Below are 144,179 nucleotides of genomic sequence, written 5' to 3'. Positions count from 1 at the left end.
TTTGTTTTGGTTTTTTTTTTTAAGATTTTATTTATTTAGGGCGCCTGGGTGGCTCAGTGGGTTAAGCTGCTGCCTTCAGCTCAGGTCATGATCTCGGGGTCCTGGGATCGAGTCCCGCATCGGGCTCTCTGCTCAGCAGGGAGCCTGCTTCCCTCTCTCTCTCTCTCTCTGCCTGCCTCTCCATCTACTTGTGATTTCTCTCTGTCAATAAAAAAAATAAAAAGATTTTATTTATTTATTTGACAGACAGAGATCACAAGTAGGCAGGGAGGCAGGCAGAGAGAGAGAGGGGGAAGCAGGCTCCCCGCTGAGCAGAGAGCCCGATGTGGGGCTCGATCCCAGGACCCTGGGATCATGACCTGAGCCGAAGGCAGAGGCTTTAACCCACTGAGCCACCTAAGTGCCCCCCACTGTGGGGTTTTAAACTCCCAGACTTGTCCACACTGAGTTTCCCGCAAATCATCCATTATAGTTTGGGTTTTCCTGTCCCCTCCTGGTTCCCCCTGGAAGGTTTCTGCTCTGGTAAGTTGTGAATCTCTGTATCTTACTGTCTCTCCAATTTGGGGAGCAGCATTTGGCTTTATGATCTCAATTCACTGAAAGATCTAAGAAGAGTTATTTATTTTCAGTTTATTCAGCTTTTAACTTATTTGGATGGAGAGATGGCTTCTCAGTTATTTACATGTCAGACCAGAAACTCCAATTCTTCATCTTCTAAAATAAGTATTGCTTTAAGAAATTGATCAACATGTCAGTTGCTATTGCCTTCGCAGAATTAAAATTAAGTTCAAACATTCCAAGAGCTATAACAACTCAGGAAAGTTATGTAATTTAGCGTCGTTGTTAATAGAACACTGATTTTATGAAAATTGTCGTTATAGCAAAACTAAGTGATTTTGCTAAATTGAAAATAAAGTTTATAGAGTAAACATATCATTTGTAAATTGTGCTAAGTTTTTATTTTGTTACTTATCCAAACATTTCCAGCCTATCACCAGGCTAAACAGATGCACACAATAATAATTACATTTCTTAAACTTGGTAATTTGCCAACACTCATTAAAATATAGATTTATACATTAAAATTTTTTAAAATTTTATGACAAAGTTAGGGAAGCAGAACATGTTTTATTGAACAGTATTAAGCTTGATTTTTGGCTTTTAAGTATGCAGACATATAATATGGTATCCTCCTTTGTACCCTGGCCTTGACCCTGCACAGGTCGTGTGGGTAGACCTCCTGGTAATCACTGACCTGATGCCCAGGCCTTAGGAGTGGAGGGAGCAAACAGCAGTTGGGGGACCCCAGCTGGAGGAGGCTGGGTGAGTGAGAGCAAAAAAGGTAACAGAGGGAGAGAGGAGCCCCCAAACTCTTGTTTGCCTAACCCCTGAAAGCTCTGCCCAAGACTGCAGTCCCTCCAAGTGACAGTTGTGCATGTGATGGCTTATTGACTTAATTTGGGGGAATCTATGAACACAAAGTGGAGGATAGCCTTTATTTAAAAACTTTCCCTTGAAGTGCATGGCCTAGTCACTCCCTGCTCTAAAGCTAATTGCTGCAGCATCTCTAACATGGCCACTAACCTTTTGCTGTGGTTGAATCCATTAGCATTGGCCAGAAATAATACACCTTCTAATGACTACCTCCAGTATTACTGGGAAATAAAAATTTCAGTAGCAACATGACACTGCAGGAAAGAGACACATGTTTTAATCACAGTTTGACGTGCGAGATCGTGTCTTTGGAGCTCTGGTATTGTCATTTTCAAATTAAAAGATTCATAATGCTAAAGAGAAACAGCTTCAGCCCTATCAGCACTTACAGTTATACTGAGTTTACTGTGATTGGTTTTGGTTTTAGTGGTTTCAGTATCTACCATTCAGTCACCTTTAATATTTAAGATCTTATCTTTTTTTTCCCTAGCAAAGCAGAGGTATAAAGTCAAATATTAGAAATGGTTATTTTCCTCTAAAGCTTATAGCATTTAGGAAAGGGCTTCCGCCTCAGATTTAGTGATACAGATAATAGCTAAATGCATTTCCTTTGATATGTAAAACCAACTTCACCCCTAATTGTGCATCATGGACTGGTAATGACTATATGTATTTTTTTTTATTGTCTTAAAAAAAAATGGGAGAAGTATGTGTCATAGGGTGACAAATGAAGCAAAATGAAAATTAAATTTTAGAGAAAGTGGAATTAAAGAAAGACTACTATTCTTGCAGCTCCATAGAAGAATTGTATAGAGGAGGTGGGCTTTAGGGAGCAAGGTGAATGCAAAACTATAAAGAGATCTGATGTACCAAATATGGCCTAGAGGTTGGGAGACTCCATAGATCTTGGGTGTTTTCATTTGAAGGCAGAGGCAGAGACTGGCCCTGACGTTAATGAAACTTAAGCATGAGGCGCCTTTCCACAGCTCTAATTCTGTATTTGAAATCTTGTGGGTTTTTTGTTTTTTTTTTTTTAAGAGTCCCCAAGTTCTGTTCACTTCAAGAACCTCACTATCGGAATGCATTCCTCCTAGAAGGAGGAAAATACTATAGTGGAGAGCAGGGAAACAGAATAACTCAGGTAGATTTTGAGGCTGTTAATTACAATGAGGAGAGTTGATGTCCACAAGCAGGGGAGAACGGTGGAAGGGGAAGCTGCTGACCTTTGTTCTCATTAATAATAAACTTTGTAGAATTAGTTAACTTTTGTTTAACTTTAACAAAACTTGAAACATTTATGTATGTACGTGTGGAGGCATGGAGGTGTGTATTTGAGGGAAAACAGAGCTGGGCAGTATGTATACCCAAGTTCCTTACTTGTCTCTTACCTCTTACTTGAGGATGTTCCAGACATCTTCAAGCCAGGATAAGTCCTCCCAGTCTTTGGTCCTTGGCCCCTGCAGGCAAAGAGCCGGGGTGGGGGTGGGGGGGTGGGGGGGTGGAGTGGGAAGTGGGGAGCCCCTGGGAAGAGGAAATGCTTTTCCCACAGTGCTTCCTACTCCATTAATGATAAGGAATTTCTTTCCCTCCAAGAGTTTAGGTCTTCTCCCATGGGCTGGATCTTTTCTCACACTGCTGTATCCGAAAGTGGAATCCACACTTCGGGTGGATTCAGCCTCCAAATGAAGTTGTTAATGGACAAATAAAGCCACAGTTAGAATATTGTATGCCCGAAACTCAATGTCGTATGCCAACTTTAGCACAAATTTGGGTCAATCTTGGTCTCTTTGTAAATACAATTTTGGATGATCACTCAAATTTTTTTTTTTTAAGATTTTATTTATTTACTTGAGAGAGAGCATGCACACACAGAGCAAGAGAGAGAAGCAGACCCCGGCCGTGCAGGGAGCCCAGTGCGAAGCTCATTCTGAGGACCCTGGGATCATGACCTGAGCTAAAGGCAAACGCTTGACTGACTGAGCCATCCAGGTGCACCAGACAGTCACTTTTGTTTTAATCTTAAGACACATATTTTACTCAAATGACTCTACTTTGTCTCAAATTGAATGGATTATAACCTTAAGGGTAGTATTTTATTAAAAAGAGAGAAAGATCATTTAAACAGGAACTTCATGAATAGAATATTTTCATTTTAGTAAAAACTCTGGATAAATTAAATCTTACATTTTAATTTGATTAACAAATCCATTATAGCAAAAATGACACTAAGAGAATAATAGAGGTGGTTCAACTAGAGACACCTAGAGACAACTAGAGATACCTGAGATTATAAAACCTGTTCTCAGGGCTTACTATATAGTTATAAGACAAATATGAAAGTTATAGAATGTTTTCCTAAATAAATTTCAATTGGTTAAAAACAAAGACACATTTGGCAGGTCTACACTTAAGCTGGGGGAGACCAGCATTTGGGGTGGGAGGAGGGTTGTCAGAGATGGAGAGGAGAGACCAAAAGATATATATTTCCAAGGAGGTTCAAGAAACTATTAACATTATGTCCCTTGTGACTGGTTGGATTGAGTGTAAATCAGAGACTGATGTACAAAGAGGACTTTACTGAGTATATATTTCTTTTGTAAAAAAAAAAAAAAATTTTTTTTTTCTGAAGAAAAATTTCACAGTGTAGTATATATTCAACAGCAAAGGATAAAAATGAAACTAAAACACAATGGCCTGGGTGGTTCAGTTGGTTATGCAACTGCTTTTGGCTGGGGTCATGATCCCAGAGTCACAGGATCGAGTCCCTCATGGGGCTCCCAGCTCCACAGGGAGTCTGCTTCTCCCTCTGACCTTCTCTGCTCTCATGCTCTCTTTCACTTTCTCTCTCTCTCTCTCAAATAAATAAATAAGTAAATATTAAACACACACACACACTGGTAAAAACAACAGTTTACCACCATCCACCTAGTAGAAAGGCCAAAATCCACAACACTTGTTACCAAAGTTGGGTTCTTAGGGTGGACCCGGATAGACATAAGTCTGGACTCCAAAATCAAAGGCAAAGGCAAGGCTTTGTTAGGGCCACAGTTCAAGAGAAAGGGAGACAGCACTAACAAACACTAGTTAGGCTGAGTCCTACCAACTTGAGGAGAGATCCTGCCTGTGCAGAGAAAGTTGCAGCTCAGGTTCCCACCAGTGAGCAAAATACTAGTATGAGCAACAGGAAAAATACCTCATCCTGATTGGCTGGAAGGGCCTCAGCCCCATTGGTCAAGATTGGCAGGCAACTCAACCAGCTTACTGATGGGTTGTGGAGCCTGGGTCCTCTTGTTTTAAGTCTCCATTGTATAGGGGACTGTACCCTGGTTCTGCTCTGTAAGAGAAGTGATTTAAGAATAACAGCCAACAGACAGTACCCCAGGTGCACGTTGTTTTTCGCTTGGGTCTTGTTCCCGTGGTCCCTAGCTGTCTCACATTGACAACATGAGACTCTAGCAAGGACATGGAATAATGGGGACACTGATTCCTTGCTGGTGGCAATGCAAAATGGTACAGTTACAAAACTAAACATACTCTTGTGATACTATCATATAATCCAGTGATCATACTCCTTGGTATCTACCCAAATGAACTGAAACCCTGTGGCCATGAAGAAACTTGCACTCTGATGTTTACAGCAACTTTATTCATAATTGTTAAGACCTGGAAGCAACCAAGGTATCCTTCAGTTGGTGTTATGGACTGAATGTTTATACTGCCAAATCAGTATGTTGAAGTCCTAACTACCAATATGATAGAGGTGAGGGTCTTTGGAAGGTAGTTGGGTTTTGATGAGGTCTGAGGGTTGAGTCCCAATAATGGGATGAGTATCCTTATAAGAGAAAGAGACACCAGAGCTTACTTTTTCCATCATGTGAGGACATAGCCAGAAGGTGGGCACCAGCAAGCCAAGAAGCAAGCCATCACAAAGTACAAAGAACCAGATCTGCTGACACCTTGGTTTTAGACTTCTCAGCCTCCAGAACTGTGAGGGATAAATGTTTTTTGCTTAAGTCACTCAATCTACGGTATTTTGTCATAGCACCATAAGCTGAGACAATGGGTGAATGAATAAATAAACTATGGTACATCCAGACAATGAAATATTTATCATTCATCACTAAATAGAAATGAACTATCAAGACATAAAAAGACATGAGGAAACCTTAAAAGAATATTACTAATTAAAGAAACCCATTTGAGGGACGCCTGGGTGGCTCAGTTGGTTGGACGACTGCCTTCGGCTCAGGTCATGATCCCGGAGTCCCTGGATCGAGTCCCGCATCGGGCTCCCAGCTCCATGGGGAGTCTGCTTCTCCCTCTGACCTTCTCCTCGCTCATGCTCTCTCTCACTGTCTCTCTCTCTCAAATAAATAAATAAAAAATCTTAAAAAAAAAAAAAAAGAAACCCATTTGAAAAAGCTAAGTATTATAGGATGAGTCCAATTATATGATAATTAGGAAAAGGCAAAAATGGAGATTGTAAAAAAGATCAGTGGTTGCCAGGGATTTAAGGGAAAGTGGGATGAACAGGCAGAGCACAGAGGGTTTTTAGAGCAGTGAAACCATTCTGTATGAAACTATAACCGTGGACACAAGCCATTTTACATCTGTCAAAATCCATGGAATAAACAACACCAAGATTGAGCCCTACCATAAAGTATGGACTCTGGGTGGGGCACCTGGGTGGCTCAGTAAGTTAGGCATCTGCCTTTGGCTCAAGTCATGATCTCAGAGTCCTGGGATTGAGCCTTGTATAGGGCTCCTGCTCAATGGGAGGCTGCTTCTCCCTCTCCCACTGCCCCTCCCCCCGCTCATGCTGGCTCTCTCTCTCTCAAATAAATTAATAAAATCTTTTTAAAAAAAAAGTTGGACTCTGGTTGATAATGTTGTGCCAATACAGGCTTGTCAGTTATAACAAATGCAGCAATCTGGTGGGGATGTTGACAGTGGAGGAGACTGTGCGCTTGTGAGAACCAAGGGTATATGGGAGCTCTCTGTACTTCCCACTCAATCTTGCTGTGACCCTAAAACTCTTCTGAAATATAAAGTTCATTATAAAAGAAAAAGAAAGTGTTCCATGAAAACCTCCCCCAGCAAGACTGGCATCTTGGGTTTGAGAGCCTGCTGGTTAATTTCAAGGGTTGGGAGAAGTGAGGGGTTCCTATCACGGCCTTAAAAAGCTACAGGCAAGAAGGAGGTGAGATTAGAGGAATGCTCTAAAATAATTAGACAAATGGATGAAATAAAAGGAAGGTCTATAAGCAGATAGCCAAGTATTTATATTACTCTGCCTCAAAGCAGCAGTCAAGTCCCTAACAGTAGGGATGGAGGTGAAGTGTCATAGAGGATTCCCACTGTCCCATGTCAAGTCAAGAATGATTACGTCCTACTGTGTATATCTGGGGGAGGCAGGGGTAGGGTGTGTTGTACCAGGGCCCCAAAAAGTTTCAGGAAAAAAATGCTAGTAGGGAAACGAGTGACACTTACTGCCTGCTCTAAGGGAGAAATTAAATAAGATAGAGGAAATTTCTAGAAAAGTGTGTATGTCTTGGTCATGTTTCATCCAGGTTGGCACCTGGAATTCTCATTTAAGAAATTTTATAGCAGAGAGCTATATTACCAGACTGCAGCAAACGTTGGAATGGAGACATTCTTTGGCTTTTTTCCTGCTGGACTAGTTTAACTATGATTGAAGTGTTGGCAGTCCTTTGTATTCAACAAGAAAAATAGTCATTTGAGACATTTTGTAACTATCATGAACGGCAGAGAAACTATATCAGGGAGGAAAAAACTGGGCACATCTTGAACATTAGGCATGATTACTAGATCTGCTTTTATCATTTTATTTAGCATTTGATTCCCTGCTGAAGCCTTTTGTATAAGCCAATCTCATACATTTTTCTAAACCTAATTTATGCACATTTCTATTTCTGGGTATGATGGAAACTCTCACAATGGAAAATTGATTCTCTTTCAGGAAAGGAGTGTTTTTTTTTCTAATTGCTCCCATACTCTTGGTAATGAGCTTTTTTCAACATTTCTCTCGATCACCATTCTAAGCTTCAAATATAACAGTAAAATTCCTTAGAAACAGGAAGTTAAAAAAAACTACTTTGAGGTGGGAGAAGGCTGAAAAATGAATGAGGGGTGACATCTGGCGCTCTGTAGAGAGCCTAATGAAAGGCACTGGGGGGCTACTGACAACCATCAGGTTTTGTGAAGGTAGGTATAGTCCCTGCTGACAATCTTCCCCTTTATGTTGGATAGCACGAGGCAGCATAGGATGGCTGATGGAAAGGGCTGTAGCTTTAGCTTCCCTGGGTTAGAAACCTGTGCTAGACTAACTCTGTACCCTGGGTAAGTGTCCTCAGTTCTCTGTAATGGCTTCTGTATCTGTCAAATCAGTTCAATGATAAGAATGTATTTCTCATTGGCTGCTGTGAGACTTAAGAATTAATTTACATTAAGCATTACAGCTATTACCTGGCAAGTAGTGAGATGTCTAACTGATGTTGGCTACTAAGTCCACTGAAGACCATTCCGGCAGGCCTTCTGGAATATAAGCAGTTGATGGTGACACGACCTATTCTGATCAGGACATCAGGCACTCCCTATCTCTTTCCATCTCAGGAGGTGTTTCTGAGAATTACACAGCAAACATTTACTCTTGCCCATGAATTTACAGGTTTAACTGGGTGGGTCTTCTGGTCTCAGCTAACCTGCTTCAGGCATCTGTGGTCTGCTACGGGTGGGCGAGGTGGTTATGCTTCCAGAGGTTGGCTGGCTATTGGCTGTGCCATTTCTCCGGCAGGTCTGTCAAGCTTGTGTTTGTTCATAGGCTTCTCAGAGTTTCTAGACGGAGAGCAAAACTTTGCAAGGCCTTTCGAGACCTGGACTCAGAACTGGCAGAATATCGCCTCTGTTGCATTTTCTTTGGTAATGTGAAGCACAAGGTCAGCCCAGATTCAAGGGGTGGGGGCATGCCATCTCTCAATGGGAGGGCCTTCAACATCATCTTGCAAAGGGGATGGGTCAAGGGAAGAGAGTTTTGCCACTTTCGTAGACAGTCTTCTGCACTACCCAATTTAATAATTTCTTCTACAGCATTTCTAGCAGGTGATCTCATGAGACCCCTTGAAAGTTGGGGAGATCACTGTTTACAAGGCAGCTCTATGTTGGACGTTTCTTGATTATTATGCCTCTATAAAGACACTGACTCCCACAGAATCTTTGACTCATAGGATTAAGGTCATCCAGGCAACAAACACGTTGAAGCCAGATTCCTATACAGGAAGCCACAGGAAGTCTGCAGTTTCCACGGATTTGTCCCAGTTCTACCTTTTGGAGCAAAACAAAGCATTGTGTATTTGTTACTCATGTGTTTTTAAGAGATTCTTACCAAGGCCTACTTGGGCATTACATAACAGGTACATAACAGGTACATATTCCACTGCAGTCCTCATTCATTCATTATTTTTTTTTAAAGATTTTATTTATTTATTTGACAGACAGAGATCACAAGTAGGCAGAGAGGAAGGCAGAGAGAGAGGAGGAAGCAGGCTCCCTGCTGAGCAGAGAGCCCGACTCGGGGCTTAATCCCAGGACCCTGGGATCATGACCTGAGCCGAAGGCAGAGGCTTTAACCCACTGAGCCACCCAGGCGCCCCTCATTATTTTCCTCATTCATTTATTTATGCATTCAATATCTATTAAATAGGTTCATGGCCAGACGCTCATCTTACACTGAGTAAGAGCATGACGTTTCAAATCACTTAGGTTTACCCATCAGTCCCATTTTACCACCTGCCACTCTGTGACTTGGGAAGTTATTTAGTTTCTCCAATTCTGAGTTTCCTCATCTGAGAAATGGGTATGTAATTATCCCCACCCCACAGGGTAGCTGTGATAATTCAAACTAAATAACAAATACAAAGGGCCTGGCCTTTAGTAGGCACTCAGTTCTTGGTAGCTATCACCATTATTATTACTCTTAAGGGGTGATCCCCACCCTGGATGTTTTCTGGGATCTCACCATCTCCTGGGGTCTCTGAGTGCTCCCCGTGTCTTGGCAACAAGTTATATTTTACACAGACAACATAGCAGAGCATAGCAGTTCGAATAAATGGCCTTTGCAGTCAGACATACCTGGGTTTGAATCCTGGCTCAGCCAGTCACTAGTCTGTGACTTATACTCTGAAAGCTTTAGTTTATGAATCTGAGAAATTAGAATAATAATCACTCATAGATTTGATAGGAGGATGATGTAAAACCCTTAGCGTGATGCCTGACATTTGCTAAGTCCCTCCACTGCCCGCTCTCCACCTAATGGGAGCTATGAATTTAATTCGCTGCATTTTCATGATGTGTAGCCTGGTGTCCTGGAAAAAATCAGAAGAAAATTTGAATCAAGTTACTCCAGCTCTCGGAGACTTCCCCTCAATGTCCAAGGAAGGGGATGGATCCCGAGGGCCCAGGACAGCTTACAGCTCCTGTAACTCACGGTGCCCTTCCTCCTAGCTCTCTCATTCCTTTTTTTTTTTTTTAAAGATTTTATTTATTTATTTGACAGACAGAGATCACAAGTAGGCAGAGAGGCAGGCAGAGAGAGAGGAGGAAGCAGGCTCCCCACCAAGCAGAGAGCCCGATGCGGGACTCAATCCCAGGACCCTGAGATCATGACCCGAGCCGAAGGCAGCGGCTTAACCCACTGAGCCACCCAGGCGCCCCTCTCTCATTCCTTTGATCAGAAACAGAATGATGGAGGAGTGTCAGGGTGACCAGACAGTGTGAGAAAGTGGAAGTTCAAAGCCCTTCAAGATTAAGAAATCTCTCACAGTGAGAGTCTCCTCTCTGCTTCCCAAGAATATCCCAGGCCACCCTCTCTCGGACATTCAGGCACCATGGTCTGGAAGACCAAAGTCAGGAAGAAATTGCTCTCTTCTGTCCAGACTTTTGGCCAGGAGTCTAATAAAGTGCGAGATAGAATGCAGGGTGTCACAGAAGCTCAAACTGAGGGGACAGGCAACTAGACAGAGACTGTTCTGGAAAGCAGAAATACCACTGTCAAATGTCACAGATAAATGGTTAACGAGCTTCACTGTTTTTCTTACATTTCCCTTTCCATGTCCTTGAAAGTGTAGGAAAACAACTGTTTGCTTCTTCCTCTGCATCTTCTCATGTGCTTTTTTGGGTGATTTACTTCCAGTGACAATGTCATATACATAACAGGTAACCCAAATTGAAAGACCGCAATAACCAACAACCAGAGACTAACTTCCCGTCACCGGCTTAACTCTTGTTCAGAAGTTAGAAAGGAAGATTGTAGCAAATTGTTTATTCCCATGTTCTAGTGGCTTATGCAAAGGCTAAGCAGGCACGTAAAAAAAAGATTGATCTAGGTCTTGGCATATTATGTCCCTAAGGTTAAGACTCCCAGACATGAGGACTGGATCTAACATGAGAGAGAGAAGTTTGCAGAACACCGGTGGGTCTTGTGATTTTTTTCCCCTTAATGTCAAGAGCTCCCAGTCGTGTTAAAAGCATATCCAAAAGAAATATTCAGAGCAATCCACGACTTTGGCCGGCTTAAGTGAGAGGTCTGATGTGCCTGTACTCAGGTCATCACGTTATACTAACAGCAACCTATCCAGGCTCATAGCTGCCTGCTGGCTAAACCTGTTAGTGTTGGCTTAGGTTCCCTTTAGGACTTAACATTCCTTTTATGTTTACCCTTTCCTCAAAAGGCTCCCTTATAAGTTATCTAAGAAATGTACTATATTTAACAACGTAGTTGAGCAATGAAAAAAGTAATACATATTTTTTATCCTCGTGATAGAAGTTTCCACTCCTAGGGTGCCTCATTGGCACTGTTTCTGACTTGGACCAACATGCTCCTTCGACAGCACTGCCAGGACGCTCTTGTCTGGTGAAACTCCTGTCCATTTCAATTGGAATACTGTTCTCTAAGCACCTGACAATACATAGGCATATCTATGTTATTTGTGTAAAAAATAAGTTATCCAGATGTTAGTCGGCTCTCTTAAACCATGGAAAAAAAGAAGACACTGGGAGACAGTGCTAGTTTTGGCACAAAATAATAGATTTTGTAATAAATCAAGACTCACCAGGTATCAGAGCTATTATAAAACATTTGTGAACATTTATAAATCTTTCTTATCTTTAAGAATATAATAAGGAGGGGTGCCTGGGTGGCTCACTGGATTAAGTATCCAACACTTGGTATCTGCTCAGTCAAGATCTCAGCGTCATGGGATCAAGCCCTGCAACCAGCTCCACGCTCAGCTCCGAGTCTGCTTGTCCCCACCCCCCCATGCTCTCTCTCTCTCTCTCTCTCTTTCTCTCAAATAAATAAATAATATTTTTTAAATAAAAGAATATAATAAGGAAAAGTTAGTCAGACATAAAATTACTATGCAGTGTGTTATGGGTAAAACCTCGAGGTCTGTCATAGTGATGTCAGAAAAAATCACCTCGGGAATAAAAAAATAATTAGGAAGAAGACTTATATCACTATGGCAGACCCATCAACCATTATTTTTACATAATTGCAAACTTCTGTAGCATATGATCCTTAGTCTGTTTTCCATAATAGTATGGCTCTAACAGTATGATAATTTAGTCAGTCAAGTAAAAACCAAAATAAAACAAACAGTCCACACTGTAAGAAGACAGAAAGACCGAAATCACTAGACAAAGAGACAAAAGAATAACGCAGAAGGAAAGTGTCAGCAAACACATCCATGGAATTACAGCTCTAAGAAGTGTTGGGAGCGGGGCGCCTGGGTGGCTCAGTGGGTTAAGCCTCTGCCTTCTGCTCAGGTCGTGATCCCAGGTTCCTGGGGTCGAGCCCCACATAGGGCTCTCTGCTCAGCAGGGAGTCTGCTTCTCCCTCTCTCTCTCTGCCTGTTGCTCTGCCTACTTGTGATCTCTGTCAAATAAATAAATAAAATCTTAAAAAAAAAAAAGAAGTGTTGGGAGCCATCTTGCCCTCGCCCCCCCCCCCATGATAAAGTTTTGGAAATATTTTAGGTGATGATTATAATGAACATTTATTGGGTACTGACCATGCATCAGACATTTGTGGAAGGGTTGCATCACTTTCCTTGGTTCTGCCAGGAACTAGGAGGCAGGCACTATTATCATTGGCATCCTACGGAGGCTTCTGGAGACTGAGTCACTTGCCCAAGGTTAGTATCAAGGAAGTGAAAGAGCCAGGGAGGGAAGCCACACCGCTCTGGCTTTGACTTTCTGCCCATCATTTGCCTGTTGCTCTCAGCTGCAGTCCAGCCCTTCCGTGATCCGCTGTGCATCACAGGGGGCAAAATCTGCGCTGTCCAATGCAGAAACCACTAGCTGCGCAAGGTGCCTCAAATTAATTTAAAATTAAGTAAAGTTTAAGATTCAGTTCCTCAGGGCACCTAGGTGGTGCAGTCGGTTAAACCTCTGGCTCTTGGTTTTGGCTCAGGTCGTGATCTCAGGGTCATGAGATCGATGCCCACGTCAGCCTCCGCGCTCAGTGCAGAAGAATCTGCTTAAGTCTCTGTCTCTCTCTCTCTCTATTCCTCTACTCCTCCCCTCCTCTCTCTCTTAAATAAATAAATAAAATCTTTAAAACATAGAATGAACTGAGCTCACTGTTCATGGAGACCACCTGACACCTGTTCCGGTGATTGGAGGAAGGTTTTTTTGTTTTGTTTTGTTTTGTTTTATTCCTACCCCTATTTGCCCGATAGTTTCACCTTCTCAAGTTTGATTTTTCTTCTGTAATTCTTCCTTCCCTCCTCCTCCCCTGAAAAGGTGGGAGATTTCAATATTTTGTGGAAAAGACCACCGCCTCCTGGATCGGAGAGACCCCTTCCTCGGTTTCCCCCCATGGAGGTCTTTCCTCACCCGAGGGCCTCACATTTAGCTGTTTATGGGTCTGTCCTCTCCCCCAGTAAATGCAGGACACTAACCACTCGCAAGCAGGGGCAGTTACACATCCATGCATCCCTAATTCTTATCCCAGGGCCTGGCAGACCCAAAGAGCTCAAAACAGAGTGCTGGAATGAACGTTAAAGCTTATGAAACATCAAAAATATTTCAGCATCAAAATACTTTACATAGACTATTTTAATACAAGAAATGCATGCCAGAGACTTTACCTATATTAACATTAATACATGAGGAATATATGTACTTGAAATACCAGGTGCTGCGCGGTTTATCATTTGGTTCATCTTAATCTCATCAATTTTTCAGGAACTTCCCACACCAGCAGATGGCACCCATAAATATTGTCATGGGACTGAGCTGGAAACTGGTTGATATTTTTCGACTTGTCCTTCTAAAAAAAAAAGCAAGATGAATACAACTTACTTGGTTCAAATGATAATAATAGCTGGTCTTTAGCATTTTCCAGTTAACAAGGTGCTTTTCTACCCTTGTCTCAATTCTGTCTCAAATTCTGCCAGTGTGCTGAGAAAATTTTATTATGAACTTTAGATTTTTGTTCACATCTCATGTAGTCACAGTAATAGGATAACTTAGGCCACTCAATGACTATATTATTAGTTTGTATTTATGACCCACCAATCTTTCAAAGACCAAAATTTTCTATGGAGAGTTTAGGCATGATCCTACGCATGAGAACTGAACAGTCACTCAGACACTAATAATTTAGTGACCTATTCTTCTGGCTCATTAAACAGTAATCACTCCTCTCCCTTATGCGGTGTGCTGCGAATGCAAAGCGGTGGCGCAGACACAGCGTCCTCTGATGCTTGGCGCAGCGCTGCAATGTGGGTGAAGAGACAAGCTTTCCTCCAGTCCTTTCCATTCTTCATGACCCCTCTTGGGCCCCGCTGCTGCCCTTCCCAGCTTCACTGGCTTGGGCTTCATATGTCATAAATCTTAGCAAAACTCCAGCGACACATGAGTGGCGATTAATATTGGTTTTACTCAGAGAATTACAAGGAAATACTTTATGTAAAACTCATCTCTAAGGGCACAGAGTTATCTGATACTAGGATTCCAGATGGGAATGTCTACCCTTCCTCACCCCTCCCAACCAGACGGAGTCATGTTTCCTCCCCACAGCTTCTAGAAACCACGACTATACTTTCTATCTCTATGGATGCGCCTATTCTGAATAGTTTCTATAAATGGGATCATTCAGTATGTGTGTTTGGTGGCTAACATTCTCTTAGCACAGTATTTTCAGGATCCATTCGTGCCTGATAGGTCTGGTTGGTGTATATTATTGTTCAACTCTATTTCCTTACTGATTGTTGGCCTGGTTGTAATCTTAGTAAAAGTGGGGTGAAGAATGATTCTACCCTTTTGTTCTACCCCGTAACTTGAAGAATGGAATATAAAGTGTCTTCCCCAAAATGGATGAAAAAACTATAACAGGTTCATTACACATGTAACAGGAGAGCAAAAAAAAGGTGTAAAAATGTAAAAACTGCAACTATAATGATTTTATATCTTTTAATTAACCCAGTGGGTAAAGAGTTTCCATTGGGATAAGAAGCCAAATTTTGAGAGAGGCAAAAAAAAAAAAAAAAAAAAAAAAAAGATTATGTTGATTCTTTGTCTTGTTAGAAGGGGACCTTACAGAATAGTAATCAAGTTTACACAAAGTGTCTTGCGAAGTGTCTTCTGCAAGTCAGAAAAGTACCTTTAAAATGAGTCAAAGATGGCAGTGTAAGGCATCTACAAAGGCATATGAGAATCAGGCTAATGCAATGTGCTCTACTTCCAAGATCTAACACACAGCACGTGGACTGGAGTTACCAATATTGTATTATATACTTGAAATTTGCTCAAAGAGTAGATCTTAAATGTTCTCACTACACACACACACACACACACACACACACACACACACGTGCGCGCGCACACACACACACACAAATGGATGAAGGTGTTAACAAACCTTATTAAGGTAATCACTTTGCAATACACACGTGTATCAGATCCCCATACTGCACACCTCAAATTTACACAACATTGTGCATCAATTACATCTCAATAAAGCTGGAATATAAAACAGAGAGAAGAGTGCGGTACTTTCAATGCTGCTGTGGTTGTCAATGCCACTGCTGTGAGTGTGTGCAGTGATGGGCTATCAGTGCACGCAGACCCGCTCGCCAAGTCTTGGCAGGAGTGCTGTTTTATCAGAAGAAGGAAGCGTTAACTTCAATCTCTAGCCCTGAGTCCTTACACATGCATCACCCAATTTCAAGGATTTAATTGGTATGTTTGAGTTAACATTAAAGACTGTCCACATTGAGATGGAGAGCATAGAAGAAAGGGGGGCCCTCTTGCACTGCTGGTGGGAATGCAAACTGGTGCAGCCACTCTGGAAAACAGTATGGAGGGTCCTCAAAAAGTTAAAAAGAGAGCTATCCTATGATCCAAGAATCATGCTCCTAGGTATTTACCCAAAGGATACAAAAATACAGATCGGAAGGAGTACATGCACCCCAATGGTTATAGCAACATTCTTAGCAATAGCCAGACGATGGAAAGAGTCTAAATGTCCATAGACTGATGAATGGATAAAGAGGATGTGGTATATATATCAATGGAATATTACTCAGCCATCAAAAGGATGAAATCTTGCCATTTGCAATGACATGGAAGGAACTAGAGAATATTATGCTAAGTGAAATAAGTCAGAGAGAGAGAAGTATCAAATGATTTCAGTCATATGAGGAATTTAGGAAACAAAACAGATGAGCATATGGGAGCGGGGTAAAGGGAGAAACAAACCCTAAGAGACTCCTAATGATAGAAAACAAACTGAGGGTCGATTGAGGGAGGTGGGGGGAATGGGCTGGAGGGGTGGTGGGTATTAAGGACAGCACTTGTGATGAGCACTGGGCGTTGTATATACCTGATAAACCACTGAATTCTACAACTGAAACCAATATTGCACTGTATGTTGACTAAAATTTAAATAAAGATTTTGAAAAAATAAAAAGGACTTTCCACATTGAAATTTCATAATTTACTTTGCCCCCTACCATGCTTGACTCAGCAAATTAGTGGCCTTGTAGTTGAGAGTATGCTTGTCATCTCTTTTCCTTTTGCCTTACATAATGAATGGATTTTTTTTCATAATGAATGAATTTTTGGGGCTTAAATAAAAAATCTAAAGGAATGGCTTTATCTCCTGGGAGATTTTTGAGAATTTGAGGACTCCTTTCTTCTAGACTGAGCTTGCTCTTAGCATGGCTGGACCTGGGTCTCTGGAAATCTTCCCTGGGCTCCGGTGATTTTACTGTGTCTAGTTGTGTTCAGACTTGTGATCTTCTACAGTAAGACCGTGTGCTGAGTGAGGCTGGTTAGAAGAACGGTCACCGTGACCTTCAGGTCTGTTCCTTTCCATCTATTAGACAAACAGAGTTTGCTTTTCTTGTACACAGAGTTAGAGCAAGCGTATTGTTCTGAATGAGAGGAGGGATGATGTCATTTCTTTGCTGACTGTAGTAATTGTTCAGGAGCAGAGTGAGTGATACGGTTTTCTATACCTGTGTTTGTAAGTGTTTTGCTCGTAAATGGTCGAGGTGTGCGTGGACACCTTTGTCCAGACAGGCTTTGGCGCTCATGGGAAGTCTCTGCACTTCCTTCTCCCCTGCTCCCTGAAATGTGCACAAACTCCCCTCCCCTTTTCCTTACGGCTTCTCAAACTGTGTTCCACGGTCCCATGATTTATCAGTCAGGATTCAGTTGCAGGTAACAGAACACTCTTTTGCTGGTTTTAGCAGGAAGGGATTCAATATAAAAAGTTAGGTGCTTATAGAACTTCGAGAGGGGCTGGAGGGACAGGTTCTAGGCTAAACCCCTGGGGAGGTGGGCTCCAGTTCAGCCCCACAGGGCTGGCCTGGCAAGGGAATTCCTAGAAAAGAAAAGGGGAGAGACTTAAGATCTTGGTCAAAGTTTTTGCCACAAGCGTGTCATTGACTAAATATATAGATCAACATCATTGCTTTATTATGTTAAGACTGGGGAAAGACTGGGACCCCTGGGTGGCTCAGCCCGTTGAGCATCTGCCTTAGGCTCAGGTCAGGAACCTGGGGTCATCCTGGGGTTGTGGGGCTGAGCCCTGCTTCTGGCTACTTGCCCAGCGGGGAGCCTGTTTCTCCTGCTGCCTGCTGCTCCCCTTGCTTGTTCTCTCTCTCTCTCTGATAAATAAATGAATAAAATCTATATATAAAAAAAGAAAGACTGGGAAAAATCTGACCTGTTTCTTGGGCCCATACAACATGGTCCTCCGATCTGCAGCATCAAATCGCCTAAGAGCTTCTTAACAAATGCAAAATCTCAGGCTTCCACTTCCACCCCAGCTGAACTTGACTCTCTGAGGGCCGAGCTTGGGAATCCCAGCTAAGCAAGCCCTCCAGGTGAGTCTGACTCAGTAAGGGTGACCAAGGGTCCTGGTTTGCTGAGAACAGTTGCTCCCTGGAGACATGGGACTGCTATGCCATTGCTAAAACTGGAAAAGTCCTGGCAGGAACAGGACCAAGTGGTCACCTCAGATGCAGCAAAAGTTTGGGAAATACATGTTCGGTGTAGACGCTTGTCAGTGGGGAGTGAAGAAGGGGTTTGTGACTCAGAGACATGAGATATAATATTATCGCGGCAAAGCGACAGTGAAATTCTGCTCACTCAAAATAACTTTAGTCAAAAGAGCAAAATGTTCATTTCTCACTACTTTTCACATACCACTGAAGAAAGAAGGTGCCAAAATTCCGAGCTGAATGACTCGAGAGTGAGATATGACAAACAGCGAAAGCATGTGTGGCTGAGGAATGTCCACAGGCCATACACTCACGGGTACAGAATTTTTTTTCTAGAACTGAATTGAATTTTAATCTCAAGCCCCCACCCTGTCTGGTAGCATAGCTCCATCCCAGCCATTTTAGAGAAAATCCAGTCAAATCAGGGCTTTTTCATTCAGATTTGTTGTTTTTCTTTTTTTTTTTCCTCTCAATTCAGGATTTTCACCACCCTCCCCACCCCATTCCCTGGACTATGGCTAAATTCCGGGAGCTCTCACAGAGCCACAGAGCTGGAGGACCGCGAGGTGTATGTCCCTGCTGGAATCTATGGAGATGTGTGTCACCCCCACCCCAGAAATGTCTAGAACATCTGGGTTTTCCATCTGGTCTCTGGTAACAGGTCCAAGAAGGTCACCCTGCCTCACTCTTATCTCCATCTCAAAGTGTCCTGAGGCCTGCTGACCTTTGTCAGCTATGTTTGAGCTCCTCATGGTGGAGTAGGAAGGGCTTGCGGACATTGATTTTGGATGTTCTCCCAGACTAGCTTAGGTCATAGGCGATCTATTACAGTTGTCTCAGGCTCTCCCTTTCTACACATATCAGGCCACCATTTCTGTTACCAACGATTCACCACATAAGCCTGGGACAATCCATGAGGCTTTGTCACCCACTGAATTTTCACCTGGCAGCAAGGCACAAAACCTCTGCTCTTCCATCCCCCAATCTATCTGGGTTTTCTCTAGAGGATTCAGTCATGAATCTTCGGGCATAGGAACCAGCTTGGGACCCACAACATCATTTTTCTCCTCACTTCCTTTCTGTTCCTCCTCTCATCACCCATTCCAAAGGATGGTTATCTCAACCTGAGTGAGAACATTTGCTATTGCAGGATCAAGGACTACTCTCAATTGGTATTTATTTATTTATTAAAATATTTTATTTATTTATTTGACAGAGAGAGATCACAGTAGGAGAGAGGAAGGGAAGAGATCACAGAGAGAGAGGAAGGGAAGCAGGCCCCCTGCTGAGCAGAGAGCCCGATGTGGGACTTGATCCCAGGACCCTGAGATCATGACCTGAGCCGAAGGCAGCGGCTTAACCCACTGAGCCACCCAGGCGCCCCTCAATTGGTATTTATGGTATCAATTTTATACCTTGACTTCTTCAGGGTTGTAGCAGAAACTGTTATTTGTGACCTATATCTACTCTCTCTTTCTCCTTTAGTAACAGAGTGCTGATTTTCTTTGTAGTGCATATGTCCTATAAAAGATTACATTTTCTTCGGTCCTTTGCAGCTAAGCATAGCCATGTGACTAAGTTCTGGCAAATGAAATGCAACATGAGTGTTCTGTGGGATTTCTGTGGTGCCTGTTTAAGTGATCTGACTCTGTAGGAAGGAATTTTTTTCCTTTCCCTAGTTCATATCACCTTGGATGTGGATATAATAGTTGGAGCTCTAGCATCTATTTTGTACCAAGAGGTAATGGTAAGCCTGTAAACCAGTACTAGGAGGCAACTAAAATACAGATGGAATCTGAGTATCTGGTGACAATGTCAGATCTACATGACCAGGCTTTTTTTTTTTTTTTTTAACAAGAAAGAGAAATAAACTTCTATATTTAAGCCTTTGCACTTTCTGTCTTATGCTGTCTAACTCTAATAAGGTTAACAAGGGCATTCCTGAAAACCCTTTTTTCTCAAGCCCTTTTCTCTGCCATGAGTTTACAAGATCTATGTTGAAACACAAAAGCTAAAATTGAACTCTGTTTCTTTGAGTTCATATTGCAACAGTCCTTTTCTGAGAACCATGGGGAGGACATCTTCTTGCTGCCCAAAAGAACAGAAAGAAAGAAGCAAATATTAATATTTTAAAATGTTGTATCTTCACACATGAAATTTACCCAAGTATCTCACCATGCCTTGGATTAAAGCTTGGAATTTAGTGCTTTAAAAATTGAAGAGAAGGTATACAGAGAAATGAGAACTTGTCAGTGCATTTAATGATGTCTGAAAGGAGCTCTACAGGAGTTTGTTTGAAAACAGTGGCCGCAAACAATACACTCCAAACTCTCCTGGCCCCTACTAAACGCCTGAGTGTTCTCTCCTGGGCAGTTTAGGAGACAACATCTGTATCACATTTCTTTGTATCGCCTACTGAATTTCCCTATGTGCCCTTAGTTAACATTTGCTTAGGTCTAGGGCTTGCCCAGTTGCTCTTTTAAATGAGTGGTACAAGTAATCAACTTCATGAATGACTTACTGCTCCTCTTTGTTGACAATTATAGCAAATTCTATTCCTTGTTCAGGAAGTAATGGTTAGTCAACCATGGTTAACTAAATTGAGTTTCCTCAAATAGATATGTATCATAGTGCACGTCTGCCTTTTTTTTTTTTTTTTTTTAAAGATTTTATCTATTTATTTGTCAGAGAGATAGAGAGAGTACAGGTAGGCAGAGTAGCAGGCAGAGGCAGAGGGAGAAGCAGGCTCCCTGTGGAGCAAGGAGCCCGATGTGGGACTCAATCCCAGGATGCTGGGATCATGACCTGAGCCGAAGGCAACCGCTTAACTGACTGAGCCACCCAGGCATCCCTGCTTTTCTTGATTTTATTTTCCTGCAAGGTTGTGAATGGAAGCACAATCTGCACCACCCCCCACCCACCCACCAAATATGCCATGGTTTTAAACTAAAGTCACTTGAGAAACAGCTAGAACAAGAAGGACACTCTGACCATCCTTCGTCACCCCAAAAGCATGTGAAGGTATCCTCCCTACACCAGGAGGACAGAAGGCATCCATAGGGCCAGAGACAGGTTGTATAATGAATAAATAAATAAATAAAATAGGTTGTATAAATAAACCTTGCTGCTTCATTAATTTACCACCCAAGCCCAAACCCCATTGTTTTGTCAATTCTTCATGAATGTGTGGTTTCTTTGTCTAAAAGGTACACAAGTTGCCTGCTTTGTTCACTTTTTTGAGCCTCATATCTTTGAGGCCCCCATACACAGGAAATTAAATGTTTTTCTCCTATTAATTTCCCACATCAGCTTAATTATTAGACCAGCCAAAGGGCCTAGAAGGGAAGAAGGAAAAAGCTTCCCTCCCCTACAGTTGTGATTAATCTCATTACCTAATTTGGGGCTATGGATGTTGAGTTAGCTCAGCCATCTAGAGAAGTAGAATTAGTTCTAATAAAAGTTCAATTTATATTAGAATATAGTCAAATACAATGTATCCATGTTTCATCTCTAGGAATATATGCCCCCTATGAAGACTTACTTCCCTCCTTTTATTAGATATTCATAAAACAGAATTTCAATTATGTAGTAAAATGTTAATTTTATAGCATCAATGTAAATGAATTAACTTGATTCCTTGATCAGGCGTTACAGAGGTGACCATGTTGAGAAGGAGGCCATGTGACATATTTTTTCAAGACAGTCTCGGTTTGTGTTTGCTTATACTCCACCCCGTTTCCCAAAGCATTTCATGTCACAAGAACACACACAGTAATACCAATAAAATTCAAACGCAGAATCGGGACCAAGGAAAATAAAGAGGAAAATCAAGATCAGATAAAAGAAAACATAAATATGTAAAACCCCAGGAACCTGAGCCAGCAATTGTTTCCCATTTGTCTCCGAGCTTCCGGAAAGCCAAAGCAAAAGAGAAGACACAGTAAGTCACATAATTCTCACTATTAGAAGAAAGGAAGCAGACAATTTCCTCAGGAGGCGCTTATTTTGTCGTGGCACCAAATTCTCACAGAAATTGTTTGCGATTACATAGGTTGCCCTGAGTTGTGTAGAGGAAAAATTCCCCAGGAATATTCATTCACAAAGTAACAAATTGTTTGTGACTCACTTTCTTTTACTTCACACCAAAGCTAAGGAAGTAACTCTTCAATTAAAATTCAGTGAACAGCCTTTCCAAATCGGTGTTCCGGGGAACAACGTTCCAAAGGAAACTCATGGGATTGTCACTTTAAAAAAAAAAAAGTGTGTTCCAGAGGCAAGTAAGTTTGGGAACCTCTGGGTTAACCAGTCTGGCAGGTTTCTTGGTTGCAGAATTTTCCAGAAACTTTGATATATGGTGCATTGAGGTTCTCAAAAACAAGAACAAAAACGGGACCTTGGGATGAAGTGTTTCTTATTTTACCAGAGAAGCTTTTCTTCTGAAGCTCACCTAGGAATAATGCTTGAATTCTGTGACACGTAGTTTGGAAAGGATGAGCCACGATCACCTAATGGAAACACGACAATGAGAGGGTAGCGCAGCGACTTCTGTGGCCGGTACCGTGTGCGTTGGTCTTGGGTGGATCTGGGTGCCAATCCCGTCTCTAGCACCTACCAGTTGCAGGACTTTGAAAAGTTACCCAAATTCACTGAGCCTTAGTTTCCTCATTCATGACATGAACTGCATTAATTAAACATGTATTTGGCTCAAGGAACAGAAAGTTTGTCAGAGTTACTTCACAGCTTATTTTTCTGATCTCATAATTAATTTGTATTTTGGAAACTTGACAGAAACCGAAGAGGAAAGGAATCTACATATAGATGAAGGGAATAGTAGGCAATAAGTGAGAACAAGGCATAGTTACTTCAAATTGGGTACTTAGAACATCCCCCTCATCAGCTGGGGCGGCCTGGAGAGACATGGCGGGCGGGAGTCCCAACTGAGAGGCCTGGCCAGAGCGTCCTTCCCCTCAGATGAGACTTCCAACTCACCATCTGGATAAGGGGCATATTCACAGGGGAAATAACAGGGTTTGAAATTAAACATTCGTTTGCCTACGTGCAATTTAGGGCGAGCTGCATTTTCATGCGATCCTGTTTCTCTATTTTCAAGGAGCCTGGGCTATGTCTGCCTCCCCTCCCGGATTCCATTCCACGGAGCCTGCAGCAGGAGGGGGATGTGGGACAAGATTTGTAGCTCTTGGCGTCCAGAACAGCAGGGCCAGTTCTGACCTGGAGGCCGGATGATATATTTTAAACAATTAGGTTCCCAGGGTTATTCACAGGGCAGGAGTCTCACAAACAACATGCTTTAGACTGCCTGTGTCTAGCAGGCCCAGGGGGTCCGTTATGAGGGACAAATCACAAAAGCCTGTATCTCCACTGAACAGCATCCTACATATTAGGAAAAATGCGTTGGCAATTAGAGGGAAAAGAAGAAAACATCCCAAAGTAACCCGGACCTAAGTTTCATTACAGGTAATGAAATCCAGCTACCGTGGTGATGAAGCAGAGGAGGGCGGGGCTGCCAAGGATAATGGTGGAAACTGACCAACATCACCCCGGACGCTGTTCTAAGTGCTTCGCAGACCGTGAGTTCCAACTACGTAATCCGCACCCCGCCAACCACCACCACTTTTAATCTCGATAGCTCACTTGGAGTGGTTTTGTCTAGCACCAGTACCTCGCCCTCACGGCCGATCTCTGATGTAGACTTGCACTATTATCATTCTCCTTCCAAGGATGCGGGACCTGAGCCTTAGCACCCAGCTGCACAGCTAATAACTGGGGAGCTGAGACCAGAGAGACGTCAGTCCTCCCGAGCCCAAGCACTTAGACGACCCTGTGGGACATAAAATATATACTATACATAAATCGTATGTAAACTATATATGTGCATAGCTTTTATAAGAAAATGTTTTCTTTTCTTTCAAGAAAAATATGAATTGGAGATTTATTTCTTATGAGTTGAACATTGCTCTGCTGATTGGACAGAACCATCCAGGTTCCTTGCAGGTACATGATTTTTTTGTTTGTTTGTTTTCATCATAGTACCTAATATCCATAGCCTATAAGAAGGGGGCGGGAGAACCATGCAACATCGAGTCATTCCCTGAGCTAGGCAGGCTCAGTCTTGGGCACCAAGAGGTAAAAGATCTGTTTCCCCCCTCAGCTCAGCTGACTTCCAAGGATAAGGTCATTCAAAATAGTCGGCTGGGCTGTGTTCCACGTTACCCGATTTATAACTAAATAAAGTTATCTTGTTCGACTAGGTATTTTTAAGTACTGTTTTGTTCTTTAATGTTGTGAACTTCCTACTGATAGCCACCATTGGTGAACAAGCAAATAAAAAAAGTTAATGGAACAGAAAATCCAAGTAATTCTTGACATCTAAAAACACCTCAGAAAAAGCTTGTTAAATGTTTAAAATATAAATTCTGAAAAAAAAAATTCTGTAGTATGGTACTGCAAGATTTCATTGAAAGCAGCAACAACAACAACAGAATATTCTGAGAGCTGTGATCTGCAAATGTTATATGATTGTCCATCACAGAGTAAAATGAGATTTGACCCCAACCTCCCTTTATCTACCCTGATCAACACCAATGTGCACTTACTTCCATTCTTGACAGGTCAAGGGGGTTTGTCCCCTTTTCTGTAAAGGATTATCACTTGCATCTGTTACAAATGATTACATATTAAAAGGAGAAAGAGCACAGATATTTATAAGATATTCATTCTGTGCCAGGCAATTTCATATTTGATGTATGTTAGTTATCTTATTTAATCTTTAATACAAACCCATTAAGCTTTACTTCATCTTCCTTGACAAAGGAGAAAACTGAGGGTTAAAATCATTACGAAATCCACCTTAAGTCACACAACCAGCAAATGCGGACCTAGCGTTTGAACCAAAGTCTGTCCAACTCCACAGTCCATGTCCTTTCTCCTCTGTGAGCAGTTCTCAACCCCGGCTGCAGACCAGAGTCACCTGCGAAGCATTTTAAAATATATTAACATCTCAGGGCCACTCCCACCCAAATTATTACAGATCCAAATCTTATGTACGACTAGTGTGTGGCACATTCCTTAATTAAGACAAAAACTTCCTTGATATACCAAAAGAGCTTGACTTTCAAATACAATCACGGCTGTTAGAAATGTAATTAGCATTGTTTTCTCCAACTTGAATCCAGAAGAAGAAACTGAGCAGACAGTCTCAAGCCATTTTCTCCAGGTTACCTCCGTGGTAAATGGAGAACTTGCCAGGAGAATGAAAATTTTCCGTCTTCCGTGTCCTTGCTGGAGCCCTGTGCTTCTGCAGACCGTTGCCCAGCACGGTCCAGCGAATGGGTTCTGAAGGACCAGAGAACAATGCATCTTGAAAGTGGAGCAAGTGAGATACTGCTTTCCAGTGAACAGTAGAAAATATCCCCAGTGCGTGTTTCAGCACCCGTATTTCTGAAAGACTTCGTAAAAGCTACGGAAATTATAATCCAAGCTTGTAACTGGAATTTACCAAGAAGGAAGGAAGAGCTGACATGTTCTACCAACTTTCCATTTGCAGAGTTGAAGGTTGGTTGCAAAAACCCATCATGCTGTGCATGAGTCCTCAGTGACAGGAAGGCATGACATTTCTCACTTGTGATCTTTCTCTCTCAGGATCTTCCAGAGGTGTTGAGACATAGAAGTCAAATATCCCTGGCATATCTACAGTATGGAGACACCAGGCAAGGCGTGCTTAGGAAAGGAATTATGATGGGGAAGAGGGAAGAGAGATGAAAAGACTCTGGCCAAAAGAATGGAGAACATTGGGGCGCCTGGGTTGCTTAGTGGGTTAAAGCCTCTGCCTTCAGCTCAGGTCATGATCCTGGGGACCTGGGATGGAGCCTGCATCGGGCTGTCTGCTTAGTGGGAAGCCTGCTTCCCTTCCTTTCTCTCTGTCTGCCTCTCTGCCTACTTGTGATTTCTGTCAAATAAAAAATAAATAAAATCTTAAAAAAAAAAAAAAGGAGGAAAAAAAGACAACATTCTGGAAGCATCCTGGTTTCTCTGATTGCCTTTTAGTCTGCAGGTGCCAAGAGGAGACAAAAATTATGGCAAGCATACTTTTACTGGAACTTATTTGAATTTGTTAATTCATTCATTTGAGAGAGAAGTGGGGCAGAGGGAGAGAGAGAAAGAATCTCAAACAGATTCTGCGTGGAGCACGGAGCCTGCTGTGGGGCTCCACCGCGACCCTCAGACCATGACCTGAGCTGAAATCAAGAGAGTTGGACGCTTAACTGACGGCACCAACTGGGTCCCCTCTTTCATGAAATTTAGAGGCCTTTCAGTAAAGACAGGAAAAATGTAGAGTCTGCTCTATACCTCCTTGCTTTCTGGATACAAATGTGACAGGATTTTCACATTGTATAATTTATTTCTATCTTATGGTTTAAAAAAAAGAATCTGTTTCAGGAGTTGTTACATTATATGTCCAGAAAGCGATCTTCATCATCTGTCCACAAAGTCTTGATAATGTTTAGCTTCTCGTTCTCGTCCTAAATCCAGCAAAATCACGGTTTTGTGCTCCTCTCAAGGGGACTCTGCACAGCCTCACCCTGTGCTCTCAGTAGCCCAGGAACAGGCTTTGACTCCTTCCTGAAGGCCCTGAGCACTGCTTTCAGAGGCTGGACTTCCTAGAGGCACTCTGTGCTCGGGTCCCAAAGGGACTGCTCTTTCCTGAGTTGTCACCTGGCATGTCTTACCTTTCCCAGGAGAACAGTTCCTCTAGGTCTTATGGTCTCCAGGCCAAGCATCCCCGGTTGCTTTGATGTCTAGTTCTTCTGGGCAAGGGGCAAATTGTCACAGCTCCCAATAAGTAGATCTGGTCCCTACAACAGGAGCCTACGCAGAGTCTAGGCCACTCATGGGCCTTCAGGTGAAATCAGGGAGTCCTGGGCTTAAAAGCTGGCTGAGAACTTCTAACTGTACAACCTTACCCAAGCTGCACGACAGATCTTAAACTAAGTTTCCTCATCTCTAAAATGAAGGTACTAATAATATCCCCCAAGATCTCTGACAATGAGATAATGTCTACGCATTGCGTAGTGCTTAGTAGGCATTTGGAAGTAAAATTTCTTTGCTCTCTTTGCTAAGCTGCCATGGCTGGGTGTATATATCTAAATGTTGGGATTTTACAAAGACTAAAATAGAATCTTTAAAGGAGTTTCATTAGAGTCAGCAATAATAAAGTCTCTATACTCATGTGTATTTATCTTCTGATTTCCTATTATGTGTTTATTGCATTATATTTTGGTGGCCTGATTAGGCTATGAGATCATGAGGAGGTGGATCTCTGTTTAAAATTCTTTCTATACCCATAGGGCTTAAAAGCACCGAGAAAATGCTTGATAAATGACAAATGAATTCATGGCTTCCTAAGTAAGCACTTAGGTCATGGACTTTGCTAATGCCTACGTCCCATGAGTGCTTTCAGGCTAATAAACATTTGCTGAGCATATAGAATGCTCAGCACTGGATCTTCCACGAGCTAAATCCCTTACCATAAAGTGAAGTATTCTTATTCCTTTATAGACAAGCATAAGAACATCTATGATATGGATAGATTGGTGCCAGAAGCTCTAGAGAGAACCCTGAGGCATTACGGGTTTTGAAAAAAGAGATTACTTTTGGTTAAGGGGATTAAGGAATTTTCATTGAAGAGTGAGTTATCACTGGCCCTGAACCCCGGAAGATGAGAAGGGTTCCCACCGCCGTGGGGAGAGGATGCTTTGGAGGACACTTGTGCCAAAGGCAGAGAGAGTGACGGGCTTTTAGAAGGCTGCAAAGAGTCTGATTAGAAGCACAAAATACGCAGGTTGGTTAAAGCTGCAAAGATAGGAGGGCTTTGAAAGATTGAGAAATTGGTTCTTAAGTCAGGCAATGAGAGCTACTGAAAATTTAGAGCAGGAAAGTTTCCGATTTATGGTAGCCCCCCTTGTCCCTGGAGGATATGTCCCAAAACTCCCAACAGATGCCTGACACCACGGAAAGTAGTGAACCCCGTATACACTATGGTTTTTCCTATACTGTATATACCTATGAAAAAGTCTAATCTACAAACTAGGCACAGTAAGAGATTAACAACAACAGTAATCAAACAGAAACAATTATAACAACATACTGTAATTAAAGTGATCTGAATGTGGTCTTCCTCTCTCAAAATCTTACTACTGCATTCACCCTTCTTCCTACGATGATGTGAGATGATCAAAGGCCTACGGGATGAGACAAAGTGACATGAATGACACATGACTCAGGCACGGGGACAGAGCATTGGGCTGCTACTGGCCTTCCAAGGACCGGTCAAAGGATTATCAGCTTGATTATCGGCTTCGGGAAGTGGTGGAAAGTGAAACTGCAGATAAGGGAGGAGTTCTGTAATCCACGTTTAGTGAGTGTCCTTGTTCTACAGATTAGGCAAATGAGGCTCAGACAGATTAAAATACTTGGCCGGATTTGAACGTGTCTGGGATGGAAATTGACTTGATATTCCCACCACACCGCAGCCATTCCCTGGGAAGATTTCATCGTGCAGCAGCTTAGGCTGGGCTGGAGCCAGGGAGGCAGAAGGGCGATGAGCAGAAACGACTGATGTCTCCTTTACAGACGACCAGCAAATCGCCGCCACACATAATGTGACCCTCAAGCATAACTTTCTGCAAAGGCTTTTCTTATCCGAATGCAGACACTGGCTAAAGGTGGCAGATGGAGCCAGAGCTTGAAGTGAAGCTTGAACATTCAGGAAGCCAGTCTTCGTGAGTCTAGATCTTGAAGGCCACGAACAATTCCAGAAAGGTAGTAAGGTCAGCAGTGCAGAGTCTGGATTTCAGGCAGACAGGAGGGCAGAGAGGTAAGGAGAAGTCTGCAGAAACCCGGGAGGGGTGGTGGCCTGGGGGCGAGGGTGGAGGTCGGGAGGTGTGCTGGAAGACAGGTGTCTGGATTCCAAGACAGAGGGGAGGGGAGAGTCAAAGGTGACTCCAGAGTCTGTTTCGAGCAGACTGGTGGAGAGAGAGCCCTGGACTGTGAGAGTAAAGTAGGCGGAGGAGGACACAATTACAGAGCTAAGAAGTGGCTTTAGGAAGGGAAGGATAAAGGCAAAGGGTGGGAGAGGAAAGGATGTGACCAAAATACAAACAGAAGAGTCAGGCAGGGTTGCGGGAGTTGGGGAAGAGCCCGGACTCTGGGGAAGGTCATTCTTTCCTGTGCTTCCCCTGCCAGCTTCCGTTTCAACGTTGAATGGGGGGTTAATCACTTGGTACCATTCAGAAGGATTCTCTTTCCTGCTCTGATCATTCCAGAAGGAGCAGGAAAACATGGTAATCACCACTCATTATTTCTTCTCAAAAAAAGCGAAAACTCCTCCAGAATGTACATAATATTTCATTGACATAGAATAAAAATCGAACAGAATGCAAACAATCTTCCTTCGAGGACAAGAGTCAACAGAGTCATTGACTATAATCAGTCCAGTCTCAACTGCTGTGGCCAAAGGAGAAAATGGCCAGAAGATCACTGGTCTGGGAAGAGTAGGAAGATCAAGCTGTCCTGGGTTGCCAGGACTGCCATGGTTTCAGCACTGAAGAGTATCCCTTCCCAGAGCCCTTCAGTGTCGCCCTAGCCAGAAATTAGACTTGGATCCTAATCCTGATTGTTTTGCTGACAGGCTGTAAAAACCTGGCACACAGCTTTTCGGAGCAGAGTTTTCTGATCCACAAAATGAGAGGAAGGGCTCTTCTTTGCACATCTCTCCCCTGGCCCATGTGAGTTCATTCAGTCCCATGAATTTAAACATTGTGTATTGCGGATGTGATATTGTGATATTATAATATGAAATACATATTTGGTCTTCATTCCCTTTCCTGGCTCAGAGATCCTAAAACCTTTGGAATTTCCTAAGTGATAGAAGCCATAAAGGTGTCTTTTGTTAAGTTAGTGAGGTGACTTTTGAAATGTCCTTAGTGATGTGGGAAACAAAAGCCGAAGAAAAATTATTAAATTTCCTTATTAATAGCCCACTGACAAGGAAACAGGCAGAGTGACCTTCCTCTGGTCCCTCAGCTGCCTCCAGGTTGACACTTTGCTAAAGGCAAAAGACAATCTTAGCCCAACCCTCTAGGCTCCTGGGAGTCTACTTTAAACATACAGAAATTCCTTTGGAAGCTCCCTTTTTTTCCTGTGCCAATCCTACCCCCCTAAGATACATGTTAGGAATCATCCTCTAAGTGAAGGACTCACTGATATCCATCCAAAGGGTCTCATGACTGAAGGTTTACTAAACCAGTGATATAGTGAGTAAAATGTTTCGCTGAGTTCTGTGAGCTACTCTAGCAAATGAATGGAACCCAGGGACTGGGTCATGGAAACCTCTGGTCTATAGCACAGGTGACAACCTTGACTTTTGATTGGTATCTGAAGTGGGGGTGGGGGGAGTAGTTCTGAATTAATTACTTTTTTTTTTTTTTAGACTGCAGACAGAGACCCATGTTTATTTGGGATCCAAGGTCCTAACCCCAGCTGCCCTCCAATAAATGGCAGCCAAGTTCCCATGCCAAGCCATGCTCTGGATGATGACCCCAGATCAGGGTTGGGGTCAAAAGGACAGGAGTCTGGGGTCTGGGCCCAAGGCCGCAGCAGGAGGAGCGCAACCAACAGACGGAAAGGCGAGGGCAGGTGCTTGGCCAGCTCCCCCAACATCCCAGCTCCCTGCCCCAGGCCAGGAGCAGATCAGCGCTGAGGCTCTTCAGGTCTCCCTAAATTAATTAATTAATCTGAATTCTTCAGGGAGATAATGTTAGAATTGAATTGAATTGTGGAACACCCACATGGTGTTGAAGACTTGCTTAGTGGTGTGAGAAAAATCCCCACATATTGGATCAAATGGCTCCAAAATTTGTACTTCTAGAACTGACCGTCTCCTCTCATCCTCAAGTTACAGACTTGAATGTCTAACCACTACTCCACATCTGCCCTGTGTAATAGCCCACAGACACCACAAGGGCCAACAGAACTTTGGATTTTCTTTCCCAAACCTGTTCTCCTTGTTTCTCTTCCTTAGTAAATGACACCACCAACCAACCAATTGCTTGAACCCGAAACCAGGAATCATCTTGGATTTCCTCACTTGTCCTGTCTCGATTCTAAGCCAAAAAGCAAGTTCTGTGGCTCAACCTATCAAACGTATCACAAATCTATCTACGTCTCCAAACAGTGGCCAGAGGACCTTGAAAAAGGAAACCCCAACTCTTTGCTACAGCTCTCGAGGCACTCCGGATCCCGCCCCTGCCTTGCTATCCTGTCCGACCCCCGCCCCTTGGCCCAGCCACACTGGCCTTTCCTGGTCCCCGGCTGCACTCAGAGCCCTTGCCCTTGCTCGGGACTCTGCTTGGACTCCTCTCTGCCCAGAAAGCAGCTTTGTGCAGCTGGCTCCTTCCAGTCACTCAGGTCTTGGCTCAACTGTCCCCTCTGCAGGGGCCAGCTCTGACCACCCACCCTGGGCCGGGCAGATGCCATGGCAAGGGCGGGGGGGTGGGGGTGGGGGAGCACACCTAGAGGGGAGAGTCAGAACTGGGCCTGAGCCATATGGACTCCTGGGGAAGGACAGCCTGGGACTCTCCAGAGTGGCTCCCGGGAGCCAGGACAGAGCGGGAACAACAGCCTCAGGGCCCCCAGCCCAGGAGGCGCAGTTGGAAGGGTCCAGTAAGGGATTTTATGAGAACACAGGCAACGTCCAGAAAATAAAACTAAATGAAACAAAACACCAAAGAAGTAAAAAGAAAGAGCTTTAAGTATTAGAAGACCTTGAGAGCTGGAAGCAAACCTATTTTTTTTAAGATTTATTTTTGTATCTATTTGAGAGAGAGACAAACTCCAAGCAGCCTTGGAGCCTGATGGGGGCTCAATCAGGGTCATGAGCCAAAACGAAGAGTCAGGTGCTTAACCAACTATACCATCCAGATGCCCCTGAAAGCAAACTTCAAACCATGAGACAACTCTCGACTTCCCTTCCCCTCATCCTTTGGCAAACTCTGGAACAGGAGAGGAGAGAATATGCGAACAAATAAGGGACAGGAGCTGACCTAGACTTCTGCCCCATGGCCAGTCAGCCACTTCGTCCAGGCCTTTCCTGCAGCCACCAGCCCAGCGCGGGAGAAAGCTTACCTTTGAGCGAAGACTGAGACTGACATCACCGTCGATAACTTCCCTGGGACTTGCCATTCTGATTTTTGAATTAAGATCACGTTTGGGGCTCCCAGTGACGACCTGGGTTTCTGATATCTAAGAGCGCCCAGAAAAGTCTCAAGGCTGCTGTAGGTGCTCAGGGAAAGCCTTCCCCTTTAGGATACATTTTTAAGAGCCAGAGACAAAAATAAGGCCATACTGGGATCCTAACCCATGAGCTGTTCTGCCTTACAGCAAGCAGCCCAGCGTGGAGCCAAGCAGGGTTCGGTCTGAGTTCCAGGCCTTTGGCCCAAGGCTGTAACAGTGGGATCAAAGCTGAAGCAATAAATACAGGGTTACCAGAGTCTTCTTCGTCCAGAGGCTTTTCTGCTAATTTCACAGATTAGCCTTGATTTTACTCAAGATTAGATGAATCGTCACTATTCTTTGTTCTGGAAGGATCTTTTCTTTCAAAGAATTTAATTTTCCATGACCGCGTAAGTGATCTGTTTGAATATACATATTTACTTGGGCCTTTCCTGGGTCAGACAGCCAGGAAGGAAGCTGAGAGGTCTTACACAGACGAGGAGAATCAGACGAGCCTACCCGGGTCTGCAGGGGACCATCGCCAGCTTTGTAACCCAGGCTGGAGCTAAGCATTCTCCCTTCCCAGAGAACAGCATCTCATCTTTGATGCCAGGTTCCCGACATTTTATTGGTGCAAAACAAATATGTGAAAATCCCCAATCCACTTCCAGACAGCTCCTCACCAGGGACTCCTTTACATCTGAAATCATGTCTCAAGATTGCTAGTTACAAGATTAACTCCCGCGAGCTTGCAAAGGCAGCTCAGGTGCCTTTAAAGGGAAACACCAAGGCCCTACAGCCTAGGAAGCGAGTTTTCTTCTGCATTCCTCGGAGTCAGTGCTTCTGCCCAGAGCCAAGCACACGTTGCAAAGGAAGATTTCTTGAAGGAGGCTGTTCTCCTCATCCCATGGTGCCCAAGGTACATTTTGTATGGAATAATGACCAAAGAATTCACTGAAAATTTAAGTAAAGAGACATTTATGTGGGGAATTAGAACTGCATTCTGCGAAGCACAGCTTCATGTAAAAACCTGACTCCTGGTCAGAGGAAGACAAAGAGTGGGCAGTCAGAAAGACGGAGGTCATGCGTGCGGTTCTCATTTAGATCCTCTGTGCAAAACAGGGGGATTGAAATTATGGTGCGGAATTGGTTGGGTTAACATGCAAATGAGGGAATGAAACTTGTCAGATCACGTGGGCTCTTTTCAAAGTGAGGAATGCGAATGAGTCAGGTGTCATGGGGAGGAGGGAGTTAGGTCCTTGCTGAGGGCTCGCAGCTGGCGAAAGGTTCATCGATTCTCTGGTGAGGACGTACATAAATTCTTCCTCCCTTATGGCCTCCCCACCTGATTGCAAAGAGAATTTTCTCGGCTTGCTAGCCCCATTTTGAAACCTCCTTTATAAGAAGTGCTTCTCTTGAAGAAAGGTACATTTGTGGTGAGTTCGAGGATACAATGTGTTCAGGTAAGGACCCAGCTCTGATACATTTATCCTTGAGCTGAGTTTCATATGCCAGGCCTTGCCCGGGAATTTCAGGGATGTAGCACAGTTCAACAATAATTAATAATTTTGTGTTTATCTTCATATGCTGGGCATCGTGCTAAGTGCTTTACAGACATATCCTTACTAAGTCCCCCTGCTACTGTGGGATACCAATTAGCCTGATTTTATAAATGCGCAAACCAGAGCATCAAGAAGTTAAATGACTTGCCCCAGGACACAAAGCTCTAGTAAGTGGTGAACCTGGGATTCAGATCCAGGAATTCGGATTTAAGATCCTGTCACAGAGTTTTGGAGACACTAATTCTGTCTGTGATCAGCTAAGTTCTCAGTCCTGGCTGCGCAGGAGAACCCTAGGGAATTCTGAAACCTCGTCCTGTGCAGATTTGCACCCCAAATTAAACCAGAGCATGGGACCCAGGCATAAATTGTTTTGAAAGCTCCCCAGGTTGACTCCACTGTGCAGCCACATTGCCAACCATCCGTGCCAAGTGATCCTAATTCTTCCCACCAGCTACTTTTTTTTTTTTAAACTAGGAAAAAAAATCTATTTCATCTTGTTCCTTTCCACAAGCAGCTACGGAGAGGGCATCCGCGGTCCCTTGCTACCATCTGCATACGACCTTTCTCCTCGAGGACCCAGCTGTCTCAGGCCATCACTGTCTTACGCTGGATCAAAGAACAAGGCGTGATCTATAATACTCAGGTTTGCAATACATTTTAAAAAGATCCCCCAAATACATTGGTGTTCCCTTCAAAGGAATTTTAATACTATAGCACAATTCAAGAGATGGCCACTGCCTTTGTTGCTGTTAAGAAAAAAAAGAAAAGTTGAAACAAGGGTGAGATTTCACAGATCTGTATGTAGGGCGCAATCATTGATCCGGCGCTAGCACTGCCGGGTGCGAAGCGCTGAGACCCGGATGCTATAAATGGGGCTGTGAAGTCACTTGCCGTCCACCGTGACAGGAAGGAAATTCACATTCACGGTGCAATGGACATTGCACGGGTTTTCACAGAGCGGTACATGCCAGCTCCTGCGTGCTAGCTGTGGCATCCCGCCTTCCCGTCTTGGTTTCTTCATCTGTGAAGGGGGCTGACCAGGCTCGCCTGCAGGACTGCTTGTGTGCCAGGCAGCCAGCTCTGCACCTGGCGCTGGGCCGTAATTATTATTAGGTGACAGACTGCATTGGTTGTCTCCTTACAACAGACCCTCAGAAAGCTGCTGTTATTTCCGCGGAAGGGCAGTGAGCCTCTGAGAGGCCCCACAGTTTGCCGCCCGGGCACGCAGTTGTAAAATGACAGGTCAGGATTTGTGTCCTGCGCCTGAGGTCCATGATCTCTGTTTTTCCTGCCCGTCTGGCTGCCAGCCCTTGTTTCACAGGCCATCCCGTGGCTGATGGATCCATCAGAGGGACAGCATCTCAATGGATAGTGAAATAAAAGGCAAACAAAAATTTGGGGCTCTCTCCCTGGCACGTGGCCATGTTATGGAAAAGGATCAGAAAGGGCAATATTATTTACCCCTTTTGCTTTTCAAGTGGAGTCCCACCTAGAGAGGCCTAGCTAAGAAATGAAAACTCCAAAGCTCGGGCTGGCAATAGGAACCCAGGCCTAGCTCTCTGCTGGGTTCAAAAATCTGGGTGATCTGTTGTCTGATTATGTCAGCATCTTTGAAGAGGTCCCACGTTCCCAAGAGAATTAAGTATACATTCCTTCCGATGCTGGTTTCTCCGGTCTTCCATGGGGGTGCCTTGGAGGGAACAATCCGAAGTAGTTTGAGACTTACATCATGCTGAAATAGCTGAGGAGCTCACAGCAAGATAAATGGGGGAAGAGAGCCCAGCTGGTGAGCCATTCGCAACAGAATGTCTCTTGCCCTGTCATACCCTGTCTTACCAAGAACCATGCTGAACAAACCAAAATTTTAGGAATCGCCCTAATTCTTCTCTTCCTGTCGCTTCCTACAGCCATTCCATCAGCAAATCTTGATGTGTCTATTTCCAAAATAGAAATTCCTATTCATGTACCCCATTCCTTGCCACTAACATTTCTCCCCAGGGCTACTGTGGGAGCTTCCTAAATGGTCTGCTTGCAGTCCTGCCTCCTTCCAGCGCATTCTTCTGTTAACGTTCTTTTATTTATTTATTAAAGATTTACTTACTTGAGAGAGAGAGAAAACATGTGCGCATGGGGGGAGGGAGAGACTTCAAGCAGACTCGCTGCTGAGCACACACCCCGCTCGGACTCTGTTCTCTATCCGACAACCCAGAGATCATGACCTGAGCTGAAACCAAGAGTTTGATGCCCAACCGAATAAGCTACCCCCTCCTTTATCACAAAGTTACATTATTGTGATGATTGATTTCTTTTTGTCTGTTTCCTTCACTGGAATGCCAGCTCCATGAGGGCAGGGGGCCAGCTCTGTTTTATTCCTCACTGTATCCCAACTTCTGACACATTAAAACTTCTTGATTAATATACATGATCACTTGAACAATACACAAGTGAATACATAACTTTAAATATTAACTCATGTTTGGGTTTTTCTTTTAAGATATTATTTATTTGACAGAGAGTGAGCACAAGAAGGGGGAAATACAGAGGGAGAGGGAGAAGCAGGCTTCCCACTTAGTGTGGATCCCTATGTGGGGCTCGATCCCAGGGTCCTGGGATCATGACCTGAGCTAAAGGTAGACACTTAACCGACTGAACCACCCAGGTGTCCCTTAAGTCACATTTGTAATTTGTTTACCCAGAAAATTCTTATGAGATTGGCTTCCCAGACTGGTGGGTGGGATGGGGAAAAAGGATCTTCTATATTTTGATGACTCCTGAAAAGAACCTGAAAACAGCATGTTGGGAACACAATTTAGAGCAGGAGTTACAAACGCCAGTGTCTCGGGGCTCAGGCAGGTGACACCAATCTTGTGTAAGCCACAATGAGTGATGGAGCCGTGACAATCTAGAGACCTCATAACGTCAGCTAATGTAGTCTTATCTGTTCAGCCAACTGTGGCTGAATGACAGTAGCATCCAGGGGTGTAAGATCTCTCAAGTTTTCAAAAGAAGATGAAGTTTGTATATCAACTAGAATTGTAATGACTTGAAACAGTAGCTTAAATGAAGTAGAAGTATATTTCTTTCTCACAGAAAGAGGTCTGGGGTGTGCAATCCTAGACTCATGGAGGCTCAGTGGAATGAGGGACCTAAATTTCTAATTGACTGCTTAGCTCAGCATGGCTTCCATTCTCAGGGTCACCTCATGACCCAGCAGATGGCTGTGGCTCCAGCCATTACCTCCTCATTCCAGGATGCAGGAAGGAAAAGGAGAAAAGAAAGGGCCTAACTGTTCTTCTTTTTTTTTTTTTTTAGAGTAACAAAAAATATTTTACTAAAACATAAGATTTACAGAAGTTTCCAGACAAGCCATACAAAATGTCACAAGCTTTTTCTTGAAGGAAGGATTCTACACTTGACAGCAAAGTCAAAATGTTATTAGTGAGGGCTGTGATGTTTGTTTAATGTTCCCATTTTGGTTCAAACAATCAAGCTTGTCCATCTACAGTGTCTAAAAAGTTAGACTTGGCTAGAGAGCATATTCTAAAGAACTGGTTAGCTGCTTTTAACCAATGCAATTAGATCACCATAAAAAGGGGGAAAGGAGCGCATAAAATTAAAATAAAACTACCTCTCCCCCTCAAAAAAGCAATAAAGAAAAACACCCAAACCCCTGCAGCTAACCCTGACAACTACCTTCATTCACAGTGCTCAACCATGATGGGGGAAATGAATAAAAGCAGAGAAGGGCCGCTGCTTTTAAACGTTTCACAATAATCCAGATGGTACTTCTAGCCTCTGCTCATGCTTTACAACAGTGAATCAGGACAAGACATAGATTTGCTAATGTGCATTTAATCACCAAAGGACTGAAGATGTCTGGGCTTTTATTCTGCAATGTTTCTAAGACTGTGTCCATTAAATGCAAACAAAAAAGGAAGAAGTCTTGGCAGACAGAACAGGATAAGTGATGCACACTTGATGATCAGGTCGATTTTAAATATTATTCATGGCATACAGCCTAGTCCATGCTCTAGCTGTTTCTGTGGCTTGGGCCTCGCTGGTCTTCCACTGCTCTGCCACATCGTTTGCTAACGGATCATCCAGATTGGGAGCACTTACCAAAGCCTGGATCGACAGCAGAACTGTGCGGATCTGCAGTGCTGGGGACCACTTCTCTTTCAAAATATCTAAACATATTCTTCCCAACTTGTCCACATTAGGATGATAAACTTTGGTCATGAAACGTCCTTTAGGGGCTGCCATCGGGTATTCTTCTGGTAGGAATAGTTCAAGCTTAAAAGTCCCTCCCTCAAAGGGGGAATCCTGAGGGCCAGCAATGACCACATGAAAAAACGGGCGTTGCTCTCATCTGGTTCTGCTTTAATGCCAGGAACTGGTTCTGCCAGCAAACGCTGGGTTTCCTTGATAATCCTGCGGGGCAGCCCAGCCATCTTGTCAGATCCCGAGTTCGGCCTCTGGTCTCGACTCTGGCTCCGCTCGCCTCACGCCGGGCCTAACTATTCTTATACAAGAAGACTTCCTGGAAACTTCCATGCCCCACTATTATTTCATTTCATCGGCCAGAAATAAATGGTACAGCTACTCCTAGCTGCAAAGGAGGCTGAAAAATATAACCTTTTTTTCTAAGTGGACATGGGCCCAGCTAAGGAAAAAGGGGAAGAGTTGGTTTTTTCTTGAAATTCCTGGGTTTTAACAGCATGACAGGCAAACAGAGCATGTCTGCCGTCTGGTTCAGCAGAGGAGCTGCTGTTTGTGAACCCTGTTGGGGGAGCAAACATGGATGAGATACATCTTTGTGGCAGGTCGGGTAGCCGGTGAGTGGGGCTGGTGAGGGTCATAAGCAGGTGAAGGTTAATAGGGCTTTAATAGGGACTCCGAACGGAAGTGTGTTCAGGTAGCCTGCGGTAGCGGGGAGCCCTGTAGAGGTGGCGGCGGGAAAGGGTGGGGACGTACGGTCCTCGACCTATGCAACCAAGGAGCGGTTGGGGTGTGGGCAGCTCCGGGAGGTCCCTTGCTGCCCCCACTGCGCTCACCTTGAGGTCTTAGCAGCTCTTCCAACGGGTGCGATTTCAAGCTCCTCTAAATCATGAGGTCTCTCCTCTTTCTGACCTTCACCAAAGGTGCCCTCTCACACTAGGTCAGGGTCACCCTCTCAGGAGGGATAAGGAAGCCTGGGCCAGACCCAAGCTCCACAAGCTCACCAGCCTTCCCCAGTCACTGCTGGCACCCCCTCGGACTGGGGCTCGGCTTCCTCTCAGACTTTGTGAAACGGCTCCGTCTCCCAGGCACGTTAGACCTTCTTGCCAGGAAAGGACCACACTATATATTGGGAAAACCACTGGATTCGCAGGCAGCATTTTTCCCTTGAGTCCCTGCTCCATCGCTTACTAGTTGAGTGACTATAAATACTTCTGTAACTGTCCATTGGAGAACAGTGGTCTCCTTACCTACTTCATAAGGCTTTTTGAAGGGTTCACAGAGATCATGTGTATAAAAGACCTTTCTATCAAAGAAGAAAAAATCTGAACACCCCTAAATACAAATTTTAGCTTCCAGTAAAGACTCTCTGTATTATCCATGTTTGAAATTGATGACTTTATTGACACAAATTTGGCAATAGAAAGTGTGAGGTTAATAGGATCGTGAGAATCAGTTCTTGTATCATACACACATGAAGAAGTTGCCTGGTGAATTTGCAGCAGCGTGGATGAACTTCTGGTCACTATCTTTGTGAGATCCAGATTGTTCCGGGGAGGGGCAGCTTCTACCTGCCCTTCGTTCCCTTCTCTCCCAGGAGTGAGACCTTATTCCTATATGAAACAGAGACACCCTCTCGAGTTAAATTCCAAGCGACTTGGCGCAGTTCAGTGATGCAAAAACAAGGATGTGAAGAGAAACTGGTGTCGCCCGCGGCTGACAGCACACGATGGGGGCAGGGACACCCCACACAAACACAACACGCATGCCCTGCGAGAATGAGCCCTTGAACTTGCAGGATCAATTCCAACCTTTGGCAGTTGGGGCTCCTGCTGAGTGATGCCAGTGGGGCCACAGGATTCACAGGCTTTGCTTTTATCATTATTTTTTCATTTTCAGAACATGAAGTTCCCTAAAAAGCCCTTTCTCAAAGAACCACAAAACGGCAGAGGTTTGGGGAAAAACTAGTTTTGCGTAGGGTAAAGGCATGTGCAGTGATCAGGAGAACACCCAGATCCAGGGTTTAAGAGTGAAACCTATTCTGAATGTAAAAGTGAGTTCCACTGTGCAACGATTCACAATTATACCTTAGGGTTGAAGGTCATTCCCTAGTTATTAAGTCCGCTGTTAGATTCAGGATGTACCAGCGTGACCAGCCAGACTCCAAATCTCTTAGCATCAGCAAGGTGCCTGGTGCAGGTTTGGTATTTAATGCTAAATGACTAAATGCACAGTCTATGGTAGGAAGGAAGGCGGGAGGGCGGGAGGGGTACCATGTGCTCGTGTTTGAGTTATAACCAAATTGGCAGGAAATGAGGCCGAGTTTCTAAATTTTAATCTAGGCATGTCAATTCTCTGGGCCATATCATATAAACACACACCATCAGGCTACCTCTTTCTGCTAAACAGGGAGTTTATTGGTATCGTCTGATACACCTTTAGTCCTACCTTTCCCAATCCAGGTGTGTTAACAGTCCTTTAAAAATCATGTTCTGTTAATCTGGAGGAAGATAGTTCCACCTTAACATGTTTAAAGAAATGTTAGATAACTTTAATCTATCAAGATATTTTTTCCCGCCTCTGATTAACATGGCGCGCATCGGTCTCATGGCAACGCGAAGGTACAGCAAACAGGGCTGGGCTTTCTAAGGCGACTCCTTTGCAGACAGCAGGTGGCACGTCCTGATGCCGTGTCCGAGAGGCCAGAGTGAAGCCGTGAGTGCTGCTGATGGGTTCTAGGTCATCTTCTTCTTGTGAGCTGTGTCCGTGCTTTGATCAACAGTTGCAAATGACCCACCAGGAGAGAAGAAACCCGGAAAAGCACAGAGTGACCTGGAAAACTCCGCACATGCAGCGTGTGGCTGAGCCCTTGGGGCGTCCTAGGTTGGGTGCCTCGACCATGGTGACAGCGATACTGCGGTATGGAGGCTGATGTGGACACTGGGATGGGGGGGGACATGGAAGGCTGATGAGGAATGAGTGCGACTGCCTCGTGGAGAGAGCTCCCAAAACACGCTGTGGGTGTTGGGGGGGGTTAGCTGGTGTGAAACGGGATCTGCATCTGTCTCCTGCTGAGCTAAGGAAACAAGAAGATCTGGGAGTCTTCCTGCGTCTCGATTTCTCCTGTATCTGGATTTGCAGTCAAGTGAAAGACAACTTTTAAGTGAACGCAGTATTCAGTACTCTGATTGGCAGTATTCAGAAAGGAAGAAAGAACGAAAGAATAAGCTGACCCGAAACGGCGCACATGACCCCAGGCAGGAGCGCTTAGAACCCACGGAAGCATCTCTCACCAGGGAACCTATTCCTACTTTGTTTCAGCCGCCCCCCTGTGGCTTCCCTCACCACTTTTACAGCAAACCACACTGCAGGAGCTGCAAAGAGGCAAACTGCACGCTTGCAGCTTGGTACCCTATGCAAGTGCTGTGCCGATACAGCTCTGCAGTCAGTGGGAGGCTGGGAACGTCCCCAAAGCCCAGGCAGCCACTGGGCTGCCAAGTACAGTCTCTCAAGGCAGCAGCGTTCTTCACATCCAGCAAGGGCCACCCACTTCTACGAGTCTCCCTGGTGGGGTCCAACACGTGGAGGGCACAGAGAAGTCCGTCTGCCCTGCTAGTTAACGCAGTTCTTCGCCATTCTTCGGTTTCTGTCCACCTGTCGGATGCTGTCTGGAACGTTAATGGTGACTTCTTTTGCAGACATTCGCTTAGCGTCTCTTTTAGCCTGTTAAAAAGTTTAACGTCATGAACTGAGTTAGTAGAAAACACCCAAATTTGCATTCGTCTCTTGAGATTGTTACGTACACACACACACACAGGCAGGAAGAAGAACCCGCTAGAACACAAGCATATAGCTCCTTTTCAAAGCTTTCTCTGTTGAAACTCTAATGCTGACCTAGCACAGAGCCTAGCATCAGGCTTGCTCAGTAAAACACTGTCAAATGAATGAATTGCACTGATTGGTGAAGGTCCATCCAAGGATAGTGTGGAAGGTTCCACAGTTTGCGTTAGTAAAGCAGTGAAGGCGTGCGGCTTTGGAGCAAGACTTTGTGGTTCAAATACTGACTAGACAATTTCACCAGGAGCAAATTTTTTCTAACCTAACCCTCAGTTTTTTCATCTGTAATATAGGGAATAATAATAGTACCCACCTCACCAGATTATTGTAAGAATTAAATAAGATCATGCATTAAAGTACTCAGCATAATGCCTGTCACACACACACACACAAAAAAAAACAAAAAACAAAAAACAAAAACCACAAAAAGATTTAGTAAGTAAAAAGTAAGACAGATTATCCACTTCAAAGTGAAGATAAGCCAATGATAACAGTCCGGACTTCATACTAAATACTAAAGCACGGACTAAACCTCAGGTTCTTCAGCTACATGTGTCCCACCTCAAGAGTAAACTTCAACCAGTGGGGAGTGATTTTGTGCCCCTTCTGCTCAACTGTATGCTTGGAGTGAGCATGAGAGGGTCATGGGACTTCTCTCCACAGGGGATGGACAGAGACAGGTGCTGCCCAGTCCCCAGCCACGCGGACCTGCTGCCTAGCTCCTGGGAGTACAGTCAGTAAATCCCTTCCGGATGTCCCCGTGGGGTGCTCAGCTGCAGAAAGCCACCTCACCCCGGGTCCTGCCCTTGCCATGGTGGCCCAATGTGAAGGGTATAAACATCTGGCCCTTTTGGCACAAAGCAGGCCCGCTCTGACAAGCCACTGGGCCCTAGAGCTCCCCATGGGGTGGGGTCAGCCGCTGCTCGGCCGCATGTGCCTGGCTCACCTTGTCTCCTAGCCACTCCCACTTCCATCCCTCCTCTCCACAGGGGCTGATGCCCAATGAGCATCATATATAATGTCACCTCAATGTCACACCTGAGGGAACATCTCCCCACACTGGGCGTGAGTGTGGATAGATGCACATTCTTAATATAATACGGCCCCTGAATCAAGCCAGCTATTTTATCTGTAGTGCATCCAAAGACATGATGGACTACGGGGCCACTGGAGAAAAAGAAACTGGCCTGTTTGATTTACTAACTGATATGCTGATACACAGTTTGTAACCTGTCCCACGAATGCTGTGTAGCAGGTGCTGGTGATGCCCCCTCCAGATTCTCTTTACACGCCTGGGGCATCCATCCCCCAATTGCTGTGAGTGTGAGCAGCACCCGGTTTTGAGAATTGCCTTCATTCTGACTGGAGCCACCTGGCCCAGAAATGCGACAGAGGTCACACCCTGATTCCTGGAGGCAGCCCAAAGCCAATGTCTGATTGTCAGGGATACAAAACACTGGCCATTTTGCTTCGAGGGGATATAAATCTAGGACATCTTCACGCTCCAGAACCCCCCGTGGGATCAGACCCCACTGTGGGATTCAGCCAAGCTCATGCATTTGCTGAACTGGGTCCTCTGCTCCTCCTGCTTCCCTCCTGACTACCATATGGGCTTCACATGAGACGACTCATTCCATCAATGGTTTGCCCAAGAATCCTCTTCTCAGGCTCCGCTTCTAGGGAACCTGACCTAAGAGTAATTTATGGGTGATCTGCAGGGCATTTAAGGGATAATTTTGACTACATGCGATTTCAGTCCTTTCCGTTGATGTCAAGAGCTAGGACTTCACTGTTCTCCTCTTTATGATCCCAGGGCCCAGCAGCGTCTGATGGAGCAGGCCCTCTCCACTGGAGTTTGGCTGAACTAGTGGATGAATGAATGAATGGACACAGTGCATTTGCCAAAGCACCCTTGTCTGAGCAACCAGAAGTCAATGCTGTTTTTAAGGATTTAGTCTTCTCAGCTTTTCCGGGACTGAACTGGCACCAGGGCAAGCGGTGACTTTGATGGGTTTCTTTTTCCCTAAAAGCAGAGAACTCCTGAAATCCCACAACCAAGTTTGTCTTCTAAAGAAAAGTGCGACAATTATGAGGCCATTTCCATCCGCTTTGCATTTCGGGCGTTGCTGCACCAGCATGGCAACTCGGCATTGAGACACAGAGGCTTTATTCGACAGCAACTTTCCCCTCAAACCAGTAGGCAGTACGAAAGCTCTCCAGAATGGAAATGTAAACTTTCCAAACAGTGTAACTGCTTTTCTGTAGAGTTACTGGCAAGACTTCACAAAAGGTTGTTAAAGATTATACACAGAAAATGCTCTCCTCTATATTTTAGTCTGCTTTTTTAAGCTTAAATATATAAGCAAAAATTCAATAGTTGGCTGATTCTTCATTTCCTCACCCGTTTGAGGGTCCAAAGCTACAAAATAGTTGTTCCCAGAATAGCCACAGGATATGTATGGCTTTAATCTCAGGCACCATGGGGCAATTTCTGTTTTTTCTTTCGGCAGTTTCTTAACTCCATATATCCCAAGCCCCTCTAGTGGCGGCATTTAGGGCACAAGCTTTGGGGCCCACAGAGGGACACTCAGGGCAAGGCTCTGTCACCAGTTAGCTGCTGTGAGACACGTTGCTTTAACCTCTGAGTTTCAGTTCCCTTACGTGAAACATGGGGCAATAATGCTTGATTCTTTGTGGGGCTTTTTGAGAGAATTAAGCACATCACTCCACATTAATGAGTGACCAACTTTTCCCAGTTGGCCCAAGATTGGCCCATTTTAAAAATGGAAGTTCTCCATCCTGGGAACCTGCTCAGGTCCCCGCAAACCAGCACAGTCGGTCAGCCCAGTTAGAGCTGTCATTGATTTTATTTGCAAAATGATGATGTCGAACATTCTGAATTTCAACCGGAAATCACCTTATTCTACCGGAACTATGGTTCTTGCTCCTGCTCCTTCTAAACAACACCGACTGTAAGCCTGCGGGGCCCGCATGTGGATAAAGGGCCACGGAGTTCTGTATTCCAGTGATGGGTCCAGGCTCTAAGCCATAAATGAGTCCCCTTTCTAAGAATTACGCTGTATGAACCCTATCCAGTTAAACAGAACAACAAGGCGTTCTTTGGGAGAGGTGCTTTGGGAAAGAGCACCTTTCAAGTCGGAGGCATCTGCAGAAAGTCAACCTCCCACGCACAGCAGCGCAGCCCCTCATGGGGTCGGTCATCGCCAGAAGCCAGTTACAACTTGGAAATCTCAGATTTCTCTTCTTTTCTTTCTTTCTTTCTTTTTTTAAAAGGTTTTATTTATTAATTTGAACAGAGGGATAGAAAGCACAAGTAGGCAGAGCGGGAGGCAGAGGGAGAGGGAGAAGCAGGCTCCCCCCTGAGCAGGGAGCCCGATGTAGGGCTCAATCCCAGGACACCAGGATCACGACCTGAGCCGAAGGCAGCCGCTTAACTGACTGAGCCACCCAGGTGCCCCGGAGATCTCAGATTTCAAGCCCAACTGAGAGGGAGAAAGAGAAACACAATGCCACAATGCATTGCCCTCCTACAAGAGAAGAACTATCTGGATACGAGGAACTATTATTATCCCATTTGGTTCCTCAGGCAGTATGTAGAAGAGGCATTTTCCCCTCTGAGGGGCTTCTCAGCCAGCCAAACCTTTTTATTTCACATCCCATTCCCTTTATTTAACTACAGAAAAAGAAAACATGTCCCATTTGCAATTACTGGCTTTAAAAAAACATCTTCTGGTTCGCAGCTCAGTGAGGAGAGAAACCTATTTGGCACCTTCTTCCTCTGTGGCTCTCTGCCCATCAATCCTTCTTCCACTTCTAAAATTCTTGCTTTCTGAGTTTTATCACCACTGACTCTTGTTAATGGGCCCCCTCTTGTTTCTCACTCAGCTTTACAGCTTTTCTATTCTTCCCTCTGCCTCATTTTTCATTTCTGTAGGTTTAGAATTCTGTGAATCATGGATTTGGGCCCTCTTGATACAGCCTTTTTAATTGAAAGTAATTTATCGGCTGCCATTTCTCAAGGGTAACCAGACTGACTGATAACTTCCTGGCGGCCTTGAACCTGGATGAACCTGTTTCTTTCTCTCTCTCTTTCTTTTTTTCTTTTTTTTTTTTTAAAGATTTTATTTATTTATTTGACAGAGAGAGAGAGAGATCACAAGCAGGCAGAGAGGCAGGCAGGCGGGTGGGGAAGGGGGAGAGCAGGCTCCCCGCTGAGCAGAGAGCAGAGAGATTGGGGAGATCGATCCCAGGACCCTGAGATCATGACCTGAGCTGAAGGCAGAGGCTTAACCCTCTGAGCCACCCAGGAGCCCCGAACCTATTTCTTGTGGGGTTTAGAAGTAGATGACCCAGCTCGTTCTCTGGGGAAGTGGGGGTAGCCATGGCTTTTCCAGGGCCACCTGGACTCGGGGGTGCAGCTGTGTCTGCTCACTGATTCTCATGCCTCCCCCAAAATGGGAATACAGATGTTCTCAACTTTACTTTGACCCCACAAATATATCTATACCTAACACGGGATCACCTGAACCTTTTCACAGTTCCTCACACCATTGAAGAAAAGCAAAGCTTACTGAGATTATGATTTAGCAGACATCAATTTTTCTACAACTGTGTTTTATAAATAAATAAAACCAATACATGATTATGGTAAAAGAAATTCAAGGAGTAGAGAAGGCACAATGAAAAGTAACATTGTTCCCATGCTCTGTGCTTTCCCCAGGGGTAACCACAGCTAATGATTTCTCTCTCCCAGTATTCCTTACTTCCTTCCTGGCCTTAACCATGGTTTGGATTATATATATGCTTGTTTACTTCCATATTTTCTACATCCTCAACAGATTATAAACTTCCAGAAGGTAGGGACCCAGTGTGTTATGTTCACCAGAATATAGCCCCAGAATGTAATTTAGTGCCTATCACATAATAGACACCAAACAAATAACTTGGTCAACACATGTATGAAAAGAAATCTTCAGGGGCACCTGTGTAGCTCAGTGGGTTAAGCCTCAGTGGGCTAAGGCCTTTGGCTGAGGTCATGATCTCAGGGTCCTGGGATCGAGCCCTGCATTGGGCTCTCTGCTCAGCATGGAGCCTGCTTCCTCTCTCTCTCTGCCTGCCTCTCTGCCTACTTGTGATCTCTGTCAAATAAATAAGTAAAATCTTAAAAAAAAAAAAAAAAAAGAAGAAAGAAAGAAGGAAAGAAAGAAAGAAATCTGCATAAAGAAGACACAAAATGTCCTGGGAATAGCACACCTGTTTGCACTGCCCTGCCCTAGAACTTCCCTATGGTATTTACATTATGCTTACAATTGACCATTTCTTATGCCATCCCTGAGAGACAGCCAGAAGTGGTACTACCCTCCCTTTCCCAAGAGGCAGTGGAAGTCACTCAAGCCAACATAACTTGCCCAAGGCCAATGTCAATGTAGGCTGTTGAACTGTAAAGACAGTGGACCCGGGTCCTACATCCAGCCTCCCACAACTCTGCCAAAGCTTACTCTGAATTTTCCACTGTTTTGTTTTTGGTAATGGGAAGGAAGAACATGGGGTTTGGAGGCAGACAGATCTGGGTTTTAAGTCTAACACAGCCACATCACTATTCCCTGTGTCATGTTGGCCAAATACCCAACCTTTCTGAGCCTGTTTTCCTGAGTGGGAAATGCTGCCTTCCCCTTAGAGTGAGGGCTAAAGATGATGCCATGTGCAGTGTGGCTGGCTCAGAGTGGCCACTGAAAATATCAGTTCCCCTTCCTTCTTCCCCAAAGATTAAAGACAGCCTTGTCACCTGCAACTCAAGACATTTTTCTTCTTTTCAATCAAGCCCTATTAAAGGGAGACAGACAATAACATTTAGCTCTTTCCAAATTCTGTGATTTTATTTGCTGCTGCTTCATGGCATTCGTTTGAGGTCATTAGGAAATATTTGATCATAGCAACCCCACCCAGGGCTAGGATGCTAGGCTCCAAAGGCAGGGGTCAGGTCCTGCCTCAGGCAAAACTCTCCAGAACTTATCAAGCCTGGAGCAAATCCTATGCCCACAGTAGCACTATCCCCTATACTCACTTAGGCTACTCAGCGGGTTTAGATCTATCCGGTAGGGAGTGCCAAAAGGAGTTGTTGCTTTTCAACTTGAACCTCTTATAGATCAAACACTAGGAAGGCAGCAGAACCTGCTTGAAAAAGCACTGGGGATCCCACAGAGGAGTCATCAATCATATGATGGGCGCCGAAGGGGGGCGGGGAGGGAGCGGTGCTGTGGGAAGCCTTCCTAATCCTAGTGAAGTGCCAGGCCAGCCTCACTCGATTCATCCAGGACACCCAGTCAAGGGTTTCTCCGAGGCTGAGATGTCAGGAAGGTCCCAAGCAGCGAGTGAGTGCGTACTGGGTTCACAACCCTGAAGCGGACGCAGAGGGCAAGGGCATAAAGAATAAGGAGGTCTCTGCCCTGAGGGTCTTCTCATCGGATTGGTGTTTCTACAGACCCTTAGATAAACAGTGAGTCTTGGGGCGTCCGGGTGGCTCAGTTGGCTAAGTGTCCACCTTGAATTCACATCATGATCCCAGGTCCTGGGATGGAGCCCCATGTTGGGCTTCCTGCTCAGTAGGGAGCCTGCTTCTCCCTCTCCCTCTGCTACTCTCTCCCTTCCTCCCTGTCAAATAAATAAAATCTTAAAAAAAATAATAATGAGCGCCTGGGTGGCTCAGTCCTTACTTGTCTGCCTTCAGCTCAGGTCATGATCCCAGTGTCCTGGGATCGAGCCCCAGATTGGGTTCCCTGATCGGCGCAAGCCTGCTTCCCCCTCTCGTTCCCGCTGCTTGTATTCCCTCTCTCCCTGTCTCTCTCTCTGTCAGATAAATAAATAAAATCTTAAAAAAAAAAAAAAAAACTGAAAAAAAAAAAAAAAAAAAGAATAGTGAGTCTTGCAATTCTTCCTGTATGTAAGGTGGCAGGCAGCAGACAGTGGCATATATGGAGGTAGTGGAAATCACTACACACACACACCCACACACACACACACAGCCCTATACTGCTACATTGCCTCCTTTTCCCAGGCTCAAACTACAATGTGCATCAAAGTGCCTCCTGAAGACAGGTCTCCCTCTGTAGCTTTCCTCAACAGTTTCTTTTGTTTGGCGCCCCAAGACTCACTATTTATCTAAAGGTCTTTTAACGTCATGGTTTTGTTTTGCCGCGTTTTTATTTTGTTTTGTTATGCTCTTCTCACATATCTCCTATCACCGCCACCCAGGAGCAATTCTGGGCTTATCTGGTGCTTCTTTCTGGATCAGGCCTCCCTCTTTGGCCAGGGCCATCCCCGTGAGGCTTCACCATCCTTCTGGGGCTCGGGAGCCGAGCGAGGAAGCTTCTCCTTGGAGATTCGGTCCGGACATCGGTGACGTTCTTCAGCACAGTCTGGCCACTTGGTCAAGAGTAATAAAGTCACCCCCAGTGACGCAGCTTCCGGAGACAGGCGGGCTCACGGGAGGCCGGCCGCCCACTCGAGTCTCGCCTGCTCAGAGCTGTATCCACACACACATTTCTACCTCGGCTGAACACTTGTTCTAGTTCTGGGGAGAAAAACAGGAGTCCTAGGGCTGAGGGAGCGGCACACTCAGATTGGAGAGCAAATGTCTGGAGGCAGCCCGGAGCTCCTGAATGTCGAATTAGCCAGACAGAACAGCGGCTGTAGGACTGCCTCCTGGGTTTTTGTCAAGCTCAGGGAAGAGGTTGGGGGAAGGAGCCCCAGGCAGGGATTGCTCAGGTGCTGAGCTGCAGGAAGGCCCCAGGTGACAGGAGGAGATCAAGATACAGCAGAGAAATCAAGACACCGTCTCCATCGAGGCAGCTCCAGTTTGTACGATATCCTTATTGTCACCTTCCTTTCACTAGTTAGCACCTGTTCAAGCCGGCGGAAGACAGGGGCCGAGGGAACTGAAAGAAGGAAGCTATGGTTTGTCTGGTGGGGCATGAGGTGCAGAGGGGCTCAGAACAGGAGACGCTGCTGCTCACAGCCATTCCTTAGCTGTCCCCAGAACCCTCCGGAAAGCAATCATCTCTGTGAAAGGGAGGAGTTGCTATCCCCTCTATGTGGGCTTTCATTTCCTTGAAATAAATAGCACCACCTCAAATCGGGGAAGCCTGTGTTCATTTACCCTGCATTATCTGATGCCCCAGCCTCACCCCCACTAAACCTGGCAGTCGCTTCAGCACACAGGACACGTGTTCCTTTTCCGGATCTTTGGCATCAGAACCCTGCCTGGCACCTCGATGGCACCCCGGGGAAGAACGTGACACGAACACATCCAAGGAGCGCGTAGAGGACCTGAGCAGAACGTTTTCCAGGCCTCACAAGGACTGCCTCAGCACACAGGCTTGTTCTGTCCATCAGGTTGCAGACAGGTACCTAGAGATGCCTGCTTCGTGAACGGTTCTTCTGGAGAAAGAAAGCTCTTTAAAAATGCCCAAAGCCCAGGGGCACCTGGGTGGCTCAGTGGGTTACAGCCTCTGCCTTCGGTTAGGTCATGACCTCAGAGTCCTGGGATCAAGCCCCTCATCGGGCTCTCTGCTCAGCAGGGAGCCTGCTTCCCCCTCTCTCTCTGCCTGCCTCTCTGCCTACTTGTGATCTCTCTCTCTTTAGGCCAAATAAATAAAATAAAATCTTTAAAAAATAAAATGCAAAGCCCATCAGCCCAGGGGCTGGATGCTGCACAGGAGAGTGCTGTGGAACGTCTTGGGGGAGCAGAGGGGGAGGGAAGGGGAGAGTGGCTACTGCCGAGCTGGTCACCGAAAATGCAGGAAGCTGTAGCCCAGGGTGCAGGCGGGCAGCGCGGAAGAGGTGGTCCGTCGAAGGCCCTGGAGTGTTTAGGAAGCAAGCGATTTTCCCTGAGCAGACTCACCGCTGAGAGCTGTGTGGGGACGAGATAGCTCTGCTGACAGGAGCTTCAGGGAGAGGTGAGCTTGGCTCGTAAAGCCCACTGTGGATAGGAAACCTGTGCCATGGCTTCTGGGGACACAGGACGCCTGGTGGCTGGTGAGACTGCAGGACACAAAGGCCACTGAGGCACTTCAGCACCTGTCCGAACACTCAGGACCGAAGCACCTGCTCCCTGATCTTGTTTGGGAAGTGGCTACGAGGCAGCCATCGCTCACTGGACTACGAAAACCACCTGTGTGGATGGCTGATCAGTGGGGCCACTGCTCCCGGGGCTGTACTGGTGGGACAGTTCCCCATGTCCCCTGCCGCCTGGCCGGGGAGGTTGGGGGTCAGTGTCCTCCGTGTGTGTGTTGGGTGGGACTGCTTCCCGGCTATCTCCAAGTCTCCGTCCTCACCTGTCAGCTGGGGACAATATTAGTGTTTTACAGCTGTCGTGAGGATACGGTGAGACACTGTAACAAAGTGCTTAGCATCCTCAGCCTGCCTGCAAGGCTGCTGTCACAGGTCTAAGAAAGACTAAGCACAACTCATTGGCTTTCTTTATTTTTTTAAAAAGATTTTATGTATTTATTAGAGAGAGAGAGAGCGCGCATGTGCAAGGGAGGACAGGAGTGGGAGAAGCAGTCTCCCCACTGAGCTCGGACATGGGGCTTGATCCTAAGACTCTGAGACCGTGACCTGAGCCAAAATCAAGAGTTGGTCGCTTAACCAACTGAGCCACCCAGGTGCCCCAACTTCCTGGCTTTAAATCCTAATGTTCTACAATTGGAATCCATCCGCAGCTGCTTAGCGTGTAAAGTTGGTTAGTGTGGGAAATGATTTGTCAGTATCTATAAAAGTCGCATATATCCCCATCTCATGAGTCAGGAATTCTACTCCTAGGAATATACTGAAAAGAAATAAACATCCACCAGCAGGCATGCCCACGGACGTCAGCAGCTGTATTGTTCACCATGGCCTGGCCAGAAACGACCCAAATGTCCTTCAGGGGGAATAAGTTACACTCCCATAATGCAACAGATGTAACAACGAAAATGAACAAATCTATGCGACTGACATCCACGCAGTGAGTCTCACTGGCCTGACGTTGGACACGAGCAGCCAAGCACAAAAGAGCACACACCATGTGACACCATCTATAAACGTCTACAAAACGAACCACACTGGTCTAGAATGCTAGAAGTCAGAAGAGTGGTTAGTCTGCAGAGGTGGACAGTGACTGGCACGCCCCAGTCACCACGGTGAGGGGCACAAAGGACATTTCTGGGGTACGGAAAGTGTTCTGGGTTTCACGTGGTTAATGATCATGTGGGTGTGTCGCCTTGTAAAGATTTCATTGTGTCGCCTTGTAAAGATTCTTTGCACTTAGGACTGACTTGGGCGTTTTTCTGAACATACTTTCCACGCGGTAGAAAGCGCGACTGCCCTTAATCAATCCTTTGCTGTCTCTCCAGTCAGGATTTCCTTGCCCTCCTGATGGGGGGCTTGTCCATGTGACCTGCTTGGGCCAAGAGGAGGTTAGCTGGCAGGATATGAGCAGAGACGTGAAATGTGTTCCTACTATAGTTTGGTTTTGCCCTCTTGGGTTTCTACCACAGTCGTGAGAAGATATGCCTCAGAGATGCTGCTTTTCTGGACTGATTCCCAAAATAGTATACATGCAACAGCCTGAACTACATGCGGAGCCTGGTGCCGAAGTCAGGCCTAGCCACTCAACTCGCAGCTGACTGTGGCAGGAAAAATAAGATTGTTCGAAGCCACTGAACGCTGGTATGCTTTGGTGTGCAGCATTATGTGGCCATAAAGGACTAATACCTTATTCTTCAGTAAAAAAGTCTGTCCACATGTCTATGCTCCATCGTTATAATAGTTGCCTGTTTCAAGTTCCAGTCCCTGGCACCCACCTCCAGCACTTACATGAATGACTCATGACAACTCATGTCCTAAGTCAAATGAATCAGTTTCCTTTTCTATAAATTGGGGACCATGCTTACTTTACAGTGCTCCTGGGAGGATTTAATGCCCCAGCAGACCTAAAAGCACTTTGCAAATTGCAGAGCACTATTTTCAAGGGAAGAATGATGGGGGGCGGGAAGCCAGTGTGTGTGGATCACGCCACACACCAGGCAGAGCTGCTTCCTGTCCCGCACGACCCAGCCTGACTTGAAGGGGGAGGGCACATGCGTGGGGAGGAGGCTCTGGGACAGATGTCAAGCCCTGCACTAAAGCAGTCTCCCAGGTTTTGAGCCTAGCTCTGTGAGGCCTTCCCTTGGGGGAGGCAATGATGCTTAGGTCTCTAGAAGGCCAGCTCATGCACAAGCTGAGTAGTCAGTCCAGGACCCTGGGAGGGCCACCCTCAAGTTCAAGTCAGTCCCCTCCCCCTCCGTGTCTTTCTTCTGAGTCTGAAGAGCCATGTCAGTGCTTCATTCCATCCTTTTGGGTGCTGTGGGACTAACCATCCCCTGCTAATCCCCACTGCCTGACTTACAACACTTCTCCATTTACACAGAACAGGCCCATCTGTTCTCTCACTGGGCTATTATTTCCATTGTGTGCATAAAAAGCCCGAGACTCAGAGAGATTAAGTGGTTCCTGCCAGGCCACTTAGTTAACTAGCATTAGAGCTGAATTTGCAACAGGTTTTCTAACCAAGGGTTAGGGTGGTAACTCACTCAAGTGAGCAAGAATTCCATCATTAAAGAACCAGCTGGAGCATCAGGAAACAGGTGGCAGTGGCCTGAGGGGACAGGGCCAGTAAATTTTGACAGGGGAGAGTAGGGGACATGTGTTTGGAAAATCAGCATCAGAGAAGCAGTAGACCTTGGTGGGGGGGGGGGGGGGGGGGGCTGGTGCAGATGAGGAAGTGGGGGAGGGAGTAGAAGGGGGAGGCGGACCCCTGGTGGGCCAACCAGGGCAGTCTTTCCCGAGGGAGGAGCTAGGGCCAGCAGGAGGAGCGCTTCCCCACAACAGCTCTGGGAGAAAGCAAAGACTGCAAAGGCCAGCCGGCCTCTGGTGCCGCAGCCTTACCTCTTCTTCTTCAACCCTAACAGTCTGAGGGTGATGCTACACCACATTTGGCAATGACAGCCCCCCTTGGGGACGCTCCCATTGACCCCCTGGGCGGAGGGTGTGAGGTAAAAACCCCCTGGCCTAACTCCTACCACACCCGTCTTCTCTCTCCTTCCCTGCCAACCCTGAGCCCTGCCCACTGCCTGGCCCCACACTGGTTCCTGTGACCAGTACTGTCCTCAGTGTCAAGATAGTGAGAGCTGTGCTGAAGGGAGCCTGGAACAAAGCTGTATTTAAGCAAACACACACTTCCTTTAGAGTGCAGACCGCAAGGGCCCATTTCCTCTGACTCAACAAAACACAGCGACCCTTGAGGCAGGGATGGGGTGGGAGTGGGGTCCTGCTATTTTCTTGGCAAAAGTTTTCCCATGGGTTGAACAGAAAAATCTCCCTTTGGTAAGGTGAGGTGTCACTGCTCCTTCCTTGGGTACCAGCTCAGCTTGGCCCTGCTCCGAAGCAAGCTTCTCCCCTCTTCTCCAGAACCAAGTGGGTTCTGTGGCTGTGACCTACCTCTGTAGTCCGGAGGCCATTCTGTTTCTGGGTCAGAGGGCCTGAGTTGAGGCTCTGGGGATTCGGGCACTGGGTCCCACTGCTCATCTTCTTGTCTGGGTTGGAGGGTCCACCTGGGGCTGTAGATCGGGGCACACCATTGGAGGACAGTCCATCTTCCAGCGCACCTTGGGGAAGGAAGCAGAGGATGGCACTGGAGTCTTACACACGAAAGATGCTGCAAACAATTCCCCAGAGTGTGGGGGGAAGGCCACAAAGAAGAAATACATCACCACAATCCCACCATGTGGAATTACCCTTTCCAAAAGAACATGTCGGGGGGGTGTTAAATATATATATATAGTCTCCATGCCCAGTGTGGACCCTGATGTGGGGCTTGAACTCATGACCTCGAGACCAAGACTCAGACACTTGACTGAGCCACCCAGGTGTCCCTTGTTGTGTGTATTTTTTTCTTTTAACAAAAACGAGATTTTAAAATAATTTTGTAACCTGAAACTTTTACTTAACCATACATCAATGACATTTTTCCATGCAATTCAATATTCTGCCATATTAGTTTTCACCCACTTAGTCTGCCATCATATGGATGTGTCACCATTTATTTTTAATTTTTTTTAAGTGGGACTTGAACTCGTGGCCCCAAGATCAAGAGCTGGATGCTGTACCGACTGAGCCAGCCAGGCACCCCCTGTCATTGTTTATTTAATCCCCTCTAGCTGGTTATTTGTTTTCACAATAAATGTCACTGTGGTTGAAAAGCCTTACATTTAAAGCTTTATTATTATTTTTTTTAGATTTATTTATTTATTTGAGAGGGAGAGAGAGAGAGCAGGGGAGGGGCAGAGGGAGAGGGAGAGCATCTCAAGCAGACTTCCCAATGAGTATGGAGCCTGGTGCAGGGCTCAATCTCAGGACCCACGAGATCACAACCTGGAGCTGAAATCGAGAGTTTGACGCTCAACTGACTGAGCCATTCAGGCACCCCTTAAAGCTTTATTCTTAATTACTTCCTTAGGATAAATTCCTACAAGCGGAGTTACTGGTTTGAAGTTTGAAGGTTACATAGTTTTTTACAGCATTCCATCTCAAAGTGTTGGACTGAGCGTGTGTTCTTCCAATAACAAACAGCAAGAAGTGACAGAATGAGGTTTAAATAAATGGCGTCCCTGAAAAGCAAGAGGCTACATCAAGGACTAACTACATGGTGGGAGAGGACCCGACTGAACAGAGAAAAGGTGGTCCAGGAAGCACGAGGGGGAATAGCAGGTGGGAGACAGGAAGTGCGCCCAAGTTCTGCAGTAGCCACAGGGAGGCCAGGGCAGCCGTTCTACTGCTCCAGCTGCCGAGGCCGGTCAGCAGTCACGGAGCCCTCTGTGAGGTGGGATATTATGATAGAACAAGAAATACATACTTGGTCTTTTCCTCTAGTTCCTGCCAAAGACCTCCAAAAACTCTGGTCATTTCCTGAGTGATAGGGTAATAGGAGTATCTTTTTGTTATAACATTTGGTCTTTGCTCCAGTTCATGTCACAGAGACCCCTAAGTCCCTTGGAATTTTGTGGGTGATAGGAGAGACAGGACCGCCATTTATTCTAATGAAGTAACTCTTGCAGGTCCCCCTGATAGCTTCAGGATGGGCACTGGTTGCCAGAAAAACCTAATCCTGACTAAGAGCTTGGAACTTTCAGCCCCACCTCCCAAACTCAGGAGGAGCTAGAAATTGAGTCATTTGATCATGCCTACATGATGAAACCTCCGATTAAAAAAGCCCTTAAATAACAATGTTACGGGAGCGTCTAGGTTGGTGAAAGCATCCATGTGCCAAGAGGGTGACAAGAGAGTGACAATTCTGTTCCTAATTCCACAGGAACAGAATGCACTTATAAATCTTCCAGACCTCACTCTATGTACCTCTTCACCTGGCTGTTCCTTTGTATCCTTTATAATATCATTTATGATAAACTGGCAAACATTAGTAGGGTATCCCTGAGTTCCGTGAGCCATGTTAGCAAATTATTGAAGCTGAGGAGGGGATATAAGAACTCTAATTTACAGCTGTTTGGTCAGACGTACAGGGGGCAGCCTGGGATCTGGGATTGGCCTCTGAAGTGTGGGGGGCAGTCTTGTGGGACTGAGGCCTTCACCTTTGGGGGGTGTGCTGACTGTACATAGTTGCTGTCAGATTTGAACTGAACATGCAGTTGGTCCAGAAAGTTGGAGAATTGGTTGATGTCATAGGAAAAAAAATCCCACACATTTGGTGTCACAAGTGTTGTAAGTAGAAACAGCACTGAGAGGGGCCTGGCTCAGAGAGGAGGGAGGTTCTCTCAAGGGCTGTGACACCTGAGAGGAAGAGGAAGAGAAAATCCATACCATGAAGGCTGGCTCACGGGAAACAGTGCCAAGAGTTAGGCCAACAGTTTCCATCCTTGCCTTCCAAGTGCTTCTTAAAAGAAGTAGGTGCAGCTGACATTCTACAGGGAATTTCAGCTGCACAATTAGCACAGAACAGGATTAAACAAACATCTGGAGAAGGCCAACACCATAAAAGAGAGACAGCAAACTTTAGAGTGGAGACCTCAGAAAAGGTAGCTAACAAGGTATGCAGCAGAAAATTTTAAATAAATGCCCAGAAAAATGAGGGAAGATAAGGTAAACACAAAACGAGGACAAGAGTGGCTAGAGATATTTGAAATAATAATTTTAACTGTTGAAATGAATTTTTAAAAACTCAGTAGAGAAGTTGAATACCAGGACAAACATAAAGAGCAAGTTAATCAACTGCTGCAGGGATTCTCCTGAAGGAGTGAGTGAAGGGATGAAAAACACGTTGGGAACAAAGGATCAAAATCCATAACAACCTCAGTCAAATAGCAGTTCCAGAAGGAGAGAGTAGAGAAAAATGAAAGGAAGCAATATCCACAGAAATAATAGTATTTCTCAGAACTGAATGAAGAAAGATGCGAAACCCCAAACTGAAATAGCCTATAAAGATTTGACAAGAGAGATGAAAAGAAAATCCAACCTAGATAGATCTTAGTGAAAATTCAAAAACTGTTAAATAACAAGAAAAGCTTTAGAAGAGGCAAACAAAAACAAAAAAGCAGAATGAGATTGACGTTAGACTTTTTATCAACAACCAGTGGATGTAAGAAAATATGGAACAGTGACTTCAAGATTTCAAAGGATATGCACTTGGCAAAGTCTTCCGCATTGCCAAATTTACCTCTAGAAATCTCCCACCCTACTGCCTTCTCCCAATAGTAAATGAAATGGCAATATTCCCTAAACCCACACAAACCCTGAATATTTTCTTTTTTGTTCCTCATCTTTGCCAATTTAAGAGGCAAAACAAAGTATCTCACGGCTTGGATTTACACCGCTTGATTTACTAGAGATACCATATTATTTATGTGCCTTATTGGCTAATTATGTGGGGCTTTTTTTAAATTGTCAAGTCATGTGCCTTTCTTTTGGGGTGTTAGTCTGGGTTTGCTTTCAATCAAACTTAAGGAAAACAAACAAAATCCTTTCACAGAGTGTTGCCATGAGGCACGCATCAGAAGCGCAGCAGGTCTGATGTACAAAGAGAGGGAAGGCTGGTTGACTAGACAGAGCTGGTGAGGCTACAGTCCCAACGCGGCTGAGGAAGCAGTGATCCAAAGAACACACACATCCACAGGGCACCCACCTGTTTCACAAAATGCTAAGAGGCTCTCAACTGTGGCAATGGGACAGAGATCAGAAATCAAAATATCGGAAATAGAAAATGGCGGGCCTGGAGTTTCCTGACTGGCAGGCTGTAGTACATCGGGGCACTGTGGACGTGTTCCAGATGTGCAGAGACATGCATTCTTTCAGCTCGGCTTGCCCCACATCTTTGGGGCACCCTTCCTCCATTAGCTGGCAGCCTACCCCTGGTCTTTTCTCATCTTCCCTCCATCCTATACCTAAAGGGCCTCGAATATATGTATATGGACCTCCCCACCCCCTGCAGCACATATATTCAATCTCCATCTCTAGTTGCCCCGTGGCCATTGGGAGTGCTAACCTGGAGAATGAATCAGGAGAAGAGGCCCATGAAAAACCTGGAAGCAGGCTTGGAGTGATTTGAGCTGGTAATTCCAGGGTCCCAGCACCCACAAAAGAATCTAGAACAGAGCTTCTCTGTGTGGCCCAGGGACCAAACTGTTGTTACTGGTCTGCTGTGGCTTAAGAATAAAAACTGAACGCAAGCATTTAGAAACGTCTATGGCACTTGACATTACTGGGACATCAGAGGGTGAACTTGTGTGACTGAACTTCTCTAATTCAATAGGAGATAGGTCAGTTCCAGGGCTGTCAGACTCACAGAGTGAGTCCCAAGGGGGTGTGAGCTGGGTATCAGCCACAGCAGTAAGACCACACATTTGTCTGTGATGGACTTAGAAAAAAAGCAACTGATCCTGAAGGAGGGCTGGGGACTTTGTCAGGTATGTCACCTTGCCCCGTAGGGAAGAGTGGGACCAAGTGGTGTGGGGGCAGAAAATGGAACATAGGCCCAAGAGAGAAGCCCCACCTACTTTAGTCCAGGGTTGAACTGCCTTCAGCTCTTGGGGCTACTGAGTGAAACTCAAGGCTAGCCCAGTACTACCTTCACTGTTTACCATAGTGGGCCATAAGAATGTTACCATTTTCTGTGTTGTCCATGACTTGGTATCTGGGTTAAAGGTAGGTAAGAGGCCCTATTGAGCAATCCACTGAATGCACCATGGTGCTTCCGGCGTGGTAGGGATGTCCACCCCCATGTCTTACTCTGAGACATTTAAGACATGTATCTGACCCCAATCCTCCCCATGCTCATGGATGGCTCCCTTCCCCACCAATGCAACTCAGCTGCTAAACCGGGAGGAGGAAGGCAAGGCAGAAAAAGGAGGCTGGGGGGACAGGTGCCAAGAGCAGGCAATGGAGAAACATCCCAGGGAGGTAGAAAGGCAACAGGAAGTGGAACCAAGCATGAATCAAAGCTCCAAGCCTCTGGCAAATGCCCTATCATTCCACAGGATTTCACTTACAAACCACAAAATAAAAGATAAATTACTAAGAATTTCAAGAATGCCACAGAACATTAAATCCTAAGTACAGAGCCCCTTCCAAGCTCAGCAGAACTTGTGCGGTAGCACAGGTTGCACACCCATGAAGCCAGTCCTACCAACACTTAAAGATCAAAGCAGAGTAGCTGTGACTAGGGTACAAATGGCCACTCCTGCATTCTCAGCAGCCCCTCCATTCCCTGGGCATCTCTGCTCAGCCGCAGGGTTCCTAGGAAAACTGGAAAATCATTCATTTGATCCAGTGTTTTCAGTTTTCGTTGGTGGCTAATCAAAAATTAGAACTCTGGTTTCTTTCTTTCTTTCTTTTTTTTTAAATATTTTGTTTATTTATTTGATAGATGACAAGTAGGCAGAGAGGCAGACAGAGAGAGAGAGGAGGAAGCAGGTTCCCTGCTGAGCAGAGAGCCTGATGTGGGGCTCGATCCCAGGACCCTGGGATCATGACCTGAGCAGAAAGCAGAGGCTTTAACCCACTGAGCCACCCAGGCGCCCCAGAACTCTGGTTTCTTAATCCCCAATCCAGGGACTTCCTCATTGATTAAATAGGAATAACAATTCAACAACAACAACAACAATAATTCCAACTTTATAGACCATTGTAAGGATTAAATAAGATAACATATATAAAGGTTCCAACATGTTTGGCACATACATTGTACTTATTTTTACATGGCCTAATACCACTAATACCACTAATGTCTCCTCCATTAGCTGCATTAGTTACATACTATTTATGAGTCATACGGCGTGCTAAAGGACTGGCCCACTGAGCCTGATGAGTAAGCAGAGAAGCTAACCGTGAGCAGGATTATCAGCCCAATATACTCAGGAGGTATGAACAGAAGGTCAGGAAAGGAGAGGGGGGCATATACTGTTATTTCTACCTACCATAAACTAGGTGATTTTGCTGCATGGCTTTAAGTGAACTGGTATTTGCTAGTTCCAAAAATAATAGATTCAATGTTAGAAAGTTTGTGAGCTATAGAAAACCACAAAGGAAGAATAATTTCTACCTCACTGCCCAGAGTTATCTCCTATTAACAAAATGCTAAATGTCCTTCTGGCAGACACTATTGGTGTCCACCCAGGTCCACCTACCCAGCCCCTGCCCCCACCCCCCCAGCCACTGTGGATGTCAGTGGCTAGTAGCTCTTGGCTGCCCTCTTCTCCTGAGGCTTGCCATTGGCTGAAGGAAGCCCCCTTACCAGGACAGGCCTGACCAGTTACATCAGGTACAGCCCATGGCCAATGATCAACTAAAAGTGTATTGACAGGGGGGAATGTACAACAGTGCAGTCCTCTTGCCTCTGAGTAGGACAATTTTGTCCCTTTGCTCCAAAGCAACCGGCTGGATCAGGCTGAGGCTAGACTAATCCTGAAACCACATCTCTGCCCAGCTCCTTCCCCTGGCTGGTCCTACTTCCCTATTCTTTCTCTCACACAGTTCCCCTCCCAATAGTGTCTCCAGGAGTCACTTACATAAAATCCCCTTCTTGGGCGTTGCTTCCAGAGAACCAAACCTAGGACAGTGTGTAAAGCCTGCATGCTGGATATATTCCTTCCGCTCCTCTACACTCACTCTCCCCTCCTCCCTACCCTGTTCTATGTTCCAGAACACTGACCTGAATGAACCACATCAACAGACTCCCTCATCCACTGACTTCCATTCTGGTTTGCCAATGGGCAGCACCAGCTAGCGAGCAGAGGGGTCTAGAGAAGCACACTGAGGTCGGGTCTTTGCTCCCCCAGCTCCCACCCTGCAGGGTCACCATGGGTGCACTCTGTCCTCTATACACTCCTCCACCAAAAAAATGTACAGAACCAAGAAAAGCCAGAGAGACTGTGCAATTAGGTTTCTGATGACTTCTGGGAAGGCTCAGAGTGGTGGGAACAGAGGACAGATGGCACATTGTTGAGTAGGAAGTTACAGATGCTACATTGATCAGGGTGCTCAGCTACAAGCAACAGAATTGACTCAAGTGAGTTAAAGTAGGAAAGCAATTTATTTGAATGGTCTGAGGGGCTCTCAGACTTTCTGGGAGGGTTGGAGGATGAGGCATAGAGGTTATCTATCCAGGCACAATGTCCCAAATCCCTCCATGGAGCTTGTCCTACCAAGCCCTACACCCTGGAACCTGGCCTCAGCATTGCTGCCACACTTGTAATAACAAAGTATTGTTGTTTTCATGAAATTCCTGAATTTTATCTGGCAACCCTACCACGTGCCAAGCACCCCAGGGGTGGGGGGGAGGGGGGGAGGTCATTGTTGTGAAAGCTGCAGTGTAGTAGACTCTGAGCTGCACCTGCAACCCTGCTCCATGCCAGTCCCCTCAAGCCTGAAAGATGGGAGAGTGACTCTTATTTTACAGGAGAAGAAGCTGAAATTTAATTCATGTTGTATGTTTCCAAAGCTTGTGGTCTTAGCAAGTATTCACATATCCTTCAAAGAAAAAATAATAAGTAGGCAGTTCTCCAACTTTAGTGGGCATGAGACCCACCTGGGGTGTCCATTAAAATGCAGATCCCTATGTCCAACCTCCAGAATTCTGGATTCAGTAGGGGCACAGGAATATGCATGCATTATGATAAGTTCCCCCCACTCCACCCACTTCCAGTGATTCTGAGACGTGGAATTCTAAAGACTGCACTTTTAGGCTCCTGACATGGAGACTGGTGCTTATGCTTGAGGGTTACATGTAAAATGCCCAACTATATTTCTTTCCACAGTGAACTCATAGTAGTAAATTGAGGGACATCTGTGTGCCCTGGGGGGTATGTCTTTGTTTGACTTCCTTCACAACATTTTTATTCTATCCAGAAGACCAACCAAATCACTGACTTTGCCAAAAGATGGGAAACAGCTGTGTCCAAAGCTCGCTGATAAGTTGCAACCAAGGACTTCTTGCCAGTTTCTTGCTATTTTGGAAATGAGCTGCGAAGGGAGCAGCACAGACAAATTAAGAATGATAGCTGGAAGCCATGTGGAGAGCAGGGCAAGGGGAAACTGCTCCGTAACCCAAGCACCTGGTTTTCTTTGGTGAAGGTGATCTCTGCGTCCAAAGTCATTGAAACCACCTGAAAGTCATACCCTCAATGCCTGAAAACCAAAGTGTAAGACACTAGCTGTCTCTCTGGGAAGAATCTCCTCAAGTCACATCAGATGAAACTCTGGCTCAAGGGTGTCTGGGCTCAGGCCCTGAGCACCCCAGCTGAAGATGATTTTAGCTGAACCACAACCACGCAGCCACTTAGAATTGGTCTCCATATTTTTCAAAATGAGCTAAAATGGAGGGGCATCTGTCATTTCTTCAGTCTGATGAGTGATTTTTGAGCACACACTATGTGTAAGAAGCTATGTCGTTTTTTGTAAGACTAATTTCAGGAAGCCCTTTTAAAATGGTGAGCAACCCTTACATTTATTGTCAATTGATTATGATCAAGGGTGTAAATGGGGGAAGAGTATTTTCTTTTCTTCTTTTTTTTTTCCTTTGGCCAGGGGGCAGACCAGGGATAGTTTTTTCAACTCATGTGTGAGGCACCTGGAAATCTACATTTGAAAGAATGAAACTAGACCCCTATCTCACACTATTAAAAGTTAACCCAAAAGGGATAAAAAACAAAAAAACACAACAACTAAGTGTAATTGCTAAAACTATAAAACACTTGAAAGAAAACAGGCAGAAATCTTCATGACCTTGGGTTAGGCAATGGTTTCTTAAAATGATCCCACAAGCACAAACAATAGCAGAAAACCGACAAATTGGGCATCACCAAAATGTAATTCTGCGTCTCAAAGGACATCATAAAAAAAGTGAAATGACAATCCACAAAACAGGAGAAAATTTTTGCAAATTTATATCTGATAAAGGACAAATAACCAAATGAAAACATAGGCAAAGGATATGAATAGACAGTTCTTCAAAAAAGAATGCAAATGGCCAATAAGCGCATGACAAGATGTTCAATATCACTAGCTATTGGGGAAATATAAATCAAAACCATGAAATACTACTTTATACTCACTGGAATGGCTTTAAGAGAAAAAGGGAGATAATAACAAGTGTTGGTAAAGATATGGAGAATTAGGAACCCTTAGTCACTGCTGGTAAAAATAGTGAGCCTACTTTAGAAATCAGTCTGGCAACTCCTCCAAAGGTTAGACAGAGAGTTACCATATGTCTCAGAAATTCCACTTCTAGGTATATACTCAAGAAAAATGAAAACCCACGTCCACTGAAAGACTTGTACATAAGTGTTCACAGCAGGGTTATTCACTGTAGCCCCAAAGTGGAAATGCCCCTAATATCCAACAATGACAGATGGATAAATAAAACATGGTATAAACATACAATGGAACAGAATTTGGTAATAAACAAAATGAGGTACTGATCCATGCTGCAATAGCGATAAACCTTGAAAACATTATGCTAAGTGAAAGAAGCCAGTTACAGGTCACATAGTACACTACTTCATTCATATGAAATGTGCAGAAATAGGTAAATCTCTAGACAGAAAAATAAATTAATAATTGCCCGGAGCTGGGGGTGCTGGGGGGGAAATGAAGAATGATTACTAACAGAGGAAGAATTTCTTTTTAAGGTGATGAAAATGTTCTAAAACTGACTGTGCACAACTCTGAGAATAGACTAAAACCCACTTAATTGTACACTTTAAGCAGGTCAATTGCACAGTATGTGAATTATATAGCTCAAAAAAGTTGTAATTTTAAAAAATGTTAGCAACACATTTTGGAATGTTATATTGACTGAAGAAAAGAAAGAAGCACATTTGACTTTGAACAGCTATGGTTGGGCAGAGAAAATGGCCAATGGACTTGTCCAGTCTACAGGGGATAACAGCAGTTCAAGTCTAACAGTTGCCCAAGGCCATGGTTCCTAACTAGGAGGGAACTGGAGGGCCCCTGTTCCCTGAGATGAGTTGCCAGCCTATCACATCTGCCCTTGGCCATGGGCATTGGTGGTGCAAATGGCTTCCCCCTGGTACCTGCAGCACGCAAGCAAGACGCCTGCTGAGGGCAACAGCTGAACTGAAGAGATCCCAGGAAGAAGCCAGGGGAGTCCCGTCTGCTCTCAGTGAATTCAGGCAGGTCTGGATTCTTCTTTCCCCAAAGACACACCCAAGGACAGCAAACAAGCTGACTGAACTGGGAGGCAGCCAGAAGGAAAGATCAAGATCTCACTCTCGTTCTCTGTGCCGATGGTTTGGGAATCTGTCCGTCTAGCTCGTCCCTCTCTCCCTTTGATCCCTTCTTCACTCGCTTCTTCCTCCTCATCGTAAGTGATCACTTATCTGTTCTTGTATGCTCTGTCCTTGAATTAGCCAGTCATTTGAAAAACAGTTTTCCCGTGCCTACGATGTGCCAACCACTCGGCGGGAGCTGGTTACACCCGTATTTACGGAGCAGGCCGCCTGCAGTCTCCCAGGGAAATCCTCCCTCCGCCCACTTGCCCTTTCTTCCTGCCTCTCCAGTCTGCACTAAACCCTCCTGTTCCACAGGGGCGAGGATAATGGGAGATGGATGGCAAAGGCTGAATTTCCACCGGCAGGGGGAGGCGGAAGAGAAGGATTGGAACTGGCGTTGACAATTATCTATGACAGATGGAGGGTGAGGCAAGGTGGCGAACATTTCGAAGGTAATGCATCATATCCACGCAAGCATCTAACTTCCCCTTCCTCATCCAAGCAACCCCTGTACTGGCCGGATCCCACCTTCTTACTCAGGCTGAAACTGGACTCTCTAGGGAATTGTTTGCCTGAGCAATGCCTGACAAGCAGTGCCCCCTCTCCTAGGGGACAAATCGCTGGCTGGGAAGGAAGTCCCGGGTTGTAGCGGGGAGTCCCAGGGCCTGCAGCCCTCCTTGGCCACAGCCCTGCCCATCATGGCCCCATTTCTGCTGGAATGGGGAGGCTTACTTTGATCTTTTATTCCTACCCCACTTCCTTATGTGTGCAGACAAAGTGTGCTGGCTTGTGGCCTGACTCCTTCCCACAAAGTCGGCAGATCTAATCAGTAAGGGGTTTGAAAACAGCCCAGGGTTGCACCTAAGACTACTCCAAAGATGCCTGGCCCCATGCTAGTCTTCATGGCCTGCCCTTCCTCTTTTACTTAGTGAAATTTTTCTTTAAGGAAAGAGTCTCCCAGTAAAATTTTCCTCTCTGTTTTCTATTTCTATGGTTTGGTTCTGTTTCTATGGTATGGTTCTGTTTCTATTCTTTGGTTCATTTTGAGGGATGGTTAGCCCTTTAAGGCAGGGGCAGCTTGTTTCCAGGATGCCTTTTTTTTTTTTTCCCTTGCCCTTTACTGAGTTTAGTGCAACAGTTTTTCCAGTGGGCTCTTTCCAGGTTGGCTGTAGTGGGCCCTTAATTGTCCTTGTAGGTTGATGTCAGACATTAGGCGATACATCCTTATTAGATAGAAGAAGTATATGTGAGGCAAGCAGAACTAGGAGATTTAAGTCAATTGTATTAATTCTTGACATTTTAAAATCACCCAAAGAAATCAATCAATCATCTAGCATCTCTAAGTGCCTACACTGTCTAACACTGGGCTGCTCTAAGTGGATATAAAATATCTGCCTACCTGAATTCTTTATGCTTCTGTCCCTTAATTGGAAACCTCACAGTAGTATTTAAAAATCACTGAAAAATAGGGGCGGCTGGGTGGCTCAGTGGGCTAAACCTCTGCCTTTGGCTCTGGTTGTAATTTCAGGGTCCTGGGATCGAACTCCACATCGGGCTCTCTGCTCAGCAGGGAGACTGCTTCCCCCCACCATCTGTCTGCCTCTCTGCCTACTCATGATCTCTGTCCACCAAATAAATAAATAAAATCTTTAACAATTACTGAAAAACAGAGCCATGCAAAATTTAAAAACCAAAATGTCTGTCTTCTTAACTATCAGAATGGCAAAAGTTAAGTCTGATAATATTCAATGTTGAAAGGGTGTGGATTCATGGGTTCCCTCACCGGTTGCTGGTGGGAGTACAAATAAAACAATTTAGGAGGACAACGAGCAGAATCTATTCAAGTTTAAAACACTCACACGCTTATGAGTCAGCGATCCCAGGCCTGTCTACTGTGGAAAACCTCTTACCACTGCACAAAGAGGCCTACTGAGGACATTCTTTATCCCACTGAAAGAGTGGAAAATGGAACCAACAGAGCCAATCAGCAACTGGATAATTACTAAATAAACTGCTTTACCTATACTATAGAATTCTATATAATTTAAAAGCATAAAAATTTATACAAACAGAAGTCCAATATATAATGAGTGGGATAAGGCAAGTAGAGGACAAATATGGAAAAATGACAGCTTTTATGTAGGAAAAATACTGTCATGTTATACATACACTGTGTGTATGTATATACGTATGTATGTGCACACCCAACAAGCTGATAATGACGTTTGCCTCTGAGGAAAAGGCAGGGAACCAAGATCAGAGGGTGGTTAATGCAGGGCCTTATATGTAACATGTCTACTTTTTAAATATATTCTTTCTGAAATAAAAATGATTTTTAAAAAATAGAACCATGTCATATTCTGCCTTCTCCCATTGGTAATGGCTTTGAACCCACCTAGAATATCTGGCTATTTATCTTTTAGTATTAGATCATATTTAATTATCAAATACACTATCAAAAATAGTGATCAAATAGAATGACACACAAGAATAAGAACAGGACACAAGCATTGACACGTTGCTATTCGTCGATGCTACGAAGAAAGGTCGACCGTTTCACAATCAAGGGATGAGATGTGTAACTGCAGGGCCGTCAGTTCACTGGGCATCCTATTAGTGAATGTGGATGGAACTAATTACAGCTGTTGGTTAAAACCTGGGGATCACTTACATGATGGAAATCAGGCATGGTTAGTCCCCACAGGGAAGAGGATTCTTGCACAGTGTTTAGAAGGAAAGACTGGGAATTGTTGATGTGACGATAATAGAAGAAATGAAATGAAACTCCCATTTGTGGGCTTTCACTGAGTGCCAGCCCATGCTAAGAGCCAAGAATATAAAGACAGGAGGCCTCCTGAAAGGACTGGTAGCTAAGAGCGCGGCACTGGAATTTGGTTCCCAACTCTACTTCTCTGTCACACCAACCGTTTAAGTAGGTCTTCCAATCCCTTATTTTTTTCAGAAGAGGAGAGTGAGGGTCCCGGAGCTCAAGGACTCCGCCTGAGGTCCTGCCCCTGGGGCTGGAGCCAGGATTCCACCACAGGTCCGTCAGACTCTACAACCTCTGCTTTCAATGCATTTGTGTTAATTCACATCATTCAAAAAACAAAAACAACAAAAAGAAAACCTACAATGAATCATGTTCTCCCTTTTCAAGGCCAGGCAATCACAGAGATGTATGATATCATCAAAATAAATGAAAGCCTTTTTGTTTGTTGTTTAAAAGATAATCCACATCTTAAAGGTCTTACTCCTCAGGGTGGAGCTGGTCTTTAGAATCTGGGCGCCTGGGTGGCTGCGGCAGTTAAGCCTGTGTCTTCAGCTCAGGTCATGGTTCTAGGGTCCTGGGATGGAGCCCTGAGTAAGGCTCCCTGTTCAGTGGGGAGCCTGCTTCTCCCTCTCCCTCGGCCTGTGGCTGCCCCTGCTAGTGCTCTCTATCAAATAAATAAATACAATCTTCCAAAAAAAAAAAAAAAAAAGAGTACTTAGAATCCAAGAAACTTGCCAGCAGATTCAAGCAGGTGGCAATGAGGTACAGACAGGGAGATGAGTGTTTAATTAAACTACCTTGATGCATTTTCTAGCCCTCGGAACCCTGAAACTGTTGCTCTGCCTGGTCCTCAGCCCTCTAGGTCACCTACTAAACATGGATCACTGTCTTCAAACATCAGAAGCCACTGCCAAGGCTCATTTTCTGCACTCAACACCTCTGGCTTCAGGGGCGCAGCCAGCTGGCCTCAGGGAATCTGTACTCCAGGCGGGATCCCGACTACTCACTCGGGGATGGGAAAGAATTCCAGAGACGCAAACAAAACCGGCGTTGCAGACACCCGGTGATCCAATCAAGGGGACAGAGGGGCTGCAGAACAAAGGGAGAGGTAGAGGCTGTGGATTCCACTCCCCATTGCACAGCCAGAACAATCTTTGAGCACTAGGCATCTGATCCTAGCCAATCCCTTCAGCGACTTCTCCATGCCTTTGGGATAAAGTCCCAAATCCCGGGGTGCCTGGGTGGCTCAGTCATTGGGCGTCTGCCTTCAGCTCAGTTCATGATCCCAGAATGCTGGGATCGAGCCTCGCATCGGGCTCCCTGCTCGGCGGGAAGCCTGCTTCTCCCACTCCCCTGCTTCTGTTCCCGCTCTCGCTGTGTCTCTGTCAAATAAAATCTTAAAAAAAAAAAAAAAAAGTCCCAAATCCCCACACGTCCTGCAGCGCTCCACGTGAGCAATCTTGCCTCTCCTGGCTCCGTGAGTTTACGCTCTCCAGACCATTCTCTGTGTTCCAGCCTTACCCGACATCAAAGGCACCTCACTGCCCTTATCACGCCAGCCCTTCTATTAGAATGCTTCTCCTTTGGCCTGGTTAGTTCTCTGCCTCAACTTGAACATGACTTCCTCGCAGGAGGAGGGCAAGGGGGCTTCCCAGACTCCTTCCTCGCACTAGGCTGGGTTCCCCTAGTTCTGTCCCAGAGCACCCCGTACCTCTTTGGAGCATCCAACCCGGGTAGAGTTTTTTGTTCCATGCCAGCCTGTCCCACTAGCCTGGTTGCTCCGTGAAGACAAGGGGCATGCCTATCTGGTTCATCACCAAGCGTGGCCTATATTAGGCATTCAAGAAATGTTTCTGAAAGGGTCCTGAACCACTGAGGCAGAAGCCAGAGCTCAGACCATCACTGCAAGAAGAAGCTGCCATTATCGACCTCTATATGTTGAGTGTTCTCTCCCTTCTGTACCCAAAGGCTGAAATTCCAAAGGAAGAAAGCGCAAATGTGAACCAGGCCTGCTGTTCTGATTACTGCACAGTTATCAGGGAGTGAAGCAAAGAGAGCACGTCAACAGTGAAATCAGCCTTCAACAGACCTGTCCTATGACGCAGATCACTCTCCCCACATCCTTTTCAGGTTGCTATGGCTCCTAAGGGCCCCCAGTCAAGGCTGGTATCTTTCCAGGATTCAGGGCTCCATGCAAAGACGAAGACAGTACTGTAGGTCTCCCCAGACTCCATTTTCACCGTGGGGGTTTGTGCTGCTAAAAGGAGGGATGATATCTCATTGTGAACACCACAACCCTTTGGCGGGAGCAGCTCTCCAGCAATCTCCGTAAGGTCATGCTGAACTGAGGAGCAAGAAGGGTTGGTGCGACAGGGCTGGCCAGTGCTGTTGGGGGGGCTGGCGATGGTACAGGCAAGAGGTGAGTCACACTGAGCTGTCCCTTCCTCTCTCTACAGATGGCTGCACTGATGCTAGAAAGGGGAGCTTTGATGATGGGGCTCTGGAATCATGCTGATGGCCTGACCCTTGGGCCTCTGATTCCAGGATGGAAAGTCTCCAAGGGCAACTTGGTGTAGAAAAGGAAGGACTCTCCGCCTCTAAAATGTTCCCTCCTTTCTGCTGATGCCTGAAATTCCTTACCTGGGGGACGGTATTCTTTACACTACAATTAGCACTAAGATTTTAAAAATTTAGTTAATTCCAGGAGAGGGACATGATAACTTAAGTTCACCGCTCTCCATGTCTCCCAATTATTTCAGAGCAGGAAGGATTCTTTTTTGCTAGAATGACCTCACGGCTGCTTCTGGGTTTAAGAATCCATGTAAAACAGGGGCGCCTGGGTGGCTCAGTGGGTTAAAGCCTCTGCCTTCAGCTCGGGTCTTGATCTCAGGGTCCTGGGATAGAGCCCCTCATCCAGCTCTCTGCTCAGCAGGGAGCCGGCTTCCCTGCTCTCTTTGCCTGCCTCTCTGCCTACTTGTGACCTGTCAAGCAAATAAAAATGTTCAAAAAAAAAAAAAAAAAGAATCTATGTAAAACAAACAAACAAACAGCAGTGGAAAGGAAACTGAAGAAAAGAGTGGCATTCAGTTGATTAATTTCGTAGGGTTTAGGAGGAAAAGGAACAGGAAGCAGAAAAGTGTGGTATGGGCAGAAGGAGAGAGGAAAGAGACTTGGGGAGAGTGGAACCACTGCCTGGTTTGTTTAAAAAAAAAAATGTCTGAGAGTCAGGAGTTCCAAGATGTTTTGTTGTACATCAAAAGTAAATTCCTTACAAACTCCTGCCATTTGTGACAACAGGGATGAACTTGGGAGGGCATTATGCTAAATGAAACAAACCAGACAGAGACAGACAAATACTGCATAGTACCACCTCTCTGTGGAATCTGGAAAGAAAAAGAAAAAAAAAAAGGCAGGATACAGAGAAAGAAAAGGAAATAAAAGAAAAAGCTGAACTCAGATTGGAAAAGTGGCCACCAGGGGCTGGGAGTAGGGGAAACAGGAAGTGCCGGTAAATGACCCAAACTTCCCGCTGTGAGGTGAGCAGTCTGAAGATCTCAAGTGCAACGCGGTGACTGCAGCCGATGACACTGCACTGAATCACTGAAACTTGCTAAGACAGTAGGACGCTGGTGTTCTCTCTCACACACAAACAACAGGTAAATACATGAGCCGATGAATGTGCTAATTAATTCAATGGTGGGATCCTTTTATAATGGATTTCAAATCATACTGAACACTTTAAATATCTTTTAAAAAGATTTTATTTATTAATTTGAGAAAGAGCACGAGGGGTGAGGAGGAGCAGAGGGAGACAGAGAAACAGCCTCCCAGCTGAGTGGGGAGCACAACGTGGGTCTCGAGCACAAGATGGGTCTCGAACCCCTGGATCATGACGTGAGCCAAAGGCAGATGCTTAACTGACTCCACCACCTAGGCACCCCAAACATTTTAACAGTTTTACAGTTTTGGGGCACCTGGGTGACTTAGTCGTTAAGCGGCTGCCTTTGGCTCGGGTCATGATCCCAGGGTCCCGGGATGGAGCCCCACATCAGGTTCCCTGCTCAGTGGGAAGCCTGCTTCTCCCTCTCCCACTCCCTCTGCTTGTGTTCCCTCTCTTGCTGTGTCTCTGTCAAATAAATAAATAAAAATATTTTAAAAATAAATAAGTAAATAAGGATCTTACAGTTTTGTCAGCTTTACCTTTGTAAAGCTAAAAATCAAACTCCTTCCCTTGTGATAGTTTTTTTTGTCAGACACAAGATTTGCATTTCTTTTTTTCTTTATTTCATATCTCTGAAACTGACTATTTTTTTAAAGATTTTTACTGATTTATTTATTTAAGAGAGAGAGCACACACAAGTGGGGGGAGGGGCAGAGGCAGAGGGAGGTCTCTCTGTGGAAGAAGACTCGCCACTGGGCAGAGAGCCCAATGTGGGACTCTATCCCAGGACCCCAGGATCATGACCTCAGCTGAATGCAGACACTTAACTGACTGAGCCACCCAGACACCCTGAACCTGACTCGATTTTGACACCAAACCTCTTGGGGCCCTAAGAGTCTATGTGCTGAATGACTTAAATGTATGTTCACTCAACATATGTCACGGGTGGCCTGGTGACTGTTCGCCCAGGAGGAGTGTGCCAAAGTGGGGCAGACAATGCTTCTGGAGCCAGGCAGCCCTGGGTTGAAAGCTCAGCTCTGCCTCTTGCAAGCTTTTTCTTGAAGTAACAAAATAATAACATTCACTGTTCGTCAAACTCTCTACGATGATGACTCCCATTTTACTCACTGCCTCAGAGAAGCCAAGCAACTTGCTTAGAAAGGAACAAATGGCCAATGACGGGGCCAGGACTCAATACTCAGAACTCTGTGACTCCAAAGACATCTTGTTCCCATCCACTGTCTCTGTCATTGCCCCATGACTTAGCCTCACTAAGCCTCCATTTCCGCGGATACAAAATGAGAATTCGGACTGGCATCAAAGGGGAGTGATCAAAGAGCAGAGTCGGTGCGCCTGGCCCACGGTAGGCATTGATCTCACAACTCCCCACCCCCAGGCACAGCCAGGTGCAAAGGCTGAGTTCAGATCCTTTCCAGAGAGCAAGGGAGGGCTCCTGGGTGAATGAAAAAAGGCAGAGGAGCCACAGCAACAAAACAGGGTCATCAAAGAGCAGCGTATCACATGGACCACTTTGTCCCAGATTTGGTCAGAGGGTAGCAACTCCTGAAGGATCGAAGACCCAGAGCTGGGGGGCCCCAGGAGGCCAGTCAAGAGGACGGAAGGCTGAGCTAAAGTGGGAGCCCCAGATTGCTGTTCCTGAGGGTGTGCTCACTGTGTGCTAGTAGAGGGCTGATACGGGACACACGTGCATAAGTAAAAGATAAAACATACTATTCACAAGCACCTGCTGTGCCTCACCTTCTTTGAATAGAAACAGAGCCAAGAAAAACTGACCATGGGGGAGCGGGTCATGCCGCCATGTGTATTTCCTACACTTTTCAGTGTGCCAGGCTCTGCTTGAGGGCTGGGATGCAGCAGTGAAGGGGAGAGGTACTATCTTTGCCCTTTGGTGGTGATATTTGGGAGGTGGGGAAGAGAGATGTCCAGGGGGTATCGCTGGTGGCCAAGTATAAAGCAGGTCAAAGAGAAGCAGAGGGTAAATCATGGGTAGCCATCGGTCCCTTGTTAAGGAGTCTAGATGGGTGTCCTGTGGGCAACAGCAGCCTTGGGACGGTGTGGGGACCCATGTGAAGAAGGGCTCAAGCCTGGAGGCAGGGAGTCTAGGAAGATGAGACTTTCCTTGGGAGATCTGCCTCCTTCCAGAGCTTCCCTAGCCATCTGAATCCATTTTTGAGATGATTATCTTCCCAGTTGCACTCACCAAATTGGAAACCATTCTCAGAAGGCTGTGACTAGTAATTATGCTGCTTGAGAGTGACAGGTTATGCCAAAATATGCATCTGACAAGTGCGATGGAGTATTTAGAAAGAAAGAAGGAAAAAGAGAAAAATAATAGTAAATTAACTAGGATAATCATCTGTAACCACAATCTCGATGAAAAGGATATCAGTAATTTCAAAGGACATAGCCGGAATGAACAGGATGAATCTTGAGAGCCCACTCACTATGTAGCTCAATGTTTAAGTAGTTGGTGATATCCAAAAATCTCTTCTGTAGCAGCCACATAAGACCGAGAAGTTGCGGGGTTTCTGTAGGAAGCATACATTTAAAGCCTCCAAAGGGTCCAGTTTGATTTTGTATTTTGGAAATGCAGTAACTGGCTCTGGAATCCTCGGTTCCTGTCTGAGCAGCTTTCCCCAGATAAAAGCAGGTTTAAGCTTCCTTTTTCATCTGAAGAAGTCAAGTTCAAGCTTCCCCCTTTCGACAAGTTCCTGCAAGGTTTTGGGAGTAGGTGCAGCTGGCTTCACTTTAAATCATGTTACCATTTTTTATGTTTCCAGGAGGAGGTGGCTTTTCCAATGATGTTTGGACACCACCATCTGTAAAGTCTGTACTACCTATGTGAACTGATCCCACCCTAAATGCACAGAATCTATTTTGGAACAGTTTTGCTTAATTTAGCATACTAGAGCCAGGGGATGGGTAGCTTGAGACAAATCAAAATTCCTTCCAAGGTTTTCCCCTAAGACAGTCTTTTTTCCGTGTAAAACAATCGCAAAACTGATTTTTCTTCAGCGTTCCCATTCAAAATATCTGGATCAGACTTCAGAGATGTATGAGAAGGTAGTTAGCCCCGAGGAAAAGTTCATGAATGCCAGGTTCACACAGGGACACCACAGATGCAGTACGGGGACTGGCTTACTCAGGCCCCACACTACTGACTCCCCCCCACCCCCCCATGGCTTTGTAGTTTCTGTTCAGGAAAAAAACAAAAAACCAGTACCTGGTGGTTCACGCATCACTGAGAAAATGGCCACTTATCTAAAAATCTTGTTCCCTACTCTCTAGTACATTCCTCTCTCAGAAACTACATTCATCCTCACGGCGTAGCTCACATTGGATACCCAACTCTCTGCTTCTTTTGGTTCATCTCAACCAGTATTCCCTGAATCCCAACATGTGCCAGGCACTTCCCCAGGCTCTGGTGACTCACAGAGGAGGCATACTTCACCCTGCAAGTCCTCACATCTAGTGAGACGTCCAAAACAGAAATCAACGTGGTCCTTATAAACTGAGTTGTCCTCGTGGTCCAGTCTCAGAATGACATTATACTGAAGAAAACAATGGTCAACACTTGTGAGTTACCAGAAAGTAATCTAAATCCTTTATTTGCCTTTCTCAGAGAAAAGCAAAGAGAGTTTCCTTTATAATCGCCTGCAACAACTTATATTATTCCTAGATAAATATTGAATTAGTAATTGGGAAAATGAAATTATAGGCATAATGAAAATAAGATGAAAAGTTCGAAGATGTGGGAGATGACGGATTAAAGATGAGGAGACTGGAGGAAGGAAAACTGGTCAGGACGGCTACACTACCTGGAAGCCAGAGGTGATGAGGACCTCAACTCGAGCAATGGGATGGGGAACAGATGTGTGGAGAGATTGGGGGGAAGAGAAGGGATCCACGGCAGAGATGCAGACAGTTCTGCAGAACCGGCTGCAGTCTAACTTTCCCACCTGGAAGCCCCTCAAGTCACTTTAGACTCGATATGTCCAAATTGAACTTATTACCTTCAATCTGGTTCTCCTTGACTCTCTCCCCTCTTGTCAGTCATGCCACTAATTTTCTAGCCTCTGGCCTTAAAACATGTTAGTTTTATTTCCTTTCCCTTCTCCTTCATTCCCTGTAATCAAGTCAGACACTAAGCCCTGTCACTTCTTCCTTTTATACCTCTTCCCATAGAGCTCTCGGCCCCCCACCTATGCCCGCTGGAGAGCTCCAATGCACCTCACTTCCAGATTCTTGCAGCAGCATGGAACTGGCCTCCTTGATTCCAGTCTCTCTCCACTGTCTGGAATGTGCACGTCATGATAGGAAGATGAATCTTCCTCAAACACGGCTTTCTTCCTCATTGCATCAGATCCAAACACCTCTGCCCGGCTTTCAAGTGCACCATCGCAGGGGCTCACTGTGACTTTCTGGGCTTGGTTCTCATCACATACACATACCTTACCCTCCAGGCAGGATGGTGTCCTTCATGCCCTGCCCGCCCACTTTGGCGTCACTACTCAGGACGACCCTCTACCTGCAGGGTTCTTCCTCACTCCTTCACCGTTCTAGCCTGGCGTGGGGCAACACTGATCGGTGTTTGCTCCACAACCTAGGCATCTGCAGTCAACATCACACAAAGTAGCGCTCGGTGATTCCCTCCTTGTTCCAAGGGCCCATGTTTTCTCCCCACAATGAAGCTATTCATTTATTCAGGAACAAAATCTCTGACTTTGCCCAGCTACTGCTCCCAACCCGGGAGGAAGAAAATCTCCAGAGAGTTTTGGCATTTTGGTTTTTGCTCTTATTTTTCTATATTATTCTCAAACGGAGCATGAGAAATATAACAATAATTTGTGACCAATTATTACAATTTGTTCTTTAATTCATTTTTAATTATTAAATAATATATTTTATGTAAAGCGAAACTACAAGGCAGGTTCAAGTCTTGAAACCTCTTGGCTTACGTGAACATCACCATCTCTGCAAACTACAGTGAATACTTTTTTTTATCAGAAATTTTTAACGGTTCTAAAAATGAGCAGAAGGGAGTGTCTATTTATAAAGAGCCCACTGCATGTCAGGCACAGAATTGGGTGCCTGGCTTTTCAAAAGCCTCACTACTATCCTGAGATAGATGCAAAGACATTTTTTTTTTCCTTGAAAGTATTTTTTTTATTTTAAAATCATGATTTAAAAAAAGCACAGATATGAAGTACTTGGATATGAAGTTGAAGAAATGCAGTTTAAGGTCTGATGGCAATTAAAAGCATTTTAATTGCCACATTTTGACTTTACAAAGAAAATAATGAAACATTGTTTTAGAAAGTTGCCAAGTGAAATCACGATGTGAAATTTCACAGGCAGTTTTAGGAAAAATCTGAAACATGAATAAATTACGATATAGAAAAATGTAAGTACTCGTTATAGTCAAATACATCTTGGAACATCATCAAGCAAAAATCAAAGTGTTTACAAATTTCATGTACTGAAAGGTATAGGGAAAGGGAAAGGGAAAAACACTCCAAATTATGCAGCTATAAAAAGCATAACTAGAGGAACATGCAGGTACTATCTCCTTTCCATAAAAGTTTCCTTAGAACTCCCTACACCGTCCTAGCCACCAGCTCCCCACACCGTGCATTTCAATTTGCTTAAAGATAAGCAAAGGATTTTATTTATTTATTTGACAGAGATAAGCAAAGGATTTTATTTATTTATTTGACAGAGAGAGATCCCAAGTAGGCAGAGAGGCAGGCAGAGAGAGAGAGAAAGGAGGAAGCAGGCTCCCCGCTGATAAGAGAGCCCGAAGCGGGACTTGATCCCAGGACCCTGGGATCATGACCTGAGCTGAAGGCAGAGGCCTAACCCACTGAGCCACCCAGGCGCCCCTCCTTTCTCATCTTTAAAGGATATATTCTTAGGGGGCCTGGGTGGCTCAGTCCCTTGAGCTACGGACTCTTGATTTCAGCTCAGGTCATGATCTCAGTATCCATAGATGGGATCCTCTGAGGATGAGGATTATGCCTCTCTCTCTCCTCTCTCTTTCCCTTCCCTACTTGCTCGCACGCTCCCTCTCTCTCTCTCAGATAAATAACATCTTCAAGAAATAAAATAAAAAGACATATCCTTCCTTAGAGAGTCTCTTCCGGATCTCCCTAACATTCCCACAATTTGTCTGATAGCCCCTAAGATTCTAAACCACGTGTGGTGGCCTTTTCTCCACCGTAGGGGATCTTTTTCCCAGGAACCCCACCCTCCCACTTTCAGACTTGGCAGTCCAGTAGGAGCACGTGACCCAGTGCAAAGCCAATCCCCACTCTGTATTCTCAAGGACTGCACATGACCCCAGCCAGTAACTCTCAGGACCCCTGCAGGAGCTATCCTGAGTCTGTCTCTTCCCCGGCAGAGCTGAGTTTGGAACTGCACGGTGGGTCTGTGGCAGCGGCCTGACCTGTGCAAGGGGAGGCCCTTTCAGAGGATGGAGCCCACGCAGAAGAATGCGCTTGAGAGAAGGAGAGGGAGACACGGGTTCCTGGCACCGTGTGAGCCTTGAATCCAGCCTCACCCCAAACTAACACAGTCCCTTGTTTTTGCTTAGTGTTTTGTTCTGTAGCACCTGGGCATTGATTCATAGAAAGTGCTCTTGTCTGAGCTGAAGTTGGAATGCACACCGGAGCGCAGACATGGCAGGACAGACTGGTGGGGACCAGCAGCACATCTACATCAGGGTCTGAGGAACCTCCTGAAAATAACTTGCCCTAAGCAAAGAGGAGCCAGGCCCCACAGGCCTTACCCAGGGAGAAGAGCCAAGCCTCAAGGTCAGAGGAATGACAACTTTTAAAGGCAATCACTGCTTGTCCCTAAGACCTGTCTGCTGTCCACAACCTGACCCCAGGAGAGGACATGGGCCATAAGCAGAAATTCAAAAAGCTCCTTTTCGAAAAATTATTGAAGACATAAGGCCCAAGCAGCATTATGTCACAGCATCACACAAAGTGGGGAGTGAGGTTTCTTTCCTACTGTATAACTCTGCTTATTTGGAATATCCTGGCTCTGGGGCCTGGTCTCTCTGCCTCAGCACCGCTGACTTTCAGGGACAGATTCTTCTTTGTTCTGGGGGGCTGTCCTGAGCATCGTGGGGCATTTGGCAGCACCCCTGATCTCTGTCCACTTGGAGGTCAAGAGTGCCCATTCCCCTGTGGTGACAACCCAGAATGCTTCCACATCTCGTCCAATGCCTCCTAGAGAGCCAAACAGCCTGGCTGAGAGCAGCTGCTTTAGCAGTACTGGTGGCTGTGACACCAGGAGGGGAGGAATGCAGACTGGAAGCAGGAGCGAGGCCCAGCCATAGAAATAAATGTGCCTGGAAGAGGGGCCAGGGCCTGGCTGTGTGTGGAGGGGAGGGCGGAGGGAACAGTGAGGAAGAAGACAGTTTCCAACTCAGAAAGTCAAAGACAAAAAGCAAAGAGAGAGCCCCATGGGAGCAGGAGAGCAGCTGGCTCGTCTGCCCGGTGAACCACACCCTGGGGACCCCTGAACTACTGTGACAAACTGCGAAAGAGCTTCTCTTCTCCCTAAGAGAAGAAGTGGCGGCAAGAAACGGTGAAACAGGCTCTTTGCTTTTCATAGGAGCCGATTTGTCCCCAGAGGCCAGTGAGACCTGAGGATATGTGAATTGAATTCAGACAAATACTGTAACTTTGAACCTTATCAAATAGCCTAGCTTACCATTACCATCAACTCCTCTGTCACAAGTAAACTTCCCCATGGCCACAGGAGGATACATTCCAGACTCCACTTCTGGGGCTGGGCATTCAGGTGTGGGTGCCGGGAGACTGAGAAAGCAGGAAGGTGTCTTCTGGGCAAATTTAAGAGCAACTTTTAGGGCAAATAAAAGAGCGTCAGGACAGCAGGGAGACCCACCTGGGTGAAGAGGAGGCATTGAGGCAGATGGAAAATAATCCCTGTGGGCAACAGAAGCAGGTAGGTGACAAGAAACAAAGCCCTTTGGAATCTTCTAAAGGAACCAGATTCCTTCAGTCACCGCAGTTTTCTTCACCTCTTCCATCTGGTGCCGAGGTACTACAGTGTGATGAGGATTGGCTTTGCTACCAGACAGACCTGCGATCCAACCCCTTCACCCTCCCCTGTTTGTTGCACGAGCTCAGGCAGTCCCTTCTCAAAGTCTCAGTTTCCTCATCTAAGGTAGGAGCAAGAGCAGGCCTGCTGCTTAGTAGGTGTCCCACCACACACTAACTGACCCTCCCTAAAAGGAAGTCAGAAGTGACTCCCGGACATGGGCTCAGTGGACGATGCTTATGGGTGCTGTTACTTGGCAGCCTCTGGGGCAGGACCCAAGGACCACAGGTGGATGAGGCTTGGCCCCCCGGGCTGCAGGAGCCTGACATCTCATGCTTTAAGCCCACATGTTTAAATGTCAACGAACATTTAAATTGTGTGCAAGTATACAATGGGGTGCATGGGCTCCAGTGAGGACTAATGCGAGACCCCAGAAACAAGTGAGGTCTCATACAGAAAAAGAGATGGAAAGTGGGCCCCATTTTGTAGGCGTGTACTAAATGGGAAAGGAGATGAATTAGTGAACGCAAGGTTCCTGTGGTGGCCCCTCCCACAATGCCTTGTATTTCAAGTTCAAGGCCCTTAGTACATTTGTGACTCTCTGATTAACAACTTGGTTAATGTCTGTCTCCAGTGTAAGAGGATAAAGCCTTATGAGGGTAAGAACTGTGTCTGACTTTTCTCCATTTTAACTGAAGCACTAGCACTTAGAAGATATGCCAAAATAATGTATATCTTGAATTCCAAACAACACATTTTTGTTTCTGAAATTATGGTATATTTTGATATACCATATTAAAATTGGTATTTTTTGTATATTTGGTATATTTGGTAAAATTGGGATATTTGATATGCCATATCAAAATCAATTTGGTATAAATGGATGTGCATATTTAATCTGCTCAGTGTTTTCCCTGTCTTAAAAGCTATTATTAAAATGATCTCGTGGTAGGGGGCGCATGTCTGGGTGGCTCAGTAGATTAAGCATCTGTCTGCAGCTCAGGTCATGATCCCAGGGTCCTGGAATTGAGTCTGCATTGGGTTTCTTGCTCAGTGGGGAGCCTCTCCCTCTGTCTGTCCCTTCTCCCTGCTTGTTTGTGCATGCTCTCTCCCCCTCACTGACAAATACATAAATAAAATCTTTTAAAAAGATTTTTAAAAAGTGATCTTAGCAGAGCTCTTAGAATTGTGGAAAGGTGTTTCCTAGCCAACTGAACGATGCAGGCAGGGTGTGACATTGATACTGCCCTTGTCTGCTCTCCTCCTTTTAGGGATGAGGGATGGGTTTCCATTCCAGTTCTAGTGAACAAGAAAACTCAGGGATTAAGATGCCCCATTATTCAACTATTTCTAAGAAAAACACTATAATAGGTGGGTGGACTTGGGAAGGCCAAAGAAACACAAATTTAAGTTAGGTACACCCACTAAAACAGAGCCCCTGGTAATCATATATGGTACCTATGGTATTGCAAAACCTATCTATTCCTTAGAGGTAAGATGTTTTCCATAGATATGCAGCTGTCCTTCCAGAACAGACCCCCTAACAGGGGTAGGGTGCACACTTGGCCTTTGATGGACGGCTACCAGTCTCTCTTCTCCCAGGCCACCTATGAGACACTACAGCAGGCCAGCTGGGTGGGGAGACGTTGGCATAAAGTATAATACTTTATTAGGGGAAAAGAGAGAAGGAACAAAGCAACAAGACAGCGGAGGAGTAGCAGACAAAAATGACATGAGACCCTAGGAATGCAGCTAGATAGTTACCAAAATATTCCAAACACCTACAAACTCAACAGGAGATAGAAAAGAAGAAGAGCAGCAATTCTAGGAACAAGAAAATTGATCACTTTCTGAAAGGTAGGACGTGCAGAGAAGTGAATCCGAAGTGACAGGAAGATAGACCGCGGTGGGAGGAGCCAGCTCCTGGCAAGTGACAGAGCAGTGGAGCACAAAATCAGAACTTTTAGAAGTCTGCTCCACTAAGGGACATCGATCCAGAAGCTAAGCGGGGGTGGAGACCTCACGGACACCTTGTGGTCTCAGGTCCGTGGGGTCACAGAAAGTTCAGGGGTGAGTGTAGCAGAGCTTGCAGGTATCAGAGTGGGGAAGCCGGCTACAGAGACAGAGCCTAGGAGTAGCTTTCAGATCGGGGTTACCTTAAACTGTGATCCAAGGCACAGTCAGGCCACTACGCTTCGAGCAGGGTCCCCACAAGTGACAGATCCAAGGAGACTCACCTTCCTCTTCTAGGAGGAGCAGTGTGGCAGGAATCTGCTGGGTTTGGAGACTCCAAATTGGGACGTGTGCCAAAGACGGAAACCCTCAGTCACAGGCCAAGTGAGCTCAGAGCGCAGTTGGAGACTAGGGAGATGGGAGGGATGGACTGCTTCTCTCTGAGGGTGCACTGAGGAGTGGGGCCCTGAGCTCTCAGTTCTTCCAGGCTGGGGATTGGGAGGCAGCCATTTTCATTCCCATCCTCTAAGGTGGTACGGAAAGTGTTCAGGGAACAAAAGCTCTAAAAGCGAACCCAAGCAGATTACTTAGCCTGGCCCCTGGCATGGGCAATGCAATTCCATGTAGGGCAAAGACATTTGAGACTCACTGCAATGGGCTCCCCCTACCCCAGAGGATCAGCAAGAACATCCAGTGAGACCAAGCTCATCAATCAAGGAGAACAGTGGAATTCCAGAGCAAGGGGAAAGCAACACATAGAATTCATGCTTTTTCCCCATGATCCTTTAGTCTTGTGTAGTTAAATTTTTTTTCAATTTTATTTTTTCTTATTCCATTTTTAAAAAACTTTTCCTCTTTCCTCTTTTTTAACGTTTTTTACCTAGTTTATTTTAACAATACCTTTCTAAAAGAAAAACACAACTTTTTAAACCTTCATTGTTACAGTCATATTTTATCCCTTCATTGTATTTAACCTTATTTTTTGTATACATATATTTTTCTTCTTTTTCCAACCAACATATCTTATCAATTCCTTTTTTAGAATTTTTTAAAAATTTTTCATCTTTACAGTCATATTCCATCCCTTCACCATGTTTACCCTTATTTTTGTATACATATAAGATTTTCCTTCTTTAACATTTTGGGAGGTAGTTTCTTCCAAGAGACCAAAATAGACCCAAAATCAAGTAGTGGCTCTGTTCTATTCACCAGTCTAATTTATACACACACACACACACACACACACACACACACAGACACACATACATATATGTATATGTGTGTGTGTATATATATATACACACACACACTTATATATATATTATTTTTAATTTCTTTTTTCCCCTTTCTTCTCCCCCTGGTTTTGGGTCCCTTCTGATTTGGTAAGCGTATTTTTCTGGAGCCTTTGCCACCCTTTTAGTATTTTATTCTCTCATTCATATATTCTTATCTGGATAAAATGACAAGGCAGAAAACTCACCACAAAAAAAAAGAACAAGAGGCAGTACTGATGGCTAGGGACCTAATCAATACAGACATTGGTAATATGTCAGAACTAGAGTTCAGAATAATGATTCTCAAGGTGCTAGCTGGGCTCGAAAAAGGTATGGAAGATATTAGGGAAATCCTTTCTGGAGAAATGAAATCTCTTTCTGGAGAAATAAAAAAACTAAAATCTAACCAAGTTGAAGTCAAAAAAGCTATTAATGAGGTACAATAAAAAATGGAGGTTCTTATTGCTAAGATAAATGAGGCAGAAGAGAGAATCAGTGATATAGAAGACCAAATGATGGAGAATAAAGAAGCTGAGCAAAAGAGAGACAAACAACTACTGGACCACGAGGGGAGAATTCGAGAAATAAGTGACACCATAAGACGAAATAATATGAGAGTAATTGGGATTCCAGAAGAAGAAAGAGAGAGGGGGCAGAAGGTATACTGGAGCAATTATAGTAGAGAATTTTCCCAATATGGCAAAGGGAACAAGCATCAAAATCCAGAAGGCACAGAGAACCCCCCCCCAAAATCAATAAAAGAACGCATCTTGGGTCACAAATCAGGTATCATCTGGTACCAAAAGATTAGGATCATTTCCTACATATTTTCAGGCCACAATGCTCTGAAGCTAGAACTCAATCACAAAAGGAAAGTTGGAAAGAACTCAAATACAGGGAGGCTAAAGAATGTCCTACTAAAAAATGAATGGGTCAACCAGGAAATTAAAGAAGAATTGAAAAAATTCATGAAAACAAATGAAAATGAAAACACAAACGTTCAAAATCTGTGGGACACAGCAAAGGTAGTCCTGAGAGGAAAGTATATAGTGATACAAGCCTTTCGCAAGAAACTAGAAAGTTCTCAAATATACAACCGAACCCTACACCTAAAGGAGCTGGAGAAAGAACAGCAAAGAAAGCCTAAACCAAGCAGGAGAAGAGAAATAATAAATATCAGAGCAGAAATCAATGAAATAGAAGCCAAAGTACAGTAGAACAGATCAGCAAAACCAGGAGGTGATTCTTTGAAAGAATTAATAAGATTGATAAACCCCTGGCCAGACTTATCAGAAAAAAAAAGAGAAAGGACCCAAAGAAATAAAATCATGAATGAAAGAGGAGAGATCACAACCTACACCAAAGAAATAAAAACAATTACAAGAACATATGAGCAACTATACACCAGCAAATTTGACAATCTGGAAGAGACGGATGCATTCCTAGAGACAGATAAACTACCAAAACGGAACCAGGAAGAAATAGAAAACCTGAGCAGACCCATAACCAGTAAAGAGATTGAAGCAGTCATCAAAAATCTCCCAACAAACAAGAGCCCAGGGCTAGACGGCTTCCCAGGGGAATTCTACCAAATATTTAAAGAAGAATTAACACCTATTCTCTTGAAACTGTTCCAAAAAATAGAAATGGAAGGAAAACTTCCAAACTCATTTTATGAGGCCAGCATTACCTTGATCCCCAAACTAGCTAAAACCCCACAAAAAAGAATTACGGACCAATACCCTTGATGAACATGGATGTGAAAATTCTCACCAAAATACTAACCAATAGGATCCAACAGTACATTAAAAGTGTTATTCACCAAAACCAAGTGGGATTTATTCCTGGGCTGCAAGGTTGGTTCAACATATGCAAATCAATCAATGTGATACAATATATTAATAAAAGAAAGAACAAGAATCATATAATACTCTCAGTGGACGTTGAAAAAGCATCCAAGAAAGGATGCTGTACTTTTTGACAAAGTACAGCATCCTTTCTTGATCAAAACTCTTCAAAGTGTAGGGACAGAGGGTACATATCTCAATATCATCAAAGGCATCTATGAAAAACCCATAGTGAATATCATTCTCAGTGGGGAAAAACTGACAGCTTTTCCCTTAAGGTCAGGAACATGGCAGTGATGTCCACTATCACCCCTGCTATTCAACATACTACTAGAAGTCCTAGCCTCAGCAATCAGACAGCAAAAAGAAATAAAAGGTATCCGAACTGGCAAAGAAGAAGTCAAACTCTCACTCTTTGCAGGTGATAAGATACTTTATGTGGAAAACCCAAAAGACTCCACTCCAAAACTGCTAGAACTCATACAGGAATTCAGTAAAGTATCAGGATATAAAATCCATGCACAGAAATCAGTTGCATTTCTATACACCAACAGCAAGACAGAAGAAAGAGAAATTAAGGAGTCAAGCCCATTTACAATTGCACCCCAAACCATGATGCCTTCAAAACCTAACCAAAGAGGCAAAGAACCTATACTCAGAAAACTATAAAGTACTCATGAAAGAAACTGAGGAAGACACAAAGAAATGGAAAAACGTTCCATGCTCATGGATTAGAAGAACAAATATTGTGAAAATGTCTATGCTACCCAAAGCAATCTACACATTTAATGATATCCCTATCAAAATACCACCAATTTTTTTCAAACAAATGGAACAAATAATCCTAAAATTTATATGGAACCAGAAAAGACCCCGAATAGCCAGAGGAATGTTGAAAAAGAAAGCCAAATGGTGGCATCACAATTCCAGACTTCAAGCTCTATTACAAAGCTGTCATCATCAAGACAGTATGGTACTGGCACAAAAACAGACACATAGATAAATGGAAAAGAACAGAGAGTACAGAAATAGGTCCTCAACTCTATGGTCAACTAATATTCAACAAAGTAGGAAAGAATGTTCAATGGAAAAAAAAAGTCTCTTCAACAAATGGTGTTGGGAAAACTAGACAGCCACATGCAGAAGAATGAAACTGGACCATTTCCTTACACCACACACAAAAACAGACTCAAAATGGATAGAAGACCTCAATGTAAGAAAGGAATCCATCAAAATCCTTGAGGAGAACACAGGCAGCAACCTCTTCAACCTCAGCTGCAGCAACTTCTTCCTAGAGACATTGCCAAAGGTAAGGGAAGCAAGGTAAAAAATGAACTATTGAAACTTCATCAAGATCAAAAGCTTTTGCACAGCAAAGGAAACAATCTACAAAACCAACAGACAACTGACAGAATGGGAGAAGACATTGGCAAATGACAAAACAGATAAAGTGCTAGTATCCAAAATCTATAAAGAACTTATCAAACTCAACACCCAAAGTACAAATAATCCAATTTGTTCAGAGGGCATGAACAGACACTTTTGCAAAGAAGACATCCAGATGGTCAACAGACACACGAAAAACTGCTCAACATCACTCGGCATCATTAAAATACAAATCAAAACCACAAAGAGATATCACCTCACACAAGTCAGAATGGCTAAAATTAACAAGTCAGGAAAGAACAGATGTTGGCAAGGATGTGGAGAAAGGGGAACCCTCCTACACTGCTGATGGGAATGCAAGCTGGTGTAGCCACTCTGGAAAACAGCATGGAGGGGCCTCAAAAAGTTGAAAATAGAGCTACCCTACAACCCAGCAATTGCATTACTGGGTATTTACCCTAAAGATACAAATATAGGGATCCGAAGGGGCACGTGCACCCGAATGTTTATAGCAACAATGTCCACAATAGCCAACCTATGGAAAGAACCTAGATGTCCATCAACAGATAAATGGATAAAGAAGATGTGCACACACACGCACACACACACAATGGAATACTATGCAGCCATCAAAAGAAATGAAATCTTGCCATTTGCAATGACATGGATGGAATGAAAGGGTATTATGCTGAATGAAATAAGTCAATCAGACAAAGACAATTACCATATGGTCTCCCTGATATGAGGAATTTGAGAGGCAGAGTGGGTGTTTGGGAGGTAGGAAAGGAAAAAATGGAACAAAATGGGATCGGGAGGGAGACAAACCATAAGAGACTCTTAATCTTACAAAACAAACTGAGGGTTGTTGGGGGGAGGAGGTAATAGAGAGGGTGGTTAGGTTATGGACATTGGGGAGGGTATGTGCTATGGTGAGTGCTATGAAGTGTGTAAGCCTGACGATTCACAGACCTGTACCACTGGGGCTAATAATACATTATATGTTAATAAAAATAATTAAAAAAAAGAAAAAAGAAAACATAGCCTTCAACAGATGGTGTTGGTAAGACTGCATACCCACATGCTAAAGAATGAAACTGGATCCCTGCCTTATACCATTCACAAGAATTAACTCAAAACTGATTAAAGACTTCAGTGTAAGACCTGAACCCATGAAACTCCTGCAAGAAAACACAGGAGAGAATCTCCTTGACATGGGTCTTGGCAGTAATTTTTTGGATTTGGCACCCAAAGCACAAGCAATAAAAGAAAAATAAATAACTAAGACTAAATCCTATTAAATGCCTTGTGCACAGCAAAAGAAAACATCAGTACAAATGAAAATGCATACTGTGGAGTGGGAGAAAATAGTGGCAGATCATGTATCTGATAGGGGGCTAATATCCAAAATATATGAGGAATTCATACAATTCAAAAGTAAAAATCCAAACAACCCAATTTTTAAAAATGGGCAAAGGACCTAAATAGACATTTTTCCAAAGAAGACTTACAGATGGCCAACGGGTACATGAAAGGGTACTCAACATCACTCATCATAAGGGAAATGCAAATCAAAACCACAATGAGGTACTACTTCTCAGGTTTTAGAATGGCTACTATCAAAAAGAGAGATAGAGAGATAACAAGTGCTGGTGAGGATGTGGAGAATTGTCATTCCTACCGGCCCTGCTGGTAGGAATGAAAATTGGTGAAGCCACTGTGGGAAACAACAGGGAGGTTCCTCAAAAAATTAAAACTAGAACTGCCATATGATCCAGCAATTCCACTTCTGGGTATGTATCTGAAGGAAAGGAAATTACTGTCTTGAAGAGATATCTGTACCCCTTGTTCATTGCAGCATTACTCACAACAGACAAAAAAATGGAAACCACCTAAGTAACCACTGATAGGTGAATGGATAAAGAAAATACGGTACATTTCACTTAATGGCATACTAGCCACAAAGAGAAAGCAATCCTAGCATTTTCAATAACATGAATAAATCCTGAGAGTATTATGTTAAATAAGTTAGAGAAAGACAAATACTGTGTGATTTCATTTATATGTGAAATCTAAAAAAAGAGAGAAAAAAAAAAAAAAAGGAGCAGAACTCCCAGAAACCAGGGGGTGGGGGTGAAAATGGTCCAATTTCCAGTTACAAGAGGAAGTGCTGGGGGTGTAATGGACAGCTTGGTGACTGTACTCAACAATACTGCCTTGTGTACCTGAAAGTTGCTAAGAGAGTAACTCATAAAAGTCCTCACCACACAGAAGAACATAACTAGTGGAAAGGATGGAGGTGATCCACTCCCAGTAACCAGGGCCGGGCCGAGGGTTAGAATCCTGGCTTTGCCAGAGAGCTGATCAGCATGAAAGAGCAAATCAGGCTGAAGGTTGCCTGGTGAGTGGAGAATTAGAGCACAAGGGTTTAGAGCTTTTTTTTTTTTTTTTTTTTTTAAGATTTTATTTATTTATTTGACAGAGAGAGATCACAAGTAGGCAGAGAGGCAGGCAGAGAGAGAGGGAAGCAGGCTCCCTGCTGAGCAGAGAGCCCGATGTGGGGCTCGATCCCAGGACCCTGAGATCATGACCTGAGCCGAAGGCAGTGGCTTAACCCACTGAGCCACCCAGGTGCCCCGGTTTAGAGCTTTCTGAGGTGGTTCCATCCAGGTTGGGAGAGGTGACATTACGAACAACACTATTCTACCCTCCCTCCTGATGCTTGTGCCCGTCCTTTACCGAGGGCTGGAGAAAAACCGGAGACCTTCTTACGCCTCATTCTCAGGTCTTGATCAGACTCCAAGGGTACCCCTGCATCAGGCAAGTTAGAAACCAACTGAGTAAATGACAGCTCTCTATGCTCTCGTCCAGATGGGTCCCCTGGGCAGGCGCCCTGCCCGGCCCTCTGCTGCCAGCAGCTGGACAGCCAGCAATTCCTTTCGGATGACTCACTGCATCTGCTTGCTGCGCTCAGCTATTTCAAGTTGGTTCTCTTTAGCTTCAAGTTCAGAAGGTGACTTCTTACTGGGTTTTTGTCCCTCAGCCTCACACACCCACCTCCCGTCCCCACCCCAACCCCCACGTGCTCACATCCATTTGGAAGCCTCTGGGCCTATTTGGGAGGAAGAAGAGGGTAACAGAAGGCAGCATGGACTGGAGGACATACAGACAGAATTCCACAGTTGCCAGCTATGGACTCTGGGTACATCACTAAACCTCTTGGAGCCAGGATTTCCTCACTGTAACTAAGGGGCTAACTGTTGGGAACCGAAATGAGGTTGTCCATAAAGTGCCCAGGTTGCTGTCTGACACCCAGGGGGCACTTGGTACATGGCGGACCTCTTCCCCTGCAGCCCTGCTTGACCGCAGCTCTACTAGGGACATGGTAGATCTGCAGCTCTACTAGGGACATGGTGGATCTGCAGAACAATGCCTCCCAAGAAGTGCACTCTTAATTCCCAGACCCTATGATATATTAAGTCACTTGGCAAAGGGAAATTAAGATTGTATGCCGAATTAAGGTTGCCAATCAAATTAAGGCAATTTTAAACCGTCCTTTAATAAAACAGATGAGCCTGGATTACCCAGGTGGGTCCAGTGTAATCCCAAGAGTCCTTACAAGTGGAAGAGGGAGGTAGAAGAGCGAGAAGCAAAGGATGGTGGGACTATGAAAGAAACACACACAAGTGCGAGGTCACAGGCTTTGAAGAGGGAGGAAAAGGCCATGAACCAAACGTGGGCAGCCTCCAGAAGCTGGGAAGGGCAAGGAATGAATTCTCCCCTAGAGCATCCAGAGAGGAGCACAGCCCTGCTGATCTCCTAGCTCAGTGAGAGGAAGTCAGGCTTCTATACTACAGAACTGGAAGAGAACAAATTATGTTTCAGCCGCTCCATTTGTGCTGATTTGTTACAATGATAACAGGAAGCAAATATACTGGCACCAGGGGAGTTTTCCCATCCTGCTTTGCAAACCTGGGTATTCCAATGACAACCCTGACTTCTGTGTCTGGGAGCGATCTGGGTGATTAGATGCCTTCACACTGGGCAACATGGAATGGGGGCAGGGGGGCTGCACAGCTCGTCATCCCAGCCTCTGCTGGAAAAGCACTGCTGGCAATCCTATGGCCTCGGCGCACAAGCCTACATGCCCACCCGTTGCTGGAAAAGATGCCTGGAGACGCCTGGGCTTCGGGTCTTTCCCAAAGTATGGATCCTCTGGTCCTTGCCTCACTGGCCGGTGCCTCCGCCCCAGATTCACATTTCAGTCCTACCAGACATCATTGATTTTATGATGGCAAATTTGTGCTCTTAAAAGCCCCCAGTGGCTCATATAGGATAACCCGCTGAGCCTCTCTGTGCCTCTTTACAGCGCAGGATGAGGAAGAGAACAAAAAAAGGCATGTGCGCATAACAGTGGCTGAAGCAGGCACTTTGCAGAGTTCACCTCAAAGGGGAGGGTAAATGGTCAAATGTTCTTGCATTTCGTGGATCCAAACAACAGCACACTGGGAAAGGAGCTGCCTGCAGCCTCATAAAACAGCCTTGGACATGGTGGCTGGAGTGGAGGTGTTGCATGATTACAGATGAAGAAACGGGGACTTCAGCGATGGTAGTCTATTCCATGGCAAACTAGGGTGGGCTTTGAGATCGCAAAGCATGCTGAATGAGGAGGATGAAAGGAGAAATCTCTGGACAGAGCAAAAAGGAAATTCCATGTTTCATTTTCAGCTAAGTACCTCACCCCAGATCTCTGTGAGGAGGGATCAGGAGTTGGCCCCAGAATGACAGAGCAAAATCCAGCCGGTAGAGAAAGCATGGTTACACAGAGGGCGCCTGGGTGGCTCAATTGGTTAAGCACCTGCCTTCTGCCCAGGTCATGGTCCCAGCGTCCTGGGATTGAGCCCCACATTGGGCTCTCTGCTCTGCAGGGAGGCTGGTTCTCCTCTATCCCTCTGCTCCTCCCCCTGCTTGTGCTCTCTCACTCTCTCTCAAATAAATAAAATCTTTTCTTTAAAAAAAGTATGATTGGGCGCCTGGGTGGCTTGGTGGGTTGAGCGGTTGCAGTGGAGAGCCTGCTTCCCTCTCTCTCTCTCCCTGCCTTTCTGCCTACTTGTGATCTCTATCAAATAAATAAAATTTTAAAAATAACAATAATAATTTAAAAATAAATAAATAAAGTATGGTTGCATGTATTCACGTCTAGCAAACAGGGTTTATTTTATTACGTAGGTTCAGAGGTTCTCAGCTTCCCTTTGTTGCAAAGTCCCAGGTTAGCCCAATACCAAAGCGGGCCCCATCAGCAGTCAGCAGCAGCCCAGAGCAATGTCTGAACAAGGTTCATCCTGGTCTGGTGGGCCCAGCCCCACAGTAGTGGGACAAAGCAAGAGATAACTGTGACCTCTTCCAAGCAGCAAAGGAACCACCATTCCTAAAAGGTCTGACTTTTGGCTCTTCCAGTTACTTTGCACACATTTTGGCAAATTGTTCCGTCTTGCTAACCCTTCGTTTTCTCATCTATAAAATGAGTGTATGGTAGCACCATACTATGGTATAGCTGTGAGAATCCAATGAAATAATCCATACAGCGTGCTTGACTTGGCCAACAGAAAATGCCAAGAAATGTTAGTATTTATATTAGCTATTATTAACCAAATTCTTATTCTGTTATGCCTTTTAGGTCCAAATCCATGGTAGCTGTGGCCCCTAGGTCCTGGGAAATCAATATACATTAAGATAGATAGATGCCAGACAGACAGACACACAACACATGGGAAAGTTTATTTGAGCATGGAGTTAACCACAAACCATTTACACGATTTCCCACTCACAGCCTGACCCACCCAGGAAATCTCTGCAAAGGTAAATGCTCAAACTTATAGCTTCCATCAACCAATTCCTGCCTCTTCCACCCTCCATAGCACAACCAACCCACCTCTGTAAGACAAGGGGAGTAGCCTAGAGGGATCCTTCCAAAAGAAGGGCTGCATCCTCTATCTTAAGGTGGGGAAAACCAAGTCTCTTCCCCTTTTCCCCTGTCAAGCTTTGTTTTCGGGGATGCTGTTACCAAGGTATATCAGAGTTTTCTTTCTTTCTTTTTTAAAAAATATTTCTACTTATTTATTTGTCAGAGAGAAAGAGAGAGAGCACAAACGGGGAGCAGCAGGCAGAGACAGAATCAGGCTTCCCACTGAGCAGCCCCTTCCCGCAAGTGTGGGACTCAATCCTAGGACTCCGAGATCGTGACCTGAGCTGAAGGCAGACACTTAACCAACTGAGCCACCCAGGCGTCCCCTACCAGGGTTTTCTAATCTAAGTATCCAGAAAGGAAAAGAAAGTAGAAAAATCACTGCATAGATGGCAGATGTTTGGTTAGTCAGAGCCTTAAAGAATGGATTGATAAAGGGGGCGCCTGGGTGGCTCAGTGGGTTAAGCTGCTGCCTTCGGCTCAGGTCATGATCTCAGGGTCCTGGGATCGAGTCCCGCATCAGGCTCTCTGCTCTGCAGGGAGCCTGTTTCCTCCTCTCCCTCTCTCTGCCTGCCTGTCTGCCTGTTTGTGATCTCTGTCTGTCAAATAAATAAATAAAATCTTTAAAAAAAAAAATGGATTGATAAAAATCTGGGGATTGGAAAATCTTCATCTTGGTTCCTTTACAGTGTTATCTTTATCCTCATCTAATCCCTGCGTTTCCCAGTCTGCATATTTCCTCCTTTCTGGAAAGGATCTTCCCCCAGGAAAGCTTGCTGCCCGCCGGAGAAGTTCCAGGCAGCGTCTCACCTGCCACCTCTCCCACTCCCTGATTCGGTCTGATCTTTTCCAGAAATCCTGTGGCGAGGGGAGGCTATTTTCCCGTTTGCCTCTCGGTGACCCTGAAGTGAATCCGGAGGGAGGAGGCAAGGGCTGGAAGGCGGGAGCCTCCTTCCTTTAGCTGCTACAGTGGGAGCAGTTAATGCTCTGTCTGCGTGTAAGGTATATGGGAAGCAGCCGTCGAGCCAGCCCCCACGCTCCCTCCTTGCCAGGGTTTTGTTTGGAGGGTCGTGGTTCCAGAGGCCGATTCCTCCCGGATGCGCCCCCATGAGCCCCGGTGCAGCCAGCATGGAAGTCCCGGCTTCAGGTTCCTGTGCCGTCAGCTCCCTGTGACCGCATCACGGCTTTAACAGCTAGCCCCTGGCACTGCCCTACTCCAAACACTGTGTGGCCTGACCCCATTCTCTACTTCCTCGGCTCCAGCTGCCTTCTGTCTCCATCCAGGGATTGCATTCCTCCCACTAGCCCACCTTGTCCTATCTTTGGCCTTCTCTCTTGGCTGTAAATTGGCTCCTTTCTCCCCCTTGCTCGTCCCAGTCCCATTTCTACATCCTCTCTCTCATCATTCTTCTCTGGATCCCTGTGGGCAGATCCCTGTGGGCAGATCCCTGTGGGCAGATCCCTGTCAGACCTCACAGTCCCCCTGGGCCAGGAGCGACAACTTCGGGCTCCTGCCCGGGATACTACCACCCTTCCTCGATGAGGATCTGGGAATTCTAGGCCTCATTAGGCTTCCCTAAGCCCCGAGAGCCCAAGGCCATGGTGACCCTCTACCACCCCCCATCCACTGCAATTCCAGAGTCATGACTTGCCTGCAGCCCCATCTCCCCAGTAAGACCCCAATACCTTGGGGACAGAACCTCAAGTGTTAGTCATCGCCCCAGCCTGGAGCCTAGCGCAGTCCCTGGCTCTTAATTGGTGCTCACCAAGCTTTAATAACTCTATAAAAACTGCCACAAATCCATTTTGGAACAAGGGAGGGTTTCATTGAACATCTCCTGCCACCAACTAGCTGTCGGCCTTTTGGGAAGCCGTCTCCACTCACGTTCCTCAGCCGTGACATGAGGAGGCTGGACGGAGCCCAGTGACTTTCCAAGGTTCCTGCTGTGCTAAACGTCTGTACCTCCAGCCAGAGGGCCTTGTGCTTCTGTCCAGCACAATGACCCTGTAATTGGTGGGTTTACTTGTGAACAATTATCCAAAAACTTGGGAATAATGCCAAAAGATGATTCAGGTCATGCTAGGAGCACTTAATAACAAGCTCACCTAAAGGTCTTCTTGCTCTGTGGGCCCTAAGGGCCTAGCATCGTGGCTCTCAACCACGATGACTATACCTTCAGAAGACACTTGGAGACATTCTGGTTATTGACTGGGAGAAGCTACTGGTACCTAGTGGATAGAGGCCAGGAATGCCACTAAATGTCCTACAATGCATGGGACAGCTTCCCACAACACAGAATTCTCCAGATCCAACACGTCAATAGCGCTGAGGTTGAGAAACCCTGTTCTAGAGTGTGCAACTTTGTTCGCACATTTGACTGTGACCCAGGTATATTACAATTCTGTAAACTGATAACATGTGATGAGTTTCTTTTCCATCTGCTAGAGAAGATAAACCCAAAAATGATGGGGTTTCTTTTTTACCCCATAAAATAGAACGAGTTTTGTATCTAATGTAGCAATCTTATCTTAGCTTTCCTTCTTTCCACAGCCTATTTAAAATAAACCAACACGTTTCTCATATTCTCTTTTTCCTAAGCTATTTGTTTTGTCTTTAACCTTTTATCTGAGATGAGTTGTAACATAATACACAAAGATCTGTATGCCTTTTAGCGATTCCCTCCAGAGCTATAGGACAAGATCAGATACAAGATGTTGATGCTGAAACCAACCCCCCCACCACCCCGCTTACTCAGATTTCTCAGACCTCAGTATTTGCATTTCAAGCTATACAACTTCATCACATGAGTAGGGCCATGTAGGCACCACCACAGTCAAGATACAGAATAGTTCCTTCAGGATAAGGAACCCTTTTAATAACCATGCCCTCATCTTCTCTCTCTCTCTCTTTTTTTTTTTTTTAAAGATTTTACTTATTCATTTGACAGTCAGAGATCACAGGTAGGCAGAGAGGCAGGCAGAGAGAGAGGAAGGGAAGCAGGCTCCCTGCTGAGCAGAGAGCCTGACTCGGGTCTCAATCCCAGGACCCTGAGATCATGACCTGAGCCGAAGGCAGAGGCTTTAACCCACTGAGCCACCCAGTTGCCCCTCATCTCTTTTGACCCGGCTTTACCATCCTGCTGTGACCCTCGTTAATGAGTCCACAAGACAGTGACACCTGGTCTTATTTCCATGAGAATTAAGCTGGGGCTTTTTTTTTGTTCTTTTTTGTTGTTGGTTTTTTTTTTTTTTTTTTTTTTTTGAGAATTAAGTCTCTAACAATTTGAGAAGCATGCCTTGATATATTCCTTTGCCATTAATGAAATTACTCTATTAAGTAACAGCTCCAGGCGGAGCTCTGAAGACAAGCAGAGACCAGATGGCTCCTAATTTCTTCGCCAGAGGCTGTATTAATGAAAACCATCATTCTTTGTGTGAGGAACACAGAGTAATCTTGAGAAAGCTACTTAACTTCTCTGAGATTCAGCTCCAACTTCTGTAAAATGGAGACATTAGAGGCTCCTACCGGAAGGAGTTTGTGGAGAATTTACCTGGTTAATACACGAAAAGCACTTAGACTAGCGTGTGGCGCCTAATATATTCTCAATCCATTTTAGTTACCGCAGTTGCTCTCATTTAATAACCACACAACCCTATGAGGTAGACACTCTTATTTTGTCATCACACCAGATAAGAAAACCAGGTTTCAGAAAGTTCAAGTCACTTTCCCAAGGTCTCAACCTCGTCAGCGGCAGAGCTAGGATTAGAACTCTGAGCTCTGTGATTCTAAGTGCCATGTGGACCTACGCACTTCATGAGAATTTGAGACAACTGTACCTGAGGAAAACGACAGAAACGCGGGTTCTGGAGGAACCTAGGCTGCTGAGAAGGTGGGAAACATTGCATGAGCTGGGTAGCTAGAGTGAGAAACTGAATTCCGAGATCGGAACACCTCTACCTTCTTATATCTAGTGTAAGAAACACCTGTGAACAAAAACTTCAATAAGAAAACCCAAAGAAAAACCTTCCTAATATGAATGAAAGGATATTTTGCATAAATTTTCTTGCCCCAGGAAGCGGGAAACACGTGGGTCAAATACACCAGTCCTCACTGGCTCAGGCTCACGTGGCAGTCCAGCAAAGGGAAGGTAGCACAAAGGGCAGGACAGGGCCCCAGAGCCTCTGCCTCAAAAAGCAGAACTTTTTGATTCTTGGTAATATTGATTTACTCTAAGGCATAATGAGAAACTTCCTGGACCATGTCTTAGTTAGACAAAATCTCAGCCAATCAGTGGCCTAGGAAATGAAAGCCCGCGGTTAGAAAAGACTGGGGGGAAATGTACCAGCAGCAGAGCCGGAACCGCCCTCACCAAAGCCTCCCATCCCCACCTCTGTGGAGCTCGGACAGCTCCACATGTCATGTTCTAGAGGTGAGTTCCCCAGTGTGTGGTCCCATGAGAAAAATGATATCATGTAGTGGGTATGTGTGTGCACGCTAGGACTACATACAGCCTTTCTCAGCAAGAACGGTGTGCTCCCCCACCATCAGTAAGCCTTCCTCCCCACATCCTCGTATCCCTCTTCCCTGCCTTATTGTTTCCCCTACAGCTCTCATTTCTAACATACTATGTGCTTTCTTGTCTTTTCTTAAATTGCATCATGCTTTACTTAGAATTTAATAACGAGGAATTTTTGTTGATTTTTGTCTCTACCATATTCTTCAGTGCCTAGAACAGTGCCTGGCACATAACAGATGCTCAAAAAATGCTTGATGAATTAATTTAGAAATGTTTTTTGTGTGTACAAGGGAGAAAAGAGACACACAGAGACAGAAATATTCTTTCCAACAAAATGGCAGGAATAAAAAAATGATAGGCCTTTTCCACACCCTAATAGCAAAAAAAAAAAAAAAAAATTAGCTACTCTGTATTAGCATATACACACACACATCTCTCTTTCTTTTTTAAGTTAAACATTTTTTAAAAAAATTTTACTGGCCCATGAATCTGAAAGTCTGAGACTCTTATCATCCTAGCGAAGAGTTTTGGAGGAAGGAAGGCTTGGTTTGAATCTGTCTCCACTGGCTATGTGATTTGGGCAAGTTCCTTTCTATCTTTTTTTTTTTTTTTTTTTTATATTTTTTTATTTATTTTAGAGAGAGAGGGGGGTGAAAGGGGCAGAGGGAGACAGAATATCCAAGCAGACTCCTGCTGAGCGTGGAGCCAGACATGGGACTTGATCTCATGAACCATGGGATCACAAGCTGAGCCGAAACCAAGAGTTGGACACTCAACTAACTGAGCCACCCAGGAACTCCCTTCTTTCTGTTTTTAAGCCTCCATTTCATGATCTACAAAATGGGACTAGTAATTGAGAGGATGACATCTATAAAGCAGGGACTGGTAAGAGTAAGTTCAGTTCAATGAATAAATGACCCTCAGCTCTGTGCTCAGCCATGACCAACACAGGCCTTCTCCACAAAAAGCTGCTCTCAGAAGCTCACCCAGGGGGTGCACTTTCACTCAAGGTCCACAGCCCAACAACGGGGGCCAAGCTGGACAAAGGCCACCCCAAGGCAGTTTCCTGGCATTCAAGCAAGCTAATAATAGTTTAGTATACAACTCCTTTGCCATAAATATGAATGATAAAATCAAAAAGTTTCAAAGTACCATTTCCAAATTGTTGGAGTCAGTCTACTTACATAAAGGTGGTGACTTCTGAGACCCTCAGTATAACTAGGAAAGAGAGGAATCAGGTCACGAACCACGGGCATTATTTCAGAAATGATGATAAAATCATCCTGAAACTAGAACACAAGCAAGAAAATAGGAATTCGTTCACAGAAATTTGATATGCATGCATTTTTAATTTTTTTTATGTTTTGCTTTCATTCAAGTATAACCTTTCACTGGAGTTCATGCTATCTGAGAATTACGTTAATAAAGGAAAATGAGTAAACGGAGGGTGGTGGAAACAGAGGGAAGGTGAAGGCAGAGGTGGAGAGAGAGAGTGGCTTCAGCTTGAGAAAGAGCTGAGTCAAAGCAAAGAGAGAGAAAGGTCTCTGGGCTTTCTAGTGTTTGGGGAGGGAGGATATAGACCCAAAGAAAAAATTCATTTAAAACATTACTGCATCCATAATAGCCTTTTGTCAAATTTTTGGGTCAATTTTCCTCAATCAGTGAATACTGAAAGTCTGGGACATTATACTGAACACTGAAATATTTTTGATATTATAAAACATTCCTTATACTCAATGTGGTGAGAACTATGCTGGAACAAACAGTTTATTAATAAAAGTGACCTAATGTCTTTCCAGCTAGCAGCAGCTGAGTGTCTCTGGTTGACCATGATTTCATGGAGATGGGATGCCAGTAACCTAATCCAACAATGTTCTCTTCTTCCTAAGCAGGGCTCTCCTGAAGCTCCCAGGGGTCTAGCCATAGTAGAAAGACCAAGTCACCAAGAATGGGCCTTTTTTTTTTTTTTTTTAACTCACAGAAGAGATAGGTCTTCATTTCCAACACTGTTATCAGTGCACACATTTGGTGACCAGAACTCTGAGGAGTAAAGTGTTCTGTGTGTGTGGTAAAGGAAACACACAGGAGGTAGACTGGACTGAGTCTTTCTAATAGAAAAAGTCCATCTTGGGGAAGAAAGCTGGAGGAGTAGATTCAGGATCAAGCCCCCTTTCAGAGATGAATTAGCCATCCACCCCTGGAGTTTTATTCCCCTGAAGGCTGTGCGGTGTCCTCACTGAGTATTTTTTATTCTCTGGATCACTTAAGGATCAAGTGCTCTCTACAGGAGGGACCAGTGTTCTCCACAAGGACAGCCGATGCTCCTTCTCACAGCATCTTCCTTCTTGAAGTGATAGGGATTTTTAAAGAGGTTTTTTGTTTTGTTTTGTTTTTAAGTAATCTCTACACCCAATATGGGGCTCGAACTTAAAGTCCTGAGATCAAGTGTTGTACTCTCCACTGACTGATCCAGCCAGATGCCCCATGTGACAGGTTTTTAAAAGAAATTTCTCAGGGGTCTCCTAGTGACTTTGAGAACTGCAAGACTGTGGGACAAGAAGCATAACTAAGTTTGCTTTCCTCGGATCACTTTAACCACTTCTGGCACCCCTGTTATCAGTTACTTTAGAATAAAATTCAACTCTGTCAGGGTTTAATTTGAATAATATTCTTCCTAATATGTTATTAATCTTTTGGAAAGTGAAGTCATTGAAATCCAGTTGATTTAACCTTAAAAATACAGGTTGGCAGTCTCTGGCCTTAGTGGACAGTTCTGATGTAAATTTCACAACAATTTCCCTTTACCAAGTGACTTCTACCTGCCAGATGCATTCCTACATTTTGGCCAATGTGCCTAAAAATGCAGGGGTCAGCAAACTCCTGGGGAAACTGAGGATATATTCTCATGTTTCCATCTAGATGATAATTGTGGGGAAAAAATTATAATATGCAAATTTAAGGTCATCCAGACGAATGTAGTAGTATTCTATGATTTTGGTGCCCCCACAAGTATTGTTTGTAAGGCTGTATTGGCACCAACTTCCTTAATAGTCTTGAAATACAAAAAAAAAAAATATATATATATATATATATATATATATGAGACTGCTGCATATGTAAAAGGGAAATGACATCATAGATGAAAACTTTTGAGTCATTTAAACAGAGAAGAGAGTGGGAGAGTTGAATAATCACCCAGCACAAGGAAATACAGGGGTGGGTACGCTGGAAATGATGGCATCCCATTGTAAGCAGATGTGGTATGCAGTTCCCAACTTTCAAGGTACTGACTTGCAGGGAATGTGCTGGATGATGAAATTGGCATCACTTTTAAAATGAAAAATAATTGAGATAATGATGATGACTCATCAGCTGGTCCACTGTGCTCCCAAATTAAAAGCATCAAGTGCACACAAGTGAAATAGAAAACAAGTGAAAATATCTTTCTATCACTAAAATCAACACTATAACTCATTTTCTACAAAACAAAATTATCTGCTAAATTAATACTATTATTCACAATGTTACTGGCTTTCTAGTTTGTAGGTCTTGCCTTTGTAAATTGTTTTTTGTTTTATGACTGAGCTGTAAGGGGTAGCTTTACCTAATTTAATATGTGCATTCTTAAGTAGATTATAATTAAAAAAAAAAAAAAAACCAAACCTGTTCAGGTTATCTCTGGGGTCAATCACTCTTTATATGTGGGAAGTTGGCATTATTACCCCATTTTATAGGGAAACTGGAGCTTAGGTAATGTGGAAATTTGCCTCAGTAATAAGAAGCAAAGCAGAACAGAATTCAGGATACCTAATCACCCAATCCTCATAACATTCTACTGATTTCCTAAAGCAAAAGACAGCCTCTAGGTCATTTTGACAAAAAATAATTCACCCAAAATCAATTCACTGAAAGACCAATTTGCCAAAAACTATCTGATCAAATACTCTTTTCACTGGTTGTGTGTGGGGGGGTTGTTGAGGGAAGTGGGGAAGCCCAATGATCAATCCCCCAAGCATGATCAGACAACAGTTTTACATGTCTAGGAAAGTTTGCTGGAACTATATGTGGTCCTATCCAGCAGGAGAGCAGTCAAGGGCAGGGGCAGGAGATGGGAATGGATACAGGAACCCAGCAGCAGTCCAAAGAGGGAGGGCAGACAGCACAAGGGTTTAAGGGAAATCCCACTTATATGTACGTAAAACAATTCTGGACTATCCATTCCAAGACAAAGCAGCCGCAGCAAATTTGAGGCAAGACCGCAAGTGGGGGAAAGTTCTTGGGCATTCAGTGGATTTCCCATCTGGCAAATTGACTTGTGAAGAACTGGCCTTTGGACTGAGAGTCAATTCCTCTCTCGTGCACAATCTCATTTTGGGGTGGGAAGCTCATCTTGCCCAGGTTTCCTGAGTTCAGCCAGGTCCTCACTCTGACCTGAGGGGTGAACAGAGGTGGGGGACACCCAAAATCTGCTGGTGAGATCTTTCCTCCTATTTCTTTGTTGCTGCTCTCTGCTTTTCATGGGTACCTGTGGTTGCCCAGCATTTACTAATGTGTTCTTTAAAATGGTCACACTGTTGGTGGGATTGCAAACTGGCACAGCCATTGTGGAAAATAGTATGGAGGTTCCTCAAAATGTTAAAAATAGAACTACTCTACAGTCCAGTAATCACACTACTGGGTATTTCACCCCAAAATACAAAAACACGAATTCGAAGGGATACATGCACCCCTGTTTATCACAGCATTATTTACAATAGCCAAATTATGGAAGAAGCCTAAGTGTCCATTGATTGATGAATGGATAAATGGATATGGTATATATATTCACTGGAATATTATTCAGTCTTAATAATGAAATGTTGCCATTTGCGATGACATGGATGGAGCTAGAGAGTATAATGCTAAGCAAAATACATCAGTAAAAGGAAGACAAATACCATATGATTTCTCTTATATGTGGAATTTAAGAAACAAAAGAAATGAACAAAGGAAAAAGAGACAAACCACGAAAAAGACTCTTTTTAACTATAGAGGACGCACACTGATGGCTACCAGAGGGGAGGTGCGTGGGAGGATGGGAGAAATAGGTGAAGGGGACTAAGGAGTGCACTTGCAATGAGCACCAGGTGTTGTATGGAAAGGCTGACTCACTGTCTTGTACCCCTGAAACTAATATAATACTGTATGTTAACGATATTGGAATTAAAATATAAAAAAATAAAATGAGGGTTCCCAAGGCAATTGAATAATCCTAGTGGATGGCCACCAGTAGTAAGGGACTTGGTTATGGTGGCAGAATTAGATAATATCAGGTCCTCAGAAAAATCCATGTGGAAGAACTAGAATCTGGATTGCATGGAAGAATTTGAGGGACCCATCTTAGATTGTGGGGGTTCCCAGTAATCTCAGAAGGAAGAGGCAGTAGGAAGTGGGGAAAAAGTCCTACTGGATTCCTTGTTGCTGGAAGATCCAGCGTTGGATCAAGAGGAATGGAGATATATTTGGACTCTCTCTTTTTTTCAGATTGGCTTTCCTACACGTCAGCTGGCTCTGTTTTACTTGATGGTTTTCCAAAGAAATCAGGCATTTGAAAAGCTAGCCAGAAAAATAATACAGATGTGTGCTAGGACACACATTTGTGTGATTGTACTAGGACAATTTTTATAACATTCAAGAAAAATTAAGACATATACTCAATGAAACTGACAGGTAAATGATATAGAGAACAAATTCCTATTTCAGGGAAAATAACCTTTCATTTCTGAAGGCACACTCAATTTCTAGGAAAACTGAACGCTTCTCCAAGCACTTTCCATTTCTAAGAACACTAAATTGGGTAATTTAATACCCACCTGTATTAGTTTCCTAGAGCTGCCATAACAAAATACCACAAACTGGGGGGTTTAGAACAATAGAAATTTATTCTTTCACAGTTCTAGAGGCTGGAAGTCTGAAACCAAAATGTGGGCAGAGCTGGTTCTTTCTAGAAGCCCTGAGAGAAAATCTGTTCCATGCTTCTCTTCTAGCTTCCTTGGTATTTCTTGGCCTGTAGATGTATCACTTCAATCTCTGCCTCTGTCTTCACCTGGTGCTTTCTCCTCTCTGTCTGTGTCTTAATCTCCTTTTCTTATAAGGGTATCAGTCATTAGACTAAGGCCTGCCTTAATCCAGTATAACCTTATTTTAACTTGATTACACTTGCAAAGCCCCTATATCTAAACAAGATGACATTCACAGGCACTGGAAATTAGGACTTGAACGTATCTTCCTGGGAGACAAATTCTACCCAGTACTTCATATAATACACAAGGAGCAGGAAATACCAAATCCATTTTCTACACCATAACTGAGGTGCTTTTCTTTTTTAAACAAAAAAAAACCCAAACAAATCAGGCTCATTGAATTCCAATTTTTAAACGAAGAATTTTATCATTGCAACTGCAATTAGCTCTGTTCCACTCCCCAATCCCACAAAAACACATGCAAGAGATCCCTCAAGGACAAAGAGAAGCAGAAGAAGAAATACGAAATACTCTCAAGAGCAACAATGGACCCTAGCAAACAAGGAGTAATACCTTCATACCTCTAAAGAAACGGGATTTCCATACTAGACTTTTTACATCTAGCCAAACTATCAACTGAAGAGAGAAAGCATTAAAGAAATTTTTTAATGCAGTCTCAAGTGTTATCTCCCACACAGGAAGCTACTAGACCATGTTCTTGGCTAAATTAAAAAAAAAAAAATCCAAGAAAGAGGAAGACACAGGATCCAGGAAATATGGTATCAACTCAACACAAGACAGAGGCTAAGAGGGTTCTCAGGTTAATGGTGAAGATAGATTCCGAGCCAAGGGCTATGCAGTGAGCCTGGAAATTAAGCAGCCCAGACCGGAGCAGGTCACAAAGCACCAAGGGCAATTTCTTCAAAAAGAAGAAAAAAAAATTGATAGAATTCCTAATGTGCTTACACATGTTAAAAGGAAATTTACACAACCAGAGGATAGTTTAATATGAGTTAGCGATGAGTTCAAATTTTTAAAAAAATCCTTAGTGCAAAAATAAAATAGTGTGTGAAAGGAGAAGTAATCACGATAGATCATGTTTCAGCTGTGAACAGTGTTTACAAAGTCATAATAATACAAACATTGACCATCCCTCTAACCTCTAATTATGTTACAACTCTACTGGGAGTGGTGGGGGGTGGAGGAGAAAGAGTGACATCTTCACCCTCCCTGTGGGTAATCAGCAGACCAGGTCTTCAATTGCAACATGGAGAAAGTAACACTTGTATAGTATTTAGAGACACAGAAGTAAAAACCAAGAGAATCAGCTGGAAGAAATGGAAATATTTACCTTGAGGGAACTGAAAACTGGGAAGTACAGCAGGGGACTTGTTGATTTTCATAGTAAGCCCTGTAGAAACTGTTTGACTCTAAAATCTGTGCATGTATATAACTGGAAAATATTTAACATTAAAAATATATATCATTGGATCAAGTGACTTCCCTGCTCAAGGCTTCTCAGGGCTGTTAGTATAACGTTCAAGATCCTTAATGTGGCCTCTAGGTCCTAATGAGACCCGGCCCCGCCTATTCACTCCTCACCCCCCAGCCCTTCCAGATCTCCAGCCCCTCTTCTGCCTCCTCTCATGCATTAGCTTTCATGATGATTTAATCACCTGGCTAGAGAGCGCGAAGCTCTTCCTGCCCATGAAGACTTTGTGCATGCTCTTCCTTTTTTCTTTTCTTTTCTTTTTTTTAATTAAGATTTTTATTTATTTATTTGAGACAGCACAAACAGGGAGGAGGGTCAGAGGAAGAAGGAGAAGCAGACTCCCTGCTGAGCAGGGAGCCTGATTCAGGGCTTGATCCCAGGACCCTGAGATCAGGACCTGAGCTGAAGGCAGCTGCTTAACTGACTGAGCTGCCCAGGCACCCCCCATGCTCTTCCTTTTGCTAAAAATGTTGCCCACACCAACCCCAACCTAGTGAATCCCAAGCACTTCAGTTTTTAACAGAAACATCAATATCTCAGAGAAGTCTCAGCCAAGCCTCAGATTAAGTTACATTTCCGTTTCATCTGCCAGGGTACCTGTCTTCTCTTTTGTAACATTTACAACAATTGTTATTAACTGTGTGAATCAGGTTATTATCTCTTCTTCCTCCCTTTCCAATAAGTAGTCACTAGCTACATTTGAGCTATGTAAATTTAAATTAACATTTATAGAATATGAGAAATTCAGCTGTCCTAGTCCCATTTCAAGTGATCCAGAGCAGTAGCTAGGGTATCAGACAGTGCAGATACAGAATGTTCCATCATCACAGAAAGTTTTATCGGACAGCACTGCACTAGACTCTAAACTCCACCAAGGGCTCTTCATGGATCTCTCCTGACTGCCTAAGACTACATTAAGGGCTTTGAAAGTGCTACCTAAGTGATCTCTTAATAAAGAAATTCATTCATTTATAGAGGGCAAAAAGTAAGGTCACTTCTGTAATTGGAAGGATAGAGATACTTGATTTGTCTTTGTCTCCAGCCCTTTCCACCTATTCCTGTATCACCCAAAAGCAACACCTGGACCAAAGAAAATTAAAACCTAGGTAACTAAATAAATACTCGTAACACCATTCGAGGCAAAATAGCATAGGTAAGTGACTCATGAAGGCAAAAAGATTATACATTTCAGAAGGATTATCACTCCTAGAATGAGATTCTTGATTTGTCTTTTGAACTAATCATTAGAATTAAGTGTTAAGACATGTATTTTCAGGGGCACCTGGGTGCCTCAGTCATTAAGCATCTGCCTTCAGCTCAGGTCATGATCCCAGGGTCCTGGGATTAAGCGCTGCAGCAGGTTCCCTGCTCGGAGGGAAGCCTGCTTCTCCTTCTCCCACTCACCCTACTTGTGTTCCCTCTCTCACTGTGTCTCTGTCAAAAAAATGAATAAAATCTTTAAAAAAAAAAATAAAGCATCCTTTCATGCCTTGTGACTGTGGCAAGCTAAGTCTCTTTGGGCATCAGTGGAGTATAAATCCAGTTTAGATGCTGTCTTTAGCATTACACACAAAGAAAGAGATTAAATGGGTATGATTTCCCTTTAAGAAGTTTATTCCCAGGCTTTCAAAGAGGTACAAGTGCCTCATTAATGGTTAATGTGTTCATTGGGTTTGAACAAATTCAACAACTCAGGGATATATTCAAATATATTTATTTAAGCACTCTGGAGATTAAAAATAAATAAATAAAACCAGGTACTTTTGAATAACAGTAAACACTTATCTGCCTCTTCACAACATGCTGGCTATGGGCGTGTCCTTACCAGCATTCTTGGCCATCCCAGAAAATGGTAACCACCCTCAGGTGCTCCCTCTCCCCATCCATGTAGCTTTTCCATTTCAATCACATCAGGCTCATTCCAGCCTCAGGGCCTTTGCACTTGCTGATGACTCTTCCTGAAGCATTCTGGCTCCTAACATTTATAAGGCCCCTGCTTTTCACTCACAGCTTAGCTCAAATACCACTTCTCATAGAGGCCTTCCCTAACCACTCAATCTGTTAACTCCTCCAACTCTCCTCCTGGTTATTCTCTATTTCATTATTTTCCTCCCATGGTGCTTACCAGTATCTAAAATTACCTATCTTATTTATTTTCTCTGTCCATCACCACTGCCCCCAACCTGAATGTAAGCTCCAAGAGCAGAGTCTTGGCTGTCTTCTTGACTGCTACAATATTTAAAACAGTGCCACCCCACACTGGGTGCTGAAGAATATTTGTAGAAAGGAAGGAAGGAAAGAGCTAAAAAAGAGCATTCTCTGAGAAATGCGTAAGATTAAACTGAACTTATGGTTTGGGGAGAGATAAGCAGGAGAATGAGAGAGGAGGAGGATAGGATACCTTCCTCGTTATCAAGATGCCTTACATCCAGAAAGGCCAATGGGAAACAATTTGAAGATGAACACTATTAAGGGCCTGAACTAGGGTGATATTCCTGGGGCTGGAAAGATGGAAATGATTCATAACAAGAGACGTTTCAGAGACAGCCTTTGGGATCTGATGCCACATTAGATGCGCAGAGAGAAAGAGAAAGAGGGAGTAAAGTAGAATACCTGCAAAGTAGGTATTTTGTCCTCCATCTAGAGGACTGTGGTGAACTGAGAGGACACACAGCAGCCGGGACGATGTGTGGAAGAAGAGGTTAATCAGGCCTGAGGTAAGCTGAATCTGATGCACCTGGCTGACTACAGTTAGATGTCTCATGAGCAGCTGGAAATGTGGGTCTGGAGTTGAAAGAGAGAATCATGGAGCCACTACCAGGGGAAGACTGAAGTCAGAGGTGTGGATGAGCTCGTGCTGAATGAGGGAAGACTACTGGGAGAAGAGGGTGAGGAGTCACATCTCCATGGGTGCAGGCGAGGGGGAACCAGGAAGGAGGGGACCAAGAAAGGAGGAGGCAGAGAAAACATAATCAGAGGTAGAAGAGAAAATCACCAGCAGTGGAGGCGGTGAAACCAAGAGGAAAAGCCAATTTCCAAACTGGGGAAGAGGGTGTGGGCAGAGGAGATGAGCCAGATCCACAGTGCTAAGAGCTGCAGAGAGCTCGCGGGAAGCACTGACAGCATTTACAAGACCGCTCTTCTTGGGAAGAGTTTCAGAAGATTAGCAGGTGCAGAAATCTGCAGTAACGCAGTCTACTGCATGTAGACCCACTTGGACCCATCTCCGTGGCCCCTGCGAGACTTGGGGAAAGGGATCAGAGCAAACATGCTAACCCTTGTGAAGCTTGCTGGACCTTTGTCTCTGACCCAGGAGTCTCGTGTCTCACTCGCTTCCAAGAAACTCATAGGAAAACAAGTCGAGAAAAATCTCAGCCCCTTCACAGTTCTTAAAACGGCCATGCTCTTCTAGAATCTTGCCATCCCTTCATTAGGGGTGGGCTCTAATTCCCTCCTTTTGAATCCAGGCAGGTTTGTGACTCACTTGTAACCAAAAGAATGCAGAAGTGACAGTGCATAATTCCAAGCTGAAGTCATAAGAGGCAATGTAGCTTCTGCTTTTTAGCTGGGACTGTGCTGGAGCTCAGAGCAGTTACATAAACCGTCCAACTGCCCTGAGGCCGCCATGCTGTGAGGAAGCCCAAACTAGTCCATGCAGAAAGACCATATGGAGCAGCCCTGGGACTGTACTAGAAGAGAAAGATGCCCAGCCAGCCTCCAGCTGTTCCCATCTGATAGCAAAAACCCAACAACCCTATTTGCCAAATAACGTTAGGGACTTTTTTGTTTTTCAAAATATCTCAGTCAATGTCAAAAGACAAAGATTTGCAACTACTAAATACAATCAAAAGAACAGGTCTAGAGATATAACAAATCATATTCCGGAGGGAAACGGCAATGTGCCCATAATCAGGAAAACGGCAACCCTACTCACACAGATGCACAGTAAAACTGCCTGAGTTACAGTGTCTTACCTATTAAAGTGACAGAATCCCCTAAGTTTGACAATCTACTATGTTGGGAAGGATGTGGAAAAACAGGCACTCTCATACACTGCGGGTGAAAATGCAAACCACACATGGCCTGAAGAGGGGAATTTGGCAATATTGAGCAAATTACATTCAGCCTTTCGCCTGGCCATCCCACTTTTAAGAATCTACCTAAAGATTGAATGAAAAATGAAAAAATGCATGGGTAAGACTATTTGTGTAGCAAAAGTCTAGAAACAATCCCAATGGCCATCAACAGGAGACTGGTTTAATAAACTATGACATATCCATGCAATGAAACATCACATAGCTGTAGCTATAAAAAAGGAGGAGGAACTTATCTACACACTGCTTGGAATATCTCTGGAATACACTGAGTGAAAAGGTACAGAAACAAAGGATGTAGTATGTGTGCATATTTTAAAAAAAGAAGATTTTATTTATTTATTTGACAGAGATCACAAGTAGGCAGAGAGGCAGGCAGAGAGAGAGAGGAGGAAGCTGAGCAGAGAGCCTGATGCGGGGCTCGACCCCAGAACCCTGGGATCATGACCTGAGCCAAAGGCAGAGGCTTTAACCCACTGAGCCAACCAGGCGCCCCTGTGCATACTTGTATTTAATGAAGAGATAAACCAAAAAATAAAATGAGTATCTGTAGGAGAACAACAGGAAGGGAGTAGAGGCAGAGATGAAAATGAGATTTCTTAAGTGTAACTTGCTATTGGAATCACATAAATTCTTTATTTAAATATAAGACCGGACAAAATTTAAATGAAAAAAAAAAAAGGCAAGTTTACCACAAAAGCAAAATAAAACATATGAACCTTTAAAATATAGCAATCTAAGGGCACCTGGGTGGTTCAGTCAGTTAAGCATCTACCTCTGAATTTCAGCTCAGGTCATGATCCCAGGGTCCTGGGATCAAGTCCTGCATTGGGCTCTCTATTCAGCAGGGAAGCTGTTTCTCCCTCTTACCACTCCCCACCCACCCTGGCTTGTGTGCTCTCTCTTGCACGCACTCTCTCAAATAAATAAATGAAATCTAAAAAACAAAAACAAAACAAAACAAAAAACTGTTGATCCCCTTTAAAGAAACTAGGGAATACACTGAAAACTGATCATCAAAGGGAAGCAGGCATTTACTCCACCTTTTCAGGGAAACCAAAGGGGAAACAAGCAAAAGTATTCTTTATAAAAGAATTACAGCTAATGTTGAAGAAATGTTAGAATAGTACTGTGTTTGCAATTCCTAATAAAATAACTGATATAGGGGATGATTACCAGCAACAGGAAGCAGAGATACTTTATAAAGGATGGGGCGGGTTGGCACAGCTGATCGTAACCTCACAGCAGTGAGAGATAACCAGATACTGTCCTGTCTGATGTGTGCAGCGAGAAGAGTATATCATCACTTACGATGCACTCTTGCAACCAAAACTGAACCTGAATCTCATCAAGCCGACAGTTGTAATTACTAGTTTACAAGGAACACAGGGACACATTTTTAAACAACACCATAGCATGTCATCAGCAAAATCCCCCCAAATGGGAAACTCTACAGCACAAAAATGCAGGTTTCTTCAACAAATAAAAACTGAAAGGGCAGAGGAGGAAAATGGGAAATCTACAAATTAAAGGAAATTTAAGGAAAAAGGTGAATGAAATACAATGTGTGGATATCTTTTGTATCCCAAGTCAAACAAACTAGTCGTAGAAAATACATTGATGAGACCATCAACAAAATTTGGACATGACTGAATTTCGGTTATATTAGAGAATTAAGGAACTTTCATTAATTTTTAGGTGTGATAATGGCATTGTGGTTATAAGGTTGAAGCTTTAGAACTGCTGACATTACACCATTTCAACTGAAAGAAATGACCACTTCATCTGGTTCAATCTTACATCTTCTTAAAAAGGGTCCCCATTTTCTGACAATCCATACGAAAGTATTTTTGAATAGAGTTTCATGATTTCTGGAGTTTGCTTCAAACTAGTCCAAACGAAGGGCAATGGAGGTCGAGAGGAAACAAGATTCGCCATGCGTTGATAATTGTTGAAGCTGGTAACATACATGGGGGCTTATTATACCATTGTTATACCCACCTGTATATAGATTTTTGAAATATCTGTGTGTCATTTTAAGGTCTTAAACTATTGTGTGTATTTGAAATGTTATGTTTTAAAAACGCCTGAGGTTACAGTTAAGGTATTCCAGAATTGTTTTGAGCAACTGCAAGCAGCTGATGTCCCTGGGAAGAGCAATGCTCAGTTGAAGATATAATTGCTTGTGTGTGTGTGTGTGTGTGTGTGACTGCACATATGTTTAAATCACCTTCTCATATAAGTTTTCATTCTATTTCTCACTGATTTTTTTTGCTTGTGGCTGTGGGATTTGGGGGTTCTAACAAGAAGCAGTGTTTGAATTTTGAATCCCTGTGCTAAAGAAGAAAAAATAAAGCTAACCAGCTTGGGCACACTCTCCCTGGGTCTCTTTGTTAACGTTTTTGGCAGCTTCTATTTAAATGATCTCTCTTCTCTAAGTTCACTGGGTGTTTTCTGCAGCCTTACATAACCACTGGAAGTCCCTGTCTCTACAAAGGAACACCTGATTCAGAAAAGCGAACATTATAACAGCAACCCATTCCTCTGCTGCCCAGACTCACAACCAACCAGACGTGTGGCAACTCTATTTGAGAGAGAGAGAAAGAGAGTCACAGAGAGAAAGATTGAGAGAACAAGTGGGAGGAGGGGCAGAGGGAGCAGCAGATTTCCCGCTGAGCAGGGAGCCCGATGTGGGGCGCTATCCCAGGACCCCGAGATCATGACCTGAGCCCCAGGCAGATGCTCACCTGGCTGAGCCACCCAGGCACCCGTGTGCAACTTTATAAATTCCCAGAAACGGCGTCACAGGCTCTGGGGAAACCGAGAGTTAAGGAAAGGTGAGCGAAGCTCAGAGAAACCCCAGGAAGAGGATTATTCCTCGACCTGGGACTCAGCTCCACACCCTCAGAAGAACTGCCAGCTGGGAGAGGTGTCTGGAGGCAGCACTCACAGCACGGAATCAACGGAATCCTCGAGCCCTGTGCTGAAGGGATGGAGGAGTCCGGTGCCTGAGCCCAAGGCGAGGAGAGCTCCCCAGAGAACCAGGCTCCTTACTCTGGGTGGGGCCAGGATCCGGTCCACTTCCCAGACCCCACTCCACTCAGGAGCACGATTTGCATAATAAACTATCTAATGCCTCAGCGACCTAATGTTGTCAGAGATATTTTAACAACCTTCAAAAACTGCCTTCAAGGTCAGAAATGCTCTTGGTCCCATTTCTTGGTCAGCCCACCAACGTCGCTCAGGGCTCAGTGTGCTAAGCTCTTTAGAGGAGCGTTTGAGGGCTGGGACTTGTACCTGCAAGCCCTGTTCTTGTCTCTCTTCCACATTGCCGTGGGGGTTAGAGACTGTGGCTCTTAAGCCTGGCCGAGCCTCAGTATTACCTAGGACAGCAGTGGCCGTTGGCAGAGGCCATTCGTTTATGTACCACCCTTGGTTGCTTTGGGACTAAAAATAGCGGAAGCTGAGTAGCTGCAACAAAGGTAATGTGGCCCACAAAGCCTAAAATATTTACATCTGGCCCTTCACAACGAAGGCTGGTCACCCTGTGATCTAGGACCGGCTCCTCCACGAGGTCCACGGGCCAGCAGGACCAGCATCACCCGGGACCTTGTTAGAAATGCAACATCCTAAGCCCCACCTCAGACCTAGGAAATTCCACTCTGCCCTGACCCAGAGAACTAGCCAAACCTGCAGGCCTCTGGCCCCTACAGAAGCCCTGGGAGTGGGGCCTTTTGTTTACGTTGCCCAAGTGAATTTGATGTGTAGCCTCCAGGGAAGCTGACTGGGAAATACGGAGTATGGTCCCTCTGGGATCGGGATCTCCTGCAGGACTAACAGCAGATCCTCAAGCGGCGGGGAGGGGTGCCCAGGGAAGACTCAAGGCTGAGTGCCTCTCTAGGAACTGCCCTCTGTGGAAGGAAGTGCCCCCCCCCCAAGCTCCCTTCCCCTGGCTTGGGGGGGCAGCCAGCAGCTGAAACCTGATACAGGGTGACCTGCGCCTGTCATTACCATACCTGAAGGACCATCCCCAGCAATTCACCTTCTCCCTTAGCCCAGGCCCTCACAGGTGGCCCCAGTAAGAGTCCACCTCAGTCTATTTCCCGACAGTCTCTAAGAGTATATGGTATGACATTAGACAGGACACGGCCATAAATAAGAAAATGCAAAACCGAGTAAGTGCACTAGGTGTGTGCTAGAAGGGAACATGTGATTGAGGGGGCACATGGGAGCTGTGGGGCTTTCAGAGGGGTTGGGAGGGGGGTAAGAGGATAAGGTACTTCATGCAAAGGGCAACCCTAGTCGGGCTGAGTGGAGAGGACCTGCAGACCGTCAGTGGAAGCTAAGGCTGAAGAGAAAGCCTTAAATGCCAACTAAGACATTTGCATTCAGTTGGCAAAGAAAAATCATGAAAGGCTCTGAGCAGGAGATAACACAGTAATGGTCCCAGTTATGCCTCAGGAATATTCGCCTGGCAATGGTATGAAGGATCCTGGAGTGGCAGTGACTGGGGGTCGGGGAACAGGTCACAGCGCCATTGCAGACGTCGAGCTGCGAGGCAATGAGGGCCAGAGCTAGTGATCGGTTAGGCAGCTGGCATGAAGGAAAGAGCACAGGGCTCCGAACGAAGGCAGAGCTGGGTTCCCAACCCCCCGCAGCCACTTACAGCCTTCAAGCCTTGGCGCAGGTCACCTGGCCTCTCGGACTTCTCCCATCGGTAAAACGGGGGTAAGAGAATCAGGTAATAAACACTCCGTGCCAGGCACACGCTGCACACGCAGCTAAGGGAAGCCACGCTCGGGAGCCGGGGTGGTGTTCATCCGTGTTTGCACACACACCACTTACCGCCCCAGCTGAGCAAACCTGAGCCTGGCTGCTCCGAAGACTGTCCTGAAAAGCGGTTCTTGCACGTAGTAATTTAATGAGGCCTCAGTTTCGTGCTTCAACTCAAATCGTCCCCCTTATGAAGGGTGCGCAGGCAATCGCCACTTCCATTGTAGCCACGGCTGTGCCCTGTTGTTATGACGACCGTTTCCCAAACAGCCCTGCTATTTTCCTCAGATCCTTTCAGTTTCCTCTCGCCCTCAAGTCCACAAGCCCTAGAGACAATAGCAGGGTGGGTTTTTTAGATTTTCGCAGGAAATACTGTCAAGTCTTTAAATGAGCCAATGGGCTGTCTGTGGCTTCTCCTACAGGGCCCCAGCCTGAGCATCAGCACGACCCCGCACAGCGGACCTCTACCAACGTCCCCACCGATTGGTCATTGGCGCCACAGAGTATCAGCGGGCACGTCAGTTTCCGGCTGGCATTAACTCTATAGGAAAAGGAAGCAGAAAACAAAGAAACGCCCCTTGCACATGTCACGACACCACACAGAGTCTGATGTTAAAAGACTATTCCAAAAGATTTAAGTTTAAGCTATTGTTGTACTATTTCTAAAACCAGCTCAATATTAGCACTTTCCCAATAAATATCAACCTTTGTGAATTCACTTAACATGTGGTAATACTATAAACACTATTATTATATTATTACAAAATCTTCATACCAATAATTGTGCTGCTCTGGTTTCTAGCAGACCTTCCTCTCCTCGCTTTCCTTTCCTCCTCCTCCTCCTCCTCCTTTTCTTTTTTTTTAATATAAGATTTAATTTATTTATTTGACAGAGAGAGAGATCACAAGTAGGCAGAGAGGCAGGCAGAGAGAGGGGGTGAAGCAGGATCCCCACTGAGCAGAGAGCCCGATGCGGGACTCCATCCCAGGACCCTGGGATCATGACCTGAGCTGAAGGCAGAGGCTTAACCCACTGAGCCACCCTTCCTTTCTTTTCTCCTTCCCCTTCTCCTACCAATCTCGTCTCCCCTCAGAAGTAGCCTGAGGATGAAAGGTCCAGTTACCCAGGTGGCAGCCTACACATCTGTTCTTCCCCTTTTCTTTTTGCCAAAAGGACCATGATACTGTTAGCGTGGTGCATGCCCAACTAACAGTCCCGATCTTCTAGTTTATCTCGCAGCCAGGGATGGCCATGTCATACAGTTCTGGCCAATGAGACTCAAGCAAAGCTTACTGGCTTCTGGGAAAGCTATCATTTTGCAGATAAAAAGGACCGACTCGGATAGAATGTGCCTTTCCCCCTTCTTCATATCTAAAGTAAGACACGACAACACCTTGCAACTACGAGGATGAAATCCACACGGCACGGATGGCCAAGTAATAAACCCACGTCCTTGACAGCATTCCCTAGCGAGCAGCTGCCTCCCTCCAGACACTCTGTGAAGTGTAGACACTAGAGCCTCTCTGCTAAACCACATTCCCCCTGGTTTTGGTTCTTGCCACCAAAAGCAGTTCCTAACTGATACAAAAGATGAGGAGGGTTCCCTCCACTCAACAAAAATGCTTTGAGCGCCTACTCCAGGCTGAGCGCCATGCTAAGTATCTGGGCAAGAGTGGAGAATATGGCCAGCAGCACATCGCCTCCCGGAGTGAAGGAGTAAAGACATAAAGAGTCAATGAGCAAGACATAAAGAGTCAATGAGCAAGACAGTGACAGGCTTGGTGATCAGAAGAAAAAAAGGATCATCAGGCGACTGGGGAAGGCTGTTCTCTCTGAGGTGGGGTCCAGGAGCTAAAGAGTGGGGGAGGGGCCACATTCCAGCGGGTGCCCCAGGTGCTCGTGTGGCTGGAACACTGTGAGCCAGAGAGAGAGCGAGCAGGATAAGCCAAGCCAGAGAAGCAGAGGAACCGGGTTATGCAGGTCGAGAAAAGGGGTTGCTAGGGTTTTATTCTACATATAACAGATTAAGAAGCTAGCAGAGGCCATTAAGCAAGAGAGGGACGAGACCCGGTATATGTTTTTAAAAGAGTCTTCTCCCTCTAACATGAAGAATGACTCGTGAAGGGCAAGTAGAGAAGCAGGATACGGCTGAGGTTCAAGTAAAACATGGCAGTGGCCTGGGCTCTGGGAGGGCCATGGAGACGCAGAGGAGCCCTCACCCTGTGGACGGCACTGCCTGGTATGTCCTCACCTGTAGGGACATTAAGGAACAACCTCATCAGTGCACTTAAAGAGTCCAAACAGGCAGAGATGAGGACAGGGTAGCTAAGGCATTTTTTAAATGCTGAGGTGCCCAGAAGAACATACAACAGGTAACTGGAAAGAATGATGGGAGAATTCACAGCAAGTCTTTGATTTTTTTTTTTTTTTTAAGTATTCAGAGGGAAAGAACAGCATAGTGTTGGGAGCTATTACACAGGGACTGTCACAGCATGTTAATAAGGAATTAAGAGAATTGCCAAGAAGTGGTAAGAATACTGAGGTTCTGGAGAACGAACTGCTATTGGGCGCAAAGACCAACACCCATGACTTGCTTCAGCAACGGCAGGCAGCTCGGAACCGGGGACGTAAGCTCGGGAACCAGGGAAGATAGACCCCAGGTTTGAGGTGGAGCCCAGGGCAAGACTGAAGAGGGGAAGAGAACCTAAGGTACCCGAATGGCAGCTCTGAGAGGCCATACACCTCATATTTGTGGACACACTCGTTCTACAATGATTCCTATCCTACAGCATGGTAAATGAAACCCAGACAAGCTAAGAAACCTGCTCAAGGTCACAAAGCTGGTCAGTATCACTGTCAGAGTCTAATTCCCACTCAACTATAATCTTCAAGCAAAACGACAAGGAAGATGATGATGATAAAGAAGAGAGTCAGAAAGGTCCAGAGACTGGAGGTCATGATGGGTGTGAGAAGCTGGCTTGTCGAAGGAGAGGAAGCATATGAAACTATAAACCGACAGCAGATCAGGCTGCGCGGTCTCACGCATGAGGAAGTGTTACAGGCTGGTGCAGTGGCTTGGGGAAGCTCAGCAGGCCCAGGTTGGGCTTTGGGGCTGAAGGGCATCTGGCCACAAGCTACCCACTCTGTCTTGCCAGCTGCCCACTAAAATGTCTACGAAGACAGAAAAAGACCAAGGATCACAATCACCCAAAAGGAAGACTAACAGACAACCTAATCCTAGACTCTGGGAGAAATTGGCACTATTCATAAAGAAGATGGAGTTGGATTAAGAAAAATCTAAGGCTTCCAGTTTTGCTTCCTTATACAGACACCACACGCAGAATGTAGGCAGACACTGGGTACTATTGCACTGGACACAGAGATCCGGGGCTGGGAGGGAATGGGGTTAGACCCGAACCACAACACTGGGCAGCCAGTCTATGTGACCTCATGGGCATCTGAGGCCCAGACAGAGAGCTGGCCCCTAGACACACACACACCTCACAGGCCATGTTACCATCTCCCACAAAGCAACCACAAATCCCAGAAACGGCTGGGCAGACTAGAAAACTCAGCCTGAGCCAGCTGTAGGGGGTGGCAGGGAGTTAAAGAGGGCCACGATTATCATAAACAGTGAAGTCATAATATGCATTTGCCTCGTATATAATTTACCTGAATTCAATTATATTTGCTTAGTACTGAAAGGAAAAAAGGGAGAAAAATCCCTTCACTTACCCACGGCCTTCCCCACCCCTCACCCGTTCCCCAGTTCAAACTAGCCTTTGGCTGCCACGACCTCCAAATACTTTCCTAAACACAAAGAAAAACAGAACTACTCTTTTTTTCTCTTGGCCTTTGAGCTTCCAAGAAATTTGAGGAAGTTCTTCTATAACCCCCAAACCTCAAACATAATCCCCACAGAAGAAGTAAGTTGTTCCATAGACACCTAGATGCCGGACCTGAGGCATAAAAGTCCCAAATGCAGACAGACGTGTTACTTCTGTGTGCTTCTCTAACACTCTCTAAAGTTTCTTAAGCCACATCTCTGCATTTGAAATCAGAAAAAAAAAAAAAAATACCATTCTGCCCCAAGCCTGATCACCTTTAAGGAGGCAATCAGGTGCCTGGGATGCAGGTGATCTTGGGGGCATGTCTGCAGCCCCACTTGGTGCCTCAGGGCTGCCGGGTCTGCTCAAGGCCTCCTGTCCTCAGCCTCACCAATGCTGGCAGGAGGTTCCCCCTGCCAAGTCCTTTTCCAAACCGCTAAAGGCAGATGGGGTGGAGGAGGGCGCCAACTCCACGCTTAGCAGTTACAGCATAACGGACACTGCCCTGGATTTAGAAACAAGACACCTGGTTTCTGACACGGGCTCTTCCACTCCCTCAGCTGGTGACCTTACTCAATCTCCACATCTCACTGAATCTCAGTTTCCTCATCTGGTAAATGGGGATCGCGATGGTTTATGAGGTTCGTTTAGACAGTTACGGAAACTAATGTCCCAAAGAAAAATACATTAGGTGCTCAATAAATGCTATTTGAATTTAAATGACAAGGGAACAGACCCAGTCTCTGAAGGACGGGTGAGGCAGTGACGATAGAAACCCTCTCAGGATTTCCAAACGTTCACATTGTTAGTGCTCATAAAGACACTTGTATTCGTTTTCCAGGGCTGCTGTAACAAAGGACCACAAACTGCCGGCTTAAGCAGCAGAAATTTCTTGTCGCACAGGTCTGAGATCAGGAATCTGAGATTGGGGTGGCTCCTTCCAGGGACTGTGAGGGAGAATTTGTTCCAGGCCTCTCTCCCAGCTCCTGGTGGCTTGCTGACAATCTTGGGTGCTCCTTGGCTTGTAGAAGCCTCACCCTGACCTCCATCTTCAACTGACATGGGGTTCTCTTTGGGGTGTCTGTGTGTTCATATGTCCCTTTTTATGAGGACACCAGTCACACTAGATTAGGGCCCACATTAATGACCTCATCTTAACCTCTGTATAGACCCTATCTACAAAAAGGTCACATTTGGATGTACTGGTGGTTAGGACTTCAACACAGAAATTTGTGGGGGCAGACAATTGAGCCCCTAACAACAGAGCAGTGAAGGTGGTTGTGGGGCAGAGTGGGAGGCGAGCATGTAAGGGGAACACTGGTGGCAGCTAAGGCAGAAGGCGCTAGATCATAACGTGGGCTCAGGATACTCCATCCATCTCCTTTCCAGATGAAAGCCAAGGAGGTGTTCAGACTAGCCAGAGAATCTGCAGGAGTCCCGAGAGAGATGGGATTTTGCAATAGAAGCAAAAGGATCTTCTGAGAGTGGCTAGAGGCTGTGGACCTACACAGAAAGGCTCCGGGGATGCAAGCCCAGGTCATCAGCCAGAACGACAGGCTCAGATGCCCAATGCACTAACCGGCAGAATGGCCTTATCAGCAGGAAGGGGTTGTGGGCACATAGACCCCAAACCAAAGGGAGGGCCAGTAGGGGTCTAAGCCTGAGGGACTCTAAGCCTGAGTACAGGATAAGCCAGGGAAAGACTCCATGCCGACTGAGAGGGGACTATGTTCCTCTGAGTGGGCCCAAGTCTGGAACCTTAAATTCATCTCTGGTTAGAGTCAGAGTAGTTTATCTGGTGTCCAACAAAGACACAGTTCCCTGGACTGATTTCAAGACAAATTATCTAAGGTAAGACTTGGGAAAGAGGTTCTAAGATAAAACTTCATTTGCTCAGCGGGATCATTTCTCCAACTCTTCATTTTTACAGGCTGGCGTGCGACCGTCCATCACGCAGCGCCCAAGCCGGCAGAGCTCCCAGGCTCCCTGGAGAGACAGCAACGAGGTGTGACGGGTGTGACCACCGGGCTGCACAGGCCCTGGAGAGCCTGTGACACGATGTATGTCACTCTGCCCAGGTGGGGTCTGGGCCACAAGCACATGGGACTTCCTAAACTTTATGAACTGCCTGGGTTTGCTCCCACCTGTTTTTGTAGTGATTTTTGCAAAATGACCCTGGTAACAAAGAGGCTTGTGTTTGGCAAAGGGAGCAGAGGAAAGTGGGGGTGTCTTCTTGCTATGCAACCAATCAGGTAGACAAGAACCCAGAGAGAACGAGCAGATGGAACTTCTGAGGAAAGAAAACATCATCTCTGGGGACTCCAGGAGAACACAATGGACACAGGAAGTGCTAGGAGATTTAGTCATTAAAGAAAGGTCACTTGGGGTCCCATACAGGCACAGTGTTAGGCATGGGGATCCGGTGGTGAGCAAAAAGACCCCCTATCAAAGTAATACAGCTTGTCATGGTTGAGGGGCAGGCATTCATTGATAAATTATCTGAAAATATAACCACAAGCATAACAGGTAGATAGAAGGAGCTGGGGGAGGGCCGGAAGGAGGGAGAGAGGAGCCTTATCCATCAGAAAGCCCCAGGTGGGCTCTCTCCTGGTACTCCCTCTCAAGGAAGGAGGCAGGATAACACCACCCCACCCCCCATACCCACGAGGGCCTTCAGAGAACAGTCCTGCTTCCTCTGCCATGCTCCTGCAGTTGTCTGCAGGCACACAGCTCCCCATCCCCCCCCCCCCACTCCCCAGCAAAATGAGCTACCCAGGCCCCTGCACTCCTCCAGCATCCTTCCCATATTATGTTCCAGGATGGTCCACAGGCTGACCTGAAGTGTGTCTACCTTTGTGTCTGTCTCCACTAATTATTCATTTCTTACAGTTCAAGGAACGTATCTTACTCAACTTTGTGCCTAATGTATATTGAATGAATAAGAGAGCAAACGTCTTTTATCTTTTGTCTGTGGACACAGGGAAACAAAGACCTAGAATATTGTCTTAATGACATTATCGAGATGAATAAAGGTCAGCACATTTAAGCATTACACTGAAACCAACAAGGTACATTTTAATAGGACTAAATTTAAAAATCTCCACTTTGGGTGACTAAAATCAGTAGTATGACTGCAGGACTTGTGGTGGCGGGGTGGGGGGAAGCCATTCATTTGGCCAACATTTACTGAGTGCCATCTATGTTCCAGTCACTGTTCCAGGAGCTGGATATTCAGCACAGACAACGTCTCTGAGATGACAAGACTTAAATTCAACTAGAAAAAAAGATCTACAGCTTTTAATCAATCACAAGTTTAATGTGAGTCATTGAGGTAATACAGCAGCAACAAGAGCAGGAAAACAAACAAATCCTAACCTGATTTTACCTGCACCGAGAGATGGTCAGTGCCTGCACATTGCCCTGTGCTACCCAACTACCACATAAGAGCTTGGAGCTAACCACAGGTCTCTGGTATCAAGAGGGACTCTGATATGCAAGGGACGTAGCATATCTGGAATAACACGGTCAGGTCCCCACAAGTCTGACAGATGACCGAAAGATCTGCATGTGTTTGGACTGAAGAACTAGAGGTCAGAGGAGATGCAACAGTTTTCTTCAAATATTGAGAGTTGTCTATACGAGACTTGATTGCAAAGGCATGGAGTTCACCAGGTAGAAATTACAAAGCAGCCGGAAGAGTTTCTCACAAGGAGAACTGCTCCACTAAGGTATGAGGGACCTCCTTCCCCAGGGAAGACATGTCCCATCTACGGTAGAAGAAAACTATGGTATCCAAGACCAGACTGGAATATAAAGAGACCACAGTAGATTTTGAGTCCCATCAACCGTAAAAGCAAGAATTCTATAGTTAATCTTCCATCAATCAGGAAGGCAGTATTTAGGGGTATAGGCTTTGGATTCAAGCAGAGCTGGATCCCAGAACTGGATGGGGGGGAAGTCACTAGCACACTCCATACCTCATTCCCTTACTAGTAAGAGAAGGATGGTCACAGTTCCTACCTCATCCCGGCCATGAGGACGAAGTTCTGTTAACTTCTGTGAGATGAGTTCTGTTAAGTGCTGCTTTGTATAGTCCCCGGCCCTTGGTAAGTCATCAATAAACACTAGCTGATAGTAATAGTAAGTGTTCTTCATTTTATTTTGCTTATTTCAATTTATTTGGGTAAATTGTTTTGCTGGGAGTCTCTATAATTTTGTAATCCTCAATCGTGCATTTATAAAAGCAATTATTATAGCAATTTAAAACTGTAAAATAGAAGGACTTTAGAGAAATTTGAAACGTTCTATTTCCTAGAGAAATTAGGAAAATACCTCACAGTATAAGAAAGTATATTTAAGGTTGTAATTTAAGGGACTTGTGATCAAATTGAGGTAAATCAAGGGTGTTACTCATGTACGGGATGGCTGAGCTGGCTGGGCAGGGCAACCTCAGAGACTCCCTTTCTCCTGGAGAGATCCCCAGCAGACAACGGAAGTAAAAATCAATCCAGCAAACTGATTTTATGAGGACTAAATCATGTCAGACCAATTTAATTTCCTCCTGTGACAGCAAGACAGGCTGCTATGACACAGGGAAGCAACAGGCTATCAGATACTGTGGTTTGGGCTAAGTCTTCAATTCCAGCCTATGTAACAGCTGAACCTAAAAACTTAATTGAACTCTGCTGGCTAGTGAAGATGATCTCCCAAAACAGGAACCAGAAGCTCAGGATCTACTTTTTGAGTAAGAGGGAGGCAAGAAAGTCCTTTCCTTTGTAGGACTGGCAGAAAAACACGCCCCCCCCATCCTGCAGTAAAATGCAGAATTCATCCAACAAATATTTATCAAACACTCTCCTGTGACATGCCCCCAGTCTGGACTGGATTAAGAAACTGAAGTAAAATTTACAAGCAGACATGCTTAAATGGGACTTTTCAGTAGATGTGAGTATGGAGTTGGTGGGGGTGGGGGGCAGTGCACCAGAAGAAATGGAAACTTTGGACTGGGTTGGGTGTTTCAATGGAATAGGGTGGAGTTTTAAAGAGCAGCTATGGGGGGCACCTGGGTGACTCAGGTGGCTAAACCTCTGACTCTAGAATTTAGCTCAGGTCTTGATCTCAGGGTCCTGAGAGGGAGCCCAACTTGGGGCTCCGTGCTGGGCGTGGAGCCTGCTTAAGATTCTCTCTCTCCTTCTGCCCCTCCCTAACCCTACCGGAGTCCCTGCTCAAGCTCTCTCTCTCTTTCTCTCTAAAGAAAAAAAAGAAAAGAAAAGAAAAGAAAAGAAAAAAGAGCAACTGTGCGATGAGAAAGGCACTTTGAAGAATCCAGGTTAAAGGGGTCCAAGTGGGCAAACTTAAGTAGCAAGGACGCCTTCAGGATCACCTGCCTGGCAAGGTTGGCCCATCTTTGGCAAGGAACCACAAATCAACATGCTCATCCCAGGCCCCACCTGTTGCAGGGACCACTCTGATGAGGCACAATGGGATAGGAGTCAGGATAGCAGACTAAAAAAGAGTAAGTACTGGAAACGAATATTTAGCTATCCCATAATAACCATCTCATACCCACAGGTAGATACACACACACAATATACTCCCAGTTCCCAAGGCAACCATTCCTTGAAGCTGCACTCTGTTGGTTTTTGTTTTTGTTTTTCCATACTAGATCTTTACAACCATTTTTCCTTGGAGTGCAGCTCTGGCCTTTGACTCTGTGAAGTACCACACCTCCCAAGAAATGCTGTTAAATCTAACATTTACCAGGTCCCTTATGAAGGCTCATGTCTTATCCTCATTTCTGACACTGAATTGAGCCAACACATAATTTGGAAACTTGCTGAAAGCCCTGATGACACAAAGTAACCATTATGGTCACTGCAGTGAGTCCGAAACATTACAGACAAATACAGTGTTCTGTCTTATACCATTTTCACTGACAGTTCTCCCCTTTTTTTGTTTTTTTGTTTGCTTGCTTGTTTGGTTTTTTTAAAAAGGGACTCACCAAGTTCGTATGGAAAGGGAGCCAGCTTTGGGCCTAAAAGATGGAGAGACTGATTCTTAAGATTAAAAACAGCAGCCCTTATGAAGGAAGCGCGGATTTAGGAGTATTGAACTTTCTAAGAGTATTTCACATTTCTTTCCTCCTCCTGATAACATACAGTGTGCTTCAAATTAATCTCATTTTCTATCTCAGAATTCATTATTTAAAAATGCCAACAACATAAACAGGTCTGGAAAGAGTTAAAGCATATTATGCAAATAACGATCTAGCTTTTGACAACATCCATATACTAAGTAGTGAGGTGTTCTCCTTTTCCACCAACACATTTATGACTAAAGGTCAGTCTGCGGTAACAGATTATCTTCATCTCTATAATCATTAGTGTCTGCTTTAAAAAAAAAAATCTGCTAGGTGACTGGACCAGAAAGTTCTCTGCATATCCTTCTGTTAAATTTCTGCTAGTGGGGGAATGGTAAGAGTGTGTAAATGCACAGCCCCAGTCCACATCCGTGCCCTGCCTCCTAGGAAGTACGGAGGCACGGCAGGGTGGGGAGAAAGACTTCACTCTGGAACACCTGCTGGGGAGAAGTGAGCTTCAGTGCAGAACCAATGGTGGGGCGAGCGGGCGTGCTTTGTGCCCTGAACTAGGATTCTGGTTTTCGCAGCCCGAAGGAAAGAAGGGGAAGCGAAGAGGAGGACTCCACCCAGGCAATCTGGGTCAGGCGCCCTGTCTATAAATCAAGGCAGAGAGAGTCCAGGTGGCGTGGCGGGGGGTTGGAGAGGGGGCCGGAGTGGGTCCACTGGGGCCGGCGGGGGAGGGGGGCGAGGGGGCGAGGAGGGACAGAGACGAAGGCAAGCGCGCCGGGGCGCCGGTGGGTGGAGGGGCAGGTGTGCGTGCCAGGTGGGCTGTCCTCGCGGCGGATGCGTCGGTCCCGGCACTGAGCGCCCGCGGCTCCCGGGACTGGCTCAGTCTCTGCAAGGGTGTCGCGCTGACCCCACTCGCTGGGCCTGGGTGTGTCGGTCTGCCAGCAGGCAGGTCCAGTCGGTATGCCGTCCTCACCTCCCCTCGACCCCCTACCACTCGCACAGAAATCTCCGGCTGCCCCGGCGCCCCTCATCCTTCCCGCTGGTCTCTGGGCTCCGGCCTCCCGGCGCCCGGGGTCCGCGGCAGCCGCTCACTCACCCGCGTGCAGGCCGCCCGCCTCGGGGCCGCTGTCGGTGGCCGCGGCGCTGGGCGGCGCGTCCGAGTCGGTGTAGGTGAGCCAGGTGGACTCGGTCTCCCGGGTCCAGCTCTCGTAGTAGCGGGGCTCGATGGCATCGGCCCGGCTCCCGCCACAGCCCATCCTCCTGCGCTGGCGGGCGCGCCCGGCGGCCCTTCGGCTCGTGGCTCCGGCGGCAGAGGCGGCTCAGCCCCCGCGGCGCAGCCCAGGCCGGCGAGGAGGCGGCTGCGGCGGCGGCGGCGACATCGCGTCCCCGCCCGCGCCGCAACCAGGCGCCCAGCTCCCGCCTCGCCCCCCGCCCCCGACGCCTCGCCCTCTCCCCGCGCCCCTCCTCCCCGCTTCCCAGGCCCTCCCTTCCCGCGTTTCCCTTCCCTCCCTCGTGCCCCGCTCTCCCCTCCCCCACCCCCCTCCCTCCCTCGGAGCGCCGAAGCTAGTCGGGGGCGCAGGAGCGGCTACCAGAGAACGTGAGGACAGCGGGGGTCCCAAGAGAGGTTCGGCCCCACGGGCTGAGATTACGCTCCCAGGGTCCTGCGCATCCATCCATCCACACACTCCCCTGTTCATCCGTTCACCCATTCATGCAAGCATCCTTCTTTCCCTCTTTTCTTCCCTTCCTCCCTCCCTACCTTCTGTCCTTCCTCATTTTTCCCTACCTTCCTCCCTTCCTTCCATGCATCTATTCAGAATGGAGCGCTTGGGAAGGAATCCAAGCGTTCTGGCCACTTGTTTCAAAAGCAGTAGAGCTGAGGACAAGCCCCTCAAAATGGGCAGAAAGTAATGCCATTAAGAATTAAGGAACAGGGGCACCTGGGTGGCTCAGTGGGTTAAAGCCTCTGCCTTCAGCTCAGGTCATGATCCCAGGGTTCTTGGATCCAGCCCCACATCGGGCTGTCTGCTCAGTGGGGAGCCTGCTTCCTCCTCTCTCTCTACCTGGCTGTCTGTCAAATAAATAAATAAATAAAATTAAAAAAAAAAAAAGAAAAAGAAAAAGAATTAAGGAACAGTCAGCGCCCTTTTCTGGTTTTAGCTGGTTTGGAGAGTAGGAGTGGGGCCTATGATTTCTGATGGAGTTGGGCTAGACTCTATCACTAACACCTTTCCAGTTCTGTGACTTTGAACTTTGTTTTCAAGAAAGTGAAACAGAAAAGCTCTCCCTGGGGCTGGGAGGCAGGGCTGGCTCTCCTCCAAGCCCACCAGCAGCCTTGACATTCCTGTGTCCACTGCTCAGCTGTCAGCCCTTCATTCATTCCCTGTTGCACACTCAGCAATTTGAACACTAGAGTTCAGACTTGGGTGGGCCAATGAATTTACCTGTCCAAAAGAAGCCACAACACCTGGTAAAAGAAGGAAACTGCCCTTAAAGGAGAAGTCTGGAAAGGAGAACTAGAAGAATAAATCCTCAGTGACCCAGCTCTGCCAGAATAGAACATGATGTTGAATGAGTATTGTTTTCATTCATTCAACATGTATTTACTAAGTACCTATTATAGCAGAACACTGCTAGTATATATATAATATACTGTGTATATTACCCATTATATATACATTGTGTGTACTGTTTAATACAGCTTACAAAGTATATAGAATAAAGGTATAGTATTCATTATACCCTACATAATGTACAGAATGTAGACACTGCCCATAATACACAGCATCTAGTAAATAGACCAAGTCTAGGGCATTGCCTTCAAATAGTGTTTATCAAATATTTTCTTAATGAATGAATGACAAGAAGCAATATGGGGATGTGGTTAAGAGCACAGATCTAGGGCCCAACACTGAGTTTGGAGCTTGGCTATGCCACTTACCAACTGGATGCCTTGGGCAAGTTTCCTAAGCTCTCTGTGCCTCAGTTTCCTCATTTGTGAATGGAGATAGTAAACTAAGGATGTGTAAGTGCTTGGGAGAGTGCCTGGTATAGAGGAAGCACTCAATATTAGCTATCATGCACATCTGGGGCAAGAAGAAAGAAACATGACAGCTCTACCCTTAAGGAGTAAATCACTGAAATGATATATTTTTATATGAGATAATGTCTGTGAATTTCTTAGCATACAGAAGAAAGTTTGGTAAATCACATTTTTTCTTTTCCCTCCTTCCCCTTTCCTTCATTATGTTACTGGTAACCGTCCTACAAATTTCTTACCACCATTCCTACATAATCATCATCAACAGAGCAACATTCTATTTTTTTCATGGAATCTCTTCTGCTGTTACATGACACCACAAATTCAGAGACTTTTTGGACCTAGAAAAAGTTAAAGATCAGTTGATCCAGTCCTTTAATTTTACCAACTGGGAAATCATAGTCCAGAGAGGTTTGGGGTGTCACCCCAAATCACAAAGTAAAGTGTGATTTTTAGAAGAACTGAAGTTTCAATCCTTGTGCTTGGGGCCTCTGACTGCTGGTTCTGTACTCTTTCAACTCTTTAGTTGGTGCTAAATTTTCTCCCAAAACTTTAGAAACAAATGTAATAAACTCAATGTAAATATATAAAATATAATAATCCTTTTTTTTAAAGATTTTATTTATTTGACAGACAGAGATCACAAGTAGGCAGAGTGGCAGGCAGAGAGAGAGGAAGGGAAGCAGGCTCCCTGCTGAGCAAAGAGCCTGATGCAGGGCTTGAGCCCAGTACCCTGGGATCATGACCTGAGCTGACGGCAGAGGCTTTAACCCACTGAGCCACCCTATAATAAATTATCTTAAACCATCTGTTCCGAGTCTGTAATTCAACTCGCATGAACTGGTCACCTTTTTCTATAAGTTTAAAAGCAACAACAGGGATGCTCAGTGGGTTAAGTGTCCAACTCTTGACCCCAGCTCAGGTCTTGATCTCAGGGTTGTGAATTCAAGCCCTGCATGGGGCTCCATGCGTGGAGCCTACATACATACATAAATATGTATATACACACATACAAAAAATAAAAGCAACAACAAAAACCAATTATTTTAAAGGAAGGAGGGTTGCAACAAGGAATCGAAAGCCTTAGCCAAAGCCATCTAGAGCAACGAAGTAGATTACACCTTTAAAAACTATTGCCCAGTGTTATTCGTCACATGATGGGATTCTCAGAATGAAGTATCTGTGGCTTTAAGAGCCCTTGTGATGGGTATCACCCCTGGCTTGTTTCTATGGAAACTGGAGCAAAGGGCTTTAGGGACCAAAGCCCTTCCACCTCCAGATCTTATTTATGTGGCTAGCGTCACAGGGCTCTGCCCAACAGGTCACAAGCTAAAGAAAGGAGACCTTCAGTGAGACAGTCACAGGCCAGGACAGAACAGAAGCTCTGCAGGACCCTCAGCCTGCCCTCAGGACCAGTCATCCACAAAAAGATTACAGATGGATTCATTGCCTTCTAAGTTGCAAATTTTCCAAGCGGAAAAAGTAAGGCAATTGAGGAGCTCTAGCAGCAGTAACTCTGGCCCACAGGATTCAGACCCCAGGGAAATTTTGTCCTGAGTGCCTAACTTCAGCAAGTATCCCACGACTCCGAATTCAGTGAGCACAGCAGACCTGGAGCCCCACACCCTCTGTCTGGAAGATTCTCAAGTAGTTTCCACTGAGCATCCCTCCTGTTCCCCAATCTCGACTAGCTGACACGTCCTCATGGATCTGCACACTATAATTGTGTTGTAAAGGGAAAGAGCTCCACGTTAGCACCCCAAAGCACAAAATCTAACTGCATGCCTCACACCTGGGTAAAAAAAAGTTGGCAAAGTGCCACACGGGCCCACTTCCTCCTTTCTCACCTTTAAAGAATGACACCACCCCTGGGGAACCGTGTGGCACTGGAGTTCAGGTCATACAAGGTGAACATGACAAACTGGACTAAAAACAAGACAGAGAAACCAAAACAGTCAAAAAGCAAGAAGATAAATGAGGATTGGATTTGGTTTAAGAGTTAGAAAGGGTGAAAGAGGAAACTTGGGGAAAAAAAGAAAAAAAGAGTTGCATGCTACCCCAAAACATGGATATAGGAAATTAAATTTAAATGTGAAATGAAACACTGTAAATTCTCCCCCAAGAATCTTTAAGCCAGTAAGTCTCCCCCAAGAATCTTTAAGCCAGTTAAGTCTCAGAAGAAGAGAGGTCAGCTCCTCTGGGTTAATTCTAAAGAGATTCAGCAAATTTCTTCAATGTTCTCAGAATTTATCTCAGTGTCTGGACGAACGTCCCGTGGCTCATTGTTATAACCCAAAGGAAAACCCAGGACAAAGCAGTTGCTATTGTTTCCATGTTTTTTTTTTTTTAAAGATTTTATTTATTTGACAGAGAGAGATCACAAGCAGGCAGAGAGGCAGGCAGAGAGAGAGGAGGAAGCAGGCTCCCTGCTGAGCAGAGAGCCCGATGCGGGCCTCGATCCCAGGACCCCAAGATCACGACCTGAGCCGAAGGCAGCGGCTTATCCCACTGAGCCACCCAGGCGCCCTGTTTCCATGTTTTTGATTTTAGGATATCTCCTTTCTGTGCAGGACTAGCTCACTGAGAAGGTGTGATGAATAACCAATCTGTTCTCTCAATGAAGAGAATGAGCCACATTCTCCCGGAAATGGCCTGGAGAGGAATTAGAGGTGAGAAGAGATCCAGAGAGCCATAGTTCCACAGGACTAATTCCAGAGACAATTCTGAAAGCCCCAGAAGGTTCTGATAAAGCATCCACACAGCAGAACCCAGCACGTTGGCGCCCTCATTATCTATGGCCCCTCCCATCACACCGGGTGAATTCATGTTGTTCCTGTACTTCCTCCGCACCTGAAACAAGGAAAGGTTGAATCATTTGCCAAAGTTACTCTAAATGTCAGGAAGAGGAAGATTAGAGCCTAGATCTCTCGGTCCGTACACGGAGCGGCTTCCTTCTCCTTAGAGCAAAGGGCGGGCAGGTTGTAACTTCTTCCCGAGTTTGGAGAATGAGCATTTTTCTATGGCTCTGCATGTTGCTGTCTTTAAAGTGCAGTGTTTATTAAGAACAATGGTCCCAATTCCATGCATTAGCTCTCTCTGATCGAGCCTTCACCTTGAACCCAGGAAGATGCTGACAGCATGTGAATCGGAAAAGTAGTTTGAGAATCAGTAAGCACTTGTCAGAACATAATCTGGTAAAGAGAGAGGAACCGGAAGAGATGGAAGAGAAGTCAGCCTGCTGCTGCTGGCAGAGGACCGTGAGTTTACCATGCCAGGAGTCCCGGAGTGCGCGGTCTGGGTTTTTAAGGCAAAGCTCGAGGACAGGAACAGAACGTAGCCTAGTTAACGGAACTTATGTATAACGTTAGACCACAGCATGGCAAAGCTCAGAAGAACAGAAGGTGACTTTTGTTCATCTTTCCCAGATGAAAGCAAAAAGGACCCCAGTCACTTACTCTTGATGCCATCTTGGTTGTTACCATTGGGATTGACCGCCTTCATCAGAAGAGGTACAGATGTAAGAGACAGGCGTGAGACGCAGGGAAGTCAGGAAACCTCTCAGTCCTGTCCCTGTAAAATGAACATGGGAAGGAGGTTCCGTTTGCTTTCTGCTAGTCTTTGGTCAACAGAAAAGTAGTCGCCTTATCCTCCATGAAAAACATGATTTCCTGATCATAGTACAGAGAGGGAAGGGAAACAATAAGGAGGGCAGACACCAGGTTTTTCATTTGTAATAACCCAGCGAAAACACTGGCTCCTGAGAGAGCTGGTGGCTCAGGAGCCGATGGCAGAGCAGCTGAGGCAGCTGTGGGGCATTTTGAGGACAGCAGCGGTCCAGACGCAATGAAGCTCTCAATACCCTGCCCGGGAGAGGGCGTCTCTCTGACTGTGCCTGCATTTCAGGGTCATTTAATCATGGACTTAGAATGTTTTTTGGATTTCTTCCCCCTCAAGCATACCTGTGTTCCAATTCTGACTGTGATGTTTACTCACATGAGAGCAGAGGCACTGTTCTGTGCCTTGCCCTCGTCTGTGAGATGGACATAAGCACAGTACCTGCTACAGTGTTGCAGGGGAGAGTGGACAGTGAACACAGCGAACTCAAGTCCTAACACATGGTGAGTGCTCAGCAGAGGCTAGCTTTGTTTCAATCTTCAAAAATGTTTTATTCTCGTCATTGTTATTCCCTGACTGGCTGGGACAGCCAGGTCTTCTTTCTGTCCTGCTTTTGACATTGCAGGGCTGACCTTACATGTCCTCCTTCAATGTCCTTAAAGCCCTGGCCTCCTCAGAGCAAGACAGAGTGGGAACAAGCTAAGTGAATCCCAAGGGGGCTCCGAAAGCATAGAGGTGCCTCTCCCTTCGTGTCTCCTCTTCTGGCCAGCGAGGCAGAGCTCAGAGGCAGGACCAGCTTTCTGCACAGAGGCAGCTGCATATTGCACCCAGAGGTGACCATGGAAATCAAATGGGTACTCGGGGAGGGGGGTGGCCATCCCTGCAAGGACACCCTTTCTGATAAACAGTGCATCAGGCGGACCTTTGATGCACACCCACTGGCTTCCCAGACTGGAGCAGGTACATTCAGCGGGGAGGCAAGGGTCCTCTACCCAGCTCCTGAGACTAATTCTAGCTAACATTTATGGAGCACTTAGGCATCCCAGTCCCTCTATAATAGGCAATTTGCATATGGATTAGCTCATTTGATCCTCAAAGCAATGCTAGAAGGTGGGTGCTATTAAAAGCCCCATTTTTATACTGAGACACTGAGATTTACAGAGGTTAAATGACTTGTCCAATGTCAACCATGATACCAAAGTCAAGATTTAAACACAGGTCTATGCGACACCAAAGCGCACCCACTGATCACACTGCTGGTCTTCCACCTGAGAGCTGTTCAGAGGGGGCTGGCTGCGTGCAAACATCTAAGGAGAGGTCTTCTCCAAAGACAACCCCATTTGGAAAAGCTACATGCACAGGAGGAAAAATGAAGATTATTAGGGCCTAGGAAGAAATTTTCCAGTTCCAAGCAGTGTCTATGCTGTTAGAAATCCTATTCAGAATTGAGGATGATAGAACAGTTACTGGAAATAGGTGAAACATACTCCACATTTTAGAACTCCCTTGTAAACAGTCATGTGACCAAATCCAGGAACAAGCCATGAATATGAGAACAATGATTTGATTTCTATGTTGACTGTCTATATTGCATAGGGTGTTTATCCTGGCAGCGCTGGGGAGAAACAAGCTAGTAAAAATTGTGTGTGGGTTGGCAGAATATTTTGATTATCTGCATTGTTGATTTTACCTCCTGATAGATTCCTTCATAAGGCTGAATTAACTGATGTGTATTTCAAGTTCTCAGCTAACAGCAAGAAACTCACTTAGGAATCTCAGGGAACAGCTGCCATCACAGGCCAGAAAGTAGGAGGTTTCATGCTTATCAAGGCATCTCAAATAAGAACAGAATTAGGGGGTGCCTGGGTGGCTCAGTGGGTTAAGCCGCTGCCTTCGGCTCAGGTCATGATCTCAGGGTCCTGGGATCGAGTCCCGCATCGGGCTCTCTCCTCAGCGGGGAGCCTGCTTCCCTCTCTCTCTCTGCCTGCCTCTCCGACTACTTGTGATTTCTCTCTGTCAAATAAATAAATAAAATCTTTAAAAAAAAAAAAAAAAGAACAGAATTAGGATTGTGGAGTGGGGGGAAGAGACAAGACACCCTCCTGAATAAGCCCTATATAGGAAGAATAGTATATCCCTTTTGGTCCCTCAAAAATGTATGGAGACATGTTAGGGGGAAAAGGTATGGGGTGGGGAGATAGAGAATTCAAGAAAAGTATATGGTCACTGTGAGGAAGAAGTTAAAGCTAAATATCGAAATCTCACTGGACGAAGCTCAGGGGAGCTCTACTTGCTTCAGAGACTGAAAGCCTCCTGGGAATAAGATTTGGGGAAGGCAAGCTTGCTCAGAAAGCAAGGTCTTAGCTGTCGGAAAGAAGGAAGGCTCTTAGCGTGGCCTCACGGTGGTTATCCAGATTCACCTTCTGCCCCACGCCTGTCCCCAGGCTTCCAAACTCTCTTCCTCTGTGACCCTGTGCCCAGAGCCTGTAGAAAGCAGGCAGTTGGAAGCAGAATGAGAAAATAGTTCCACTCGAAGCTGTCTGTGGTGGCTGCCAGGGAATGGAAGTGGAGAGTGGGTGAAACGGGTGAAGGTGGTCAAAAGGTAGAACTTCCAGTTCTAAAATAAATATGTCCTGGGGATGTATTGTAAAGCATGGTGACCATAGCTAATGATACCGTTTTGCCTATTTGAGCGTTGCTGAGAGCAAATGGATGGTAAATGGACTTCTTGTGGTGGTCATTTCACAATATGTACAGATACAGAATCACAATATTGTCCATCTGAAGCTAATACATGTCAATTATATCTCAATAAACAAGACTTTAAAAATTTTACAGCTGTCTGATATTAGGGCATAAATTTCATTCCTTTAGCACTCTACTAACCAGACGAAACATACAGGAAAGTAGGAGAGGTATGTGTTCCTGGAGACTACAGCACCTAGAAGTGGTGGGGCCCAGGGAAATAACAAGGGTGCCCAGTGGAGAAAACACGGTATCTGGTGGAGACATGTTAACAAGAGTGGATTTTGTTCTAAAGAACAACACAAAGTATCTTCCTCAGAAGAGAAACTAATCTGCTCTTCGGTTTTTAAAAGATCATTTGTGTGGAAGACTGATTTTAGGGAACCAAGAGAAAAAGTAGGGAGACCGGTTCACAGACTGTTGCAATCATCAAAGCAAGAGACAGATGAGAGCGGCTCAGAGGCTCAGGAAGGTGGCAGTGAAGATGGGGAAATGGACAGACTGGAGGCATGTTATGGATGGTGGTAGAGTTAGGAAGGCCAGCTGATGTTTTGGATGCCAAGGGTAAGGAAGAGGAAGAAAACAAGAATGTCTCTGGTTTCTGCTTGAGTAGTGGGGTAGGTAAGGAAGACTTGACAAGAAATAAATTTCAAGGAAACAAATCAGGAGTTCTGGTTTAGAGGCTTGAAGTTAAACATGTCTGGGAGTTGAGAGAAGATGGGAGATCAAGGAAGGTCAGTGTTGGAGAACAAAAGTGTGGGGTTCCCGACAGAAGAGAGTAGAGACGGGGAAAAGGGAGGGTGGGCTGGGAACAATCACACATTTTAAAAGCTAAAAATCACAGAGATAAGCTTTAACTGACAAAGCAGACTGAAGAAAGTGGGTTCCAGAGTCAGTAGTGAGGAAGGCTCAAACCAACACAATTTATACATTCAAAGTCTCAGAGACTAGTGACACCAGGAAACTTTAAAAGTGGAGGTAAGGCAAAGGGGCTGGGAACTGGCATTAGACCAAGGAAAACTGGTTGAAAGCAGTCTTAAAAATAACTGTATCTGCAGAACCCACAGCATGTCCTGAATAGTCTTTTACTGCTCTCCCTCAGATGGGCTTCATTCTCTGGAAAAAAAAAAACCCAATGGGTCTCTAGGCTGGGGTACCAAGCAATAAGATGAAGAGACTGTTTGTTTACATGTGTTGAGACTCCTTGGGGCTCTTCCTCTCCTCACCTTCCAGAACACAGGCAGATCCTGTTGGGAAATTGTCTAGTCCAGAGGCAAGATACCTGCATTAGGGTTACCCAAGTGAACAGCCAGGCCAGACTGTGTTCCTGTAAAGCTCACAGTTGATAAGCTCCGCTCATGTTAACAAAGCTTCAAACCAGCTTTTTGGACCCCCTGTCAAGTGTAAGCAGACAACAACTACTACAGGATATCTGAAGAAATCCTGTCATAAGAAAGAGCTACTTGGAGAAAATAAAGACTATGTATGAGGAAGAAAACCTCCAGAAAATGGTATGTATTTAGTATCCTCAGGGATATTAGAGGAGATGCTACAACCATAAAAGAAAAACAGACTGCAGGTAAAATAGGACCTTCAGAGGATAAACAACAACCTAAAGTCCTTAAAAATTAAGGATGGTAGAAACAAAAAGACTCAGTAGAAGGGCTAGAAAAATGAAACTTAGGCAAAAAAAAAAAAAAATCCATTGAGATGGAAGACAGAAAACATACGGAAATTAGAGGATCTGTCTAGGAGTTCCAATACCCCAATAACAGGAATCCCAGAAAGAGATATGAAAACATAGAAGGAAGGAAATAATCAATTAAATAATTCAAGAAAAATTCCTAGAGTTTAACTGTCAACATAGATGAAGGCAAACCTATCCTGAAGCACATCATTGTAAAATTTCAGAACACTGGGGGCAAAGAGGAGAGCCTACAGGTTTCCCAAAAGAATGTAGGTGACATCAGAGGATTAAGAATCAGAATGTCTTTGGATTTCTCAATCATAACACTGGAAGCCAGATTGCAGTGGTATATTGCCTACAAAATTCTGAAGAAGTTATTGTCAACCTAGATTCTTTTTATACCCAGCCCAACCATCTATTAAGTAAAAGTTTAAAATATAGGCAGTTTCATTTGCAAGGTCCCCCAAAACTTAACTCCTGCCCACTTATCTCAAGAAGTACTAGAAAATATATCCCACAAAAACAGGAAGAAAGAAGATTCTGGACTCAGGACCAAAGAAAAAGTTGAAGAGAATCCCCAAGCTGATGGTGATGGGACCTCCTAAGAGATAGTGCCACCTACACCAGGTGAGGAAGGCAGACTGGAATAGAGCAAAATTTGCAAAGGCCGGAAGGTTCTATAAGAGATTTACTCAAAAGGCTAAACAAAATTGATAGCTAAATCTAAAAGATTTGAGAGGAGAGTTAAATAGTGACAGTTTGAAGTTGAATTGGTGATAAGTACATGGAAACTAAGCAAATAAAAAAAGGCATTCCCAAGAAAAATTAAAGATTCTATAAGAAAGAAAAAGTCATCTAGATTGGTGACATGGCTCGGTTCTCAATATCATAATAAAATAAACACTGATTTCTGAATCAAGCAAAACTGTAATGTACCTGTATCTTTACCCTGATGTAAGAGTATATGAGTGCTGTGGGAAGAAGGAGGAATGATGGGGAAAATGACAGTCAAATCCTCACTCTCTCTAAGGGAGAGTCATAGATAAAATTGCCTAGAAGTGCCTGAAATTGAGGGATCAGGAAGCAACTTGATACTAGCATTTTATTTAAAAACACAGAGTCAGGGTGCCCTGGTGGCTCAGTTGATTAAGTGTCTGCCTTTGGCTTGAGTCATAATCCCAGAGTCCTGGGATCAGTCCGCATCTAGCTCCCTGCTCAGTGGAGAGTCTGCTTCTCCCTCTATCCCTCCTGCGTGCCCCCCCCCCAATTTGAGCTCACCCACTCTCTTTCTCTAGTGCGCAGGCACAAAAAGAAATAAGTAAAATATTAAAAACACAGAGTTAAATGCTAAAAAGAAAATCAGCAAGAAGAGTTCTAAATAGCTGTCTTTGATGAGGGAAGCAGAGCAGAGAACTGTTTTTCATAACAAGCCTTATAGAACTATTTGGCTAAAAACTGTGTGTGAATCACCTCACTAAAAATAGAAAGCAAAGAGAAATAAAGGTAAATGGAAAGTGAAGAAGTGATGGCGGCATGTATAGCCAGTGTTTTTAAGATATTTGGTTCTAAAGGGAATGAGAATACTGAGGGTAGGGTAGCTTGGGTCAAAGGTGGGTTTTTTAAAGATGGGAAATGGAACTCATTTGGCATGAGATTGTCTACCAATGGGGCGTGGGGGGCCAGAGAGAGAAGCTGATGGTGTAGTAGAGGGAGGATTCCAAAAGGAAAAAAGTCCCTGAGTAAATTAGAGGGATGGAATTCCAAACCTACAGAGTGCGGACAGACGTTGATATGGGAGGAGCACCTCCTTCCCTAAAATGAGAGGGAAGAGGAAGATAGGTGCTGACATAAATAACACTGTAGAGTCTGTTGGGACCCAGCTTCTTGCCTTGTCAGGCCTCAACAAGATACCCAGGGTGGAACCCAGTGCAATACATTGGCAATTATCTGAGAAGTCACACACAGACCATCTCCTGGCGTGTTCCTGGCTCCTTCAACCCTCCTACAGCGTGGGATGCCAAACTGCCTCTGCTGGGTGAATAACTCTCTCACGATAGATGTGTTACCCTTTTATCTCACAGGAATAAGCACATCTACATTTGAAAAGAAAGACTTCATGTGCTGGATTCAATATTCTGGGGGGGTCCTCCTGCTGCAAAACGACTATATCCCAGAGAAAGTATACTTCTGGATGCAACATTGGGCTTGTAGGAAATTGGCAAAGTTGCCAAGGACCCTTCTCCAGAAAAAGGAGCAGACCGGAAGTGGAAATTCAGGCTGCAAGCAGTGATCAGGCAGGGGAAAACAGAACTGTCCTCCGAGCAAATAGTGGCAGCAGGGGCATGAGCCAGATACAGCCCCTGAGCCCGCGGCCAGGAGGAAGAGCCAAGCCTTGGACTCTTCCATTAGGCTACCATTCTAGAAGTTCTCTGAGTGGTTCCAAGTTAGCAGCGCTTGTCAGAAACAGATACAAATCCTTTCTGAAGAGAGCAACCCCACTTTAAACCTGGGAGATTCCCACATATGACAATCTAACAAATATGAGTATACACTCAGAGACTGGCAGGCCCCGGAGGGGCAACACCACCATGAGTGAGAGTCAGCAGACACATTTTTATGAAAAGATAGGAAAAGGAAATTAAAACCAGCAAACAAACAATGCTGTGTTTTGCTTTTTCAAATCTGGCCTTTGGAACACACATATGAGTATCACCTAAGTTATTAAAATGCATATTCCTGAGTCCCATACCAGATCCACTGAGCTGAGGCTCTGGGGGTTGACCCTGGGAATCTGCATTAACACTCACTCCCCACAGAAGACCAGACACACAGACCTGGACTTCCTTTCCATAACTATATTCTTGTAGGTTTTACTGTCCACTCCTCAAGATATGATGACAGCAGGCCCATCCATTCAAAAGTTAAAGCAAAACTTAAGAAAATAGCTAAACAAGATAGCGCCCCCTAGTGCCAGCAAGATAAATGGACCGAGTTGGCTTGGATTCTGTTTCTCTCCTGTTACAAGCAACATGGCCCCTGAGCCCTAACCAGTCCTTGAGCCCCAAGAGCCATCAATGTGCTGGAATCCTGGTCACACTTGGTGACCACAGTGCATCAAATACTGTGATTGAAGAGGATGGGAAGTGGGGACCATAATAACTAACATCATAGCTTAATGTGTTCACCAGACATTTAAAAGTGCTTAGAGAATCCATGGATGGGCTGTCAGGAGACTCTGCAGAAGGGACTAAGAAGGGACTGGAAGAACTTGCTCCAAAGGAAGAGAGTCAGGCACGGGCTGAGTCCAAAGACAATGAACCCAATTCAAATAGAAGACTAATTCTGAGCACAAGGGAGGCTGATTCTAATTTACTTGACCGGACTTCCACAACCCTTAGTCTGAGGAGAATATTGGACAAAAACAAACAAAAAGGACAAAGATGCAAACAAAACATCACTGCTTTGAAATTTTGCATCTTAAGGAGCATGGGACAGGCTAAGAGGATAATGTTAAGCGCCTTACAGGAAAATTGGCGATGATAATAGCCAATCAAAGCTGAATGGCAACTGTGGGCCACACAGGGTAAAGTACTGCAACAGTCCTATCAAGCTGGCATTATTGTTATTATTTTACAAATGAGAAGGCCAAGCTCAGAGATGCTGAGTGACTTGTTTGATAATACACAGCAATAAATTCTGGGGCCAAACTTGAAGCCAGGACTGCTCAACTTCATAAAGCACATTTTTAAGACTGTTTTTTTCTGAAGTGATTATTTAAATGGTAATTTCAGGGTCCTAGATTTAGAAAGGTCATTACAGGATGTTCAGTGAAAAATCCTTTTCTCACCCCTGCTGCCAGCCACCCAGCTCCCCTCCTCATGGACAACCAGTATCATTAGACTACGTGTGATATTCCAGAGATTTTTTATGAATTTCATTTCGCTGCCCAAGTGATAGCAGATTATACATATTGTTCTGAACCTCACACTTTTGCTAAGGAAAATGCCCTGTGGATCACTCCGTTTCGGTACATAAAGGGTTTCCTTGTACTGTTTTCCAGCTGTAGGATCTCATGGTGGTGTGGATGCTATGATCTGTTTACCAGCCCCCACTCAATAGACATCATGACATTTTCCATTTTTCAAATAAAGTAGCTGATGCACTTTACTCTGAGCAAACTCTGCACTTCTGCAGGGACCCTGAGAGTCTCCCATGGCATCAGGCTCGTCTAAGCTGAGAGACACAGCAACACTCCCAGGTTACCTTAACCAGGTTTATAGTGAAGGCAGGAAAGAAAGGAAACTGAAAACAGCTGCAGAACAGCAGGAGGCAGAGCTGCTTCTCCCAGGCACCTCTGTGCCCAAAGTGGGTGAGGTGTGTCTCGTCACTCTGCTCCTCCAGTTCCCACTCCCATCTGAGGCACCTGCATCCAAACCATCTGCACAGGAGAGAGGAGGATCTCCAGCGCATGGGCCCTAAGGGAGGCTTGGGGAGTTGCTGGTCCATCAGACACCCTCACCCTTAGTCCCACCAGCTGTAGCAAAGGTGGTGCAGTGAATGTGCATAATGGCTCATCTCCCTGGAAGAGCTTGGAGCTCCTTGCTCAGAGCAAAACAGATGCTTTCGCAGTACCTCTAGCCCAGCGATGTCAGAACTGCTTGGGAGGCATTAAAGTAGACTGAAACTCCTACCAAACAACTGAGGCCAGAATCACAGACTGCCTCTTAAAGTCACCTTGTTCTTAGAACCAGGCTGATTCAATCGAAGGGGGAAAAAACGATCACATGGAACCACTCATAAAGCTTCCTAGCTTAAAAAAAAACAAGCTCACATACTTTAGTTCACCAAAGTCTCCTGAAATATCAGTAACATTCCCATTTTATGGATGAGAAAACTGAGGCCTGTGAGACTATGTGGGTTATCCGGGATCACAGAGCCATTAAGCCATGGAGCTGAGACTCAAATCCAGGCCCTGTGACTCCAGTTTGTGCTTCCTTCCAATTCCTCGTCCCTGCAGTAGTCCCCCACGCCTTATCAGCAGAGTACATATGGCAAGACCCCAGTGATGCCTGAAATCAGGGCTAGTACCGAAACCCCATGTTGTTTCCTGGACGCATGAAGCTATGATGCAGTTTCACCTGCAAATCAGGCACAGCAGGAGATTAACAACGACAACAGAATAGAACAATTATAAGAGTATGCTGTAATAAAAGTTACGTGAACTTGGCCTCTCTCGCGCCAGTGTCTTACAGTGGGTACTCACCCTGTTCTTCGTAGGTTGTGAGATGATAAGACGCCTCCATAAGGAGATAAGGCCACGTGATTGACGCAGGCGTGCAGACGCAGACGTGCGGACACAGACGTGCGGACGCAGGCGTAAGCTACTATGGACCCGGTGATGATTGGTCAGGACTATGTGCTTCCGGCCGCGGTGGGCATTGCGGAAGTGAAACCACGGAAAGGGAGACCACGGTTAAGGGGGTTTCTGTGCGTGCCTCTTGGCTGTTCCCGAACGGTGGTGCTGCCCGTATCCTCCGCTAGGTCCTCCGTTCCCCTCCCTGTCTGTATTCTCCGCCTGTTCCCGTTTACTGGCCTGCCTTGGTCTAATTCCGAGAGGTTGATGGCCCCCGGTTCTCGGCCCAGCCCGGGCCTTCCTCCCGAGTCCCATACTCCTAGCTCTCATAACCTATTGGGCACGCTCAGGTAGCAGCCAAGTCACCAGAAGGGCAACATCTCTAAAACGACAGTGCTTGGGGTGCCTGTGCGGCTCAGTCATTGGGCCTCTGCCTGGGGCTGGGGTCATGATCCCAGGATCCTGGGATCGAGCCCAGCATCGGGCTCCCTGCTCGGAGGGAAGCCTGCTTCTCCTTCTTCCACTCCCCCTGCTTGTGTTCCCTCCCTGGCTGTGTCTCTCTCTGTCAAGTAAATGAAACAAATAAAATCTAAAATGAGACTGCCTGTGTCCTTAAACTGTCTCTCCTCTCTGCTCCCTCTCTTGGGAGCAGTAGCTCCCACTTCTCAAGCCATTTTAGACTGGCAGCGAAGCGGTACTATCATCCCATTTTACCGATGAAGAAACCGAGGCGCAGAGATGCTCACTGACTTGCACGAGGCCACGGCACTAAGTAGTTGACAGCCAGGATTCAAACTGAGCTCTATTGAGCAGTGCTCCCTCTCTACTGGGCTGTCTGACACCGGTAGGGCCATAGCTGTTCACACTGCAGAAGTGGCGGGTCCTCCCCCCCCCCCCCTCTGTCCCCAGAGTCAAGTGAATCAGTTCTGCCTCTTAAATGGCTCTCAGGCCCTCCCTTCTCTCCGTTCTCATCACCACCCACTCAGTTCAGCCCTCTGTGACTGCTTCCTTTATTACTGAAACAGCTTCCTAACTATTTTCTTTGTCTCTAGCATCAGCCCCCCACTTGAAATCCTCTCTGTGAAGGAGCCTTCTAAAGTACATCTGATTATCACACCCCACTGGTTAAGAGGATTAAGAGCCTCCAAAGGCTTCCCATAACCTTGAGGATGAAATCTCCACTCGCTGAGCCTGCCATGGCCTATCTGTCCACACAGCCTCTTGCTGGGTCTCTGCGAAAGGTCATCACATAATAACAATGGGCCCATCTCTTGGAGCTTTCCAGTAACTGAGCCAGGATGTGTCCACCGTGATGGCGCATTCCACAGATCCAAGCCATCTACACGGTATTCCAGTGAATTACAAGATAATGCCTGCACGAGTGCCCCTCCTGCGCAACACAGAAAGGCTGAATTATGCGGGAACTATTGACTCGTCTCCAGTAACCCACCATGCTCTTGCTTACCCACTTGAACACGTTTACATTGTCTTTAGTACAATGTAGTTTGGTTTTACAACAGGATCACCCATTACAAACCGAGGATGGCAGGATGTAAGTGTCACGGAATGATTCATTACTCCACATCTCACAGAAAAGTGCACTTTGTAAACTTTTGAAAACTGTTCAGTGAAGAGAGCATGATTTGTGCTCTGCAGGCCAAGGGGTCTGTTACTGGATACACATTAACATAGTCAAGGCCCAGAGAAAACCAGCAATGCTGAAAGGAGAGCAATTTGTTCAGTTTTCTCTCTGTACATTTATTCAGTAACATCTTTAAAATATATATATACACACACACACACACACACACACACACATACTACAGAGGGGGGAGAGGAAGCACAAGCAGGGGGGAGAGGGAAAGCAGGCTCCCCGCTGAGCAGGGAGCCCAATATGGGCTCCATCCCAGGACCTTGAGATCATGACCTGAGCTCAAGGCAGACACTTAACGGATTGAGCCACCCAGGCCCCCCATTCGGTAACATCTTCTGAAATCATTTTCCCTCCATAGATGTTCAGGGAAGTGCTAGAACAGAGTGCAGAGGCCCTAAAGCCTGGAATTTCACCTACTCTGATGGCAGGCTGCAAGCAGGGGCCTGCCGCTCTGCCTGGAAGAGCTTTGGTTAACGCCTACCGGTCTTTCAAGATTCAGGTCAGGCATCGCGTCCTTCCAGAAACCATCACACATACACACACACACACACACACACACAAACACACAGAGTCTCTCTCTTTCACACACACCCCCACACGTTTGTGACACATAATTCTGTATGATCCTGTAACGCCCCTCCCCCATAACACCGCTCTATATTTCCTATTGGTTTCTCAAGAGAATTCGGCTCAGACCGGCTAGAACTGAAGGAGCGTGATAGGCTCAGGCACAGGAGGCATGCTGCTATAGCAGCTCCCACCTTCCTCCCTCCCAGGTTCAAGTTCAGCAGGAAAGCAGGCACCTGACTCCTCAGCTGGCCCGACCCATTGGCCACAGGCCTAATCATGGAAGTGAGTACAGGATTGAGGCCTAGACCACGGATGCCTCCTCTGAAGTTGGGTGAAGAAAACCTCTTGGTCAGGACATGGTTTTCAAGAGAAAAGGAGGAGAGAGAGATCCAGGATGGCCCAAATCATGAGCACATAAGCCAAAGCAAATAGAGCCAACAGCTTCTGTTTACTTACCTATCTCCCCAGGCAGACTGTGAGCCCCTTGAAGGCAGACTTGCTCTCTTTTCTCTCCACCCAGCCCCTAGAACTTTACCTGGCATACCTCATTTTGAACCCATGATACATGGGGCACAAAATAGTCAAAGCAAGACTTCTACCTTGAAGGAGTTGATGGTCTAGTTCCAGAGTTAGTATTTCTATACTAAAAATCAATTAACCAACTAACCATTTAAGATAGCACTTGATAAGTGCCAAATGAGTGACTGGGTTATTGCCAAGGGAATTCAAAGAAGGAATGTTTTAAGAAGGGGACCATGGACACCCGAAGCCACCACCCTACCCTTATGAGTCCCCATACCTCAGGAGTCAAGGGAGCCAAGCCAGCTACCCCAGCACGGGGAAACTTTCCTCACCCTGCTAGGTCATTTTCCCCATTGCTTTTGCCACTAGATTTTGAACAAGTTTGGTTTTTAGGAGGAGAGGACCATCAATGTGTAGAATTCGGACAACAAATCCTGTTGGGTAGGGCTTGTCAGAAGTGAGGAGGGAGGGCTGGTCAACAGTGACTTTTTGGAGCCCCCTGAAGACGTTTTAGTGGCTCCACATCATCCAAGGAATAACATTCAAATTCTGTAAATGACTGTCACAGCCCTCCCTGTGACCTGCAAGCCAGGCTCATCTCTCAGCACAACCTGACTTGTATGTTGCCTTCTAGTACCTCAGAACTGCTCATGGCCCCCATATATACCATTCTATGCCCTTGCTCATGCGGTTCCCTCCACTTAATACCTTCCACCTCCTATAGGCCTGGTGAACGGCTGTCTTTTAAGCCTCAGCTCAGCTGTCACCTCCTCCAGGAAGCCTTCCCTGATCTCTCTGCCTATCGAGGAATAAGGATTCATTAGCCTATTCCTATGAGCTGAGGGTAGGAAATGTCCAGCCAGACATGTTGTGGACATTCAGTACAATTTTTGAATGACAATGAATAAATACATTCATACAGGGATGAATCTTTGTCTCTGGGACCCCAATATCTGAACCCTTTTCCTTTTTGGGTGTCTGTTCCACATTTTCACAGTTTTCTTTCTTTCCTTCCTTCCTTCTCTCCTTTCCTTCCTTCATTCTCTTTGGCTCCCTTACCCCCAGCTGCCATTAAAATCTTCCAGCAGGAGGGGCGCCTGGGTGGCTCAATGGGTTAAAGCCTCTGCCTTCAGCTCAGGTCAGGATCCCCAGGTCCTGGGATCGAACCCCGCATCGGACTCCCTGCTCAGCAGGGAGCCTGCTTCCCCCCCTCTCTCTGCCTGCTTCTCTGCCTACTTGTGATCTCTGTCTGCCAAATAAATAAATAAATAAATAAATCTTTAAAAAAAAAAAATCTTCCAGCAGGAAAGCTCAGCCTCACCGAGTATGAATGAGTACCATGATATAATAGGTCTCTACCCACCCATTCCACCACCCATGGGGATTTGTTAAAACACCACACATAGTCTGAAAGCTAAAGGGATGAAACTATAGCATTGGGGTTCGGGCACTGACTGGAAGTGATCATCTTGGATCTGCAAGGCCTCACCGGCCCCTCCTTGGCTTGCATACTCTGCTTCTCTGCTGCTGGGAGACATAGCCCATGTGCATGAGGTCAGAAGTGATGCGACTACCCAGCAGAAAAGGCATGGACAAAGGGAATGCTGCACGTGCCGGTCTCAGTGGTTGGGCACTTGGACCCCAGTTCAGACTGTCATCCACTGTCTCGGGACCTTGGACAGATCACTGACCTTCTCGGAGGGTGAGTGAAAATATCTCTCTCAGAGGAATAGTCAGGATTCAGTGAGGGAATCTCCATCAAGTATCTAGCACCATGCTTGACTCAGTCAGTACTAGAAAATATTAGATATTATATCAGCCACTGTGACATAACAAATCATCCCAAAAGTTAGTGGCCAAAGACAACAATAATTTACTACCACCTCACAGACCCGGGGATTCTCCCTGAGGGTCCCTCCTGTGTTATAGTCAGATGGTGAGTGGGGCTAGAACCCCCCCCCAAAGGTTCACCCGTGTGCCTGATACCGGGCTGAGAAGACTCCAAGAGCTAATGGCCTAACAGCAGGGCTCCTCAACCACCACCCTCTGTTTCTGTATCATGAGATATACAGATATTTGCTCTGTGGACTCTCCCTGCGTGGTGACTTCAAGTAGCCAGACTTCTCACATGGAAGCTCAGGGCTCCAGTGCAAGTGGAGAGATGGAGAGAGAGAAAGAGAGAGAGAGACTGACCTTTCTGATCTAGCATCAGAAGTCTCAGGGCCTCACTTCCTCCATAATCTTCTGGTCAAGGGTCACAAAAGCCCATCCAGGTTCAAAGGAAGGGAGCCTCGTCCCCCTGATGGGGGAGTGGCAAGGTTCTTAAAGGATATGTGGGGAAAGACTGCTATGACCATATTTGGAAAATACAATCTGTCACAGTTTTCTTACAGTTACCATTTACTGAGCACCTGCCATGCGTTCTGTGATTTCCATATACCACCTTGAAATATTTTAAAGCACTAGGTTGGTTGAATAAATTGTAGGTTTAGGAGTGGAGCATGAAAATAGACATGCTATGAGAGATCCAAAAGAATCACAGAAG

At 45.2% G+C, this 144,179-nt stretch overlaps 1 protein-coding gene, 1 long non-coding RNA gene and 1 pseudogene across 3 annotated transcripts; 1 reads left to right on the top strand and 2 right to left on the bottom strand.

The window, feature by feature from the left end:
• The first annotated feature begins 28,409 nt into the window (after positions 1-28,409).
• Positions 28,410-31,611, top strand: LOC116575404. 2 transcript variants are annotated; one of them, XR_004279758.1, is made up of 3 exons: positions 28,410-28,860; positions 29,674-29,770; positions 31,066-31,611. It is a non-coding gene; the product is annotated as an uncharacterized LOC116575404 (long non-coding RNA). The 2 variants fall into 2 exon arrangements; XR_004279757.1 differs by having other exon boundaries at positions 30,475-31,611.
• A 6,199-nt stretch (positions 31,612-37,810) lies between these two features.
• LOC116575110 lies at positions 37,811-40,334 on the bottom strand (annotated as a pseudogene).
• A 246-nt stretch (positions 40,335-40,580) lies between these two features.
• BAALC (BAALC binder of MAP3K1 and KLF4) lies at positions 40,581-123,881 on the bottom strand. The gene is made up of 3 exons (XM_032316235.1): positions 123,545-123,881; positions 54,410-54,576; positions 40,581-41,758 (listed from the first exon to the last, which is right to left on the bottom strand). The coding sequence occupies exons 1-3, from the start codon at positions 123,702-123,704 to the stop codon at positions 41,648-41,650; spliced, it is 438 nt and encodes a 145-aa protein (XP_032172126.1). The 5' UTR covers positions 123,705-123,881; the 3' UTR covers positions 40,581-41,647.
• Between the last annotated feature and the right edge of the window lie 20,298 nt (positions 123,882-144,179).

This window comes from Mustela erminea, chromosome 16 (assembly GCF_009829155.1).
Source record: "Mustela erminea isolate mMusErm1 chromosome 16, mMusErm1.Pri, whole genome shotgun sequence".
Taxonomy (NCBI): Eukaryota; Metazoa; Chordata; class Mammalia; order Carnivora; family Mustelidae; genus Mustela; species Mustela erminea.
This window is presented reverse-complemented; position numbering and strand designations above follow the sequence as displayed.

Coding starts and splice junctions, on each gene's coding strand:
- BAALC (XM_032316235.1), bottom strand. CDS start 123,704: ATGGGCTGTGGCGGGAGCCGGGCCGATGCCATCGAGCCCCGCTACTAC. Junction 54,577..123,544: donor GGCGGGCGGCCTGCACGCGG/GTGAGTGAGCGG, acceptor TCCTTCCCCAAG/GTGCGCTGGAAGATGGACTG. Junction 41,759..54,409: donor ATGGCCTCCGGACTACAGAG/GTAGGTCACAGC, acceptor ACTTTTTAACAG/GCTAAAAGAGACGCTAAGCG.